Below are 125,718 nucleotides of genomic sequence, written 5' to 3'. Positions count from 1 at the left end.
TACATTTAGAAGAAAGTGCTTTCGCTTTCTTCAGTTTTTCCCTTGAACTTTTCTCAACTTGATAACATTTTCCATTTTTCTGCATTTTTCCCCCATTTTAAATGAATAAGAGCAATTAGGAAATTTTAAGACTTGAAATGGCATTCAGTGTCAGGGAGGCAAGAGGAACTAACAGACATTTCTAACACTCAGAGAAGAGGAGGCCCTGGTCATGGAGGGACTCCCACCAGCACTGGCTCCTGGGTGCCAGAGGAGGGGAAGGAGCAGCGGCCCTTGCAGACTGCAGTTCCGCCTGCCCAGCATACCAGCAGTGGGAAACCCACCCACCTGCCACCAGAGCTGGGCCACCCAGAACCTAGGTGGCTATCTCCCACAGGCCTCCCACCTATATTTCCAGCGTTGATGAGACAGATGTTGCTGGCAATGTTCACAATAACCCTGTGATACATAAGTTTTAATCACCCTGTTTCTCCGATGCAAGAAAATGTGGGTATGGTTCCCTTAGGAGAGGGGAAGGTCACGAGGACAAACGTGATCTTAATTTCAGATCTACCTGTTGAAATCTTTATCTGTGCATGAGTCCAGCTGCAGGCTTATCATTATGTGCAAAAAAGCTTAATCTTAACTGAGTGGTCCCAGCAGACAGTGCTCTTGTACTAGACGGCTTGCCACACACAGTGGCAATTACCATGTAAATGCTTCCATTTTTGTGGGGCTGCTTTTCCCTGTCTTGCATCAGTGGCTTGAAGTCCAACACCTAAAGCAGGTTTTACGGCAATCTGAAGAGCTGAACGGAGCACACATCTGGACAGTGCAGCCAATTTCTCTAATGCACTGCCAGGACTACTAGTTTTTCCAAGACAATAAGTCCTTCTGACTAGGAACCTGTTTTGGCAATTTTTTTATTTTACTTTTTTTTTGTTTAAGGAGGGGACCAGTTTGGCTTCAGAAATTTAAAAACTCAGATGACAAACAATTTTGCTGATCTTTGAACTAGAAGGGGATACCATCAAAAACATCCTGTTTGCTTTGCATCTTAAAGTACTGCCTCCCTTTGCATCAAGGAACAGATGAATAAACAGAGCCTTCTCTTCACATTATTTTGGGGAATGTAGCTTAGTAGGTTTACCAGGACAGGCACCCCAGCCACATGCCACTGTGCATGCATCTGGCCTCCTTCTTAGTGCTGCCAAGCAACCCAGCCACGGGGAAGGCTGCACCTGCCCTTAGCTGAACCCAATCATGTTGCGATACAGGGAGGCAAAGCTGGGGGAGAGCCTTTGGAGTCATCTTTTCTGTTGCAAAAGAGAACCAGAAGATGGACCCAAAGTCAGTACCCCAAGGAGCAAGAGGGAAAAGGACTTGAAGCACTACTGTTACACAGTTAGTAAGAACAGTTAAAGAACATCTCTGAGACAGAGTTTATTCAGATATTTCCTTGCCTGCTGAACCATTATTACTGAGAACATGGAGTTTGGTACATTCCTGCTCCTTTTCCTGGTCTTCAGCAAGAGCAGAGGCATGGTGGAATGAGAAGCAGGTCACTAGTGGTCTTGAATTGCCTTGAGTGGGATAATATCCACTGTTGGGGATTTAGGGGGGTTGTTTTTTGGTTTTGTGTATTTTTTTTTAATTCCCTATCCCCTCACCCCATTCAAAAAAGTTAATGAGGGAAATTCACAACTTGAATTTATCTAGCCTTATTTCAACAAAGTATCGAGTTATATTTGCTGGAAGCAATTATGTGAAAATCAGCAACTGTTCGATAACTGAGGGGTCCCATTTACTCCAGCAAAAATACATTGCTTTTCCCCATTGTGTGACAAGCTGCAGATGTGGTGGGGAGTCCATGTTCAGACAGATAAGCATTATGGTGGGTTTACATTAGGACTAGCAGAGAGCAGAGACTGAACACTGAAAATAAAATCTGACCCATCTGGTGGGAGCAGATTTCATCAGGGGCTGCTTCTTATTCCTTTTGCTAAAACCTGCGCACAAGATTACAGTGACACTTCAGGCAGAACAGGCCCTGTGCTACCAGTCCTGGGAGAGGCCAGTCCCTACCCCAAGAACCAAGACCTAAACAGTGTCTACCCCAGGTTTTAAAAGGTTGGGAATCACAGTCTGAGTCTTCTAATGCAGCTCTGGTTTTGATTATTTCCCTCATCTCTGTAGCCTTGTTTCTGTCACAAGGCAACACACCAAATCACCAGTCTAAGACACCAGATCTTCTCTAGGTACTTCAACTTTCCAGTGCCAAAGGGGAAATATACTAACATTAAAAATCAAAATAAAATTCTTTCACAACTAGTCAATAGCTTTCCAGGCTGTTTCTTAAACCTGAAGCCATAGGTGCCTACATATGCCCACAGTTTGGAAAGCACTGCATCACTCATGATGGGGAGCACTGCAATAACCCAAGTCTTCATTGTGGATGCCAGCACTGAGCACAAGGCGTATATATAAAATGACAGCCTCAGTCTCACTGAATGTGCAGGTCTTAGACCCTCATGCCATCATCAGCTATCTCCCAGCTACTGCCAGGACTAGTGGCTACACAGCGCAGTATCTCAGCTTTTCCACTTTTGAAAGAGCCAGTTGCTGACATGCTCTGCCTCTTCCTCCAAATGGAGGCACATAGGCTCAATTGAAAGACAGTGTCTCATGATATAAAGCTTAAATTTTTCTTCCCTTATTTTCAATCTGTTGCTCCCAGCATGTTGCTCATCATTATGAAAACAAAGCTCGCTTCTTCTTCGCATTTACAGCCTTCAGAAACTTGAAGACTTCAATGTTCTCACAGGAAATGAGGGGTTTTTTCTGCTTTTTAAAATGGCCTGAGACAAGTTCACTTAAGCTGGGAAACCAAAGAATGCCTCTCTCTTTACTTCCACTTTTAAAAGTGAAAATTTAAGCAGAGAATTGGTACTTTCAACCTTTACGCATTCAGACGCTTGGATAAAGCGACGGACATAAACCTCAGCAACAAAAATGTAGGTTGTTCTATATGAAGATGCTGACTCTCTGCATGAATACATTTCTTACATCTTTTCAGAAAGAGGTCCAGGCATCTTTTCTGTCACAAGTAACCAAGAACTCATGATTACTGCTAATCTAAATGACAGGCAGCACAGTGTCCCCTGGACTCATGGTGCTACAGCATTGAGTAAGGGAGAACAGTGCCACTTACTGAATCAACAAAATCACTTCACACAGCCAATTTTGTGGAAGGTTGTTTGCCTATGGAAGTCTAGTACTGCTTCGCTTTAGCTGTCGCTAAAGGATCCAGAGTTAAAAGTTTTATGAACTGTAAATAAAACACAAAATAGCACTACTATATGAGCTTTGCACTGTCTTTCAAACTGCTTCCCTTTCCAGCCCTAGCAAAGAGATGTACATTACCTGACTGAACATTTTCATTTGTTCAGCAAGGCTTCTGGCTGTTTCCACCCCCTCAAAGGGCTGATTATTTCCTCTGATGTTAACGACTACTCCTATATGCAGGTAGGCTGCCATTTACCTCATCATTGACTTTCCCAAAATAAAAAGATCCCTCCCTGTGGCACTGTGGGGAACACTGAGCCCTTTGCACCATCTGCAGTACCTGCTTAGCAAAAAAAGCCAGGGCTTTTACTGCTCTGAATATCCCCTCCTGGGACCCACTATATTGTCAATTCATTTCACCAGCCTCAATAACGTCCCCTTTGTGAAGGTCCGAAAGACAAATCCACCCTCGGTGTAACACTACTTCCCTTGGTAGAGTTGTAGCAGAGTCGATTTTAGACCAAACTCTTCACTTTGATTTGCTTTAAAAGCTGTTTTGCCCATGTGTATAATTATTAAAGGCAGAATCCTTCTCTCCCAATATCAAACCAATTCTCTGTACCTGCTGTTTCATCTTAACACAGCCATCTGAGTTATAGACATGCCTATGTGAAGCAGATCAATAGCTGCTCTCCCGCCCCTGCCAGTATTAATTCAACATCAGACACGTCTTTGCCACTTGCCTTTTTAATGTTTTTGTGTAGGAGGTAAGGGGGTTGGCAACTATTTTCGTTAGTTTGGTGTCTTTGTTTATGATAGATGGAAAGCTTGCCAACAACACACCAAATGCTCTCAAATTAAAGTCAGTTCAGTGGCTGTGATTAGATGAATTGTGACTGACTTCTAAACCCTTCACTTCTTAGCCATAAATCCCTCCTGCTCCCCAATCACCTGAAGTAATGACTAATGCCAGGTTCCCCTAGTTACACTGGAAAGGGGGGAAGTGCTGGGGGATTAGACAAGAAAGTCTGCTGCCTCCAGCTCATATTCAGGCTTTCATCCCCATCAAAAAATTAAATATGATGAGAGAAGCCATATTAACTATATTGCTCCTCTCCTTTTCATCCCTTGCAATGCAAGGGCTGTACACAGCTCTTTTTCCTTTCGGTTGATATTAACTCCCATTTCCTGACTGTTTCCCTGACATGTTCTTCTCCATTCATTTCCTGATTCATTTGTCGCTATCGTTCACACATGCAGACTTCCACCGCAATAGCCAGTATACCCATTAAAAAAACAAACCACCAAGCCAAACATAGGGGTCCAGTCTCTTCTCTCGTGCACCACAACCATGCCAGCATGTCTGTGGATTTTTACTTCTGATTTACAGCAGCAAGAGACAACCAAGAGTTTCATCCTATCCAGTGCCAGGCATTCCCAGCTCTGAGGCATGAAAATCGATAGCCTTCAAATGCCGTTTCTTATTAATGGTACAATTAGGTAGGCAAGACAAGAAACAGATTAAGCCTTCTCCACATCTTGGAGTGTGTTTAGCAAGATGAAGTAATGGTTATATTGACCATGGGTTACTGCAATATTAGTAAGCTTGTCTTTTCTCATAGAGATGTGTGCTGGTTTTGGCTGAGAAGAGGTTAATTCTCCTCACTGTGGGGGTCGGCTACCTTTCCAGCTTCCCGCGCTCTGCCGCGTGGCGGGAGGAGCTGGGAGGGGCGGGGCCATGGTGGGGGCAGCTGACCCCAACTGGCCAATGGCAGGTTCATTCCATACCACGTGACACCATGACCAGTGTATGGAGGCAGGGCAGTTGCAGCGCGGGAGCAGCGGCGGGTCGGCGGGCGGTGAGCGGCTGCGGCACGTGCGGTTAGTTTCGGCAGTTCGTTCCCCCTCTCCCCTCCCTTCCCCCTCCCCAGGGGCTTTGTGCCTCTCGTCGTTCTCCTTTACATTGCATTTCTGTTGCTGTTTCTTTTAATTTTAATAATTACACTGTTCTTACCCCAACCCACGAGCGTTACCCTTCTGATTCTCTCCCCCATCTACCGGTGGGGGAGTGAGCGAGCGACTGTGTGGGGTTGAGCTGCCGGCTAAACCACGACAAGATGAAACCCAGTTCCCTTACAAACTGAAGAAACAATCGTGCATCTTCATTTTTTACTAGCTATAGGGGAATCGTTACCACCTCCTCCTCCCCCAACATTTCCTCCAAAAATGGCTACATGGCACAAGTAGCCTTCATTAGACACAATTACTTTTCCTGAAGCTAGTCAGCTTTAAAGAGCAAGGCTACAAAAGATAAACTTCTCATGGAAGTTGCATAGCATGTGTTTCATAGCACAGTTTTCTCAGGGAATCCCCATTCCTATCATCCACCACTCTGTTTCACTACCAGCACCTACAAAGGTAAAGCAATTAGTCTTTCAGCAGGCCAAGGATAACAGTGAATGGTTTGCCTATGAAATATGTCAACAGTTCTCAGCCTCAGCCACAGGAATTCTCAGAAACTAAGAACTCATTAAGCACAGGATATAATTAACTCTTTTCACACTGTAAATAAGGCTTATTAACAGAAAATACTCCCTAATAAAGAGCAAAGAGTAATCTCGTATCTAGTAAGGTTGCACAGAAAGGTTTGGGCTAGTTTGCAACAAAGCACCTTAAGTGCCTGACCATCCCTAATCACAGAAGGCTTCATTAGATTTCTCTCTATTTTCATCATGAAAATAAGGCTAAGGACAGTTTGTTCCATATAGTGTTTCCTTAAAGTAAAATGATCTTGGATACTAGACTGCAGGGGTTGGGTTGTCTTTTTGCAGCTGCTGTGCGACAGATTATCCTAATCACAAATTCCCGTTCATAAAGAAGTCTACATTTTATTCTTGTCCCCAGTACAGAGAATAGTGTTTCCTATAGGAATCTTTAATCAGTATGATACACTGCGGACAATACCCATCATAAACACTGGCTAATATCTGTCACAAAGTGTTCATCCTGCAGAGTACTGTAGCTCTGAAAACCAAGGTGCACACAGAAGCAGTTTCAGTGTACCTGCCATTTGCAAGATAGCCATTATCCGGTTGTTCAGGCACGCAGTCCTGCTTGGAATCAGGCCATTTTCTTCCTCCAGCCCTCGGCAATGCGCGAAGGGCAGCATTTCGAGGCAGGAGGACGGCATCCCTGCAGGCGCACCCCGCTTGTCAGCCGTCGTTGCTAGGGAACTTCGTCATGGCGAAAGTGTCAAACAGAGCTGTTGTCACGGGGCTGCTGCTACCACACTTCCAACCCAAAAGCCAAACCACCACCTATGTTGTGTGAAAGTCCCCACTAGCTTTGACATCCTTCAAATTATATCAGGACCTCTCTATCCCCCGTGGAGAAAGAGCCACTGCATTATGAGGCAGATTACGTCCACAGCAATTTAGCATCTAACGTCACAATGGAGCATCTTTGCATATGAGAGCACTGCATTGTTTGTTGGGTGTTGATTTGTGCTGTGTTGCATTTTTAAAAGAGTATTTAAACTGTATCTTCAGACACTCAAATCACACTGTTTTACACTTTAAAAAAACATTATATGTTAGATGAGAGCCTTATAAAGGATTAAAAATAACTGAAGAATAATTGCACTGCACCCTAAATGCTGTATTGCACTTTTTGACAAAAGCATGCAACATGGGTTTACTGCTATCTTCTTGAAGGGGGGGAGAGGGTGTAGGTTACAGCAGAAGAATCACATTCTGTCTTTGGCACCTGCTGGGAAAAGAACTACTGGGTCCAACTGAGCCTCTGATCAAGCAGAAATCTGTAGATTGACAATCTGGTTATTAGTCTTCCTTGCAAGTGCAGCAGGTAATCATTTGGAGGAGGCAGGGAGAACGAGGGGGAAGAAGTAAAACAAAACACTGCAACCGTTCTACTTCCTCACCCATGGTTTCCATCCCTTTAACTGCAAATTGTACCAAATGCCAAATCAATTGTTCCATGACCTTGGACTAAGTGAAAGGGCAAAGCAAGAATCTCTTAAAATGATAAAGGTAAGCTATCACAGCTTGTGAAAATAGTAATCAATAAACCACTTCCCATTTAACAAACCTACTTCTCACCATATTGGGATTGAATGCACTCTGCCTACACTATTCATTTAGGGGAAGGAAAAAAACAAAAAACAACAAAACACATTTGGGCCAGCTAAATGCATGCAGGACACCGAATAATCCTTTTAACACCATGACTCCAAATAACAAAATTAACAGTACACTCCTTATCTAGCCACAGAAGTTACAGACTAAGAACTTATGACCACCTCTAGTCTCATGGCAAAAGTAGCATAATCCATTCCATACCCCTAAATATCCCAAGTCTTACTTATGTTTAATCTTTATCTGCACTGAAAGGTCAGGAAAGAGGAAGGACTCTATTCTCAGTTCTGCCAGATACTGGGAAATCTGTTCCCACTATTTTCTATCTATGACTAAGAACTACTATTCTGTGAGCTTAATTTATTTGATTCTTGCCATTTCACGGTTATTCTTCACTTCCCACCTATGTCCTCCTTTTTAAGCTGTAACATATTGCTGGGACTTTTATAAACAGCTTCCCTACAGTGATACATAAATACACTTAAATTGTAGATTAATTATTTTTAAATCTGTCTGGGCTTTTCCACTGTTTACAGCACTTGGTATAACAAGACTCAGACCCTGACTGGGGTCTCCGGGCCTTCCCACATACAAAAAACTGGTACACACACCCAACATTAAATTGAGGAGTGTTAGTGTCCCCATTCTACAGAGGGGAGAAACTTATGGCACAGAGGAATGTAATTTATTTTTTTTTAATGGTTGTCAGGGTCATTTGTAGTAGAAGCAGCTCCGGAGTGTACTTTTTGGTCACAAGACACTTTCAGGACTCCAGATCTCTTTTGCCCACTACGCTGGAATATTCCAGTTTCTCCATTTTTTTCCCCATCCATGCTCCATTCCTCCTCTTTCACTTTTGAGTACCTCATATCGGGCATTAACAGCCTTCCTGACTTCTTCCCTCTGCTTTCATTTCGTAGTCTTTTTCTTGTGGATTTATTTACCATTACATGCACCCAGAGTGCCCTATGACAACATCACATGCAGCATTACTCAGCTGCACTGTCCCCACATAGCAGCCTCCTCTGCCCAATGCCCACCCAGTTTCTCTCTGTGTGCAGGGTGCCCTCTCTCAGGTGGGACCCATCACTATCACAGCCCTGCCCTTCCCACAGGGTCACTGATCAAGCCTGGGAAACTCTCACCATGCTGCTCCATTTTGCTCCCTTAGTTGCTGAACTCCAGCTGCCCCAATGCTTCTCAGGGCACCTACATCATGGCAGTATTTTGTGCTGAAGTTGTTCAGTCAGCTGTTATTTGAATCAGCTCAGGATTTCTAAAATAACATTTTCTGTTACAGCTGTAGTCTTGGCCTTATGTGCCACTGCGTCCCCCTCCCAGAGCAGCTGCCATTCCCTCTGGAGCCCCAGCAAGCTGCTTTCCCTAGACAGACCATCAACTCCCCTGCTGCACTCAGTAAGTGCCTCTCATCATCAGGAATGGGAAGCAGGTTTTAATTCCCAACCCGTTTCCCCTCAGTTGCTGGTCTCCTGGAGCGAATGGCAGCAGTTTGTGCTCCCTGGGTCCTGGCCAGCTAGGCAAAGAGCCCAAAGAGAGACAAGCAGAGCTGCACAAATGATTCTCTGTCTGGTGCATCATCCTGATTTTAATTCAGTATTCTGTTTATTATCCAGAATATTAAAACTCATGTCCTGCTTCTCTGAGGCCAAGAGAAATTTAGACTGTGAGGGTGGGTCATTTCTTTGGGAGTAAACCAAGCCAGGAGTGCCAGGATACTTGTACTCCTGCTCTAATTTGTGGACACATATGTATACACTTGGAGAAGATCAGGCTTGGCAACAGTAATTTGCAGCTTATAACTCACAGATGCAAACTGCTCTGAATAACAGCTCTGTTTTGCAGCATCAGTCAGACTGCTTCTCCAGCTCTGTTGCTTCCAAACACTATGTGCAGCTTCATGAAACCCCACAGACCTAATCCACAAGGTCTGCTTTTGTCTAAGGCCTGGGCTTGCCTCATTACATGAAAGAATAACTGAGAACATGAGTCTGCGCAGTGTCCCCACTCGAACACTGGAGACATGGAGACCATGGTTTGCCTACAGTCAAATAAGAAGTCGTAAGAGGATTTGCTCTCCATCCATTACCAAACTCAAAGAAATGGAGTTGAAGAAAGTGCTCACAAATCCATGTCAAATTCAGCAAACAGCTTTTCAACAAGAATGTAGATAGGAAGTCTTGAAGATGTTTAAATACTTAATTTTGACATTTTCAGATTTAGTTATTCTCTTGATAAATACTAAGATATTTTGGTTTTACATTTTCAAAATGTGGAATCTCAGAAAGAATCACAGAATCCCAGGCTGGAAGGGACCTCGGGGATCATCTAGTCCAACCCTTTCTGGGAAGAGCAGAGTCTAGACAAGATGGCCCAGCTCCCTGTCCAGACGACTCTTAACAGTGTCCAACGTGGCCAAGTCAACCACTTCCCTGGGGAGATTACTGCAATGGGTGACTGTCCTCAGTGTGAAAAATTTTCCTCTCATGTCCAATCGGAATCTCCCCAAGAGCAACTTGTGTCCGTTCCCCCTTGTCCTCTCCATGTGACTCCTTGCAAAAAGGGAGTCTCCATCTTCTTTGTAACTAGCCCTTAAGTACTGGTACATGGTGATGAGATCCCCTCTGAGCCTCCTTTTCTCAAGGCTGAACAAACCCAGGTCTCCCAGCCTATCCTCATACGGCAGCTTCCCAGTCCTCTGATCATCTTGGTGGCCCTTCTCTGCACCCCTTCCAGCCTGTCCACATCTTGTTTGTATAGCGGGGACCAGAACTGTACACAGGACTCCAGGTGTGGCCTGACAAGCGCTGAGTAGAGCAGGATAATGACTTCTTTCTCTCTGCTGGTGATGCCCTTTTTGATGCAACCCAGCATCCTGTTGGCCTTCTTGGCCGCAGCAGCACACTGTTTGCTCACGTTGAGCTTCCTGTCCACCAGGACTCCCAGGTCCCTTTCAACAGAGCTGCTCTCCAGCCAGGTGGATCCCAGTCTGTACTGCACAGTTTGTCTGAAATATTTCTAAGAATCAATGGGGGGAGAAGTAATCCAAAAATCTATTTTGCTTCATATCAAAAGGAAAAAATTAAGTTGCTACCAAAGTAAGTGCTTACTTGTTTCCCACTTTGTTGAAAAGTACATGCACAAAGTTTGTTTAATCTAAACAGTGGTGGGTTTGCCTTCCAATTTGGTTTTTATACCAGAATTCCAATTTTTTAGCAGCTTGTTCTAGTATCAGTCTATAAACCACTCTCCACTCTTTTATTCCTGCAGACTCTTCCTAACTGTAGGGCCACTAAGCAGGTAAATATATTTTTGCAAAAGTTGAGCCCAAAACAGCAGAGCTTTTCAAGTTCTGATCACCTTATAAGTGTATGGATACATCTGAAATAATTGGACTAGTTGCTGAAACAGCTGGATGAATTTGCATAAGCAGCTTGGAAGGTTATACCTCACCATTTTCTGTGGTGAAGTATTACCTCTCCCATCTCTATCCCACATGACCTTGTTCAAAAAAGGTGTGATTGTTCCTATATTTTCAGGTGTACATAGCAGCCAACCGTATTTCTTCCAGACTGTTTGATGAAGCCACTAGAGCGTTTAAATTGCAGTTCAATTCCCAAGAAAATATTATATTTGGGTTTGGACAATGCCTCAGCAAACACAAAGAGATGCACACGCATTTCCAAAGGAAGAAGCCTTACATCTACACAGTTGGGTGCCTATGGCACATCATTTATAACAGTCAGCCATACTGCTCCTAGAGGTGCTTTTTGCGTACACTACAGGGTTAGATATATAGGACTTTCTTGTTTATTTTTTCTACTGTTTTGACAGCAGTCATTCTGAAGCAGTATCTAAGTTTAAAGGGCTGTTTTGCAAGTCAGCCAATTTGAAATCAGATCCAAGATCAACAGAGCCGAGTCCTTGAAAGCACGTTTTTCCAGCTGACACACACAAATACACCTTTTCCCAGTCACTAATTAGAGCCACATCGAACTTTAAGTCTAGCTCTGGAGTATGCTCACAGAAACTTCAAAAAGATAGGAAAAGGCACAAGATTATTTGCTCTGAACATTTGGTTAAATTGCTATTTTTCCCTCCGTGCTTGCCAGAAGTGCACGTAACAGTTCTTTTTGTTACAGATTACTGTATTGTTTATGGCACTCTGCATATGACTAGTTTCACATACTTGAGCATTTGATTGAAAATAAATAGAAATTGCAGTTACATCCTCAAAGAGCTAAAGAGAGCCTAATAAAGGAAGCCTTTATAAATTTTTTAAGGTCATTGACAGTCTGGGTATACACCATGCTCTCCGATGTTTACTCATTACCGAAGATTAATCTAGTCCACCCAATATTAACCAATGTGAGAAACTCACACACAGACTATATTGGTGTCACAGGACACAAAGAAGGGTAAGTCACAGACAGCTTCCTCAATGATTTTTGCAGTGCGTAAGCATATACTCATCTTTAAGGTGATGCAAGTTGATGTCAAAACTGTAAGATATCCTACTAAGGAGTTGGAAAATGTTATTGGCTTGATGCAAATAAGGCACAGCTCTTCCCTGGAAATCAGCTTATTGCCATTGGGAGACTTCGTACAGTAGGGATAATGCTGCATACTGCCTTTGTGTTTCTCTGTTTCAGGGTGAATAAACATGTACATACATAAATCAAGTTATATATACAGTTTATCTGCAATGCAGTCAAGAACTGTATCTGCAGTACATAAGAAAACAGCCAAACTAGCTTTGAGCTAGACAGCTCTGTTATCCATAGCAGTGAGAGTGCAGGTTCCTGGTATCCATCAGGGCCTGCACAAGCCCATTCAGGATCCCAAGTGCGCACTCAGTAGCTTGGACCGTGCCCCCAAAGCGTGGCTGCTTTCAGAGGAGAGATTTGGCACAGCTGTCATCCTTAAGCCTTCACATGGATCAGTTCGACCTTGGACTGCAGTAAAGGTACACTCCTACTAGTCCCTTAAAGTCTGCACCTGGCTTTTCCTCAGACAAGCTGAACTGCTGACCCTGGACATATTGCCACAACTTCCCACATGATACTAATGCCACAGTTATCACTTGGACTGGAAGAACAGGAAACAGTTTAACTGTGGCTGAAAACTACTGGAAGGCTTTTGTGCTCCTGTTCCTTACAAATACGCAATCCTGCAAGATGAGGTACATTACTGTGAAACTGCTCGGAAGTCTCCCACAAACGCTGACTAGTGATAAAACCTCACCTGAAAGCACAGCACCTTACATAACTGGGTATTCATGGGGGAGAAATTCTTGAATATTATGCATAATTGAGAGTTATTCTTAGAAATTAAGCAGCAGATAAAACAGGAGAATGGATTTTTGTGTCTGACTATTATCCGTTTCTTATATGATGTTAGGCAATTTCTGTCTCCATGTATTCTTCCATGAAATACATTTACTAGCAGACAGGAGAATTAAAATACAGAACTATTGTAAGACACATTGATCCCCTTGAAAAAAATTTAATATGTGCAAAACATTATTTGCTATATTTTGCAGGATGGAGATCATCTGAAAGTTGTACAAGATTTCTGGTGGATGGTCAACATCTATTCATCAGATCATAATTACAGGATCTTACACACTGCCTTACTGGCAGAGCCTGGGCAGGAACCACATACTGTTTCTGCCCAAAAGCATAACTCCAGAGACCACTACTGACCAGAGATGACCCTGCTCCAGTTGTCCCAGGTCCTGACACCAGGGCTAAGACTTCAAGCCTTTCCAATTGTTTGAACATAATCCTTAGGGTTCCAGCTCTTCGACCACATGCTATTTTATGTTCAACCTTCTCAGATGCCACACAGCAAGCTTACATAGAAAGTGTTATTATGATTTTAAAGAATGCCAAAGCAATGTACACCTTATATAGTTCTTTACAAGAAATCCCTTGTATCAATATTAGTTTCTATCAAGGATAGAAGTGTCATATTCTTATTCTCAGTGTTCCCCCCTTCTCTTAATTCATTATTTCCATCTCCTAACTCATTCTAATAATTCAAAACCATATACAGCTGAAGTTTGATCCTATCAGGGTCAAACCTTTCAAGTTTGATCCTATCAGATCAAACTTAAAACAGCCAAGCATATTTGACAGTGCTTCTCAACTATGCTGAAGATTTGCAAAATGAAACTGAAAACTGTTTTCAGATAAATGTTTTCTAGAATAGCTGCATCATCATTTTCTGTCATGTTCAAACAACTATTTCAGTAAAATTTTGCTTCATAAGTGTCTTAAAAAATTTTACTAAGTCATGCTAAATTGAAATTGTAGTCAAATTAATAGAAGTTTTGCATTCATGGAAATAGATGAGGGTTGTGCACGTGCTAAACTTAACTACTTTAAAGACTAGACAGTAACATAGGTCTGGTCCATCAACCCACTAATTAAAAATACTGGAGATTATAAGGGTTTTCTTGCTGGTTATAACTTGTACGTGTTCAGTTTCACCCAATTTGATAGGGTCTTATGGGTTGCAGAATTCTTTCCTCTACTTAAGCAAGCACCATATTTCACAAATAATCAAATTCCAGAGATCCAAGAACTCCAATAGCCAAGAAACAATTACGAGAACTTCTGCAGAAAACACAGGAGTTTCTGCTAGGGTTTACCGTTATATCCATTTTATTATTATCAGTAATTAACACCATAAGCTGGAATTTTTAATAAAGGGAGCAAACATGACTTGTCTCACTTATGCTGACAGAATCAAGAGCAACCTTACTGAATTACTCTGGCATCAGATGGCAGCCAGACTGCCCATGAATAAAAGGATGCAGTTTACAACAGAACACAATGCCCAATAATGAAAAACAGTGTGTGGAAAATAAGTTATATGGTTGCCCCTAATTTCAGATCTTTAGGTGATTTCAAGACAGCCTCAATTTTAATTTGAATTCAAATTATTTTAACACCAATTAATAGAAAAATCCCCAGAAGATTAGAGGGCTTTGTTCAGGGCAGCATTAATGCACAGTGACTCTCTCCCCTCAAGGAAGGTAAAAACCTATGCAGTTTTTAATAAGTTATTATATTGCCTGCTTCAGTTCTTGTGGCTTTTCACAGCATACATTTGGTTTCATGTTGTTTGGGCTTGTTGCTTCCTCCTTCACCACTTTCTCCTCCTTGGTGTGTAATTAAGTGTTTCCCCCAGACTATGTTGTAAATTAGATTCTTAGTTGGGCCATTCTTAGCTATAAAACAGGAATGAATCTTGGGTTGTACAAACACAGCTAATTTATGTTTTACCATCCTCAGAGGAGAGACAGCCCAAAGGAGGCCACCTCATTGCTCACAAAGCTTTTCTCAAAGCTCATCTAAAGGGCTCAGACAGCTGGAGCCTCCACAGAACTACTAGCAGGAATGCTGGGGCGTGGGTGGAGGCAAAAGGAAGGAAAGCAAAGAAGAACTTTAGATAATAAACTAACTCATGGTGGGCGTGATAGGGCATGGTCTTGTGAACCATTGGTTTTATAGTACAGCTATAATAAGTATATCCAATTTTAACATAACACAGTAAAGAGCAGAAGAAAAATGCAAGTTATAAGAAACAGAAGCAGTCAGTTAAATAACTTTTCCATGGTATATGTGATGTTGCACATACAAATAACAAGAGAGCCTCCAGAAAACAGTCTATTCTTCCTGCTGCATCTTTACCACAAGAAAAACATTTCTGTGGCTCGGTCTTCTCATCGTACCAAAAGTTATGTTAGCAGGGCAAATTATTTTTTCAGGGAGAGGAAGAGAAAAGAAGCACTTCCTCTGTTATGCACTACTAATTAGCTCCAAGATGAGGGGGTGGGGGTTAGCATAGAAGATTGGCGATGCAAAAAACATTCTGACAAAATGTTCATTGAGGCAAGCTGTGCAAATGCCGCCAGCCTGGAGACAATAGCGCCATTGCTCTCTAGAGTGAATTGATTTGGGAACAATCTCAGAGGGTCCAGCAAGGAATAAAAGGTAACATTTTTGCAAATTCAGCTCACTTTCTCTGGTTCAAGAGAGGGTTTTCTTTTTAGGAAAGGACATTGAGCTGTGCTCAGTGCCCAGGTTCTGTTCTTGTTTACAATAACTGTTTTGCCAATTTACTGTATGCTAGTTTTAATGTAACTACTTAATTCAATTAGACAAAGCAAAGAAACACACCCTTCATCATGTTTAAAAGGACTTGAATGAAGAACGAAAGTGAGAAAGGAACATGTGATATCGGGTTGTAGTATTAAGTACTTAGACACGCCTTGGAGAAGCCTCTTCCCCCTTCCCCTCCCCCCACCCCCTTGATCTCAGTGCCTTTAACAGTGGCCCTGAGGCCAGGCTGTCTTTAAGGCGGAGAAGACTGTAGCATTGCAGGGATGTAGGACTGATACAGATACTACACTGAGGCGTAACACCAAGAGTCTGTTAGCAACTTGAAAGGACAGGAATGTCAGCTTTCTTCCTGCATTGCATTCTCTTCCCCATGGTTGACTGGTGTAAGTAACAAAATGATGCTAATGGTGCCCACGTGGTCTGCAGCAAAACACATCCAAGACTGAATAGTCTGGGGAATATTTCACATCCATATTCTTTGATCTAACAAACCTGGGAAAAGTCCCTTTTTGTATCAAAGGGATAGTGTTTGCAACTCTTGTATTTTAAACCCTGATTGGCAGAAAGAGCCCACATTATTTCTTTAGTTGCCTCCCATTAATAATTTATTGACATAGTAAATCACACTGTCCTTATGCAAACATCTTTATTTTACTGAAAGAGAACATTAGACTTATTATCTCAACAATAAATTAGACTTAAAAATTAGTTCAGAATAATGCAGGCTCATCTGTTCAATCCAGCAGCTCAATATCTGCTTTAATGCAGGACCTTAAAGTGGTCCAGAATGAGCCACAAAGCAAAGAATTAAACCTTAGCAGGATCATGAGCAGTGTTCATTGAAAGAAGGGGAAAAGAGGTAATGTATCTGTGCACTGCAAACTACAACGGTTGATGTTGAGTAAAGGTCTGTTGTTCACAAGACTTCATGGTCAGTCAGCAATTCCCCTTTTATTAACACCACAGCCCTCAGTCCTTTGTTGATGTTGCTTCCACACCATTTCATTCCCCTTACCCATCTCCTCTCCACCTGTCTTTCTAGTCTGCCTTTCTCTTGTTTTACATATTTCCAGGGTAAAATGCACAGATGCAAAACAGAAGTTCAAATACAGACATTCCCCTGTTGACACACACAGAGTGAATAATGTCTTGCTAACAATTTTATGGTTTTGAGTGACTGTGTCTGGACTCCTGAGCTCAGATGTACTGGATGTCAGGTTTGTGTTCCCAGGAATCTCCAGCCACAGAGCTGCTGGAACAGACAATCCTACACAGGAGGATCTGCAAAGGGTCTGATCCAGCTCATAAAGGGAATTGACTCATATAGCTGCTGCAGGGGCTGCATCAGCCTCCTCAAATACCAATTTCTTAGAGGGACTTTTCTGTTTGATTCCCTATGAGCACAGAATAGTCTTCAGCCAGCTGAGCACTGATGACTTTCATGATGTATAATAGGGTGGAAAAATATATAAGGGCATAGCCTGAATCAGTTATGTACACAGAAAAATACATAGGTTTAGGTTTGGACTGAATATTCCATTTAAAAGTGTCATATCTATTTCACCTAGCACCAATTTTTTTGCATTAATAATTATCACTAACATTGGTGCCAGGCTACTGTGTTTTGTTCATTTTGGCGTGGCTGGGGTGTTGTTCTTAATCTGGGAAGAGTATTTTAAAGCTTGCAATTTATTTTTAGCCAATTTATTTTAACCAATATATTGGTTAAATACTTGAGCATATTTCTTCTCATGCTTTTAAATGGGCTCACACAGGAGACAGAACCAGGTACTGTTCTGACTTCACTATTTGTCTAGCATAAGTCAACACACAATAGTGATTTTTTTAAATTTTACTTCTATCTGTGGTGTTAACAGCCTTCATGTTAGACTCCATGTACTTAAAAGAAGAGTTTTCACTTGAGTGGTAGGGAAATAACTACAAAGAAGCCTCTGATAATGAGCAAGCCCTCCAAGCACATGCCAAAACAAGTGATTTCTGTCTCCAAATTCTCCTCTTGTGAGTGGGATTAGCAGATCAGACCCCAAGGCTTATACCCACCATACATCCTATTTTACAACTAAATGCTTCCCCCCTTTGGAATCATCCCCATCTTCCAACAACTCCACAGCTTAATTTGTTGTAAAAAAAACATTGACTATGACTGACAATTTAATGTGGGATTACAACTTGCAGTGCTTATCCTGCTGTTATTCACAGGCTCAGATTTGGCTGCAAAGCAATTTTCCCAGAAGATACAAAACGTAGAGGTCTCTTCAAGAGCCCTCTGAGCCATGGCAAATTAAACATGGACTACTTCACAGCAAGTCCCAGTTTTGGCCAACAAGTTATTTTTGTTGAACTATCCTGAAGCAGTCTTATCCTCAAAGCAGCCTACGGTCCTAAAAAAACAAGCTGAAAATCCATTTATCTGAAGGTTTTTTCACAGCAGTTATGCCTGCCTCCAAAATATATTCACAGCCCTTCAAAACAGTCACATTAACAGTTTTACAGAAAAAAAACCCCCAACACTTTTACACACCTACAATTACCCATACGTTTCTCTGAAGTTATTCAGCTGATTAATACAGGGAGGTTACACCAAGTGCAATAGCTCTTCAGCTAATGTCCTTAGCTTGAAGCTTGTACTAATTTTGTCAAGCCTAATGTAGGGACCTTGCACCCAAAAGCTTTCTGTCTTTTTTCAACTGCATCAGCTATTCCAATAAAATACATCATTTCAACCTATAACTTTTGTATCTTACATCTGAATGACTGCAGGACGCCAGACCTACCAGTGCTGCTAAGTATTGCCCAATCTATACTTTAAAAATATGAAAATCAATACACTAAGGATGCCAGATTTCAACTCAAAAGCATAATGATTTTAAACTAACTAAACAAAAAAATGTAATTTCTAAAATTATATTACTATCCTTCTTTTGACACACTCCTAGCAAAGCAGAAACTTTAAAATATTTGTCCCTAATAAACTGTGAGGTACAGTTTGTTAAAAACTATATTTCTGCTTAAAGGATGTCAACAGAAATATATTTCACCATGTTAAATAATAATTTCAAAGCAAGAAGCTTTGAAACATGCTCATATCTCAGGTTTTTAATGTATTCCCCCCCTTCCTTTTTATGCTCCCAAATTTTCCCTCTGACAGCAGAAATGCTAATGGATACAAGAATGGAATGGAAGCAGGCACACTGTTCCAAGGCTGTCAGAAGAAAGCTTTGGTGTGAATAACACTGAAGGCACCTGAGTTATGACATAACTCTATCTGGTAACATGTGTTAAAGACAGGGAACAAGCTAATAGCTGAAAACCTCAAAATAGATCTGAATAGCCTACAGTATGAGAAAGCCCAAACATAGAACAGTTTGGGTCAGAAGGCACCTTAAAAGATCATCTATAGTTCCAACCCCCCTGCCATGGGCAGGGACACCTTCCACTAGACCAGGTTGCTCAAAGCCCCATCCAAGCTGGCCTTGAACACTTCCAGGGATGAAGCATCCACACCTTCTCTGGGCAACCTGTTCCATTGCCTCACCACCCTCGTAGTGAAGAATTTCTTCCTTATATCTAATCTAAGTCTACCCTCTTTCAGTTTAAAGCCATCACCCCTTGTCCTGTCACAACAGGCCCTTGTAAAAAGTCCCTCTCCAGCTTTCTTGTAGGCCCCTTTCAGGTACTGGAAGGTTGCTATAATGGTTTCCCTAAAGCCTTCTCTTCTGCAGGCTGAACAACTCTCTCAGCCTGTCTTTATCAAGAGATCCCAATCCTTGTGATTGGCTTGCCAGCATAACTCTGATTATGCTTATCAGTAATTTACCAGTACAGGGACCTTCAAGATAAAAATTCACCATTAAGCAGTATTAAACAGACTGCTTATTTTTGAGGTATCTGCAATGTCACAATACAAGTTAGTTACACAGTTCCAACTGCTGCCAAGGCACCAGTTTTACATACAGGTTACCAAGGTCCTAAAATCACCCCTCTAGCTTTCTGTACTGCAACCTATCCTCTACTAGATTAAAGAGGACTAAACTTTAACATGAGACTGCACTGATTTTAAAACATGACTCAAGATATAGGCAGCATGTACCTGATGTGATGTTACTACACTCTACATTGCACTAATAACCCTATCATCCTCCTACATCTTCATTGCCAAGAGGCCTCCTGGTACAAAAGGTAAGACGGTTCAGCCAAATGAGCGACTACAGATGCAGCAAGCTGGCAACATAGAAAACTTTATAATCCCTTACATCTAATAATAGTTTCTGGAAAGCACTATCCAGCTTTTGGGGTAAGAGTGAAGAGAAGCAGAATAAACTAATGAAAAGCATTCTCTGTGTGTGATTAGACAAAAGCTATTAGAACCTGAGACACTGAATAGGAGGAAAAAACCTGTTTCGCAGGTTATTCATTTCCATACTGGTGTCAACAGCCACAATGAAGTATAAGGAATCATGTACCACTGACACTGAAAGTGTGGTGGAACCCACAAGCTCCAGGAACATCACCCTTTGGTAGTCCTCCAGTAAGCTATCAGCACAATCTTTAACAGGACAGCTGTAGGGAAACCAGCACAAGACTTTTTCGTTTGCATTTTCACTGTGTACTTTGCTTTCCCAACAGCCTGCCATTTCCTAGGAGCTGGTGGCCTTCTTAGCCTTGGGCAGGGGGTGTGGACTCCAGTACGTATTGTGAAGTATTGCTATTGTAAAAAAGCCACTAAGCTTTGAAGAGAAGCAGCAGGCAAAGCTGTTAAATACATGCTTAATTCACAGCAATGATTGCACTCCAACACTACAGACCAAGGGAAGCCAGCAGGAGAGGGAACCCCTACACCTAGACATTTCCAAAAGTGTTTTGAAAAATTCAGTTCATATATTTCTTTGGACAATGCAGAGATGCTTAATTTTAATTACCATCAGGGTGCCAAGAGCACAGATGGATGCCTGTTAATTGAAGCCACCACAGTTTCATGTAAATTGAAAGAATAAATCAAATACATAAATATCACCCTCCTAAAAACATTCAAAGTAAAAAATGGTAATGAGTTTCTGAAGCAAGGAAGAAAATTGTTTCCAGCAAAACACAGCCAGCAAAGATAAGAGACCTCTGCCAGCAGATGACCATCAGTAACAACTCCATCTTATCAGAAAGCAACTTGTCAGCCAAGTCTGTAGATTAGAGGGATAGCCATAAGCCAGGCAGATATACTGTAGGGACAGACCAATTCAGTCAGGTGTTGTCTTAAATCCAGTGGCAACAGAAATAGTGATGCCAGTCACCTCTCCTGAGGCAGGCACAGGAAAGAAAAAAAGCCTAGTCAACATGCATGAAACCAGAGTAAGCTACTAAAGATCACTGCTGCGTCTTCAGTAACAAGGCATGAAGTTGCAAAGGACAAAGAAACATGGACAGCTAGATAAGTCTACACTAACAACAGTCTCTGCTAGATACAGAGATATTCAATCGAGATATTTAAATCCTTTTATAGTTGATATAGGAGTCCAGAGAAGTGACAGGTTCACAGCCCTGAACACTTAAGTGTCTCAGGAACATGCAATAGGGAATATTGAAGCAGGGCAATTTGTGCAGGCACTGCCACATGATTTCTTTGACACTGAAAACAAGGACATCAACTGTAAGGATGGATTCTTGCCAGAGTCAGTATCTGCAGCCATCAGCATCTTTCTTGAAAGAGGCCAGTGATCAGCCTCAGCCTGTAGTTATCTTTAATAAACATAAGCCTGAGATGAACCAAAATCACCACAATATCACACCTCATACTTGGCAACAGACTCAAGACGACACTCAGCTAACTCTGGAATATACTGTGTCAGTCTCACAACAGCCCTGCAGTTTTATGCCTTTTGGTACATTTAACAAGAGAGGAGCTATGCTGTTCACAATACACCCCAAAGCAAAACGCTCTCTTCAAGGCTGTCTTATTCCAAGCACAGGTGTGACAACTGCAGCTGGGCTCTGTTATGGGATATGCATCCAAAGAGAAATAAGCTAAACACAGCCAACTGAATATACAGAAATAGATTAATGAATGAAACAAGCTTCCATAAAAAGTCAAAGAAACAGACCTATCTTGACAAGGAGTATTAATCTCTTCCTTAAAGCAAAACCTGGATAAACTGCAATAATCTGTATGGGAAAGACAGCTGATTTTACAGGTGAGTGTTCCTAGTAACAGGCAGTGTGTGGAATCACAAATATGGATAAACATTGTACATTAGAATCTGTAGACTAATTATCAAACTATTTCAGCAACAAAGATCTCATCCTGTTCATAAAGCATTCACATGGTTTTCTTCTCCACAAGAGTAATACAGAAGAGGTTTCAGAGGAAAGTTTTCTACAGGTAAGGCTCAAATCAGCTATGGTAGGACTTAGAATATCATGCCAGTGTCTTCAGAAGCATAAAAATCCAAAAATATTAACTGCAGCACCTTGCTGTCTTACCAAAACAGCTATGCAAAACTAAGCTTAAGTATGGCTATTTTAACAGTACAGATACTCTTGAGGTATAAAAACAAGGCTGAGTAATCACACTGATAATGTACACTTAAAAAAGTCAGTATTGCTACATAACACATTACTCCAATAGTTTAAACAGCCTAGAGAGACTTTCAAGACCAGTTTTGTTTCTACTGACATGTCCCACAAACATCCTCTTCAGCTCATATTAAAATTTGTCAACTGGAGAAAGTAAGGAATATATCAGTAACAGAAAGTACTAGGCATTGCAGATGGGAAAATTAATTTTAAAGAGAAGCTCCAGGAAAATATGGCTAGGTTTATATTGAAAAAAACTGTAGTCAGACCGCCCCAGTCTTAGAAACAGTATAAACACATCACTGCAGCCTTCTATTTAGGCTAATTAGCTCTGCCGAGAAGGAGGGTATGTTTGCAGAGGCAGAGCACAGTGTTAATGCAGTTATGCTGTTTCTGGGACCTACCTCGTTAAGCACTGTACTGGGTAGACACACAGTAAATTATTCTGGATAACAGCCATTATTCCTCTTACATGTGCCTCTGAACACAGCTGAACTTCTGCTTTTGATTGTAACATTGCATTTTTAAAGTCAGAACAAATACAAGAAGCCAAATATAACTCATAAAAGGTCAAAACCCAGGAAGGCTGAAAGCTCACTAATTTCTGCAGTATAAAAGGGCAATTTAAGATATTTCCAAACACAGCATCTGGAGACTGGTTTCTCTCATTGTTTTTCAATGTACATACTGCCTTTACACAGTAAACAGGTTACCACCATACGTTATTTGCCAGTGAAATATTAAATATTCCATCTTCTAAATGTGATACTTAAAATATTTTACAACTGCTTCACCTATGACACTGCAGAGCTGTACAAGTCATTAGTTTCAGCTCCATCTGTATGTCCAACTACACGATTGTGCCCACAAATCCCAGGACAAAATGTTCCAAATAAAAAATTGGTACCCTAACTAATTGTTCTCACCTTTGGCTCAATCTGAAGCCATGTTTCAGGTAACTTCCAAATTTTGACCATTAACATAGAAAAGCCTTTTATTAATTTACTGGCCTGCCTTGCCAACCTCCCCATGATCCATTAGCCACTTACAAGCCACAGAACACTGGCAAACTCAGAGCAATGTTACAGATGCTAGGGCAAGAACAGCTTCAGGGAGAGCAATCTGGAAGATAATGCTGCTTCATTAGTGGGAGGATGATTACATTTTACTGAGTACCTAACAGTCCTTGAAGCAAAAGCCAATGACCACTTCAATCTGAATGGTCTAATGAGTGGGCATCAAAACCAAGGTCTTTCTTGCCCACCCTCCCCCTGGTGTCCTAATTAAGGCACTCTTTTCTGAGCCTTGTCCCAGCTCTAAGAACAATATCAAAGATGGAGGGGCACTGCCCTGGCCTCCCCTAAACCCTACTTTAGACTAACGTCTAGCAAGATTTACATCCAAGAAAGGAATCAACCTGCATCTCCTTACTATCTCCGTAGGTGCTCCAACAGCTTGGCTATCTCAATAAACACACTGTAAACACCTCTCAGTATTCCTGGGAATAAAAGTCACATCTACACAACATGCACACCTGACCTGGCTCCCAGGAGACAGAGAGGTGACGCACAGCTGAGCCTTACCATTTCGAAGGGGTGGTGGCAGCAACTCCCTGCCAGACCACCATCTGTCTTGCACAGCCCTTGTCATGGTTTAACCCCAGCCAGCAACCAGGCCCCACAGAGCTGCTCACACACTCCTCCATGATGGGATGGGGGAGAGAACTGGAACAGTAACAGTGAGAAAACTCACGGGTTGAGATAAAGACAGTTTAATAGGTAAAGCAGAAGCCACATGCACAAGCAAAGCAAAACAAGGAATTCATTCCTTCCCACGGGCAGGCAGGTGTTCACCCATCCCCAGGAAAGCAGGGCTCCATCACACATAACAGTTGCTTGGGAAGACAAACACCATCACTCCAAATGTCCCTGCTTCCTCCTTCTTCCCACAGCTCTGTATGCTGAGCATGACGCCATGTGGTGTGGGACATCCCTTTGGCCAGCTGGGATCAGCTGTCCCAGCCGTGTCCCCTCCCAACCCCTTGTGCCCCCCCAGCCCACTCGCTGGTGGGGTGGGGTGAGAGGCAGAAAAGGCCTTGACTCTGTGTGAGCCCTGCTCAGCAGGAACTAAAACATGCCTGTGTTACCAACACTGTTTTGGTCACAAATCTAACATAGAGCCCCATACCAGCTACTATGAAAAAAATTAAGCTTATCCCAGCCAAAACCAGCACATTCCCCACCCCTTATTCCACACCATTTACATCATGCTCAGATCCCATGCTATCCAATACATTCTCATTAACCACCACCACCCTTCCCATCCTTTGATATAATACAGATATCGGTCCCTTGGTCTACAGACACTGTGAAGTATCTGCAAAATGTCCATAAACGTCTACAATGTGTCCATTGAGTTCTCTCAGTCCATGACTTTGGGTTCCATCTGTTATGGTGGTCACTCAGGACAGAAAGGTGGTGTGTTGTGTCGAGTTACTGGGCACCAAAGCCAGCTCAAATCAGGTCACTGCTGTACCTGCTTGTAAGGCTTGTCCTCCAGTGGTTTGTGCTATAGTAATTCCCAAAACATGCAACTCAGATCACAGGCTACAATGATGATGGTGTGACTGGCTGGGTCAACGAAGGGAGAGCAGCGGATTTTGTTTACCTCAACTTCAGCAAGGCTTTTGACACTGTCTCCCATAATGTACAGGCAAGCTAAGGAAGTGTGGGTTGGATGAGTGGACAGTGAGGTGGATTGGTAACCGGCTCAACAACAGAACTCAGAGGGTCATGATCAATGGGGCAGAGTCTGGATGGAGGCCTGTCGCTAGCGGTGTTCCCCAGAGGTCTGTGCTGGGTCCGGTCCTGTTTAATACATTCATCAATGACCTGGATGATGGGATAGAGTGTAACCTCAGCAAGTTTGCTGGGAGGAGCGGCTGATACACCAGAAGGCTGTGCTGCCATCCAATGAGACCTGGACAGGCTGGAGAGCTGGGCCAAGGGGAACCTCATGAAATTCAACAAGAGCAAGTATAAGGTCCTGCACCTGGGGAGGAACAACCCCAGGCACCAGTACAGGCCAGGCGTTGAACTACTGGAAAGCAGCTCTGTTGATAAGGACCTGGGAGTGCTGGTGGACAGCAGGTTGACCATGAGCCAGCAATGCGCCCTTGTGGGCAAGAAGGCCAATGGTGTCCTGGAGTACATTAAAAGGAGTGTGGCCAGCAGGTCGAGGGAGGTTATCCTCCCCCTCTACTCAGCCCTAGTGAGGCCACATTTGGAGTGCTGTGTCCAGTTCTGGGCTCCCCAGTTCAAGAAAGACAGGGAACTACTGGACAAGAGTCCAGCAGAGATATACAAAGACAATTAGGGGACTGGAGCATCTGTCTTATGAGGAAAGGCTAAAAGACTTGGTTTGTTCAGCCTGGAGAAGAGAAGACTGAGGGGGGATTTCATAAATACCTATAAATATCTGGAGGGTAGGTGTCAGGATGATGAGACTAGGCTCTTTTCATTAGTGCTCAATGACAGGAAAAGGGACAATGGGCACAAGCTGGAACATAAGAAGTTCCACCTAAACACAAGAAAAAACTTTCCTGTGAGGGTGCCAGAGCAGTGGCACAGGCTGCCCAGGGAGGCTGTGGAGTCTCCTTCTCTGGAGACATTCAAAACCCACCTGGATGTGTTCCTGTACCCCCTGCTCTAGGTCTGCCTGCTCAAGCAGGGGGGTTTGACAAGATGATCTCCAGAGGTCCCTTCCAACCTCTACCATTCTGTGATTCTGTATTTCCATTATAATCTCCCCCCCAGTCCTTTGGACCAGACCATGAGGTTTAACATCACAATTAACTTCTCCCCTTGCCCCTGCTTGGGCTTCTCCACAGACTGCAATCCCTTAGGGGAGTACCTATTCCAAGTGGAGTCTTACCTATGAGCCAGTGTCTCTCCAGCAGTATACCTGCTGCAGCATAGACTTATCTACAGCCACAGTTGCTTTGAGGTGCACCTGTTCCAGCATGGCCTTCTCCATGGGCCACAATGCCTTCAGAGATACACCTGCTCCATCATGGCCTTACCCACAGCCACAGTCCCTTCAGAAGTAAACCTGCTCCAACATGGCCTTGCCCATGGCTGCAGTCCCTCCCAGGATGTACCTGCTCTGTCACGGGCTTATCCATAGCCACACACTCTGAGGTGTTCCAGCACGACCTCATGCACAGCCACTGATGTTTCAAGGTATACCTGCTGCAGCAAGGATTTATCCACGGCCACAGATCCTTTGAGGCGTACCTGCTCCAGCATGGACTTACCCTTGGGCCACAATCCCTTCAGAAGTATACCTGCTGCAGCACAGATATAACCACAGCCACAGATGCTTCGAGATGTACCTGCTGTCATGTGGACTTATCCACAGCCACAGACTCTTCGGGGTGTGTCCTGCTCCCACATAGACTCATCAACACATCACTGTGCCTTCCACTCAAATTCACACTGGAGTTCCAGCCTGTCCAGTACAGCAGCACAGAAACAGCAGCAACCTCCTGGCCATCTGCCAGCCCAAGCACATCGCCATTGCTGTTATCAGAATGTCCCCAGGCACAGCACAGCAAGATGATAAGCAGTACAGCAAGCAGGGAAAGCTAGACTAATATACAATAAGGCAAGGAAGCCCCACAGCAGGCACAGGAGCCTGTCAGTTATTGGCTAAACAGCAGTAACAGCTAAAATTCAACGTACCACGTTCCAATCAAATCTGTCATTATCTCAAACCCCTTGAGCACCACATTGGGCACCAAAAAAAGGCTGTTGTGGTTTAACCACAGCCAGCAACTAAGGACCACACAGCTGTTCACTCACTCCCTCTGGTAGGGTAGGGGAAGAACCGGAAGGGTAAAGGTGAGAACATTCATGGGTTAAGATAAAGACAGTTTGAGGTAAAGCAAAAGCACACAAGCAAAGCCCACTGTGGAGTAGTTACATACTTTCACATACAGCCTGGGAGCTGCACAGCCCCATTTCAGGTCCAGCCAGCCATCCTCTTCTTAACTGCTACACCTACACTGCATGCCTGATGCAGGGGATCTGAACAGAGTCCTGTAGCAGCCCACACAAGAACACATGTGGCACCTTAACTTTTATTTTACAGGACAGGGTTTCAGCATCAAGTCTGCTTGACAGGTTGCTACCCCTGCCTCTGCCTCCCAGGCATTCAGTCCCTTCCTCCCTACACCCGCAACTCTGAGGTGCAGGTCCCTGTCTGCTGGCCACGTGATTGATGCTCACAAGATTTGTGACATAATCTAGGTTAAAAGCAGATTATTTTTAACCCAGCGCCCTGTTCACTGATCCAGTTTGTAGCACATCACAACCGTCATATGACAGCTAGTAGGGCAGGGAGCCACAGCAAGGCATAAGCAGGGAGGAAGAACGGCTGGAGCTGTGGCTTCAGAGGTGACCAAATGCCATGTCAGGTAGTTTCCCCCCTCCATCGCCAGCATGTTTCCGCATTTCCTAGGAAGCCATAGTGATGTGGGTGTAAAATACTGCATGATTTCAAAAAGGTTGTGATGAGACTAACTGTCAGTCAGGCTGCTGAAAGCCTCATGTCCCTGCAAAATACCCATATAGTCCATTTTCTTTCTGAATGCAAAACCGCTGAGCTCATTGCAATAACACCAGCCTGAACCAGGAGCTACACCAACCCCTTCAGCTTGACATCACTGTTTTTCAGGTGACAATGGAGAGAACACTTCACAGAGCAAGACCCTGATACCATTGCAGTCTTTGCCACAGGATTCAGGTCCCACCTCCCACCAAGGCAGGAGGTCACACACCATTTTTCTGCTACAGAGAGAAGTGCTAGAAGGCGGCAACTGGATTTTAGGAAACACATGCAAGAAACCCTGCTGTGATACATTTAACCCACAACAGCTCCGAGTACCTTAGGAACACCAGTGCTGGTTTCTGCACTACAGTGTAATTTACCTGCTTCACCCTTTTCCTCCCCAAGGAACATGAGTTTCTTCTAATGGACCAGCAGTCAGAAATTAAGATTTACATCTCTACCAAGTTCTCTTGCAAACCAGCAACTTTCCCAACATAAAAGTAATTCACTAATACTAAGTAGTGGACCCCTCAAGGTCCATAGATTGTTTCTAAGGACTCCAACAGAAGAAACTAAAAATTCTACATTTTAGACACAGTCAGTAGCAATAAGTTTACTGCTCAGAGGTCTATCTCTCCACTGAAAAATGTTTTGGGATCCTCAAACAGACAGTGTTTAAAAGCACTGATTTTAAGTGAGCAAACTGGAGAGCTGTGCTAGTTGTAGGCTGGGGTGCCCTCAACATCTACTGACATCTCTAGCCTTCCAGTGAAGTCTCTTTACTGCTTAGACACTTAAGCAGGTATATCTTCTTTACCTGTCCACTCTACAACTTCATTTTCTTCACACAATTCTCACCCTAACTTTCTTGCTGGTTCAGTGCTGCAGAGAGTAGTGCCCAAGCAGCTCACAAACTGAGTGGATATAAACACTGGGGATCATATCAGGGATCCTGGCATTTCTTCTAATTTAGCCATTTGATGCATTTGGTCAACCAAGCTGAAAGTCATGATTCAGAGAATCTGAACCCCCCCCCGCACAACACTGTCACAGAAGACTATTTTGGATTCTGGCCATTCAACCCTACATAAATCAAGCAGGAGACATGAATGTCCATGCCAGGTAGACACAGTGATCAGGTTACTCAACAGTTCCACACTTACAGCATCTTCCTATACTCCTTGAACACAGTCGCATCACAACAAGTAGTGGCTTGAACTTCCTACTTGCCTTAGATCCTAAATGAGCCACAACCAAAGGCTGATGGTAAATAGCTAACCTGCTCACATCCCAGCTTTATTCTCCTCCACACCTGCAGCCCGGTTTCATGGCTATGCTAATCATGCACACATTTTCAGAAGGAAAAAAAGACTACAGCCACTGCACACGGTCAGAGCAGTGTTTGGTACCACATTAAGGTGGGGCCAAATTCAGAGCAACTCCTTAAATAGCACATCTCTAACCTATGAAGCAATCCCTCTGCACAGTACATATGCCAGGAGCACAGGTTCCTTTGCTGCGCTGCAGCTCTCAGGCAGCCCCTTGCCAGGGACAAGAGACCTCAGAAGGCAGCTACATCTGGCAGATCTTTCCATGTAAAGAAAGGCTGCTGCAGGGCAAGAAAGACTCAAAATTGGTAGAGGAAAATTGGCCAGAGAAGGAACGGTACCCAACCCTAATATGGATCAACTGAAATCAGGTACTGAAAGCTAGTGCTCAGTACTCAAAATTTCAGCCAAAATTACTAGTCTAGTGCTAGTGGTTTGAAAAAGCTGTGTACCATTGCTGTGTACCAGCCTGTGGACACTGTTTGCACAAGCAAAAGTTTAATCTCAAAAAATAAATATGGGCAAAGGGAGAAATTCCTGTTTACCAATTAAAAGATCATTTGCATAACCACCATCTGGAATTAAAGTACGTTTCCCCCTCAATTAAAATGTATGAAGAGACTCCTGTGCACAGTGGATATGCCTTCAATGGCTGTTGCTTTTATCCTGTTTTGAGTCAGATACTGAATGATCTTTACTTACTGCTCTAAATCAACTCTGAATATACCCTTTGATAGGGCTGTTCTTTCTAGGTTGCTTTCGTTACTGTTAGTCATCTGCTTCTGTCACTTACTCTGGATCTTGTCTTGTGCTCTTAACCATAAATGGAGTTCTGCCATTGATTTCAGTAACAATAAAGTGGGAAAAGGCATTAGTCACAACACAGCATCAAGTGATAAGGCCCAACACTAATGCTCCTTGTATCCAATTTATTTCTTATTACAGTGACAGAACCAAAAACTTGAGCCGTTCTTCCTCTCCCCTCCCCACCATGTAGCTCTGTGCAATGAGAAACTGAATTCTACATAAGGTCCATTACAAAAGGGCTGAAGGATTATTCTGGGGGATATTGCAGATGAGGTATTTGCTGCAGGAAATCAGTAAGCAGTATCTCTCCAGAGCACCCATGCCAGGCACTGTGATAGCAGAGCTAGCACAGAAAGCTTTAACACACTCATTTGCTTTTCCTCCTAAAAGCTAAATTCTTCTAACTTTTAGACTTTCGAATGTCTAAAGTCAGAAAGCCCGTGTTTTCTGACTTAAGACTTTTTTTTTGGAATTACATCCAGAAGACTTAAACTTGGCCAGATACACATAGATGAAGCAGTATTTAATAAGCTACTGCCATATAATGCATAAGTTCATACACTGCATGCTACTTCTGAGGGGTAAATTGTTGTAAAGGGCATTTCCAAAAGTAAAGCCAGCTGTGTAGTTATTACTCAATAGCTTTAAAAGCAGAATTCAGTAGTACAAGTCCTATTTAAACACCTAGGTATATATTGTTCTTTTTCAATTAAAATGGAGATGACTAAATTATTTCAATATCTAAAAATACTTCGGCCTTCTGGAGACATGAGCAATTCTTTTCCTCCTCCAGGTTTAACAGAGTATTTCAGCAAAAAAGACTATATATCTGCTCTGAACAGATATTATGCATCTTATGTGGCTATTACAAAGAAGTCAAGTTGTGACAGTGGTTGACAGAGTACCTAGTCCACTGCAAGCCAAATATCACCAATGAAACCTTTGCCTGAAGATTAATTTTCATATTTGGTGCATCAGCAGATGTTTATCCAGGTGCTGCTGTTCAAAACAGTCTTTCTAATCAAGGAAGTTATTGACAATTTTTTAAGTCCTGCAAAAAGACTGGTGTTGCCCCACTGAGATACCTTGATAGCGTCAGATATTCTTGGAATGACAGGTATTACTTAAATAATAATTATTCACATTGCTTTTCATCCACAAATATATATAGGATGAGTAAGAGTGACTATATTTGCAAAATATGTACAGGCTCTTTTATTCAACAATCCCAAGAGTGCATAAAGAAGTCTTACGTCACTGGTTTTACAAATGAAGAAAAAAAAGTTTTGAAGTTCAGGTGACTTTGTCCCAAAATATTGTGGCACAAAAAGCAGCAGAATCAAATCTCAAAGTGGATAATTAGGATAAAGATTAAATCTAAGGTTAAAAATAAAAATTGGATCACCTGAAATACTGCTATCCTTACTACCAGATTTCGAAAATGAAAACCTAAAGTTATATACTGAACTTAAAATTAACATCACTTTTCATGTTTTTCAGTATGCAAAAGAATTGTGATGTTCCATGTGTGTTACAAGCTACCTGAATAATACATTCCGATTTGATCTGTAGCCTAATTCTGAAACATATGTTAGATTTGATTTAGTGCACGTTGACTAGATTACTGACATGTTATTTACAATTGTGAGAGCTTGACGATAAGTAGAAAACAAATTATACAAGTTTATTACACCCTCCCTCTCACTTACACCAGTGAGTGATTATAATGAGAGTTATAATCATGGAAGATTTAGAGATGGACAGACAACTCTGCTACTGGTTCAGCATCCAGAAACACAACATATGCCCCACATACTGATGAGGGTATATTATGCACAGACACAGTTGTCTGCAAAGTACTGCCATAACACTATGCTGGGGTTCCCTCTTGTGAAGCTGATCTACATATTTGACTGTAACTCATTTGCTCTCCATCACAAGTGCTTTTGGTGGGGGTGGTGTGTCACACAAACAGAGAGCATGAACTGAGCAGATGGTTGCCAGTTCTTAGAAGACAACATGTGTTCCTCTAGCTGGCACTCAAGACGCATTAAAGATCATCTGATTTCACAGAAATTCGGTCTTGCATTGTTCATTAGGCTGACATAGATGTTTAGTACCTCAGTTGGACAGAAACAGCTTTATCCTACTGTTCTGTTCCATAATCTCACTTTTCCTTTCCCTTTTTCTCTTCCAAAACAATCCAAATAACCTTAGCTATCTATAACACTGGGCCTGGGGGGTGTACAGCTATTGCACAGCTACTTTGAACCCTGCAAATTCAAATATATTTGGAAGAATGCTACCCTTTTTCAAAAGTGTTCATGATAGAAAGCTCTAAGCCACAAAATCCATAAGCCAGTACTTCTCTAAGAACGGAAGCGATTAAGCAATATTTGAACTTCATTGCACATAAGAAAATTCTTGATCTAAAGATCTGCACATGACCAAATTCAAACTGCATGATTTTAAAATGAGAGGAAGCCAATTAAGCTATATTAACATAACCTATTAATAGATATCTATCCTCTCAGACATTCACTAAAGTTATAACTTCAAGATCTTCTGTTGAAAAGCTTAACCTTTGGGACAGTGTCTTTGAAAAACTGTGATCCCAGAGAACTCAGCTTTTCCTGTGGAAGTTTACTAATCTTAAGAGCTTTTTAAATATTTTTTTAAATGCATGTAATTTATTTTTTTAAATGTACATTTGATCATTGCATTTGTACTAAAAAAAGGTACTGTATCCACAGTTCTGAGCCAGCACACTGGGAGTTTTCTAGAAAATCCAGTAATGCTTTTCAGAGAAAAATTCCCAGCCAGCTAGCTAGCCTTGGATTTGGCATGGTTACGAATCTGATGAGCTTCATTTAGAAATAGTCTTCCTTCACTGAACTAAGAAGGCCATTCATTTCTCAGCCCCATCAAATAACCAGCTGATTCTGTTATATTACCTACTGAACATTTCTGCTTCCCATCAGAAGAACTAAACTTGCTATTGAAATAGATGCACTCAGTAAAAATCACATGCATTGTCTAATGAGTCAGTTCATGGCCCATTACAGCTGATGTCCTGCCTATCATTTCTGATACCTACTGAAACGCAAAGCATTTTGTGCTGAATATATTTAAAAATATAATACACAATCAAATCTGAATCCTGATTCATGGTGAGAATGGAAGTATCCTTTAGTCATTTCACTCAATCTGCATATTAAAGGCTCTTTTCAAGTTTCTAACAGTGAAAAACCAGGGTTAAGAGTCACGGGTCCTCAGAGTAGCACTTCAGTAAGCATATTCTCACACCAAAAACCAACCCCACCAACATATCAGGCATATGAACAAAGGGGTACAGAGGAAACAAGGACCAGGCTGCTTCTCCACTCTCTGAAGCTTGACTTTCCATTTTTCCTTCGGGGACTCCAGCGCAAGTATTTTCTGTTTTCTGAAGATATTTTTCTAGCACCAACTACCAGAGCCAGCCTGAGCCAGTACTGAGGTCATCACTTAACTGGATCACAGACTGCAATCCATTACAGAAACAAATATTGCAAGTGAACTTGATAGATCAACTGTTTAACTTGATACATCCACTTCCTAAGCAGTTGTAACTCTTCCAAAATTCACTGTATTGACTTTCTGACAAAAGATGTCACTACAATGAAATCGCGATGAAGCAGCAGATAAGAAAGAGTGACACATCAGCAGCACCGATTCCTACAATGCCTTAGAAATAATAGGAGTATTCAGGAAACTAACTCCTTTTATTAAGAAAAAAAATAATTAGAACATCACTGGAAATCAAAGGCAAAGATCTCTCCTTGCTTTCACATAAAGCAGCCTAGTTTCAGTGCATGAGATCATATTAAATTCCTGCTAGGACCAGAAGTGTTCCTCTGGCCCCAACAGCTCCATTAAGAAATTTGTAAACACTACTCTTATTGCATGGGCGTAGACTGCTGTGAAACTCTGCACGAGAGATACTGTGAAACAATGCCCACCAGAGATGTTGCTAGGATGTGGCATAGTTCCAAACTGGTACAAGAGCTGGGGCACGTACTGCTCTACACTAGGCTGCAGAGCAAAGCATGCAACTCATAGGGCCATCTAGGGCAAGGTGAAGTGCCAATGACTCTGAAGAAAGCCAAACCCAAAAAGGAAGGCAAGGTTAAATTGGAATTCAAATACATACGAAAGCAATTATTAAGGATTTCAATTCCACTTTAGGGAAGTATATACTTCAAAGACTGCTTAGCTTAACAAAAGGGAAGAAGTATTTTTACTATGCAATATGCTTCATTAAAACAAGGGACAGCTATACAAAAAGCTTATCTGCACCTCTTTACATAGCCTCTAGAGTAAATCCAAACTCAGTCCTGCCCATACCTCAACTCCCAGGCCTATCCTTCAGAAATTTATTTTGATTTTGCTGCCTGATAAGCTCTTGCCATTACATGCATAAACAAAAGTGATCCTCATTTCAGTTCCTCAAACACTGTGTCTTTTGTGTGGCCTGTTCATGCACCACTTGTTCCCTAATGCCTTATATCAGCATAGAAAAGGCTTCCTCACTTTCTTAATCACCTTAAATACAGTTACTCTTTTTACTTAAGAGGGGGTTATGCGAGAATTAAATGTCCACAAGTTAAGACCATATTCTAATCTTAATAATATTTTTTCTAAGCATATATTTTAAATTAAGAGTATGTTAAACCAATGAGCTAAGTCGCCCCCGTGCCTATCTCCTGCTCCTCCAGCCACTGAACAACCTCTTGTACCAAGCACCCACACCTGTACGTGTTTATCACATAGGCCAGGCCTGGATAGTCAGAATGCAAAAGTATATGCACTTAGCAACATTGCCAGAGCATTTTTAAAGACCTTACGAAAATATGTTGTGAAGTGATTCACTGCATTTTTGTGGCTTCTGCCTCACAGCTGCTGGCTCAAATCCCTTGGCTACACTCAGGGCAGTATGACAGAAATCAAGAGCTCTTGGACACAGGTCCCCTACCACGTTCAACCCCCTGTAGGTGGCTCATGGCAGCTCTGGGTCCTACCTGCCACCACCTGGGGTTGTCACAAACTGCCAGGGTTGTCTAGGAGCAACATGACCTCTTCCACCCTCACCACTACCTTTCTCTGCAGGGAAGCTTCACTCAGGTTAGGAAATGTCACACAAGCCCCGAGGGGCCTCTCCCAGGTCACACCATCACTAGAAGAGTTAACAAGTTTTTATGGCTAAGTGCATGGGCAATGGAGGGAAGGAGATCCACATCACTGATGTATCCAGTGGCCTGGGAAAATAAAGTGTTTTGCAAATCCATAAGGATGCCAGTGTGCTGTATTTTTATTACTATTGCAGTCCAACAAATGCAAGAGACAATATTTTCACTGAACAGAGAACAGAGTTAGAAACAGTTATAACTTTGTATAATGAGATATTTACTATTCATGTTAAAATAATCATATGTCTAACATTTTAGACAACATGGTCTAGTCTGTCAGATACGGTATCATCTACTCACTGCCTCACTTGTTCATCAGTTCCCAGAGCACCCAGCACAGCCTTGTGCCACAGGACACCAGTACACTCTCTCACAGCCAGTGCGGGTACAGGGAGCTTATTCACCATCTAGATATCATGGGATACCCCACTTCTCCCTCCCGGCTCACCTGCATAACATGGAAGCAGAATGCCCAAGCACTAACAGCCTCCTAAGATAGTGTTAGGGAGCCCTTCACCCTCATCTAAGCCCTTTACAGTCAGAGAAGAAATAAGAGTAGGGCATCTTGATTTAGCTTCAGTAACCTAATGCAGAAGAACTGCTGGGAACACTTGAGATAATTGACTTAATTACAGAACAGAAGTACTAAGTAGTTATGAGGGATATTTTTTCAACACAACCCATTTTAAATACATCATCTGCCTGTGCAGTTAGCTCTTCTTTCTCTAAAATTATGTTTAGATTTTTCATTTTTTCCATTTCACCTTCCCACAGGGATAACAGCCCTCTTGGTAGCTGCTGAATTTGTGTTGCCTCTTCACTTAAATGAAGAAAATCCAAGGTTTACATGGGAGAACAATTTATGCCTAGTTTATTGTTTAGGCGAGGAGTTATAGATTATAGGGGCACCCATTCATGGTGGTCAGAGCAGACAACAGGACTTCAGTGTGAGCCCACACATGCAGTTTCTAAGCATCGCCTATATAGAAATTCATAAGAGAAAATATGGAGCCATTACAACACACTACACCAAGGTCTGAAGCCTGCAGTGAGGAAACAGTCCATCAATTTCTTGATATGATTTAAGGAATCTGACTAAGTACAGTTTACAGGTTCTGCCACAGTGAAAGCCAGCAATTGTGAAGTGCTAAACCTGAAAATAATTCTTTATTCAGATAGAAGTGACAAAGATAAATGACTGCTTAACACTCAGAGCAAATCACTTACCCAAATTATTCATTATGAAAGGACTAATTAAGCAACAGGGAGCCTGATCACCTACAGGTTCTGAATGAGACAGAAGAGAGAAGATGAGAGCTCACCTGTGCAAGAGGGATGAGGGGTCAGGGAAGCCATAGCCATGTCAGGGAGAAGAGGAAGGGAGACACAGACATCTTCTGAAATTCATCTGCAACTCCAGGCATGGGACAGGACCACCACTAGATACTCTAAAGGACGCTGCATTGAGCCCCAGCAAGACTTAAAAATGGCAAGGAAACCCATGCAGATTTTTCTGTCAATCACGTGTTGGAGGAACAATTGACTCCTGAGCCTCTCCTTACCTGTAGGAGATTTACTTGAGCTGTTGCATGTCCCTTCTGAAGACATGGACATAAGCAGATGCGCTCAGGCTTCCAGAGCCCAGCAGGAGAGCAGGCCTACAGTATCAGGCAGGACATGGCAGTACCATGCAGCCCACAGTGGTGTGCCAACATACCACAGCCCAAACAGGAGCCGAGGGCCCTCACAGCAGCACAGAGCACCCGCAGAGCCCAAACCCACACGATACCCCAGGGGAACAACACCCTCCCACCATTGGCTGGGGCCAACAGCCCATGGGCATCACCACTCTGCAGGGGCTCCTCACAGGCTCCAGGCCATTCCCCAAAATATACCTGGGGCTCCCCAGCAGCAGCAACAGCTCAGTAGCCTCCCACCGCCAGGCAGACAGCCCACCCCTGCACAGCATTGCCAACAGCCAGACCCAGCACAGCCCAATACTGCTGGACTCTCAGTGGGCAGAGCCCTTCCCTACACATCTCATTCCCCCTTCAGAGCCTAGTTGAATACAGCATGGTTTTTGTGCCATATTAACTCATTTTTAACACCTCCCCAGGCAAGTTTTCTTCAAGCTTCAGACCCTCCAGTTACCAGCCCAAAACAAGGTTCCCAGAGCCCTGTTCCCACTGGGACAAGCAGACCACTAGCGTTCATCTCCTCAACACAGTTTAGCAGACAGTACTCCCAAACACACTCCACCTTCACCCCAAAACATCGCCAAAGCAGTGTCCCAATGCTGCAGCCACTCTCACCCTCCACTCTCCACCCCCCACAATTACATGAGCATCCCACAATGGCTCACCTTCATCAGTCCCAGGGTGCCTCACGAGCTGCTCCTCTCACAGCTGCCTCTCCTCCAATGCGCACAGCCACCTGCATTGCTCTTAAGTCTCATTTCTTTCTTCATTCCACTCAGGAGCCTCCTTGGTAGCAGCCAACACTCTTCAATATGATTTGTGAGCTCTTCACACTAAAGCATGCCTTCTATATAGTGCCTGAGCATGGTGGTCTCACCACCTCTCTCTATTAGTCAGGGCACAGCAAGGCCTCAGGACTGAGAAGTGCTTTTGCTCAGTCTCCTTCCTGTAGGCTTTCAGCAGTCCTGGGGCTACAGCAAAGTAGCCATAGGCACCTGGGGGTTTGTAGCAGCCCTCCCTCTCAGAAGTACCTGAAGCACTCCCACCCCATAAAGCAACTCCCTTTCTACCAAGGAGGGATACACCCATCCTGCATTTACCCTCCCTGAGGCCCACCCTCAGGAGAGCGCCTTCCCACCAGCTGCCCCACCTCAGCCAGCTGCTGCCCATGAGGCTGATTGCACATGGCCAGCCCTGAAACAACAGGCACCTGAGAGCCAGCCAGGTCAGACATCCACCTGCACCCGGCAAGACAGTTACAAATACAGATAGAAATAAGGGGGGTGGGGGGGCAGGGAACTCAGCCCTATGCAACCCAGGAGGGCAGGGAAGACTTCTGCTTTTATCCCATTCTCCCAGGAATCTGTTACCTGTCGGGGAAGCAAAAAGCTTTAGCAGCACATCCCCTCAACTACTTTCAGGTATCCCTTTTCTATGACAGGTGTTAGCATGCCTAATTAGCACCTGCAGCACACTTGCCTCCCAAAAGTCAGTGGTTATGCCTCTGGTGTGGCATCAGATACATTTTCTATTTAAAGCAAAATAAAATGGAGGGGGCTCATGGCTGCAGGAGTTGTGCCCTGTGGTGAGGTCTCCTGGTTTAAAACAACACAGTAGGTATCCTCTGGGCAGTAGCCACAACATTACATTCTCATACTGTATATTTTTACCTCTGCTCAGCATGAAAGAACATGCGATTAGGGACCAGATGTTAAACTCTTACAAAATCAAAGTGCTACAGTCAGCATTGACTGCTTTGTGCTCATTCCCATAGCAGAGCAAAGCAGCGCAAAATAACTGTTTCCCACCACTTACTCTTTACCAAAACCTCTTTGAAACGTATATTCTTTACCACTGCCAGCTCTGATGCTTTGAGGTAGACCTATAGCCAGAAAAGCAGGTGGAAAGCACATAACACAATGGAGGTCAGCATGCTTCAACCTCAAGCGCTGCTCTGGCAATCAGACCTTTTTCACTGCTTTATGGGTTGAAAAAACCCAGATGTCTCTAATCGCCACAGTATGGCATTGGTGGGGTCTGACGTAGCCATTGCATCATAGAATCATTTAGGTTGGAAAAGACCTTTAAGATTATAGAGTCCAACCATAAACCCAATACTGCCAAGTCCACCACTAAACCATGTCCCTAAGCACAACATCCAAATGTCTTTTAAATACGTCCAGGGATCGTGTCTCGACTGCTTCCCTGGGCAGCCTGTTCCAATGCTTGATAACCCTTTCAGAGAAGAAATTTTTCCTAATACCCAATCTAAACCCCACCGGCAAAATATGAGGCCATTCCCTCTTGTCCTGTCACTTGATACTCAGGAGAAGATTGGGCAAACAGATATAAGGCTGTCCTGAAGAACAAAACAGGTCACTGATGACCTAGTAAGTTAGTACACCTAAAAATACCCACTCGCTCAGTGTGTAAGGTGTCTGATTTTAGTAAATGGACCGAGTAATGTGAGAACTGAAGGGCTGATCCCAGACTGGTACAGCAAGCATCCACAGGAACCACCAGTGGCAAACAAATGCTGAAAGCTGCCAGAAGTGATTCCGGAAGTTACATAAACACTAAATATGTCCTTTTTCCATTTTACATCTCCCATAATAAACTGTTATGAGACATGCACACGGCTTGAAACAGATAATTACTGATAGTCCTGAATGGTGGGAGAAGGAACCATCTGGCAGAGGGAAAATAAGGTGCCAAGAATTTAGCAGACTAAGGGGCTTCTTGCGAATTTATGCATAGAGGTCTGAAGAAAGGAATATTTAGACAAAAGGTCAGCTATTCTGTTTCTATCTATATCCAAAACAAACAGGAACATCAAAAGTATCCAAATAATTATGAAAATTATTCCTGTTTGAAATTCATCTTGAAATTATGAGCAAAACCAGTAATCTAAAACTGTAAGCGTTAGAAGTGAGGAATTCTTTCTGCATATTATGATTAATCACAAATCGTTACAGCACACAGCATCAGCACATTTCATCTTATATCCTTCGGGTTTCTATCCTCTCTGCTTTTAACATGCAAATGCCTTTATTCATCCTCTCCTGACCTTGCTGCATGGTATCATTATTTTCTTTCAATTTTCCTTCACTCTATTTCGACCTATAACACAGAAAGAGCAACCTCCGATAGACTCCGCTTTGTATTCCTTTCCTTTCTTCTAAGTGGATTTCTTTCCCCTCTGCTCTATCACTCCTGGGTAAAACAAGGGACACTGCTGGATGCAGCATTCTAATTTTGAATCCACATTTTTCCACGGAGATCACTACTCATTAACCATTTTGCTGCTGACCCTTCACAACAGCTGAGCTGCAGTCAACATCTACTTCAGTTAAGGGGAAGAGGACACGAACCACATCAGTAGTCATAGGCAAAACACAAAATTAAGGGACAAGAAATTCATGTAACATAATTAGTGATTTCAGACCAGTTTTACTGAAGCTTCGTGGTTCACAAGGACCATCAAGCACTGCGACAGGTTGCTCAGGGAGACTGTGCAGTCTGTCCTTGGAGGTTTACATGACATGCAAGAATAAAGCCTGGAGCAACCTAGTTTGGTCTCATAAGCTGACTCTGCTTTGAGCAGGATGTTGGACCTCCTGATGCCCCTTCCAATGTGAATTTATGAGGCCATGATTTTCAGAGGCACCCTGAAACATAACTCCCACTGACTCCTGCATAATATTCCCATTCCAATGAACGTAATACATGAAGGTATTCTTAAAAATCCCACTGCAAATTTACTAGCATCTTTGGAGTCCTTAAAATTGTAGCTGCAGGGCACCTTCCAGTTAGCAACTTCAGCTTCCACTAATGCTATTAGAAACAGGTTGCTCAGCAGTTCCTACCAGCCTTCCTTGGTCAGATTTCTTTGTTAATAATTCTTCATCTGGGGAGTTCCGCCAATCTGATTTTCATCTTGTTTTTCAGCAGGAAAGTCCTATTCAGTCCCCATCAGAATAATGCCACTGTATCCAGACACAAGTTTGTGGTACCTCATACTGAAAGACTCACAGGCTGTCCTGGCTACTTACAAACTTCTCTGACAGGAATGAAGAGATGGTAACCTACTGCTCAACCTCAATTCCCTTCTCATGACCCTGTTTATAACAAGCATATTCCTATATCAGACATTGAAGCGGACCCCAGAGATCTCACCCACATCAGTGAGTGTAAATGGGTCCCCTACATACAGCGTTTTCTTCTGCAAAGGAAAATGCCATATATTTTTACAGGCTTTTTACAGCTTTGTATTTCACTGCAGAAGCAGATGATTCTTTAATCCTAGTTCTCCCATTTGCAATGCCATTTATATTATGAATTACTTCTTACCACAGCTTTCATGGTATCGATGTGTCTGAGGAACGTTGGCTCTTCATGAATCAAGGGAAGACAGGACACCTTATGTTTTCCACTGATTTTCATTGGATTTGCATTGATCCAAACACCAAACACTCAATAATGCAAGTCCATTCTTGTGATCCTTTCATGATCTCATGATGCAAGGAACCCCAAGCCCCAAAGAAAAATAAATACAAGGAAATTTTCCAACTTGCAAAGTTAAAACATTGTGTTGTACAGAATCTATGCATTTGCTTTGCAGAATTGATAACTAATGTGAAGAATCATGGATATCATGACAACCAAGAGCTCTTATTTAAACACATTAACAGAACTCATTTGATACCAGTGAATCCAAATAAACCAGATAAACCTTATTTTTTACTTTAAATGTGTAAAATGTAATCACAGAATCACAAAATGGTAGGGGTTGGAAGGGACCTCTGGAGATCATCTTGTCCAACTCCCCTGCTTGAGTAGGGAAATGTTGCTGAAATGTTATTCCATGCATTTTTCTCATTTTAGAACATGTGCACATTTTCATAAGATCTTCCTCAGGAGTTCTGATACAAAATGTAAACTGCATCCAAAGACTCCCAGGATAACTAGCAGAAAGCACTGGCCATCAAAGTTGGATACATCAATGGCAAGCAGTCTCACCATCACTTAGAGCCTCCAAATTAAATCTGCTTGCCTTATTCATATGCATAATTCCAGCAGAATAATATTTATCTTGGTACAACACCCTTAATTGAAATGGCACTAGAAAAATAACATTTTTGATCCATTTGATTAAGTAACACAAGCAGCATTTGCCCAACGTTCAGTCTGTTCGCATTATGCAGCCCCACACAATTTGACACAATTGGCATTCACCGCTCCAAAGAGATCCATGTCTGCACTTAAAAGGATGCACAGGAGCAAAACTGAAACCCAGACTCTAAGATGACCCCTTGTAGTGTGCAAAAGCTCATGTTAAACACCCTTCACTTTCAAGGACATCTAAAACGCACCACAGCAATTAGAAATGGAGGGGGAAATAACGAATGATCCTACTTATCTTCTCATGACCTACAGGATGGAAAACACTTTTTTCAGAATTTATTATAACCACCAATATTTCATCTCTAGAGACCTGAGTTCAAATCATAACTGAAAAACAAGTTTTGTGGTTTTAAATAAAGTCAGTTATGTTCCTCTTCCCAGTCAGGGCATGAAGCTTAACACCTGACAAATTACGAAGTGATCAGAAAAATGAAGAACCTCCTTCCATTGTTAGAAAGACCAAAAGATACTTTATCTGACCATTTTTTCATTATCAGTGTTTAGGTCAGTTCCAGCAACTTGCACACTTTTACATGTCTTGTGTTTTAAGTTGATTCAGTGGAGGACAGAGGGTTTTCCCATGTTTTCATGCACAGAGTGATCATTACCATTTACAACACTTGCACAATTTTCTAGTTTTGTTCACAGCATGAAACAACACGAAGTTGGGCACTGGCCTTTCTGTTCCATTGAAATGACGTGCCAAGTCTTCACAACAGTCCCCCTCCCATCTCAGTGCAACTTAGTGCACCCTGTACCCTGTGTATGCTATTGATTCTTCACTAATACAGGCATTGGCTTCAGCTGAAGAAGCACACTGTAATTGTTAAACCAGATGGAAAGCAACCCAGGCACTATTTTTAAGCATGAGAGTCAAGTATTATTTAAGTATTCTGACCTCAGCTAGATGTCCCTCTTCACAACAGGCAGAGGTCTTTTGTAACCATGTTCATCATCTTTCTGATATCCTATTTTTTCCATATTTTTCCACATTTAAAACTTTTTCATTTTTTCAGCTATGTTTGGTTTAATTCCTCTAATCCTTATTTCTGAATATAAAAAAGGACTAAAAATTGCCCCTTTTAACTGCCAGGTGTTCACATTCATGTGTTTTTAATGGAGCAGCATTATACATAGGGCTTAGGCCACCAGTATTTTACACAAGCAGAGTCTCATTCACTTCTCCTGAAGCTTCACCCAAACAAAATTGAAGTCCTTTGTTTTCACAAAAAGAGCTTTGCATTACTTCTTCTGTTCACCAAAACATGCCCAGGTACATGAGTACAGGATGTTGGGTAATTCCTTGCTGCAATGTAGTAGGTGGAGCTCAAACTATGGACCAGATTCAGATGCTGCAACTCTGCTGGCACACCATTCGTACCAGCAAAGTGAAGCAGATGCGTGCAATGCACCATTATTAGAAGAGCAGCAAGTGCTCTCTCAGAACAGGGTGAGCTTTTTAATATAATTAGGATCCAAAGGAGATTTTTTCCAAGGCTAAGTCAATCGGGCTTATCTATTTCACACTCCCAGAGGTAATTAATTCCTGTTCACTTTATTCACCCAGAAAACTTTCCCAGAAGAGACCAAGGAATTCTGCACACATAAATGACCGTGCTTCAGCCCCCAAAATCAAAAGAGCTTATGCTGTAACAAGCTGTTATGAGAAAGCCCCATTTAGAAACCACAGAAAAGTTCCATACTTAAGACAGCGGGAGCCGAAATCGTGGCACAGTGTCCCGTGGGCTCGCTTCCCCGCGGGCAGCGCACCGCTCTGCAGAGAGGCTCTGCAGCTCCCCGAGCCCGCTCGCCCTGCCGGTAGCAGCGCTGGCAAGCACACGCACGGCTGTTACGTGGCAGACAGACAGGACTGTGCGGGGGGTAGCAGGGGTGCTCCACAAAGCAGCAGATGGATAAAAAGCAAGTGATGTGCTCTACAAGCAGATCAGATTTTCAAGCACTGTCCCAGGACACACAGACTGAAAACAAGAAAAAAAACTATGGCGTACAGCCCAAACCCAGACGTCCAAAACCTACTCAGCATACACACAGCGATAACACAAAACACCCAATTTAACAAAAATACAAGTACCTTAATACGTATTTTAAATACCAAATTAACTATTCCTCCCATTTTTAGCACAGCAATCTGGAATTTGGGAATACATCCTAACAGGCCAATTATAAGATCTCCCAGTGATAAATATTATTAATGTTCTTTGTGCTGATAGTGATGATGAACTGAGGGAACGGATATGTGTAATGTAGTCATTTGGCAAGTGTATAGGCAACCTTATACATTAATCTTTTAACTAGTTTATTAAATGTATTTCCTTTTCAGAGTAAGTTCAACATCTAATTCCAAAATTTCATCAAGGACTCAAATAGCTTAATAGCCAGTTATCACCTGTTTTAACTTAAAAGTACTGATACAAGAAATAGACACATTACGCATCACTGAAATTTTCACACATACACACACACTCTTAGCGTCCTGTTTATATCAATTTATTTTCACAAATCAATTTCCTTTTCCTACTCATACTCTTTACATTTGCTGAAGGCACAACACCCACACAGGCAATGTAAAATGTACTTCCAGTAGAAAAGTCTATAGTCTCACAAAAGAACAGTTCGGCAAAACCACTTTTGTTTAAAAACTCAAGTCCCAAAATGAGCCTTCAAAGAGCATCAGAAAACACTGCCGAGATTAAAAACTACTTGAGGTGTCTGCACTTCTCATACACACCACACACCACTTAACCTTTAATAAACCAGGACTTTTTCAGTAAATTATAAAAGCAGAAGTAGTAAAATCTCATATTTTTTTAATCAAGTTTTAACGATAGGACAGAGTCTCTAGGCAAAGCTCCCAGAAAGAGCCAGACCACCATCTGGCTCCATCGCAGAGCAATGACAATTCACAAGGAACGAGTATCTAACCAGCGCTCTGACATCAAATGCTAGGTTGACTCTGTAAAAGCTCCATTATAGCTATGAACACACAGCTGTACGTTTCCTCCCTCCTTGTACATAAATATACCCACAGACACTTACATAAAGGGGAAAAATAAATCATTTTATGCATTTTTCTATGCTTCCCTGTTATGCCTGTTACCAATCCACATCAAGAAATACCTTAAATAGTTTATGGTATCGTTAGCACTATAGAATATGTATAATATATATAATTTTATTTTTGTTCTCACACATGCTAATGTTTCCATTATGATAAATGTCTTTTTAAATCCTGCACTTCTTGTCACGCTGTAGATCCACTTCTATTTGACAGCGACTCCTGCACATACATGTCAAGACAAAAATAAATACTGCTGTGATGGCAAACGCTTAAAAACTCTTAGGACACTAATACAGTGGCACTTGAAAGACTTTTTAAATACAACAAAAAAGACAATAGTTAAATAGAAACCTGCTTTGACATAGCCATAAAATCTGCACTACGTTTGTGAGATCTCTACTTGTTTCTGTGACAGCAGCTCCTAATCTCTGAACGCATCAAATGTTGCACTCCAGCCCTTCACCCATACCCTTAAAAAAGTCCACATTGCTATTTTAAGCAAGCATCCTCCCCTCCAGCTGTACATAAGCAACGCTGCAATTCCCAAACAATTGAGGTAATTATAAAAATGAATATCATTTATTGGGGTGGGTTTTTTTTATTACTATCATGTCTGAACATTCGCTTTCATACAAAAGTCTGATTTTCAGCATTATGCTTTCCAAGGGCATCCCCTCCACACCAAGGGAGACAAAGATGTGTTCAGAATTGTGCAAGTTTTTGTTACCATCTTCAAACCCACATGAACTCCATAAAGATTTTGGTACAGAATCACTGCCTGGCATTTCAGAAAGGGCCTTTACACATATTTTCAGTTCCACTTTATTTTTTTTTTAAATCGCATCTAACCCAATGCAAGGGGTGGGGAGAGTTAAAAAAAAAAAAAGAAAGAAAGAAATCATCACATTACTGTATGTTACCCTTCAGCAGTCTTTGGAGGAAATCGGAAACCAGGTTGCTTTTCCTGGCTCCCTCCCTCACTCAAGCCAGCCGGAGCAGCTCCTCTCCCCAGTGGGGCGCAGCCACCCCCGAGGTCAGCGGGCGCCTGCTGCCCCGTCACAGCCGCGGCTTCCTGAGCAACGTTCTGCTGAGGTCCTTCACCTCTTCGGGGCTGCCAACCCTCTCGTAGCCCAGCAGGGACATGGGTTGGTGGCAATACTCCTCAACCTGCTTGATCTGCTGGTAGCTGAGTGCAGTCCTCCAGGCGCTCAGCGCCTGGGTAGCGTTTCTGGCTGACACCACAAAGGGCTTGGAGGAGTAGCCGGGGCCACTGGTCATGTTGAGGGCAAACTTCTCCATCTCTGGGCTGACCGACAGATTGACAAAGCCGTACACCTGCCGCAGGGTCTTGATGGGCTCGACCACCAGGTCCTCGTATCGCACAGCCATGTAGTTCCCTTGCAGCCAGTCAGGGGGGTGCAGGGCGGTCTGCAGGGTCTTGGCCATGCTGCTGCAGATGACCTCCATGGCACCCAGGGCATGGTAGTCCGAGCCACCACCCCCCTCCTTCTTTCCACCCAGCTTGTGGCCGGCATCAAGGAAGGGCATGCGATGGATGCGGGGGTCCCTGCTCCTCACCACCTGTAGGCTCTCCCGGATGAGGCCATGTCGGGACTTGATGCGGGAGCTGGCAACGGCCCGGGGGTCCCGCACGAGGTGGATGACTTTGAGGTCCAGGGTCGGATCCTGCATGAGCGGGGCAAGGACGGCCAGGTCAAAGACGCGGACGCCCTTGATGACCAGCGTGCGGTACTTGTGGCACTCCTCCTGGAAGCGGCTGAGGCGCTGCGGGGGGCACTTCTTGCACACCCGGTCGTCCACCATGCCCACCACCTCCTTGCGGTAGGCCGGGCAGAGGGGCGAGGAGCAGATCACCTTGTTGGTGGCCGCCCCGAAGATGCCCAGCGTGGTGAGGTTCTTGCCGGCGCCCGCCGTGCTGTAGAGCTGGAAGACGGAGAGGTCGCAGCGGTACAGGGAGCTCAGCATGTCGCGGGCCGCCCCTTGCAGCGAGACGGCGTCCCCGGGGTACAGCTTCTGCCAGACGTGCCACACCGGCTCGTAGAGGAAGAAAACCTCGGGGTTCTGGTTGAAGAGCTCCCCGAAGAAGGACGACCCCGAGCGCCAGGTCGTGAAGACATAGACCAGCTGCCGCTGTGCGCCCGCCGGACCGCGGCTCCCGGCCGGCGGCGGCGGCGGTGGGGGGCGGTGGCGGGGGGTGGCCGGGGTCTCCCCGCAGCGCCGCGGCTCCCGCCGCCACTTGTACTCCAGCAGGTTGAGAGCGGCGAGGAGCAGCAGGAGCGCGTAGCCCAGGCACAGCGCCAGCGCCTTCCGCCGGCACACTTTCATGCTGGGCAGCGGCGGAGCCAACTGTTGCTCAGCGCCCCGGCGCCCCGGGGCCCGCGGCGGGCAGCAGGGCGCGCCGCCCCCGGCGCCGTCTCCCGGCCGGCCCCCCGCGCCCGGCCCGCATGGCGCAGCCGCCGCGACGGCCCCGCCGCCGCCGCCGCCCCCGCCCCGCCGCTGCCCTACTTAGCAGCCGGGCCGCCACCCGCGCTTCTTCCTCGCCGACATCGCCGAGCGGCCGCGGACGCCGCCGCCGCAGCCCAGCTCACGGCGGCCGCCGGGGTGAGGCGGTGCCGCGCTCCGCTCCGCCCCGCAGCGCGGGGGCGGGAGCAAGGGGCGGCGGGCGGGCAGGGCCCTGCGCCGCGCCGCGCAGCCAGCACGCATGGCGCCCCCGCCCCGCGCCGCAGCGGGGACAGCCCCGGCCGCCGCCGCCGCCGCCGTCCCGCGGAGGTGCGGCCCGAAATGGCGGCGCCCCGCCCCGCGCCCCCCATTGGCGGCCGCCGCCGTCACTCCGGCCGCCGTCCCGCGCCCGCCGCAGTGCCCCGCCGGGCCCGGTGCGCCCCGTGGCGGCGGAGGCGGCGGCCCGCGGCGCTCCCCCCGCACCGTCCCGGCCCCTCCCGTCGCTCGGGAGACCCGAGCCCGGCCCGCTCGGTGGCGGCCACGCGATGGTCACGTCGCCCGGCCCCGGGCTGCCGCCCGGGTCTGACGCGCTGGTGGGCGGCGGACGCCGTTAGAAGTTGTTCGCTTGAGGGGGTGGGTGCCCGCCGGCTCGGCCCCGGGGGCGCAGGCTCCGCCGGCGGCTACGCTTCGGACAGCGGAGCTGCGCCGGTCACGGGAAACGGGCAAAACAAGAGGCCGGGAAGGCGGGGAACCCATGAAAGGCCTGAGAGAGATAACGGGCCCCGGCGTTGTTAACGTGATACATGCAGAAATTCAGTTTTCTCAAAGGTCCTCTAACAACTTCTCCAAAAATATATTACCAAAAAAAAAAAAAAAAAACCCAAAGCGGATCTTCCCAATATAGCTCAGACAGAAATGTACCCTCCTTCAGTTCTTCAAACTATTTTTATAACCGTTACAACCACCCTGTCATTTTGCTGTCTTCAGGTGCCTCTCTCGTCCCCTCGAGCTGCCACGGCTCAGCTGATGAAGCAGTTCGCGAAGGTTTGCGTGATGCCGCCCGCAGAAGAGCTGCTCCAGCCCGTGCCAGTGCCCCTGTTTGCCAGCAGCGAGCCCGAGCAGCCGGTTGGCTCCGTGTGAAGGCGAGTTTTCTGCTAGAGACAAGCGAGGAGAGGGTCGATCCCACCCCACGGCCACAGCTCACCCACCTAGCCCTGTGCTGGCACAGTGAGAACCGAGAGCAGGGGCTGCCTCTGCCCCAGCCGCGTTCCCACACCAGACACCCAACACAGCAGCCAGCCAGCAACGTACCCCGAAACTCACCACCCCAGAGTGGTTATCACATACTAGGAGGAATTCTTCGTAATGCCACCGCATTGTATGAAGTGCAGTGTGAGCAGTGGTGCAGCTCCAGGCAGCACGGGTGCTTTGAAGAGGACACATTCCCAGAACGCACCCGAGAACAGCACCGAGTGAGTCCAGTGCGGGTGGCACACTTGTGGGACCGCAGGCTTCCCGGTGCCGCTGGGCTTTGGGCAATGCCTGGTGACTCTGTCACGTCCAGGCATTTTCTCAGAGGTTCCCCCCTTCCCCTGAGGGACACCAGGGCAGGCAGAGGGGCAACTATGGGTTTCAGAAGTACTTGGTGGCTCTCTTTTCCATCGTTTTCTTTACCCAGCAGTTCTCACATCCTCACATTCACATCATCCATAGGGTATATATGGCCCACAATATATACCCTGTATATGGAAAGTCTGAGCTGCTGGAGGGCTGCACCTGGCTCAGACACAGACCAATCCCTCCACGAGGGATGACACTGACAAAAGTTTTTGCTGGAACGTTTATTTTCTGAATGGCATGGATCTGACACTACAGCACACGCTTTTCTGCTCACAGAGCATATAAAACGCAAATTCATCTTGTGTGTGTCTTGTCTGGTAGCACTTTATTTAAAAAGGGGAACAAAACAGTACAATAGGGTGAAGGAGCTAAATGTGTAAGCGATCTTTAGATCCCTTATCGAAAGGATTTCTATACTCCTCCTAGATTTTCTACAGGGATATTAACAGCCAAGCAGCTTCTCCAGAAAAGCTTTTAAGTCCCTTTCTGCCCCAAAGTGAAGGGTAACAACCACAGCAGGAGGGCTCCACTCTTCTGTGCCTGCTCCTCTGAGCCTCAAGGCTTTGCAGGGCTGGATGGCAGTGCGAGGGAAGCAAACCCTGGTCCGAGACACTACTGCCACCCACGCCCCTCAGTCCTGCGTGAGGTGCAGCCATCAAACCACACAGGACAAGCCAGCGGAATGATTTCACAAGCTGCCAGTGATTCTGGTAGCAGTATTAAAACATTGTTGTGATTTTTTCATATAGAAGTAACTTGTTAATAGCAGAATTAAAACAACCACTAAATATTTTAGAAAAGTCCATATTTCATCAGTGAGGGGAAAGGGGAAGCCATTTTTACCTACAGTGCTCTGGAGGAAGCATTTAAAGCCACATTCTCCAAAAATATTTTGTATCTAGTTGCCAAAATAAATTCAAAGTTTAAACCCCATGAGCTTAAAACAGTTGACTTGTTTCAAAAGTTACATGGTATATAATGAAAAAGGCCATACCTCTGAGGCAACTTGGAGCCTAAAACCCTTGCAATTATTTTATTCTTTAGTCCTAATCTTTGAGTTCTTCACATACAAAAGGACTTCTGCTTATATCCCTTTTATAAAGGTATGGATCAAATCTTTATTTGGCTGTCCCTGCTCACTAAAGATGACGTGACCTTCACCCAGCTAAAGCAGAAATATTTATTTTTAATTTTGGAACAGTCTGTAATAGCATCAATTAGGCTGTATTAAATGATGAGTAACAGCAGTACTGAGACACTGTAGGTCATAAAACAGTATCCCCTGCCTTTATTGTACTGCAGCACTAATGCAATAAAGGATAGAGACTACAGGGAGCAAAAACAATTCATAGCAATGAAAAATCATTAAAATACCATAAAGTTCAAATTAATCCCTTCTTTCCATGTCACTTGGTTGAAGACAGGTATGAAATTTTGTAAAAAAAAACTAAAAAACTTACAAAGCCATCTTCATTTCTTACACAATTTAAAATGTAGCAAGTAACAAATAAAGATAAGCAAACATAAACTGCAAGTATAACATTTGAAATGGCAAGACCAATCAATCAGTAAACCCAGACATCAGAAGCTGTAATTGGATTCTGCACCTTCCCTGCTGTTACACAGCAGCTACATCTCCCTGAATCAGCGAGTGCAGGAGTACTGACAGTGATGCTGCCTTCATTATATTGCTCCACCTCTACCTAGGAAAACATGGCACACGTTTTAAAAGTTTAAAACAGCTCTTCAATTCGACCTACATGCTGCAAAATGGAATCTCATTTTCCAAAACTGGAGTTATATATGTATTTATTCTGCGCGTGTAGACTCAAGCACCCATGCAGAACCCAACCGAAATCAATCGGGTTCAGTGCAGCTGCATTATTCGATCTTCCCAGTACAAGTTTCAGACCTGGTAGCCAAGTTATCACTTTAAGCAACTCAATATCAATGAATATTTAATAAGTTTATAGGGAAAAGATTTATGCAGTCAACTTTCAATTCACACCAAGTTGTGGTGTTGTTTTTTTTTTTAAATCCTCTACACATCTGATATGAAGTATTACAAACACAGATGGCAAAAAACAGACCACTCGCTCTGCAGATCTGTTGAGGAAGCTGAGGCGCACTGTTTCGAGCCATGGTCATTGTCTACAGAAAAAAAAACCCTCTTCTTAAAGGGATTCTGAATTTTTCTTTTTCTTCTGCGGTCTGGGATTTAAAGTATTTGCCGGTCTTTGAGACTAAGATTGCAGGCAGGCAAGGGGGCAGCAGCCATCAAGAGCTGTAACGGTGAGTTCCTGGCTGTGCTGCAGGCTGGCAGGTATCACCTACGTGGTAAGGCACGGCAGAGTGCGCAACCAGAGCAATGGATAGAAACAGTACTTGTAATGCCCACAGGAAGCTGAAAAGTTCACATACACACGTTTAAAAGACAGATTTGTAAAATGTACAGAGATGGTACCAATGACTCAATTGTCTATTTCCAAGTGCTGACAAAAGTCACCACAAGGTAGCTGGCAGTTAAAAACTTTACTTCAGCGGAAAAAACAAAAGAAGATGTGTAGACTATTATAGATAAAAAATAGAAAAGAAAGTGATGGGGCAAGGTTTTGTAACAATGACCCCAGGGGCGCGATCCTCACCAAAGAGGACCCTGATAACTTATCCCACTTGCAGAGCCACCTTGATTTTTACAGCTGCCCCAAGACTTAAAAAAAATACCAAGAAATAGAGTCCCAAGTCAGTGAAATACTTAGGTATTTGCTTGATTTTCACCACTGGCTTAAATAGTACTGTAGCCAATTGAAAACGAATTAAAATCAACACCATAGTGAAACAGTAATTTTCTGTCTTTTCAAATAATTTCTAGGGTAAAGTGTTTTGCTGCGTCTCTCAAACCTAAGTTTGGAGAGTGGGTAGAGGGTCTCTCAGCAGGTGGTTCAGGCTCTGCAATTGTCTTCACATGGTGCAAAACCAATAGAATAAAAACTTAAATGATAAGAGCCACAGTAAGTGTGTGAAAGAGGAACATTCTGAAGCTGAACAGATACAGCCCTTCACAAATTTGTTCAGATATTCAGTGTACATTTTCCACCCTCTATGGTACTTCACACCTGTCTAATTTAGGCTCATTAGTTTCAGTATACTAGATCACTCATGTCAAATAATAAAAAATTTCCTCAGCAAGGAAAATTCACCGTTAAAAAAATAAAATCTAAAAACCCCCCAAAAGTAAAATTTAAAAAACCCAACACTTATTTCTCGGCCAGCTTCACCTTTTAAACATTACATTTTTTTTTGCTTTGATGCAAAAAAATATATCTTTTCCTGTACAGGTAGTTACGCGCTACAACCCAGTCTTCCCTCAGTTATAAATAAGGTGGCTGTATTTATCTCAAACTCCATAGTGAGCAATGTATGAAGTGAGTGATAAGTAACTGCGATCAAAACTCCCCAATTTAAACTATGAGAAAAAAAAAAACCTCGTTTTTTGCATCTAGTGCTTAATTTTATGTTACAGTTATTTATTTAGTAATTAAATTTATTATTTTTACATGTAATATTTAGACAACTCAAATCCTGACTAGCTGAATGATTTCTCTTCCACCCAAAGCGATACCACCCCAGCCAGACTTCTCCAAGATTCCCCTGCTAACATCCCTTCATTTAAGTAATGGGGCTGTGAAAGGTTTGATCCTTACTGGAACACTTCTTGACTTGGTTCTTTTATGCTTTAAACCTGCCTTTCCCACGTTCACAAGGATGGAGTGGGCACAAGATGAAGAAGTTTTTCCTGAAGTCAAGCTTCAGCAAGACTTTATCTTTTAAAACAAACTATTTTGGGTCGAAAGGTGGAGGTTTATGCTGCTATACACCTAGCACGTGATAAGTTCTGGGTGTTGATTAAAAACCTCTGTATCTAGCCTAATCTATTCAGGCTAAATACAGATGCCAAATTCCTGAAACTTTGCTCAAAAGTGAGATTCTTAAAACTAAAGCGCAAGTTACAGATCACAATATGCTAATAAAATGAATATAAAATTGAGTAGCTGCCCAAACTTGGAGATCTATGAATTTGTTTAAGACCATATTTTGGCATCACCACTAGAAACAGATGAGAAAAAATACTGCACAATACCCTTTATAATTACAGATGTTTATATTTTAGCACTGTGCATAACTTCTAACAGCTTATTCAAAAGCCTCATGCAGTAGAAGCAGCTAATTTCCTTCAAATCACACTTATCCAGTAATGCTGAAGTTTTCAGCAGACATTTGATTAAGCGATGGGTGCAGCAACCTGCCTTCTAAAGTACTCGTTCTCTCTTGGATGCTCCTCCTGAACTGTGCATGCAGAAGCTGTGCTGCAGAAGCAGCTGGCATGAACCAAAATTAAACCAGCTAGTCATAAACCAGAAATATATAGTGAAGTGGACAACCTATCTGTAGCAAGCTGTTCCTCCAGCCTGCTGTTTCTCCTTCATATTCACCTCCAGTTGCACAGGTGACATTTTGAATAAAGTTAATTTCAATAAATATTTCTAAATTCCTGTTTGTGCAGCTGAAGGAATTCCTGAGCTTTATTAATGTCCTGAAGACATTGCGGTGTAGGTAAGGCTCTCTTTGACTTTTATTAAAATTAGAAATCTTCTCTCAGCTGTTGTGTAACGGTTTCATGTTCTAAAGGAAATTAAGAGATTCTACTTTTATAATTGCGTACCTTAAAACAGGCAACGTACTGTTTCACATCAAGAACTTCCAAAACCTCTGGCAGGTCACATGTAACAGCAACCTCAGCCACACGCATTAGGGTATCTCTAAACTCCCTACAACCAAAACCATGAACCTAGCTTAATTAATGTCTTCAATCCTCCACTCCCATGGTTTGCAGTGCCTAGGAACCCCTAAATCTCTTCAGCTGGTCAGTGCACCTCTCCCCCTCATTAGCATCCCCATTCCTGGGGGCTCTGCCCAGGCACCGGTGCCATGCAGGGCGTCACCCCACACCTCCTGCTGCGCTGCAGGGTGCTGTGGGCCTCACTTGCCACTTGCCTCTTGCCTCCCCGAGGACAGCAAGCAGCAGAAGCACGCAACAACCTTCCCTTGGATCTAAGCATTCCAATGATAGAGCAAAATAGCTGGTCCTCATTTGACTAGAGATGGGACACTTTTAAATCCCAGGGAAGAGTCTCCTGCTATAGATGACTGTCTAGGAAAGATATGGAAATTAATCCATTGCATCTCTCGAAAATTCAGTAACATAAATCATTCACTATTAACTCTCGAAGATCTTCAGGATTTGAGAAAAAGGGACTATATGTAATGTTACCAAATTTCTACTCCATATCACAGTGAGGACTTTGTACAGGCTGGTGTGAAACTGAGCACCCCCAGTGAAACGTAATTGCCTAGAAATCAGACTTTATTGTAAACTTTTTTTAAAAAAATTATCTATTATAGTTACTTTCTTCAAAAACAGAGGACAAGAAACCCACAGTACCTCAATTCACACAATGGCCAGAATTCAATCCCTTTCTCATGTCTTAAATTTTATAGCCAATTCTTTTCCAGAGTTTGCCCAAGCAAACAATCTCTATTCAGTTAATCAGCAGACAGTTCTTTTCCCATAGTGCAGGGAAGATAAACTAAAATGCCAGGTAAAAAATAAGTTACCAGCAACCCAAGAGATACAGATTTTATGATGAAAATTACCACTATCAGCTGTGGTAAAAACCTCTATACCGTATTAAGTTCAGAGGCTTCACCTCCAGTCTCTGAGCTCGTTTGCAACAGTGCGGTGTTAGCTCTCACAATATTTAGCAGGTGAAGACATCTGGCTAAGTCATTCCTGAAACATAAAAGGCGTACCTTTTTAGCATGGCTAAAAAGATGAAAACTGGTTTCCACCTCCAGTGATGGCTTCAGTCATAATCGTGATGGTAATGATCTTGGAAGTTGAATCCTGAGCCCAGGCTACTTCCCTGATCCATCTTCCACAAATCCAAATTATATTCATGAATTCCACCCTCCTCTTCCCACACCAGCTAAATTGTATACCCAGCACAGTCTGTCAGACAGAATTAACCTAGTCTGCTAAGGTAAATCCTTTCATGAAAAGATTTCTGAGGCCTATTACATAGGCCTTACGCTTACCCTTTCTCCATGCTCACCTTTCCACAGGCACACTTACCATACACAAGTTCTAATGACTGAAGTCTCAGACCTAGGTCCAACCTCAGAAGTCCAAGAACCAGAATCTGGACACAGATTTCACATGTGCTTGCAGGCACCTCTTAACAAGGTCTTTAAGAGTAAAACTGATGGTCTGTATTTAAGGGAGGCAGCTACAAGAAGGTTTCCAGTCACACAGAGTAAAAGTAAAAATAGAGCAAGTAGGTCCAGGTCACAATATACTGTGTTTCTTCACTACGAGCTTTAAGTGAAGATTGTTAGTAACTAAGACTTGCAATCTCTCCCAAATGAATCCTCTGGGCTCTAACAACATCAAGAGTTCATATTCCAGCCTTTCACATCTTGTGGGGGCACCTGAGGTCTCTTTCCTCTTTTTGGTCTTCTACAGATCTTGCAGAAACCAAATTATCTTGGAGGCATTTGCTCCTCTCAGAATTGACTGATGGGTTCAAGCATCATTGGAGAAAAGGGGAGACGGAGGCACAGCCAGCATAACAGCTCACTGCTCTTAAGAGAGACAGCCCCAGTTCTGCATTTCCTTCCTCCCATGCACCTCATCACATAAACCTGCCTACCCTGTTCTCACCCTACCTTTCCACAAGGAAAGTGGTTAAACAAGTGCTAGAGCTGGTGGCAGAAAAGCGACAGGAGTACGTGACCAGAGCGGAAGTGAGCGGGATGCAGAGTGCAGCACTGATTCAGCCCATCTTATCAAAACACACACTCCAAATGAAATTACTGTTGCTGGAGTTGCATGTTACAAGTGAACTGTTACCAAAAATGCGGATCATCCTGCTCACTGTCCACCCCTGTTCCCTGCACTGAGCCAATTCAACTCACTAAGCCAGCAAAAGTCAACCAAGTGAAAACAAGCACGCAAAAGAAGTGTTTTCCCTTAATGAATTGAACTGGCTACTTACAGGGCACAAAAGGCAGCAGAGAGGACAAAAAAAAGTAAGAGAACAGGAAGCACAGGGAAGGCAGGAACAGGACCTGCACCCCACAGCAGCAACACGCTGCAGCACTGGCCCAGCCATAACACACCACCTCATGCTACGGCATGGCATGGGTTCCGCTTCCTTCGCCTCACGTTCCTGCAAACAGTTTTAGCTATTGAAAAGCTGCTCGTCATCTCAATATCTGAGCAGCAGTTCCAAGTAGGAGGTTTTCTTTGTTCAAGAGAGGATTATACAAGCAACTACGCAGTGAGCAGCCCATGCCTCGTTAATGAGTTTCCGAGAAGCAGAGGTCACTGTTGACAGTAGAACAGCAGCAGCAATTACAGTTTGACAACACAGGCAGAGAATCAGCATCTACCAGCAGAAGAGCTGGCAAAGCCAAGAAACTGCCCTTAGCATAACACACACAAACATCGCTCTTCTCCATGTTAAAAATAAAACCATTTCTGGATATCGGCAAACTGACAATTTTATTGTCGCCATGTCATTTGGAAAATTTTCTGCATAAAATACAAAACCAAAAGCAAGTAAGACAAAAAAGTTCATGTGAAACTACCATTTCCTCTTTAAATAACCACAAACAGAAAACTTTCCAGCTTTGACAGAGTTACACAGTAAAACATCCTTGCACAAGATTAGACATCAGAAGTGACAAATGGAACAGGCCTACCCATGAAAACTGACTGTGCTGACAGAAGCAGGCGGAGAAAAAATAGTATGCAATTGTTTTAGACTTCTGCATCCTACATGGGAAAAATAAACGTGGGCAAAATTAAATTAGCATTTTAGTTATGATTCTTACAAGCGCAGCTTACATACTGAGGAGCAGCAGGTACAGCAGCGGCATGAACCAGCGGTATTCTGGAAGTCTTAAAATGGCTCACACAGCAATAAGAACAAGAATAGTTTTTCAAATACTGAGTTATTTTAATAAAATAGAAGTTTATTAACTCAACAGCCTTATTCAGAAAAGTAAACAGATAATCTTCAGGGTTTGACTGCTGATATCAGGTTTGTAATCTGATAAACATCATGATACTGAACAGCTGATTCTAAAATAAGAGAAGTACAAAATTCTTGTCTAGATTATTCCACTGCTGCCATCTTCAGCTGTAGGTAATTCACTTTTCTAGGTGGACCTTCATATCTGCCCCAAAATCTAAATTTTTTTTTTTTTTAACAAAGAAAATGCATTGGAAATAGACCCATCTATACTAAGAAGGCAGCAATTCAAGTATCCTTCAAAACTACATTTACCTTAGTGCAGTCAAATATGTGTGTCCTTATATAAGAATTCATGGTAGACCCTCAATAGCTGAGAAAAGTCTCACCCCGAATTCCTCAAGCAGCTATATGGAAGTACAGCAAGCTGGCAATCTAAAACTAGATACAATGTTCAGACCCTAATCCACCTGCAGAAATACATTTCTAACTTTTATTTATTAAAACCATTGATTCCACCAAAAGACTGGAAATGCATGTAGAGAAAAAAAACACAAGCAAGCTGCCTAAAGTCAACAATGCTCAGATGTGCCATTTTTGGCCAATTTTGCTTTTTTCATCACAACATTCTACTTTTTAAGTCATGTTACATGAACTCCTTCAAGATACCTTCCTCTTACAGGCACAGTTCAGAGACAGCACTGTTTTCAACATGCCAAGAACACACCTCAAACACAGACTGATCCCCAAGAACCTCCTAAGGATAAAACTACATTTCCCATTTTAGTGCTCCATAACTTAGATATCTCAGGCAGCACTCATGCCACATTTGAGGCAGATTTTACAGCTGAAACTGTAAAATTTGTATCAGACTTCTAATGTATTAAATAAGACAAGTACACATTTGAAAGCTATCCCAGTGGCGGGGACGCTCCTAAGTTCATCACTGAAAAAGCACAGGAGTACTTTTACATGCAGAAAAACACAGTAAGTGCAATAATCCAGCAACTTTAAAGGGTTCTCTTGTGCTTAGGTAGAGCTGCTATGTTAGTACAGAAGGTGATTTGTAAATGCAGAAGGCAGTACATTCAGTGTCACTGGGACAGATGAACTCAAATTAGCAATAGTTGCGATTCTAAATATATGCTTTGGAAAACAATTTGTTACCCTTGTTCATAAGTGGTTTATTCTTACATTTCAAAACCTCCAGGGGGAAGGCAGGGGGAGAACATATGCATGGTGGCTAGCGCTCAAGTAATAACCTGACACTGCCTTTCAGAAACCAACTCTTCCTCAGATGGTATTACAAAAGGTATATGCAGCTGGTGTGCAGAGAAGTCAAAGGAAGTCAGAGTTTAAAAAAGGCAGTTCAAATATAAACACTTCTGTAATAGTGGTAAGGAAAGGTTTTGTCGGAAGGAGACTATGCAACCAAGCAGCTTTTCTCCACTGAGACAGGGCCCACATGCTCAGAGTGGAAGAGTTTAAGTCTTACAGAGACACTCACAGAGGCCAGGACTGCTTCAGAAAAAACAGAGGTGAACTTGCAACTCCGTACCTAGAAGGCCCTCGCATAAATATCTGAACATCCTGTAGAGCACTCAGTAGGCTTCACCAAAATGTACCAGATGGCGGTCTCTAGCACCTGACTTGGAATATACCACATACCTTCCATTTCTAATGGGATCCCACACCGAGCTGGGCCTCACCAGCTGCTACTGTAGGCCGCGAGGGGGTTACTCAGCCGCACTAGAACTTGGGTGTAGCAAGCTATGCTCCGTTTCTCTGCTTTGGATAAACCAAAACACTAAAGCATGAATATTTACCTTGGATACCATCCATAAGGCAGGGCAGGAAAAGACAGAGAAGCCCCTTACCCACTCCTGCCTCCTGCCCTTCCCAAAGCGAAGGGTCGGACGCTCACTGACGGGGCTGTTAGAGATTATAATGGGATCTCCTCTTCCCGTACAATCACAAAAACCATTTGGAAGCACTGGACTACACCTCCTCAGGTCAGAGCTTTTTTTCACAAGGATTCATCTCAATGCTACTGTCTGAATCCCAGGATCAATATGTAAATTACCCCATCCTGCACCAACCTGATGCTTTTTTCACCATTTCACCCCAAAACACCGCAGAAACGCAAGTCACACAGTGATGGCATACTGCAACTATACCTTGTCATTGCAACATCATCTAAGGAAAAATAAATTTCACAGGCAGCCTAATTTTCAGTCTTCAGTATTAATCTGCATCTTTTACAAAACACTTCTCAGCAGATACTGTCTCCCCCACCCTTTCTTTGCAGAAAACCCAAACTATAAACAACTATTTCTAAGAGGGAAGAAAATGAAGAGTAAGGAGGACCAAAAGATGTTCTTTTCAACAGGAGAAAAAAAACCCAGGCATCCAGTTAAATACACAGATTCTTAATTGCTCTTAAAAGACTATTAAGTACAAAACAGCTTTTTCTAAAGCCCAGGATATGAAGCAAAGAACAAAAGATATGAGAATGGTATCTAGAGAATAAAGATACTGAAAAAAAAAAGATATTGCATAATAAAGCTGTTGCAGAATTAATTCGAACGGGTGTGCTCCTTTAGCTCTCTAGCTACTTGGCTTGAGAGCCTTTTATAATCACTGATGAGAATTTTATAAAAGCTCAAATCAAAATTAATTATTGAAAAGTACAGCTAACCTATAATGCTAAGTGATCATCTACCCTGAGGATTTTTAGCTATTAAATGAAATACACAATTGATTCTGCAGATAGTTTGCCACAGGAATATTCTATCTTTAGTCTCACTTCACCTAGAACATTGCCATTTATCACTCCTCCATTTATAAACAGCTACAAGATAATGGTTTTAAAGGAGTTAATCGGATCTGAAGTTATTTTCTTCCTATTGTAAAGTTAGGATTCTCCCTGTCCCCAACCTATTTTAGTATCTATTTTTTGCTCTAGAAAACCTTGTCTAGTTTGTGCCAGGTGTGAACATGCAGCATTTAAAAAAAAAAACCAACTTTGTTTCTAATAGTTTAGCTACCAAAATCTGTACATCTGGAACACCTTATGTTACAGGGAGAAAGAAAAATATAGAAAATAAACTCTGCATGTTTCTAAAACAGATTCTTTATAATGTAATATAAACAGATATTAGGTGTATTCTTTTCTCATTATTAATGCATCTATTCAATACTCATTCTAAGGAAGTCTTTACAGTACACATGCATTCTGCAGATTTTCAGTATTCAAGATCATCTCAGTTCTCATTAGCAAAGAGAATTCTCCACTTAATTTTCACATTTGCAACAATTTACATAATCCTATAACAGAGTCTCCCATCAGGAAAATAATGGCGGAAATATATTTTTTTTCATTTTTTTCTTCTAAAAGTAAATATGCATATTTTTCAAAAGACCTTTTAGATCCTCCTTCTGAAAGTGTGGCCTCTTAGGCTATATACATGTACAACATAAGCCTTTGCCTGGCACATTTACAAAATGCTTACAATATAAAACCCGTTGATACACAAGTATCATGGCAGGCCATCATCCAGCATTCTGTGCCTGTAGTTAAGTACGGCTTTTGCTTTCAGAAACAGTTCACAGGAGGCCAGATCCCTTTTAATTTTATGTTTTTATTACAAATTGCCCACACCTCCAAGTATAAACACTGAACCCTGCCCGCCCGCCCCTCCCCCCCCCCGCAAGGTTGCAAGATAAGAGACCAAGGTGAAGCGATTTAAAGCCACATCAATGCCTAAAACAGAACAGGTTTGGAGAAGGGAAATCCTAACATTAAAAAAAAAGTTAAACAGCCTCTTGATTCTAAAATATTAATAAATAAAATACATAAAAACTTAGTTTTCCCCATTTCGAAGAATTTCCACAACAGAGGAATAAATTCAGTAAAATAATGTAAAAGCTGTCCTTTTGGAGTAAAAATCAGTTTTAGAAAAAAACAGTGTACTGTAGGTTGCAGTTATCATATCTATAGTTAAGGAAGAAGTCACAGAGCCTCAGGCTTGCTGTCTTTTTATTGTTCCCATGCATGCCATAAATATGGCTTGGTTTTGATACATCATGTATGTATGATATACATATACATGATGCATCTCCGCAGAGGCTTTTTTAAAAATTAACAAAAACACTACTCTGGTGTCACAAATATTCCCTGCAATTAAAATGGAGAAATACAAAGCAAAGATTTACTTGTAAAGCTTATCATGGTAGGTACCAGACTGTTCAACTGTTCTTACAGTAAAATATCATGGTAGGAAAGAAAATCCATCTACTGGATTCAAAGGGTGCTCTTATCTGGATAGTCAAACTAGTGGAAACAGAAACAGAGCTACCACTATACTGAAAGATCTAAGCGCCATAGTATGTCTGAAATACACAGTACTTCCAAACAAACTATGAATTCCTTTAGAGATCTGTATCGCCAGTGGGGCAAGAAAACAACACCTTAATTTTCTGTTCAGATTTTATTTGAAATCTAATTCAAATTGTCAAAGCTACAAAAAGGGGGAACATTTGAGTTATTTCTGCTATGTCACAACATTCTAAAACAAAATACCACTACTGCCAGCAGATCAGTTACACACATTTCTGATGAAACTCCTAAACACAAAAATGTTTCTTTTGGGAAATAGTCACAATGAAGATATTTTGTACAATATAAAACAATGACAGGTCTACAGATGCTGATACTCATGAGCATACACGTGCATTCACAAAAAAAAAAAATCAGGAATGCCTTTTTGTTTTTTAACAGACTCTTCAGGCACAAAAACAAAACCGCATTTCCAGTAAGTGACAGCATCGTAAAAAATATTAACATTGTCAGTGTTTGCTTTTCTTTGACTTCTTGTGAGATCTGTGAGGAGAACGGGACTGAGACCTGGATTTTTTCCCTGACTTTTTAGGGGATCTGGATCGTGATCTTCTTGATCTTTTGGGTGTCCTGGAGCCAGATGGAGACCTGCAAAACAACCAAGTTTTGTGTCAAACACTAATTGATAATACCAACTTTTTCTGCAGTTATTTAGCATTCATTTGCTGAGCCAAACAAGGTAGAATACACTTTTCTCTAATAAGGGGAAGTAACAGAACAATATCTTGCTTTTGAGAAAAAAGGAAATTTTTGCATTATGAATTTTTTCATGTATTTTGGGCTTAACTTCAGTGCTTAGATCACAAGAAAAATAACATCAACTCATGTCCTTCTTAAACCAACAGAAGGAATTCACAACCTTCCACATATGCCTCAACCACCTTGGCTCCTGTATTAATAGCAGCCTACATCCATATAGAACAGAAATGAAAAATTATGTTTGTTTTATGCAGAAATACTTTTGATCCTCAAACATGTTCAGCTTGTGATGTAACCCCACAGAATAAGAATGGACACTGAAAACTAATGTATTTGGTGTGGGTTAGGTGACAGTTCTGAAATAATCTAAATTGAATGATCATTGTATGAACTCTTAAAAAAAACTCAAATACTTTTCTATTTCTATTTTAATTCCTAACTTACAGCAAAAGAATCTGATTACTGTAAATATGTACTATGATTTTCTCAACAGCAAAGGAACTTTCCTCAGCATATCTGAGCAAGCTTATATCAATAAGATATTCTACAGCTCTCATAGAAATGGAAGCTGAACTTTTGAGTTTTGAGCTACAAAAGCATCAATATGATAATAAAATCTCACCCCAAGTTTAATGCTAACCAAAGACAAATATTTGTCAGTCTGGAGATTAGGAAATACCTACCTCTGAAACAAAAACACAGAAGCAGTATCTAATCTAGATTTTTTTCTTTTTCATTTAAAAAAACAAACCACAGAAGAGGAGCTTCATGTAAGCAAATCATCAGGGAAAGACTGCATGCTCGCTATAATTCTAGAAGCTCTACAGGCTACACGAGATTTGTCCTTTGAAAATAAAAGGCTAATAAAGCAGCAAAGTCCTTTGGTTCACAGCAGTATTTCTCAAAATTATCGGTAAACAGGTAAACAAGAACACAGAAGTGAAGAGTCTTGAGCTGTCGAGGCAAGAGGCTGTATACATTTCAGACGCCAAGTACCCAAAGATATTAACTAGGAACCTGCATATAGTCCATTATGAGAAAATACTTGTCTATCAAATGCACTCTGCTAAAAAGCACGCACACAAAACACCCATCCAAAATACACCTATGTATTTAACTTTCCTAAACCCGAAACAGACAAGATACCAGCTTACCTTTTGGCTTTTTTACTGACATCTCTGGGAGAATCTTTGTGCGATGACCGAGAACGTGAACTCTCTTTGTGGGACCGTTCAGAGCGCTCTGAGCGTTCTGATTTTGGTGACGGAGATTTTGCTCGCCTACTGCCACTGCTGCGAGATGGACTAGGTGAAGCACTGTGTCGCCTTTTCCTTTGTAAAGAAAGCAGACACAGTTTTATACATAGAGACACAGAAGTGAAAATGTGTATTAAGAGAATGGATTCTTTTCTGTAGATATTTTCTTTTGCCAATGTAACATTAGATCCTCCGAAGTTAATAAAAAGTAGTAGGCTTTTTATTACTTTAAAAAAATAAAAGTTCAACATGTGCACCAGATTCTTCTCTGGTTGAAAAAAATTAAGGCCTGTGACTCATCTTTGTTTACTCTAGTGTAAAAACATTGTCATAGTTTCCTTAAAAGCAAGGCATTTTACCGCATTTACACTTGATACAACAGAAAAGTTTGGCTATCTAAATATTAGAAGATCAGAATGTACAATCAACTACCCTAAAACTAGCTGTTTTGAAGAATTTTCACCTTGAGATGAGTAACATTTAAACCTCCACAAATAATTTGTGGTATGACTTCACTACAATTTTCTGACTAATACACTTCAGTCAATTTACTGCTGAAGAGAGTTGAATTTGCCCTGTTTTCAACTGGTCATTATTTTACCATGTTTCCTCGTGGCCTAAACAAGCCAAAGGGGGATTCAATTCAAAAGGGTATGTCACTTGGGGTGGGATAAAAACGACAACTCCTTTAAAATTTAGAAGCATGTTTTATCATCCAAAGCACCTTTTTGGGGTGTTTTTTGTTTGCTTGGGAGTTTTTTTGATAGTGGGGTTTTTTTTGGGGGGTGGGGGTGGATTTTTTTATTTGGGTGGTTTTGTGGTTTTCTTTTAAAGTAAGATGCATGATACAATGTAATTTCAAGGCTGCCATTGTATACAAAGATGCTACCTGTGAAGATTTTCCTCCCACCCACTTTACTCTGAGTAAAGCCATACCTCTCTTTTCTTGTTGGTGTACATTCCTCCTTTTCCTTCTTATCTTTGGACCTGGATTCAGATTTTTCCTTGTCCTTTTTGTCTCTGTCCCGTTCTCTTTCCAACTCTTTTTCTTTTTCCTAAATTAATAGAAGCATTCATTATTTCAGATGAGGTATGACTAATTATTAAGTAAAGACAACAAAGCTACTCACAAACAGCAGAAAAGCACTACGCACTGAAGAAACACAGCACATAATCTGGGAAGAAACTAATAGTCACACCATACCCGCTCTCCAAATCTTTACTACTGCTTCGTTATAACTCAAACACAGACAAGAACATGAAAGATGTCACCCTACGTGAGAAAGTCTGAGTATCTAATTGGAAACGAACCGTCTTCAATTCTACGAATTTCAGGGAAGCATTACAGCTGTAATATATTTTCTAAACTAAACATGAAAGAATATGAGGAACATCTTTCTACTTAAAACATATGCATTCATCTTCATTAATCCAGAATGAAAATTGAGATAATCTCATAACTACAAGACATCTACAGACAAAACAAATACAAACAAGAGTCTGCAACAACATTTACTCTGTCAAAAAAACCAAACCACAAATACGGTCTGTTTCTACATACTAACAGGACAGTTTTGAAAGAAAATATATACCCTGAGCACATCTTGTTTGTCTGTCAAATAGTTAGAAAATTCACTATATAAATATAAACCTAAACCATCATCAAGTCTGAACACAGAGATCAAGAGATGTGCTTCTTTCAGTATTTGCATTAAAAAAATTCCTTCCATGGCAAAAAATAAACAGATATACCCTGCATACCCCATAAAGACAACAAAGAAAGGGTGATTTAGCTAAATCAAATGGGGGGGGAGGGGAGGAGGGGAAATAACACAAGTGCAGGAAATACCAGGACAGCTACACTAATCTAGTCTCACATTTTCTTTACATGGAAGATTTACCAGTAACATTTTAACGTGTCCCTCATCATTACACCTACTATTGAAAACAATTGTTAGATTCCACCAAAATCAATGGGCTCTTAAGATGTGCCTAGCTTATTTGACTGCATAACTAAGTACTTCATCTTGATAAATAGGAATAAACAGTATTTTAAATAACTCTAAGTTCCTATTCCCTTAATAATATACAAACTACTAGGAAATTTACTCTTGGAAAGCTTATTCTATAGCAAATTAGACAAAAACCAATGACTAACCACCAAGTTAGTGGGAAATGCAATCAGAACCACCATTACATTATTATTATTATTATACAAACTAATTTTATTATGGCATTAGAGCAAAAGATTAAGTTATTCCCTTAACAGGGTTGTTATTGTTTTAAAGAACACCTGTTATAATTACTAAATATTTCTTAAGTAAGTATTACCTTTATCATCGAAGGTAAAAGTGAGATAATTGTTAAAAATCTAAATTGTTGCAGGCTGGTTGAATTAATTCAACACAAGGCATCTAACAAAGTTACCAGGATTACAACTTCTGTTTCTTTAAACTAATGTCTCATTAAACATTGTGCTTACTGTACAAATCACTTCTTTCTCCAATTACAGAAACATTGAGGAAGGGGGAAGCTTTAGGATGCAACTACATTTAAATGGAAAATTACTTATAAAAATTGAAGTCTTAACTGCTAACATCAACCTCCAAATGTGTAAATCTCCTTCAGTGATCAGCTTTCTTAATTTTCACAAGTCTATTTCTTCAGGGTACTGCACAAAATTACTTTAGTGAATTAGTCAGATATGGAGGACCAAGTAATGCAAAGACCAGGTGACAGAAACACCTGGTGAAAACTGCCCGTTTGTATTTAGCTTCCAAGAAACTGCATGGGTACCTAATTTCATCATTGATCTGTCAGGCTGTGAAACCAAATTAGAGAAGCAACTGCCACTTGCTCTCTCTCACTAAACGCGTTGTCCAAACAGGCAACATGATCTACCATTATGTTTCAAAGATTTGAGATCACATGACATCACATATATGATGCTAATTTTTAAAGCTGCTCTGACTTCATAGTCCAGAGAGGACTACTAAAAATGGTAATGCTACAGAATTATACATTTTGGGCAACAGTATGAGCTGGAATTATGCAGGAAATCTTAGACACTGGAGAATCAGAAGCACATATGCTGCTTAATACTATTCTTTCTCTTCCTTTGGAAGCCTTTAGCACAGTGGATCAATTACTAAAAGCAAAATGAAGAGTCTGATGAACATCTTCAATTGACAGCTCTCCCTTTCCTTTCCCACACCTAACAGTTTGCTTAATGTAGTAGATCCAGAAGTGACCTCTTAAGGTTTCAATACATTCTAATCATACCCATCTGCACAGTGTGAAATACTACATCATTTTGATTAAAAAGAGATTATAGTCTACTCTGCAGAATCCACTTGGACTTAGACATGCAGTTTGACATTACAGCAGAATTTTAATGAGAACCATGTGTTGTTATACTTAATGCCACCTTACATTTGATAAACTCAACAAAAGCCTATCACAGAATCAGAGCCAAACATAAAGAACATTTCTTACCCTCTGGAGCAGCTTGTCTCTATAGTGTTCAACCTGTTCCTGAAAACTCTGGCCTGGTTTCTTGGGTCTTTTCCCAGACTCTAACTCATCCTGAAACTTCATCACCTTAAGCTGTGAAAATAATACTGACCATTAGGTTATTGGGCTTATTATTATCCAGTTAGGCAGGTGGCTGAAAATGAAATTTCCACGATTTAAAAAAAAAAAAATCAGTGTCCTTCATTCTTTCTATACAAGTTTGTGCACAAAATGATACTAACTTCATTTAAACTGCATCAAAGCAACAAAACCACATACTTGTCTACAGGCACCTGCAGTTGTTTACAGATGTGTTAAGAACTAAAAATAAAGGGATTTTTTTTCTGTTATTCTACTAAATTCTGTTTCCATCATTAGAACACTGCACCCTTACATTTCTTAGATGATTATCCGATTTTTCGTTCAAAATGAGATCATTTACTGCAGGTGCCTTAATATATTGTTTCAACTTTTCTTGTCTACTCCCAGTTTTCCTTCAGAAACTGCCTTTTTCCATTTAACTCTAAATATTAAAATCAAATGACTGACATAATTAGGACATAAATGAAATGCATCTCCTCTTCAGGGCTTTTTGCACAGAGTGGCTGATTTGAAAGAAGTGATTTTTACTAAAATAATATTCTTTCACATGCTCTCAGGCTTAGCAACAAAATTCAGTTCACATTACTGCGATAATATCCCCAACTGGGCCATAAAGTTAAGCAAATGTCAGAATTTTTCCATGTGAATTTTTTTCTTTGGGGGGGTGGGGGTGGGCTGTGGTCTAGATACACTAAAACCTTTCTCCAGGTTGATTCACATCATAAAACTTCACTTACAACTCTCATCATTTGTCATTTTTTTAAGCTTACTGACGTGGCCTTCTACAAACAATCTTTCCATTTTTTTGTATAAGGATGTGTCTTTTTTGGAGGCATGGGAAGGAGCTTTGTAATAAATCATGTTGTATTTGCCAGCCCTCTTCCAAGTGTTTATGCTCTGACCCTTCCTGTTTCAATACCAACCTGCACAGTCACATACACAAGAATATATTTTTCCAGTGCTTGAGGTTTCATTTTTAGCAAACAAAATATTTCTCTTTAGAAATATTTAACTCTTCCACACTGACAACACAAAACGGAAAAGACTTTGCAACTCTGTCCATTTTGATTATCTGCATGGATTCTTATTCTCCAGGTCCTCAATTCCCTAATATGAAGCAAGGGGTAAAAAAAAAAAAAATAAAAATCAAACCCTAAAGGTTTTTCCTTCCCTCTCAAAAGCAGCAGGCCAAACTGGATATGAAGATACCATATATTCTAATCAGCCCTTCCAATTATTGACTGAACACAAAGGAAAGGTCTCACAAAAACAAACTAATCACAAGTACAAATATGTTAAGAAACATAAAACCCCAGCAAAGACTGCAGTACTCTGAAACAGGATCCCCTTCAGTTACAGATCTTATGCCAACAACACGTTTTCATTGTAGTCTCAAATACGATGGAGCAACATGTTTCAGGGCGGGGGTGGTACACAGGGAAAGGCATTGCCATCTTGTTCCATGGTAAATTTCTGACAAATGTTCTGCTTACCTCCCTCATTTACAGAGTATGCTCTATCTATGGTTGAGCATTTTTCGTTTTCCTTAAAACTCAGCCAATTAAATAGTCAGCAGCCAATGGAAACCTGACATCGTTGTTTGTCACATACCACTCCACCTTCCATAAGGACGTTTTTCTCTTCTACCCCCTTCAAATGCAGAAGTTTCAAAAGCAGGAATACCTCTTGGAACCATGTATTCAGTGTCACCCTGTACCACCTGTTCTGGTAAGAAATCAAGACTGCATTCTCTACCATCATGTAAACTCCAAGGCCATCAGTTGCTTAGCATATCCAGTACTGAACAGGAGTACAGAGGAGGCTTAGCTGATCCAGAAGGCCTCTTAGGCTGTTATGGTATGGACATGCCCATAAGATTTCTACTTTGTTTTCCCAACTAAATCACTGTGATAATAAAAAAACCCACACGCAAAAGCAAAACACCCAAAACCCCCCACTAAACGAACAAAAGCAACAAAAAAAACACCAAAAAACCCCGCCACAAAACAAAAACCCATCCTTACAAGATCTAATTTCTCTATATTTTTAGCCAACAAAGCTGTGACACTACCCCTGCTTAACCCTGTTGAAAGCAAGGAAGCATAAGTCTATAACCCAAAGTAACCTGAAATGAAAGTAAAACCCTTAGGAACCCTATCAACAGACTTTACTTGATTTAATAAACTAATCTGTATGCAAAGAAATACAGAACTTCTAGCAGCCCATCTTACATGCATATCACAACCCACTGCTGGCATGAAATGTAAAATGCCAAGAGGAACTATTGGCATGTAACTTTTCCAATAACTGCGCGCTGGGGGTAGTGGTCATTAGCAGGTACCGCGAGAAAGAAAGGAAAAGTAGGGAAAGCCTATACAGCAACCAAACTCAATACCTCCCCAAATTCCAACTAAGATCATCTAGTCTCCTCAGACAGCTGTGGCCTTTCACAGACCAATCAATAGATCTCTCTTCTGCACACTTGCTGGATCTCCCTTTGAACCCCTGTAATGACCTTTTGGAAAGATGCTGTGGGCAGAGGAAATCAGCTCTAGTATATCCCCTGAAAAGGAAAACTAAGCGTTACGAGAAGCTGAGATGATACCAACATCCCACTACAGAAAGAACATTCTCTTCCACCTTCCTTCTCCAATCCTGCACTTTAAGCAAAAGGTTCCTCCTCCACCCTGCCCTTGCAGCAGCTGCAGTGCTTGGCTGAGTCTTCCATAAATAAGCCAGATCAATTCACTAACCCAGCACAAGCCCACCCCCACCCCCTTCCCCTGTCAATTTTTGTCCCTCTGCATTATTGAGATGTATTGGCTCAGGGGAACAATGAGCAAATGCCAGATCTCACAGGTAGTATCAGGATGTTGCCTTTCAGCAGAGGTGAGCATTTAGATCAGATCAGCTCATCCTACACCTTGATGTATAGCAGCTTTTGCTACTTGCTCTAAAACATAACCACCATAACTATGTTTTAAAAGAAAAGTTACTTAGGTCCCAAAGTCCAGAAAAGAATTCTAAAAGTAATTTCTATCACTCAGAACTACTAAACTTACACGTTTGGTTATCTTCCTTCACCATTTCACTATTCATAGCATATTGGCCATATTGAACATTCTTCTTATTGGTCTCTTCATGTAGAGTATATGATGTTTATATTCCTATCATAGAGTTCTAGATACCCCCCCAAGGAAAAAGAGATCCTTAAAACTTAGGCTTAAATCTGCTTAAGCATTAATCGATGAATTTTGTAAGCATTCCACTTTGTAAACTTGCATTTAGAAAAAATATATAATTGAATTATTTTTTAACTATCTTGTCCAACAGACAAAAACTACTAAGCCTGTTTATCCTTAGAAATAGATACATTGACTCCATCTAGACTACCTCTGGAGTCAGTAATGCATGTGGTAATATGGGAAAGGGAAACTTTTCAAAGCCCTGTGCAAAAACTTTGTAATACTAATTTCTTAGACGCAGCATTCTCCCACAGCAAAGAGAGTTTAGAGTTTTTCAGAGACTGTAATGCAGAAGTGTTAAGTATCATTGGAGTTCCTGTGAGCAATCTCTACTAAATGCTCCAATGCAGGGATCACATTTCTCACTAACCACAAGGAGGTATCTCCCATATGTTCAAGATACATGCCTCTTGTCTACTGGTTCTCATCTTGAAGTCTTCCGCCTCTCTCCTCAAACTCATCTGAGCAGAGTTTGAAAGATTTAGCCTCTCCTAGAAGACAAGGCCAGTAACCAGTAAGCTAGCAAATTACAGAAAAGGGTAACATCTTGCTATCACAGTTCAGGGAAACCAGGCTGATGCAGACTGAAGCCCTGCCTGTAGCTTTTTGCACTTTGACAAACAGGTGTGCTGTGGGTAGCCTCTCTTGCTTGAAATGCATCTATTTTCAAAAGCTGTTCTTGGTTTTCTGATCTTCTGCTGATACTGAGTCCACACACAGTGGTCTTCAGGGGAAAAACAAAAAAAAAGGAGGGGGGGCTTTTTTTCACAAGAGACCATTGCAGTTACACAGCTTCAGAACTTAAGTGGCCAGGTTCAAACGCAACTTATTTGAGGTAAATTAGCTGAATACTACATACTAGGATTACCTAGGAAGTTAATAATCAAATTGACAAAAGACAGGAATTTCTGCTTGATAGATAATTGCACTCAAATCTAGACTGATTACAGACAGGTTAGACATCCAAGCAGACCAAAGTGTTTTGCTTTTGCATAAAAAAGACTCTCCCCAACAATGGCTGCAACAAGTCCTACACTTTGCCAGAAGCAGAGCAAAATATTTCTTCAAAAGCTTGAGTTTTCCAGCAAGTCTATGAGCAATGCAGAATTTCTGCAGCTACAATATTATCAGCAACAGGTGACAGCAATACTGGTGTACACATGTGAAATACCTCTTCAGCTGTAACAGACTTCTGGCATGCTCAGTCACACTCATAGGATGTCATGTGTCTTGGAGCTAAGCAAATCCTCGGTTTTCTTTGTGTAAAATAGAAGTAGATTCAAAGACTTAAAATAGACCAGAATATGCTGAATTAATGTAGTCATGATCTTCTAAGGAAGAACTGCTATAAGTAAAGAAACTATTGGTCAAGCAAGAGCCAATTTGTCTCATCTGTTGTTATTAAGCTGCAACGAGCAAGATATTTAATTGGATATATTTTTGCCATTTTGCACTGGCCTCAAATGAGCTAGTTACAGAAGCCTACATAGCCTGTAAAGGCCAATGGGTTATATTGTTCTAGTGATGATTACAAGCCTCAGATAGCTCCAACGACTTGATGAGCACACACACAGAAGTGAGTACTCTGCATACTAAGCGCCATATCATCCAAAGAAAGAAATAACGGAAACTGTATGGAACTTCACTTTGACACAGGTATACAAGGGCCTTGAAATCCAGAACAGACCTTGGATACAATTTGCTCCTGTGGGCTACGCTTAATCTATTCTAATCTTGTGCTCTAGTCATTCTCTGTTGGAGGCTGAATACTACACACTAAAGTAACTTTCCTCTTGTCTGGTAGAGCAATTTGTATCAAGAAAGCAAGGAAAGTAACCTTTCCTTTGTGACATGCAGGAAAAAATTACTTGGCTTTTGGTAGAAAAATACATTGCACCTCAAATACTATGACACATTTGGGGTGGGGGGGTGGGGGGAGAGGCAGGCAGGGTGAGAGTGAAATTTCTGTTTATGTACAGGGCCAGGGGGTTACTGACAGAGCACAAACACAGGGTGGTATAACAGACTCCATCCCTGCATCTCCTCAAGCTCAGTGGTATGTAGCAGAAAGGCTGAACAGGAAGACTGAAAACCATTAGTCTTCTACCTCTGATTAAGCAATCAAACTCCACTTTGAGGTCTCAGGTGGCTAACACAAAGGTGACTAAAGGCAGCTACTGAAGAGAACAAATCTCCTGTTTGACCCTTTTGGAAGCACTGATACGTGTAGATTTGCCAAGAGCCTGCCTACTGCTGCAGATGAAGCCTGCACTATACTTTTTTTGGGTTGGGATTATAAAATCTTGTGCAGCAAGACAGAGACAGAACTAAAATACCTTAGAGAAAGGTCCAAGGACTACAATGCTACTTCATTTTTTCTATGGTTTTTGTATGCTCTGAGGAAACAAGCTTAATGAACAATTTAATCACGACAAAATTCCCATTTTTCTAACACTTCACAGCACCGAGGTCTCTTTACGAAAAGGAATATACCTTTATTTTATGTCCATGGGGTGGGGAAAGAGGAAAAAAATGAAGAAATCACTGTTCTTCAGTGTTAGAAAAACACCTCTGCCCTTGCTAAGTTCTGGGAAGAATTCACACTTCAGCAAGGTTAAAGGGGTATGGGGGAAGGCAAAGGGTTAATAACTTGCCTTCTCTGATGGCACCAGTCTGATGGCTGTGGCAAAGCTTGTTTCTTACTGCACTTGCCCTCCCAGCAGACAAACTTCATCTACTAACTGTGCCAAGAGAAAGAATTGGTTGTTTGTATTCATGAATTTGCATGAATACATTAAAAAAATGTGTTTTAGCTTCCCTGATAGTCATTGTGTCAACTGCTAGAGAATCAGATATTGCCACGTTTTTTGCCAAAGACCTTATACAACATTTTTAAAGTAGTACAGGGAGTACTTTCCTGTCAATGACAAACTTGAAAAATTGTAAAATTTAAGTACTTCTACATAGTGTCTGAAGTGTTCTAAAAATGAAAACAATTACAATCCTTTTCTGGCAATTCCAAAAGTCTGAAATTGAGATGGTAATTTACTTACCACAAAGAATAAAGACGGCAGGATGCACTTGAAAACCTCAAATATTTACCACCCAGAACTGTTACAGATAGGATACCTTGACGACAGAACTTCACCACTTGTGCATGTGAAACTGGCAATGGTTAAAGTAAATCACTTCCTAATCTGCCTCCACAACTGCCAGAATAACATCTATAAAACAGATACTCAATCTGAAAGAAGCCCTTTCCATAACCACTACAATCATTATCACAGCAAAATGAAAACTAGTTTCACTTGTACTGTTATCAGTCTAACATCATACATTTTCTACAGAACTACTGCCACCCTGAGTCAAGTCAGACACAAATCCCATTTAGCTTTTCTCAAATTCAGAACGTACTCGCTTCAAATGGCTATGCATCACAAACTTTCAAGCTGCTATGCAAAGCAAGAGGGTTTTAAGTGCTTAGTCATAGTCCATTAATTCTAACAATCTGAATTATTAAACAAGCATATCTGGGAGACACAGTTGTGACACTTTAAAATATTACTGTTTGTACATCTTAAAAGAATATTATGGGGCTTTGCTAATGTCTGATTTTAGGTAACTAGCACATTATAGCATAAATAGGTAGGCAACCACAACTTCGCCTTCAAAAATATTACCCAAATTATTATCTGTCACTTGGAGATGCTACAACTGCAACAAGTAGTTTAGCAGTTTCTTATTTTAATGCACTGAACAGAAGGTACAAGAATTTCAGTATTCAGTGTATTGTGAGTTTTAATACTGAATACAAGCTGGAAAGTTGCATGCAATTTTAAACCTGTTTTTGCATGGCACTGTATGACAGAAAAGCTTTACTGCCAGATAAAGCTCACGCTGCATTCACCTTCTAGTTACCTTCTCAGTCAACCACAAGCTCAGACGCCGGCATGAAAACGTAAGAATCTGTGCTCAACCTTAACAGCTATACTAACACCAATGCTTGGAGAAAGGAGAAAAGAACGAGTGAGCTCTATAACCTGCAGGTTCTTCAATTAAAATGCCCCATTTCCAGGACCACCTAGTTTAGTTGCATCTACTTTTTGTTTGATTGACTGACAGTGAAAGAGCAACTTTTCAAGGCAATAAAATACAGGCACTTCAAGGCAAGAGAGAGAACAAGAAAGGCATAGGACTGAGGCCACATCCAAAGTCACCCGCGCTTGCCAAGAGGGGGGAAGTGCAGAACAACTCAAGCAATCTAAGGCTACCAGTAGTACTGAAAAAGGACGCTGAAAAAGAAGAGTCATTCTCAACATGCAATATTGCCCAACTCTTTTGGTTTTTTGTGGGGGTGGGGGTGTGGTGGGGTATCCTGCATTATTTTGAAAGCCAAAACAAGGCATGCCCAGGCCATAAACAAACATACCTTTATAAAAATACACTGGACTTAAAAAAACACTATATAATAGTACTGTAATTATTTCAGTAAAAGTAACTCCATATTATATGTAGAGAACTTGAGAGGGCAAGGATTAGAAAGGTACAGAGGGTGGCACAACACACCACATGCTGACCTCTATCTCTCGGAGTTTGGCACGCTTTTCTTCACTCATTTCTGAATATTTGACAGATGACTTGGATTCAGGCATTTCTTCTTTAATAGGATTGGAATACATGTGTTGTTCTTCTGACTTAGAACTCTGAGTATCTTCCTCATCTTCACTTTCTTCTTCTTGACTTTACAGAAAACAAATATATTTAAGTTAATTCAGTAAGACAATTATCTGTTACAAAATTTACAATCTCCCCTACTTATTTTTATGATTAGTTACTAGTTTTGAAATCTGTGAAGTAAGACTATTATGTAAAAGTCTGCAGCTACAAAACAGTCTCCATCTGTGAGACATCTCTTAATCTTTTAATTAAATTGTTAGCTTTTATTACTCAGATAATTAACAATTTTCATATAACCAGAATGCAGAATTCTTGAAATTTACAGTCACCAAATCCATATCTAACTCAGCTACAAAACATGCCCATTACCTTAATAAAATCTCTTTAAGTACTGTAATCATGCTTTTCAGATATAATAAGTTTTATCAAAAACCAAAAGTAGAGCAAATTTTGTTCTTTGGAGACAAGCATGTGATGGCACATATTCAAAATTAAATTCCCAGACTGGCCACTAGAGTGCTGCAGTACTACACGCAATGCAGTATGTTATTTAAAGCACTACTAATAGATGTTCTCAACTGCCTACAGAGCGAAGTCACCAACAGGTGACAGGGAGTGTATCAGCATCCAAAGAAACACATACATCAGCATATTATCCACTGTGTCTCAAAAGCAAAAGGCAGAGTCTTAGATACATTCATACACATCTGACATCAAGATTTCCAAACTATAAACTACTACTACCTCAGTTCTTCGTATTTGCCATTCAGTTCTCAAATCAGTCTCAATTTAAAGATTATGGATAACAACTGTACCAAAAGGTGTAATTTATCTTGTTAGAAAAAATTATGGGGGCTGGAAGCATGCTGTACCTAAAACCCTGATTCTTCTCCATTTGCTTATTTTCCCACTGTCAAAGATTTCATTTTTGTTCTGCTCTTATAGTACATTTATATCTTACAGTGAGTTTCAAAAGACACTCAACCTTAGAGACAAAAAATTAATATATTTTCATCAGAATGAAAAAGTATTTACTTTTGAATTTCCTCCTCCTCAGATTCTTCATGTTGGTCAAAAAGCTCCCACTTAGAAGTAGTAACAGCTAGAAGAGACAGTAAGGTAACTTTAACAACAGAAAAAGCGATCACTTAATCTGAAAATTAGTATTTGTAGATATAATAAAAATTACAATGTGGTAAAAGTTACCAGCACCTTTCACTTAATACAGACTTTCTATTTCATAGAAATACTCAAAACTGCACATTATCAGAATATTTACTATTTGCAGAGATATTCGCTTGCATTGCACATGTTTCAGTAAAGCCTTCAAAAGCAGCCAAGTTTTGTCAGTTTGTAAAATATTTCAAACAAATATTTAGAAAGACTGCCAACCACTCACACAGATTTTTTTTTTTCTGCATTTATTCTTAATGAACTGGGAATTATTTTTAAAGGCTAGTACGTTATCAAAGTAGAATAACAAAACCAGAACACACTATCTTCCTCGCTGAAGTTATAGCCAAAAAAAGTTACTTCTAAAAATCCTACTGTGTTACTACAGAAATCATATTAGCACTTTTAAAAAGATCAACTGAAAATAATCGTGAGATAGGCAAGTGACATTAAGCTTTCAGTTTACTTAAGGAAGTGTTTTAGAAAATATATACTTTGAATACTAACCTTGAGCTTCCAGTTCCGATTCATCCACTGCTTCCCACTTTGAAGGGGCAACTTTAAATATAGGCTCATTCTTTTTTGGGTCTTCAGCCGCATCCACTGATGGAGAAAAGAGACACAGAAAAATAATCTCCAAAGCTCTTCAAAAGTTCAAATAGAAAAATCCTAATACAACAATCAGATTTAAATACTGAAGCGTATTATACCATTTTATTATTTGTTAAGAAAAGAAGTTTGGATTTGGAACCTGATGTGCATAACACCAAAGTCACCTACTGTGCCCCTGAAGCAATTCTAATCTAAAAGCAGTTTTTAAACTAATTCTTCTTAGAACAAATTGAAATTAATCAATTAAACATTTTATGGAGCTACATGCCATGTTAATTCTTGGCTGTACTTATAAAAAACTACTCAGGAATAAAAAAAAAAAGACCATCAAAAATTGAAGATTCAAGTCAAAAGTGAAGTTGAAACATTTCGTACAAGGAACTCCATCAAGATCATCATCCAGCGATTTAATTGGGACTCCATCCAGGTCATCAATAGGAGCTGCATCAATAGGAATTCCATCCACATCTTCTAGTGGAGCACCGTCAAGCTCTTCCTCAATTGGGGCACCATCAAGATCATCTGGTACTTCCTGAAAGCAAACACTAGTTAATTATTTCAAGAACAAATCTACATTACTTTACTTCTCCAATTATTGTTTCCTTTCTTTTCAAAGGAGTAGCTTTAAAACTACCCAAAACCCAAAAAACCTCAACTTTGATTAGTTGATTATATTTGATTATAAAAAAACACAACAAAGAACGTGGAATTTGTCCACAATGACTGGAAGCTTTGCAATACCCATATTCAAAAGAAGTTATATTAAGCTGAGGTTGAGCTCAAAATGAGCCAATTACACTCAGATAAGTTATACTTACTACATATGGAAGATTCCCTGAGAACCAGTAATCTGAACAACTGTCAGAAATCAACTATTTAGCAGGAACACAAATTTAAGGAACACACATAAATGGTAAATACATGTACATATTCAAACTTGTTAGGTACAGGCACTGTCCCATATACATACACGTTCACCCTGCTCTACTGCTATGGGAAATAAGCTAACCTTCCAATTATAATGTAGGTCTCCCTCCCACTGTTCTGAAAGTTTCCAGAGTTACAAAATGAACTTATCCAAAACATACATCCATTTATTAATGTCTACTGTCTTGATTCTCTTAAATACAATGTATACGTGACTGTAAACAGATTAGTACACATTCAACTCAGTGATAATGATATTCTACAAATTTTAAGCCTAGAGCTTCAAAATATTGAATAATAATTTATACATGTCACTGTGCAATAACTAAAACTCATTATATCTCATTTAAAATCACCTCCATAAAGGAAAAAAAAAAAAGAGATAAATGCTATAACATAACTAGAAATTTAGCAACCTGCTGCTCTAATACAACACAGTAAAGATCAGAGTAGAATATCACCAATGTAAACGTTCTACCACAACCTTTCTCTCCAACTAAGAAAGCTCAGATGGCTCTATTGCATCCAAGTACGACATTCACACAAAAAGAAAGTGGATGATTCGGGTAGCCACATGCCTAGCTATTTAGGATTCTGAAATGAAAACTAGTTCCTGAAATTCTAACCTAAAACTCACAGACAGGCACTACAGAGTATTTCCAATATGAAGGAGACACCTATCATTCTGCACTAGTCTGCTCTGAAATGGTCTCACAATATAGCTCCACCTCAGCAGCTTATCTACAAGCAACAAATGCATAAACAGATTAAATAGTATTTGCATCTGGAAATATGTTACAACTGCATTTAGAGCAAGGATTCAGAGAAAAAAAAGGTTTATTCACACTAGCAGGGATACCAAGATAATCCTTGCCAACCCTATTTTGTATTTATACATTTTTCCTCACCATCTGCTAGCATCACTACCAAGGTCACTTACCTCTGTTTCTTTATCTTCCATGATATTTACAAGCCCCAAGAAAATATTCTGTAGTTTGATCAGAAATGGTTCTGGATAGATGGCCCAGTCTTCCCATGCTCGGAAGCATGTCATTACCCGTTGCTAGAAGCAATAGGAAAAAAGGAATTCTAACAAATTTGTATTAAGAAATTTTAAGTTATGGGAAGTACACCACAGAGAGCTACTACTATTGACAGCTACTCCTAAGTAGGTCCATAGTGGACTATATTACAATGATACCATGCTGCGCAAGACTAGTAATTTCATGAAAATATGTATATAGAAACTACTTTTTTTAAAAAATCTCACTTGCATTTAATTTTCCCTTGATTAATGTGGCAGGAATTTAAATTTCAGCGGTTCACTGTTCCTATCTCAACAGTAAATTTCGTTCTGCCCAGATGTTCCAAGCAGGTACCTCTACTAAATATAACAGAAAATATCTTTCCCTTTGTAAAATAAAATAACTAAAATTAACACTGGCTTATTCATATTATTGAACTGAATTTATGTTTCTACTTTTTTTGTGGATGTGAACTATACGTGAAATGATGGGCTTCAGCTCAAGCTTGACACATTAAATGTAGCTGGAGATGTAGATATAAAAAGAAAAAGTCTACTGCCTGTCTTTACCATATAACTTAATAAACAGTTTTAAAATAGCAGATAACTAAAATTGATTCTCAATCTAGAGCAACTGGGAGCAGAGAAGGTAGAACCACCACAATGAAGACAATACAGAAAAACTAACTATATGGTAAGCTTTGTATTTAAAGCTTCTGATTTGAAAAAAAGAGAAAAAAAGAACTGTAGATGCATCTTTAAAATAGGAGAAGGAAAAGCTAGGCTAAGCATAAAAATGGTGAGAAGCAGAGCACTTCATCTCAAAAAAATAATTCTCAACTACCCACGGTCAGACTGCTTATCAGACCTCAAAATAAAACCTATCACACAGATATTTAAAAGTGACTTTATGCTGTTATGTCCAGCAGTTTCTTTCCACACTGAGCAGCCCAAATGTATTTTTGAAATTGAAATATAGGTGGTCCAAAAATAATCAGAAAGCTAGAAGGCCTTTGTTGTAATTTAAGTACTAGAGAGATATCCTTTCAACTCCACAACTATATATCTACTACATGTGTGTTTGTTGGATGCTAGTTTGCTTCCTTAATTTTAAGGCTATCTTTCCAAGAGCTCATTTTTTTTTTTAAAAGCTAAATTAGGAAGCTTGAGGTCTAAGCCACCTATCATAGTATTCAATCTCTTCTGCTGGAACATCTATTTGACTTCTATGTCATGTAAATAACAATGAAATACATACCTTGAAATTTTCAGACTGTAAATGGCCTTGTATTGTACGGTAAGTAGCATTGAGATCAGAGAATATCTGACATAATTTTGTTTCAAAACTAGAATTAAACATATACATTTCTTTAGTTACACTTTGTAATATATGTTTTCTGGACATACATAATTCACGAAAATACCTGGGACAGGACTCAAAAGCACAAGGTTCTGATCCCTATAGTAGCCATGAACTGAACTATAAAGTAAACATGATTACTATATATTAAACCACCTTGGACAACAACAGAATTGTGAAGGGAGATCTTCACATCTGCTGCAGTCTCTTTATGCAGCCTGGAAAGACTGGAGGAGGATAAAATGAGTTTTACAACCTATGTACAATGAAAGAATTGTCTCAAAATTCAATGTGTGTTTTCAAAAATGCTTAGTTATGTTTCTAATTTACTCAATGAGGCCCTCAATGAAAGCACAGTAACAGCTGCCTAGCTTCCCTTGAGCTTCTCTCAATGTGCAAAAAATAAACTGGCACAGCAAAGACCCACTACAACAAGAAGGATCATTTGCAATTGCTAGAGTTTTGCAACATGCTGAATATTCCCCATCATGCTACCATAACATCAGAGAGACTTGAGGAAGTAAAGAAACTCAAATATCTATATGGGACAAAGGTACTCTCCCTTGGACATTTTTCCTAAACTCTGCTCAGCACCTTCAAAACAAAGTACGTAACCCCCTTTTCAGTTCTCCAAACTTCACTGACAATTTTAAAACTCTTTGTAATTATAAAAAAAAAATCTTTTTAAAAAATTGACTTATTTGCATGGATTATTTGCTAAACCATACCTTGAATAATATCTACAGGCTCTCATTCTGTAAAGAAGCACATGAGTTATTCTCACCCCTGTGAGGTTCCATGCAAGTGGTCCCTTGCATAGGGCATCTGTACTTTTTGCATTACAAAGCAATCCTATGCACTAACATGCTACATTTTATATATTTTCATGCAAAGAGATATAACATCATCAGTGTTATAACAGTATCCTCACAGAAAAGTGTGAATTTCCCTACAGTCACATTTATCCAGAGACATACAAAACTGAATATAAGGACATTCTTTGTTGTTCTTTTTAAATCATTAATCACCTAAAATATTATACTTACAATTTTCTATAGTAGGAAGCATTGGCAACTTTAGCTGAAGAGTTGTATAGCACATCTGACACTAGATATAATCTTGCAATCTACAATAAAGAGTGTTCAAATTAAGTATTCTTTCTGGAAAATTCATGCATTTTCAGGATAATTTAAGTTATCTGGAAGTATCGAAATAGAACTAAGTGTAACGGTCATATTGTTAATAAATATGGTAAGAGGCAATTAGCCCGTTATGCTACCGGGGTACTAGCCCCTCTAACGGTATTACCTAGTATTACAAAGGACAGATCATGGCATTAAAATTTTTATTTCCATGTTTGAACGGACTATTCTGCTGTTTTCAACTTCACAGTATGGTATAGCATTCTTTACAAACAGGTTCAGAAAGAATAAAAATATGTAACAAAATCCCACAGGAAGAAAGCATACTTAAATTCAAGCCCACCTTTTAATACAAAGCCTCAATGCTATCTGAAACTTACAAAACAATGCTTGTAAATAATATGCACATGCTGTTAAGTGAGCTCTTCCTCCAAAAAACAAGATTATACAAAATCTCCACACCTTCTTAGGAAGAGGAGTCTTCAGAATGGACAGTGATTCTGTAATGCAGTCTACAATTTCTTCAGCAGCTTCTGCATTGTTTAGACAGAAAACCATTGCATCACCAATATCATTCTTCCGAGGCGTTAATCCACGCAATATTTCCTCCAATTTGTCCCTCTGTCTGAAATACCAGGAATTTTAATACTTTCAATATAATATTAACAGTACTTTGGGGAATATCCATTTAATAATGATTTAATTTTTCCATCTTTAGCACAAAAGTAATTTTAAGTATTTCTAAATTCTGTTGCATGAGTTTTTTCAGTGACTCATGAACATACGCATTCACATTACATAAATAAAGTGCAAGAAGTTCCCACTCAAGTCTTGACTACACAGAAATCAAGGAAAAACAACAGAGAAATACCTAATGCAGCAGATCAGTATCTGTAATAAAGTAGTTATCTTTCTGGATTTAGATTATGCCTAAATCAAAATGGGTAAATCTAAAGCATGCAAGTTATTTCTGCTACAGGATAAGAAACATTAGATTCAGAAAGCTAGTAAGAAGCAATTATTTCAGGTTTTCCCTGACCTCCATAGAAAGCACTTCCAAAAGAATATCTTTTTGAGCATTTCAAAAATAAAATCTAAGAAATAAATTACATATTAAAACCTCCAGAACCATGACTGGTATCCTAACTATGATGAAAAGAATAAAACAGGAAAAAAAATCTACATGCTCAGAACATGGTTGGAATAATAATAGCAGAATTAAGAAACTCATGTATATAATTTCCACTACCATAGCCATCCCCACCACACTTAAAATTCACAGCAAAGAACTCTGACAACCTGTCCCTTCCTGTTTATTAACAACTGCTCCCAATTTTGATTTCTAATTAAATTCATCAGTAAATTTAAGATTATAACAACTGTTTAGTTCATGAGATCATAACAATGTTGAAGAAGGTGCTATATACACCCACCAGACAGGAACAGAAAATGAGGAAAAACTCATCTTCCCAATCCCCTTGAAATAAAGGGTTAATAACTGGATTGAAAGGACTCATTGTTTAATGTTGACAAACCTAACCAAATCCAGAATGTATTTTGCAACAAGTATCATCAAAAGAGACTAACTGAAAAACACTGAGGTTAAGAGAATTTCTAAGTAATATTACGACAAGCATCATAACTATTTAGGGATGATGTATTATAACTACAAAAAAAAGAGAAAAACACAAGCAGATAAGCAATTAATACAGCACTATAAATTAATAGAAGTTCATACTCTTCCTTAAGTGCACCCTTCTTGTTTGGTTCCTCCACAAATGCTTCTGTTTCTTGCTCTTCTGACATCCCATGCAAGTATGGATTCAATGGTGGTGGCCTCCAAAATGATCCATTTTTGAACATACGGAAATCTTCTGTCCTCCACTTGGTTGGAGCATCTCCCTACAAAAAAACCACATGTATTTCTATTTTGGTGTTCTTTTATTTCATTATGCTTGAAATTATTAATTGTCACTAAATTTCTACTTGCCTGAAGAATCGAATAAAGCTTCCATCTATAATATACATGGGCTGGAGTCTGGTTTTCAAATAAAAACCTAAACCAGTGGGCAAAGAAAAGACAGAAAACATTACGAATTATTTAATTGAAGCAAATTCAAAGGAATAAAAAAATATAACTAAACCCTGTTCAGAATCCCACCTCAGCTACTGAGTGAACTCAAGACAGCTAAAATGATGCACACTCAACTACAGCACAGCTGTGCAGAACAAGTGCAACTGTTCCATGCACATAAATATCTAATCTGCAAAGCAGAGTGCAGAATTCCAAAGGTACAGTATTTCTCAGAAGTTAAAAGCAGAACAAACAGGGTCAGAAAGAACAACCGTGCAGCCCCACAGTAACGCAGAAGAATTAAGTGCAGAGAGTCACCACGGGAAAGAGTGCAACCTCAGCACAAGCGGTGCAGGAGCTCATAGTTACACAGTTAGGTTGTTCCAATCAAATACTAAGTGATGTGAAGTTTTCCACCAGTAAATTGTCTGTCAGAACACTCTGACAATATTGGGGGTGCAAGGAAAGGCAGCCCATTTTTAACAGCCGAGATATTTTGACCTGCATATTTTCTCAATTTGTATATAAAAATCACAATGAACTTTCACTTTCAACCTTACTGAAAATAAAACAGTTTTAAAAGGTCATTTAGTATCTCCCTGAAAAAGTTTTTCAGAGACTGAATTTCACAAGAAATTCAGAAATTGATCCCTTCTTATTCCACTAATGACAAGAAATGGTAATTATGACAACTTCCCTATGTCAGCTGAAGTTTAATTCTATTTGCATTGACATCAAAGAAAAATTACTCCCAGCTCTCGCTAAAGGTTAGAAATTAGGCTCCGGGAAGTCTGGACTTTACATTGAGTTAGTTTGGGAGGGATTTTTTTTTTTCCTTTTTTAAAAATGTATGTGCTACTGCTTCCACAGATGACTTTGAATCCCTCAGAAAAGTAGGCATTAAATGTAATCTATTATATATATTTTACATATATATAAATGTGTTCTATAGCACGTATATAGTATTTTATTTACTTATATGTACGTGTTAGCAACAACTGGAATAAAAGTGCATTGTTCAAAATGATAGCATAAGCATTTGTACAATTTGTAAGATTCAAATCTTCACGTGAAGCTAGACATAGTAAAACCAAATCTTATTAGTATTTCAGAAATGCAAAAGATTAGCAACAGTGAAAATAGTTAGTGCTATTTCAAATTGAAGCAATGTAATAAGCACCTGAACATTGGATTGTTGATTTCTCGGTTCATGATCATGGCTTCAAACATAGGTCCTTCCCGTACCACAAACTCTATCATTCGATGTATCAAAGCGAGCAAATTCCTACAACAACAACACAGTTAAAGAAAAATTGATTCAGACCTAACACTATGTAAAGCTACACTCCACCTAAGATACTACAACTCTGCAGGAGATTATTTTGCTGCATTGTTAAGAAAACTGTATAAAAGATAAGGTAACATGGAACATATTATAGCCTTGCATCATAGACACGGGCATTCTAAAATAAAGACATGCCTAGGAGTGGTGGAGTAAGAATTTAAGGAGACCTCTTCCCTGAATTTCCACGGCTTAACCTACAACCATCTCTTGCTCAGCAGAGCTTAATAGTCCTTATATATGAAAATGGACAACTGAACACCAAAGTACAATTAACTACCAAAAACTAAGCCCTCATCTAAATTGTCCAGAACTAAGACCAAAGTGTTAGCTAAAAGTTCTACAGAGGAACAAGTGGCTGAATATTATACTCAAAATTAAACACACATAGTTTTGAATATTCAGTAGAAACTGCACTCAGCTTTCAAACTACTCAAGTATGAAAGGAAAAGCAAATAGCCTTCTTGATGCCAAACAGGGAGATGGTTTTCTTAAATTTAGATAATCTCTTTTTGGTCAAGCCTCAACTATTGGCATAGAACAAAAACTGTCCATCATTTCTGTCATACCATCCAACATTTCCTCCCTCATACTCTCAAGTGAGCCAAATCACAATTTAAAAAAAAATATGAAAATCTGTATTTGTTTCATTCAGCACTACATACTGAGACAGGCATGAAGCTGATGTGAAGTGCACATTTTTCAAGCTACATCTGAAAATGCAGAGCCACTTACAAGCACGCTAACAGGTGACAGTCATATAAGCTTTATAGAGAACAGTGACCATCAGTTTCCAAACTTTTGGAGCTTTTTGGAAACAGGATCCTGAATTTTCAAATATAGATTACCTACATATATCAAAAGCTTCACAGCACATGTCCTTTGAATGTAATGCGAACAAAAATAAAACCAGATTTTTACGTTTTTAAAATTTATTTTCTTAGATGTAACAAATTGATATTGGTTCTTTACATGTATCTCATTTTCTTTTAGTGATTTTTTTAGTTAGTAAAATTCAAGAATTGTTACATGGAAAAAGCTTCAGAATTTTCTATCACTTCTTAGTAATGAGGTGATTATTTTCTATGAGTATTCAAAGTTCTGCCACAGATAAAATGCACTAGATAAAAAACTTCAACTTAAAAACGTAGTAATAAAAACCTACCCCTGCCATCTGCAAACTTAGCAAACATTCTCTTTTATACCACCTAGCATTAAATCTACCATTGCCTCAAATATTACACAAAAAACCAAACAGCTACCTACAGCTCATTTCTCCTGTCTGTTTGCTTTTTATAATCCCAGAAACATTGTAAAGAGGACACAATCTCAATATTCCGTAGCCATTTTATTTAAAGCAGTGTTCTGAAAGTCTAAATAGCAAGGCTTTTCTTGTTATATGAACTGTATTTGAAAACACCAGTAAGAAAAAAATTCACAATTAACTTTCAGGTCTCTGAGCTATTACACCATTCATTTATTTTAAGGCAAGTTCAATGGGATCCCTTCTGGCTTCCTACAGAACCATGTCATTGGTTTTAATCTAATTTTTATTTCAATGAGTACAATAAAAGTTGCATAAGAGCAGCTTATGCTTGAAAAAACATCTGCTTTGGAAGGACCCAAGTGTATGAAAAAAGATTCAGTACATCCTGTATCTGAAAGAGGATGTTACATGCACTTTGAGGTATAAGACACAACTACTTGAAAGTGAATTTCTCAGGAAAAAACTTGATTGTGTACACTCAGAGTTTTCCATTTTGTAAATACTTAGTAAGAGATGTTAAAAACCAGTACTGAAAATTTTCAAAAGGAGAATAATTAAATATATCCCACCAAAGTGAGCTGAAATTTCTGCATGATGTTATCACTGTGTAATAGTCTTAGCAGTTGTCACTAGCATCTTTGAAAGTCATCAGAAAAAAAACCTTATAGGTATTTTCAAATACATTTCAATTATCATGAGCTTTTCATATCATATGAGCTTTCAAAATGCTACAGTAAATAAAATGGAAACATTTTTCTCTGAAAGATAATTACTCTGTAAGTACTATACAGTTTTACAAAGTACTTTCTACTACTCAGTATGTTTCTCAGATCAAGACTCCTGACCACCCTAATTATTCATGTCTCACCCAACAAAAATTGTACCGTCCTAAGATTTCATTATCGTGCATTTGAGCATCTATTGATAAATGTTAACATACTACTATAACTAGCTTCACAAACCTCTTTCTCCCCCACACACACACACGAAAAAAAAGAAAAAAGGGACTTTGTGACAATTAAAACAGTGTAGTAAAAAGATGATAGTTTAAAGTGCATTATTTTAAAGTGTCATTTAGCTTAAGTTGGCCAACAGAAAAAAAAAGTTTTTCACTTATAATAAAACCACATTTATTGGAGCCGATCGTACCAATGTCTGGTCAAAAACTGTATACTTTCCCAATCCATCCCATGATGTTTTCCTGGTCCCCCGCTGCCGCAGACAGTTCAGCTGGTGTTGCTCACCAAGGCCAATGTCAAAGAGAATTTGGTAATCTTTTGTGCTTATTTACTTTTAAAACAGTGTTGTGTTCCTATGTTTGGGAAAAGGTTTTAGCTTAACTGAGCAAGAGTATACCTAGACTAGTGTGCAGGTAGGAGCACTAATGGGGACCAAAATGTAAGAATACCCTTGCAATACAGAACTACCTATTTTAGTGATGAAAATTATTAACTGTTGCACATTAAAAAAAGCAGAAATCAAAAGTGATTGTTAACTGAATTGATTCCAGATTGAACAAGTCAAAAAGAGAAAAAAGTAGTGTAGAAGAAAAAAAAAAGTAGAGGAGGGAAAAAAAAGTAGTAGTGTAGAAGGGAGGGAAAAAAAAAAAAAAGAGAAAAAACCCACAACACCACACTGGAAACAGCTGTATCCTAGCTACGAAGTACTCTAAGACAAGCTACTTCACTCTAGCGTTCACTCACAAAATTACCCTGCAACTATTTCTAGTGCTCAAATTAAATGCTCCTCACTAAAAAAAAAAAAAAAAAAAAAAGAGTTAAGGATAATAAGACTGTAAAACACACACATTTCTCTCAAGGTCATGAAAGAACCATTGCTCAATCAAGCCATTACCTTTTCCTCAACATCATCATTTGTCTTTAAAATTCCGAAGGGGAAATTTTCTATATTTAGATCAGTAATAATAAAGAAAAACATGTACCTTTCTGTTGGGATAACCACTTTGACTATGGCTTGCGACAGAGTCTGTATATGAAGTCACATCAGATAATAAACATAGAATATGTGAGTATTGTTAACAAGTAACAAGCAAAAATATACATATGCAATGAAAATACTACACATCTATCACAAGTTTTGCAGGCAATCACTGCTGTGAAGTTATAACTAAGCAATTACACAAAATGCAAATGGTTGTGTCAGTGAACCATAAAGGTTCACTAATTGCAAAGTATCAGAACATTCCTGTCAGAATGTACATTGATGCACTGAATAGGTACTACACTGAATATAATTAAGAAAGGAGTTCTTAAGTTTATGAAAAGGTTCTAAACTATTGGACTTGGATCATGTTGGTATTACTTGATTCCCAAGTCTTACAAAAAGCAGCCCTAACATTTAAGTGTCATTCAAAGAATCAACAAATTCTTACAAATGTAAATCAAGCTGATTTGTGATTACAAGATACTTACCCTTTTATCGGCTAATATTCCAGAAAAAAAAAAGTTTGAAAACTGACTCCATAAGTAGTATAAAATACTTACTCAATGTCCAGATTAATTACCTTCTATACAAAACACATCAACTCCTCTAGTGTAGAAATAATGCTACCCAAATTAAAACACAGTATTTTCTCTAAAGAAAACAATTTAGATACTGCAATTTGGCAGCCAACAAAATGGGGGGACGTAGGAGAAAAAAATCCAGGGAGCCTGGAGGGGGAAAATGATAGCCAGATACAAAGCAGCACTAAAATAAATCAAGACCCAATATACTGTACCCTAATACAGATATGAAACAAGAGCTTCAGGAATTAAGTAGGTTCCCTTGGGCTACAGCAGGGAGCCAACGAGTTTGTACACTAAGGGCCGCCAAAGTCATCCTGAACACGGCAAATCTATGAAGCCACTGAAATACTGTCACAGATGTAGTATTTAACAATGAGATATGGCCCAGGGTACTGTAAGTTACCTTCTCAAAATCTTCCTTATTTTTTGGTGGCGGTAACATTGGAGCATTAGGATTCTTCAATCTCTCCCTTGGCTGGGCATTAAAAGGCAGTCCTGACGGAGGAGGCGGGAGGGTATGCTCCATCATGGAAGGCGGAATGTATATTGGATGTGGTGGTATCGGTACAGCTTTGCCCCAGCCTAGCTTCATTTCAAATGACATAATCATCTTGCCTGCAAAAAGTGAAGGTGAATAAAACAAATCAAAAACACCATTACGTTATAAATTGGTTCTGCATCGCTCAAAGTTTTTCCATGTAAGTGCAGTGCTTAGGTTTGCCTGCCATGGTTTACTTTTTGCTTACATTTTTGATTACTGTATCACATCTATCGGACCACATCATGTGCAAATGAACACCTATTACATGAAATATTTAATTAATCTTCCCCCAATGTACATTTTCAGGAGACTACAGGACACTTATTTGACTTGCTGGGAGGAAAAAAATTAACATTTGATATTCAGCACATCAGAATGAACAGATTAAATTTTTAAATTATATTATTTATGCACTTCATTTCTTCAAAGTGTTTTGTTCATAATAACAAATTTCAAATTATGTTGTTCAAAACCAAACATAATAACCAATTAGAACTCCTACAAAGTGCAAGCCTACTTACTAATGGTCCTAGTAATGGACCCTTTTGAGTAAGCTACGCAAGGGCAACCTTTTGTCTTTTTATTTTGTCTAGGATGCTGACTTTTTATTTTCAGGCTTTTCCTGAACTGTAAGGACATTGCTTTCTTCACCACATAAGATGTTTTTTCTTCCTTTTTTTCAAATAGAAGATCGACAAGATAGTGTGTATGCAAAATTACATGCCTGGTATAGTACAGTCACCTCTTCAGTAATAGGAATTTAGCCATTATTCAAAAGACCATAACATATTTATCACCAATTACTGATTATATCCTGTGCACTAGTTAAATTTATTCACCAAAAAAATGTTTGTTGGTAAACAACTACAAGTACCAGATTCCGTCTTAAAATAGTCTTATTTAAAGAGGGATTATCAAACATTACCTCCCACTCACATCTCCAAAACAGTCAGAATTTTTACATCTTTGCCCACAGCAAAAGCCACCAGTATTCCCAGCCCCCGTGCATGCTACAGTTCGATGATATTCACCCACCAGTGAAACAGCCCCTGTAAACTAAAATCACTGCCAGTGTGGTACCTACTGGAGTTACAGCATACCTATCAGCATTCCTGCCTAATAAAACAACCTGAAGATATGTTTACAGTTACCCTTAATATTCCTACAAAGATAATGACAATTCCAAACTGTGAAATCTGTTTACCATTTAAATTCTTTAATGCTCTTTCAGCATCTCTCCTGTTCATAAAGGCAACAAAGCCACAATTTCTTTCTCTTGCTCTTTCTTCATCAGTTCTGGGCCACATAATTTTAACACTCGCTAATGGTCCAAAGCGTCCAAATTCTTGACATAACATCTCTTCATTCATCTGCATGAAAAAAGGTAAAAATTAGCATCTTGCTATTGTATTTCAAAGATACTAATTCATGTTATTGTCCAAGTGTCGAGATTTTAATTTTCTGAGCTTCTTGAAAAACACCACTTCATTTATACCTCCTCAATGCAATCTACTACAAAAATTTAAAGAATTTGAAACTGAGCGCACTCAAATTTTTGAGATATGATCCACCTTGCACAGAGATACCTATGGAAAAATAATTTTAACTGAGTGTTTTTGCATCTAGTAACTGCTAGCCTAAACCTTAACTTCTGCGGCATCATGTACAGAGCATTTATTCAAATGAATACTGCCTCTACAGTCACCCACTGTACCTAGTACACAGGTTTAAACATGTGTATGGTTTAAAATAAAACGTGGGCAGAATTGACACTGGAAAAAAAAATTAGCAGATCCAAGCATGCCAACACTACACTTCACTCCTCAGCTCCAAACTTACTTGAGGATTGATGTTTCCAAGATACAGATTTGTTGTGCTTGGATCTCCAACATCATGTGACCCTGGTGCATAATCATCCAGTACTACAATGATGGAGGAAAAGACAGGGAAAAAAAAGTCATAATCCTTGCTATGCATTTACGTGACAACGTTATATTGAATGAGAAAAGAATCTATATTACCACCAGACGATCTGTTTCTTCTTGAAGGAGCATCCACTGAATAAAAAGAAAATATATGTAATTTAGTCTACAAATTTTGTAGCCCAAACAAACATAAAAAATAACGTCTACTTACTTGAACGACGCTGGCCATCTGAATCTGACTGGGGTGGTTCAAAACGACTTAATCTACCTTTTGTTTTATGTCTTTCATCACGCTCCTCTTGTATTCTACAAAACAAGTTTAACATAGGTAAAAATTTAATACCATTTTGAGCTTTGTATTCTAAAATTTTTGATTGACTTTAGAACTATGAGAATTTTTAATATTAAACAATGGGCTTATTAAAAATTTCAAATCGCCAGTATGTTTGAATTTCTGTTTAATCACCTGGAATGTATCTACAAGAAACATTCCAGCTGCATGCTTCCTCATTCATACTGTCAGGGTGTTTTAATCTCAGACAGTTTACAAGACCATAAATAAGAAATGTGCTTTGAAAGAGAGACCCAAATTCCACACCCAACTGCCAGAGATCCACTGACCATTCAGATGACTTTTCAAGATGCTCGCAACTCCTTAGTGTCTATTTCTCCTCCCACCTTTCTTAAGCCTTATTCATTTAGGATGTCACCTTGTAGGATAAGACACCCCACATGACTATTTCCAGAACATACAGGATCTCATCTCAAGTTTATATCTCCAAGGATAGTACTCACACAAGTAACTATTCGGTTCTTGGTAGTTTGGCCTTAAATCCTGGTACGAAGATATTGTGTACCAGGAATACACAGCTGTCAATTCAATTCATTTACATCAACTAATGAACAGACAACAGTAAAGTTCAGACACTACCCACAAGAGCCATTTACGGATTTATAATGCAGTACCTATTGTTTTCTAATACATACAGATTATTTTGTTTTCCATTTCTAACATCAGAGCAAATACATGGCACTCAGTTACATTCAATATGTGTGCTGCTCTTTCTGTTGTATTACACATTCAAAAGTGAAAGAATCCATTTTTTTAAGCATTATTTAGCTTGGTTTTTAAAATTATGCAAGCTGAAGAACATCTCAACTTCAATTACAAGTCTTATTTCTGCATTAATACAAAAGCTCATGCTACCTCATGCTACAATTTCTCTGGATATACTTTTAAAGACACTGACAAAGCTCTATTCTTCCTGAGTCTGATACACAGTTCAATTTGCTACATCCCTATCAAGAGAAAAGTCCACACCAAAAACCTGAACATCCTCACCCATTACAGTACCTACCTGTTTTGCTGTATCTTCACTAACTTTAACAATGCATGAGACCATGTTAACAAGTGTTCTCACTTACAGGCTCACACTTGCTAGTTTTTAACAAAGTTGCATCCCAAGTTCCACTTGTAAGCAAATAGTGACAGCAGCCATCAGAGAAACAAACCTAGGTTTCCATTTTTTTTTTCCTGGTAGATGGCTGGTTGATTCAATCGTCAAAGCTTCTATTCACAATTAACTGATCCAAAAGTCATCTTCAATAGCTTTGGAAGCATAGCCAGTCATTCACTTACTGGGATCTCCGAAATACTTTATGCATTTATATGTAATTTTTTTTGGTTAATTGCTCTGGATATTCTGCTGCTCAGGAAGGCAGTACCAAACTGTTTCAAAGGTCACAATCAAACACCTCTCAAATCAAACATCAATTTAAGCCAGCACGCATACCAGGCTTTTTCATTTGTTTCTGATCATTTTATAGCACCTGGTTGATGCTAGATTTCAACACAGAAGTGTTTTTCAGCAATAGCGGTAAACACTTCCTATCACCAACCAGCAAAAGAAAGGGCAGAAGTATCAAGAAACAACAGAGAACTAATTAGATGGCAAATGATTACCCAGCCAAATCACAGATACCTATACCAAGCATCTACCAGCACAGGTTCATATTCTGTTTAATTATCATTGCCATTGTTAATTAAGTTATATCACTCCACAAGCATTCGGAGGGGGGGAGGATGGGACGGGACGACAGGGACCCAAACCAAAAGAAAAACCTACTTTAGGAAACAGCTTAGCAAGAATGATCCTAAATATTGCTGGTAAAAACTTGCATCTCCTTTATTTACAGTAAAAATTAGCCAAACTTACTGCTTTAATTCTTCTTTAAAAAGTTCCAAATTACTCTTCTTCTTTTCCTTCTCTCCTTTCTTCAAAGGCTAAAATGAAAGATGTATCAGCCAACATTTCAGCAGGTAAAAATGAAACATAAATAAAAATTCTATGTGTATAACAAAATTTTAGATAATTTCCATGCATATTTTACCCACAGCTTTCAAACCAAGAAAACTACAGGAAGGAAAAAAAAAAAAGAACACCAAAACAAACAGACTTGAAAACATTAAGACTGAGCACTATCAAACACAAATCTAGAAGATATAAAGTTAAGGATAGCTTAAACTAAACTTTGTTACTGCTCATTATTACAGTGCAGCATGTGTGATCAAACACACTCTCTACAACATACAAATTTAAAATATCTATGATGTATTTTGTCAGTTTGTTCCACTTAAACTTAGAAGCTGACTATACCCCTGGCAAACCATCATGCTCTAATTAAATTGATATATATAGGTACATATATATGTAAATTATTTTACATATATATTCAATTATTTTATCGACAGACAAACATTCTATGTGAAAAGAATTTCCTTCTCTTGCTTCCTTTTGGATATAATACAGGTCTGAAGAAAGTTACTCTAAATAGTTCAAGATTCTCAGAAAAAAAAGAGTCTTGTATTACAAAGAATATGGATATTGTAATACTTTTTTTTACTGTAATATATGTACCTTAACTAACTCATGTGAACTCTTCAACAACATTGCTTTTATATAACCAAATTTAAATGAAAACGTTTCCAATAGGCAGACATACAAAATACTGTGTTACACACTACAGCTTTGGAAAAACTGGACTTCCTACTCACCCCAGGCAAAGTTGTTTGTTTGTTTTTGTTTTTGGGGAGGGTCTGCCAAATAAATAAAATCATTTTTACCTCATTATCTTCAATCACCATTGGACAGGGCAAGTGAGTAAATTGATTGTATTACTTGATAAGTATTTATGACAAATTTGAAAAGCAGTAATATTCTTACAGTACAAACACTTGCATACGACAGAACAGAGCTCAGCATAATAAAAAAATGCTACAATTCATTTCTGTAACTGTAGAGCTTTACATACAATGAAAATCAACACTGCCATCCAATATTATCCCACTAGTGTAAATTTGAGTTTTGTTTAAAGCTGGAGGGATGCTAGGATGGGATTACCCATAATTATCACATTACATGTCATTTCCCACCCTAACAGGCAGCATCATGTGTTTCATTTAAGCTTAAAAATTGTAGTAAGCTCTATTAAAACTTTTTAAAAACATCCAAGACATTACACTTTACACATATACAGTAGTAACAGTAATCATATGTAACTATCACTTGACTTGAAGACTAAGTTTGTTCATAATATTTTCATTACTTCTTATGATGAAATCTCATTTTATCAAAAAAAAGTATGAAACCATGCCGGAGTCAAAATAAATTAAACCAAGGTGTTCAGCTTCAAAAATGTGCAAGTTCTACAACTTATTTGATACAACTCAAAGAGCTAAAAGGACTTCTTAAACTTCACCAAAAAAAAAATTCAGAAAACATCATCAAGAAAAACTTGGATCAATGCAAAGGTCAATTTTCTTTTTAAGTTATAGAAACCTAAAAACAGATGGCAGCAAGAAGAATTGCTTCTAAAACTTCACAAATTCTCAGGATTGGAGATACTGTTACTTTGCAACAGTCACTAAATTTGTATTCATGAGAAGTCTGTCTCAATTTGCAGAACAGTAAAAACATACAGCAGCCAAAGTGCAGTACAAGGTATATCATGCTGCATACAGGGCTACTAGACCTTTGCATTTCATCCTCTTGTTATTTGCTACGGGATTAAGCAAACCAAAATTTGCACCTTGTTTTAATACGTGATAAATGCAGCTTGAACTACTCTGCAAGATCACACAGACCTTTTCCTAACCACTTCTAAATACTTCCTAAATATGGGGTTAATATTCAAATAAAACTTACAGGCTTTTTGGTTTCTATCATTAAGAGGGATGGAGGCTTCTCATTAGATGGCTGGCTTGGTTGATTTTTTTGATCTGAAAATCGTGATGAAGGCTTATAGATTTTACCCCTTTTTTCATCTGTTTCATGCTCCTCTGAAATTAAAAACAAGTTGTATTAACTAATGCTGCACAATACTGTTCATTAGAAAGAATGCTATTCTGTAGTCTTGTTCATTCGATTCAATATATTACTTCATTTTAAAAAGTGACAGTACAAACTTCCTGTAATTTAGCATCTTTTAATACGAAGAAAAAGAACAAAGATTAGGTATTTTAAAACAAAGCATTTTTTACTTTGAAGTTTAAAAGACAAATCACGCCACTACCTACTGAGGGAGTCAAAGCATAAAGTCAATTTAACATCAAGTTTCCTTTGCTGCTTCTAATGTAACCAATTAATTTTAAAATGCAATTCAAATCCAATCTTCATCTTTACTCAAAGCCAAATGATCTACCACCACCCCACCTCCCCAAAAGCAAAGATTTGTTATACCTTTAGATGCATTAACGATTCCTCCTCTTACAAATGTTTTCACTTTATTACCATCACTTCCTTCAAAGGCAGCAAGGAATTCTTCATATATTTCTGCAGCAGCCTTCTCATCCTCCTACATAGCAAATGTTAATCTATTTACTATCATCACAGAACAACCTTCACTAGACAGCTACTCTTAAATTAGCTAAGTGACATTCCTTTTATTATCTAGAGTTCATGCTACAAACAGCATCAAATGAGTTTCCATATTAGACAGAATTCAAATTTCTGAGATGTGGGAAGAACACTCCACATAATATATAAAGCAAATAAGGCCTGTATGCTCAAACATGACTGTTCATTTACAAGAGTTTACATGGCAATTTAACATTCAAAAGATGCCAAATAGAAAAGATCGTATGGAAGACCAGCATTATGAGACCTAAGTATCAGAGAACAGTACATATTCCATCTTACCCGCTACGATCCAACCCATGTGACTGAAGGAGGTTAATAGGATCACCTTTATGTATTTCCCAGAGAAGTTAATTCAGTGACTTAATAAAGTTGAGAGAGATACTAAATTTAGCACTACCATGTTTATTTATGCTAGTATTCCCAACAACCTGGCAGGAGATATTTCACTGAAATATGGCAAGAGTTGTCTGTGTAAAGTTCAAAGCCCAAAATTTTTAAAACTTCCACCTTACCAGTTATAAGCTACATATTTCCTAAAATTTGGATGCTCCTGAGTACCCTAAAATTCAGTATCAAATGTTAATGTTTTTATTAATTCCAAAAAGAAGTAATTAAACAAAAATATGTTTTAGAGAATAACAAGGGCACTTATCAACACAATTTCAGAGATGACAGGTACTCTTTCTAATTACTGAAATCCAATGATAGAGAGCAAATGAAGAACAGAAAACAACCTAAGGTGATGGCTGTCTTCATTTTAAGCAATACAACAATCAATGGATTGTTGTAATTCAGTATTTCAGGAAGCCAGAGAACTTGATTTCTCACACAGAAGGAAAGAGAAGCAAGCCCCTTTATCTTAAAGCCACAGATGCCACGAACAAATTCAACGTGTAAAAATACAATTCACTCTCATTCTTAGAAAGCGAAAATTATCAAAATAAATAAATTTGGTGGTAAAACTGGTTGTAATCTAAAAGAAAACTTATTTCAGCTCTGCATACAAAATAGAATTTTCATTGTATACCATTACCTTCTTTTTTAATTCTTCTTGCTCCTTCTTGCTCAGAGTCCGTTTGGCAGCACTCATTTTGCCTATACTGAATGCTTTGAGTTTGCTTTCCATTAGAGGCTGCAAAAGGAGTAAGAAAGCAAACATTAAACTGTTTACAAAACAGTTTAAAAATGTTACTCTCTACCTTGGTCTAGACCAGAAATTTTCTACCTGAAGCCACTTAACCTAAACAAAACAAAGAAAAGGCTTCCTGTACTTCTCTCTGAACTTGCCATTATCAAACACAAGCAAAAAATACAAATCACTGTTGTTTTTTTTAAAAAAATCATCCTTGGTTTAATGAGAAAGCTTTTAATACACCATGCAAACACAGCTGATACCTGAAGGGTACTTGCTGGAACAGCCTGGAGACCTTATCACTACTCAAGACAGTTTCTAAACCTTTGGAAATATATGCTTTGCACTATAGTTCCTTTTTGACCATTGCTATTTCCAGGGGGAAAAAAAAAGGGGGGGGGGGGGAGATGGGGGGTGTTTCTAGTTCTAGTTACTAGTTAACTAAAATGAGAGACCTCACATTAAGCTCCTAGATTCTTCCTGGTTTAGGTCATTTAACCTTCACTGCCCCCTTCTTGAAACTCTGATGAAGGAAGGACTCCACGTAACAGTCATTTCTGGAGAGTATGGTATTAGAGTTCTTAAGATTCCATTTAGGTAGTTAACAGACAGTAAAACATTGACAGAGAAAAGACAACAGGATGAAGACCACGTTCGAAAGACATGGGCAATGGGAAGGAAAGGAGAGAAAAGGTAAGAAACTTCTCTGGAAACTCCTATCTTAACACAGCATTTCATAAAGAATCAGCACAAGAACAAGAAAAAGGCCTCAAAAGAGCAAAACATAAGCTATTAGCCTTCATCTTCAAAATATTTTTGACACTCTTACACAGTGCACGGTGATGCTTAAAACCACCACTTTTGCTATGACAGTTCTTTATCTCATTTTAGTAAACCATCAAGACAAGTAAGGTGAACATCTTGACATCTCAAAATTTTTAATAATACAACAGTTAAATGTGAAGAGTTTCCTCTAGGAATAATTTTATTTTTTGTAAATGGTTTTATTTCTAGTATCAGCTTCCTATTCAGAGTTTTTTACATATGAAAAAGCACTGTGAAAAACTGTTTGAAATACTAAACAAGGATTACAAACTGAAAGTATCACAAACACCTCTTAGGTCTGTGCCAAGCGTATGACCAAAATAGCTCATATATCTTCAAAAAATGTTCCCTACTTCATCATTAAAAGGAAAACTGTCAGTCACAAACTAATGTGACACTGTGTGAGGAGTTATCTGGGGTATGACACTATGTTTGTCAACATGAGCTGCTATGGCAGGTTTATCAGGAGCTTTCCATACATCCGTGTGTTTTAAGATTAATAAAATCCAGTTTTCCTGTTACCTGAAAGACATCTTATACTTCAGTATGACAAACAATATATAACCTTGGCAAAACATGAGCATATTGCTATGGCACAGCAATGCAGACAAAACAAATACCACACTCCTACCCAAGGATTATCCTGTCATCAGGAAATAATCTCTTACAGTAATGTTACAGGATACCTGCAGATCAGCCACATGAATATATGTTCTAGTGACATCAGGGAAGCAGCTGTAAGATAACAAGAGTTCTAGCACTAAGATTTCCTCAGTTTAGAAAGGGTCTCAGAAAAAAAAAAACCCACACCAATCCCCAGACCACCACCTTCAAAGTGCCTGGAGCAATATAAAGTTAATAGGATTGAACACATTTATGCCTACTAGTTACATTCCAGTAGGCAATTATAACATTATTATTAACCGTATGCAGCTTTACAGAATTCCTAACAACACAGCTATACAAAACTTGAAGGCCTTCTTCCTTCAAAAAATGGAAATTAATACAGTCAAAAGGGTAAAGCAAACGACAGAAGCGAAGAGACAACTTCTAGCTGAGTAATCACATCACTGTATGAAAGCAAACTCCCATTAAACATAACACTGCATTGACTATAAGAAGGCACAAAGTACTGAAGTCCCAGTTCCACCGACAACACAAAATATTCAGATGAGATACGAGTAATTTTGCAAATTGTAGCAAGTAAAACAAATCAATAAAAGGACCTACTTCTTTGTGAAAAGTTTCTTCTATCACAACTTGAATAATGTTATCTTACAAGCAGTTTAACAGCTGGTAATTGACTTTTTCATATACAAAACCAAATTGAAATCTTGAAGAAAATCCAAACCACAGAATGAATTGTCTGGTATTAACGCTCTGTTTGGCTCTTGCTGCCTGTTTTCATTTTAGCTCAGAAATAGGTAGGCCTTCAAACAACATTACCAACCACATGACAGGCAAAGGTCTCTTCAGTGGGGAGGGGAAAAAAAAAAGGACTAGGTAATTATTCTAAACTTTTGCTTTAAGTATATTTTATCAGAAAGAAGAAAAAAGGATGAAATTACAGCCACACTAACTCATTTTTGAGAAGCCAACTGTATACAAAAAAGACACTTTGATATACAGTGATTCTTACAATTAATCACCTCGTATTCTGAACTATTCCTCAGTATAAGAGATAAACATATACAGAGTCCTTACAGCTTCTTCCTGCTCAAGCATCTATTATGAATGCAGTATCATGCAGCAGAGCTTCCTACACTAGTGGTTGGTTGAAAGTTTCAAGGAATATTTTAAACAAGAAAATCAACGGTTCATTTACAAACACCTACAGATTAGATACCCAATGCACCAGAGTCTGCCTGCAGCAAGCAGTTTTCTTTAGAGAACAGGTTTATTTTGAGTTTGTGGATTTGATTGGATGTTTTCGTTTGGGGGTTTTTTTTTTTGTTTCTACATATTTTGGACTTACATGTGCATCAGCAGATCCAGTGGTGTGTACTGCATCTGGCACTCTGACCTGAAGAGAAAATGAAGAGGAGGTGAGGCATGGAAAAAGAAACAGACAAATAACCTCTGGGATTTTTTTTATTCAGTTCTTCAAATGTGATTTTCATTTCAACTTCAATGTCCAAATACACAAGAACAAAGATACATAGAATGTATTTTAATGATATATCTGAACAGGGTCACAGCATGAACAATTTCAATATAAGGCAAATAAGGGATTAAAGAGACTGTTCTTTCTACCATTAAAAACACCTAAATTTCCACAGCTAGATTTTATAAACATGCCACTAACAGCACTGCAAGGCAAAAAAATTAAATTTGTTACACTGAATCTGCAAGAGTTGTCATTAAAGGCTGTTAAAGATTACATAAAGTACTTTATTATATTTGCCTAACTATAAAATAAGTTTCAAAACTGTTCTTAGCATGCTGGGCATAGATGGAAGCTGGCCACCTCAAGAACACTAATTTAAGTCCAATTTGTGAGTATGCACTAATTAACATTACTAGTTCAAATTGTAACTGAACTTTAACACGTAAACCCACATATATATAAAATTTGCATAGGTTTTTTTTTAAATTAGCTTAAGTGATGGAGAACACTCCAAATAGGACCAAACACATTTTTAAATTCTGTAATGTCCAAATTCCAGAAAACCTCACTGACATAACATCCACTATTAATAGATAACTGCCTGATGCACAATTCATATCTAAATTGAAATTTAAGTCAAAATAACACATTTCCATTAGCTGAAATATGTTCATTAGTTACAGAACATTAGCACTTCTCCTTATTACCAGGAATTTATAGTTTCTACCAGAAATAGTAATATACAGTCCTCATCGCCAGTCTTCCAAAACAGCCAAGCACCAAATGCTACTCTAGAAGATAATTCACTAGACCTTGTTTTCATTTCACATCATGCTTTTTCCATCAAGTAAGATTGAGACATTTATCTTTGGACAACTATATTCCTACATTTTACAGTCAAATCAATTTAGAAACAATGGCAGACAGCACTTCAAGAACTGGAACTAAGTCCACAAAAGTAAAGAGAGACAGAAAGATACAACCCTTAAAAAGGGAGAAGCAAAAGACTCCTACAAACATATGTTTGGGTTTTTGGTTTTTTTGGTTGGTTTTGGTTTTTTTTTTTTTGTGGGGTTTTTCTTTTTTTTTGTTGGGGGGGGGCGGGGGGGGGACGGGACACGGACGGGGGACAGGACGGGACACGACACAACACAACACTGAACCAAAAAAAAAAAATTATGTCTTACTCTCAAAGACCTCCCAAATTCACTTATCTGCAACACTATACATTACTCACAAGGCATATCTTTGCACAGAAGTTAATAAAAAGTTTAGTTCACCTGTACCAGTAGCAGTTCATTAAAACACACATGGAAGCAAATATCACAAGCATCTTTTACTAATACCGCTTCCTGCAAATTTTTCCTCTGTCTGGTGCTGGAATTTTTCCTGTGATTCACAACTGCCTATGGCACTCAAATCAGTAATCTGTTATCCGCAGTTCTATGTACTGCAGAAATGTAGCTTAAGGAAAGCTGTCCTCCCCCAGAGAGGGGGGGAATGTGTAGCACAACATCACACAGATAACAGAAAGACTCTGCAAAATAATTCCAGGGCTTGAAAATGGCATTCTTCCTGCTGCCAGCTGCCACCCTGCGGCAACCAACACATCAGTTACAATTCCACCCTTAAAATTCAGACCTGCAGTTAAAAAGATAAGTCTCAAAGGTAGACTGATACAATGCCATCTTAGTGTACCGACAGAGCCGAGACCTAGCACTGCTTGGGGAAGGAGGTTGTTTGGCAACAGCAGAATGAAATTACCATTTCTCAATTCTCCACGCTGTTTCATTTACAGAAGTTTTGGAAAGCAACACCTTCCAACAGGGATGGGTGCTGAAGCCGCTCACAGGAACGACAAACAAGGCATCACAGACAGTAACAAGCAGTACCAATACTCAGTACAATAACACTTAAGACACAATATCCTGGGGAAGAACATTAAAAAAAAAAAGTAACAGACACTAAATCTGTTTCTCCAGCAACAGAGCAGATGATTCTGCTCGAAAAGGCTTTCAATGCATGGTAGCATGCAGAGATTACACAGCCTAACAGCTGGAAAGCAGGCCAATGATCAGAAAAGTCTGGAAGACACTGAGCTAGAAGCACAGCAGTGCTCCCCAACCCACCAACAGGGACCACAGCACTGTGGAGCAAGCCACCCCAAACATTAGCCAAGCAACAGACTTTCTACTAAGGTGCACTCTGAAAATTTCTAAAAGCAGTTTTAGCTTTTAGGCCAACTTTATCCCAGAGCAACTAGCAGCTTTGCAGAGCCACATTATTCTCCTCCTTAAACAGTTCTTATTGTTAAGGTTTTCTCTTCCCATCTATAAATTTAGCTCATACCCTTGGTACTGCTTCTGACCATCCAAGCAAATGTACCCACAAAGCACAAAATGAAATGATTCTTGACAAAATTATGCATTGCTATCTGCCAGTTTCTAAAGAGCAGTTACTAAAGAAACTAATTCCCACAGCACTGTACTTTGCATCCATCTGCATCCCCTTGCCAAAGGGGCAATTTTGTTTCCTTGAGTTACACCAGCTGAGTTGACTCAGCAGAATCACTGTATCTTTCTAACATTCACAGAGAGCATTTCAGAAGATGTTGCCCACCTGTGTTGAAACCCAGAAAAGGATTGTTTTTCCCCTTTTCTCATCATGTTAAGTAGCTCAACTGAACCGACTTTTTAAATAAACATACCTAAAGCTCTGTCCTGCACCTGGTGACGTCCGATATGCGAGAATAACTCATGTACAAAACACGGAGAGAAAAAATGCAATGAGTTCATCTTTCAGTCATTGCCAGCATAAACAACCTACAAATGTCCTCTTACTCCCAAATTCACTGCCTCTACCACTCTGCCTGAAACCTTCCCCCTTCACCCTCAGACCAGAGTATTTTCCAGCTGGATCACCTTCTCAATCATTTTCACTGCACAGGTTCCTCAAAGAATTGTGCCAGCATAACTGAAGAAGCAATGCAGGCTGCCGAAATGGCATTCCAATAAAACACAGCCCTGTCAAACCACACTCTTGGAAGTCAGGTCACTCACAGCTCCATTACTGAGTCTAGCCAAGTTTACTCAACCTTCAAAGAAAAAAAAAAAAAATCTTCAAAGGACCATACAAACGAGATTTTTTATGAATTCCTATCAGAAAGCTGAAGGAGAGCGCCCTCCCTGAGACTCTGATGTTTCAATTTTCTTCCAGCTTCACAGCAGCTTCCAAAGAAAACAGAGAAGAGATGACTGCTCTCCCAAATCTTCCTTCCTGTCAGCAGTGCAAGTGCCCGTAAATCCAGCTCTTCAAAGTTTCTCCAAATTTAACAATCTCTGGGTAAAACTGGCACGATCGTGTTATTTCACAAATATTTAAAATATGTGGTTAACATAAGCAAACTTTTTTTTAATTAATACTGATGCCATTTAGTCAAACAAAGAGCAACAAAAGCACAAAAGCTGCCAATAAAACTCAGGAGACAATCTGTGGCCTTCCAAATACCAAGTGTTATTCTTACAACACTAATGGCTACAATTTAAAAATAAAAGCCCTGCCCTTGCAAAAACTAATAGCTTCTGGGTGAAGTGTTTACAAGAAACTCTTGCCCTGTTTCAACACCTTCCACTGATTCTGCCCCCATACTGGGCAGCTGGTCACACTGAACTATACCACTTTTCCCCATCTAACTGATCACCGAGGCAACAGAGAGCTGAGGACGTTCAGCCAAACCAGTTTCCAATTCATAGCAGGCTCCCCCTCTCTCCAGTCATGCCAAGTCAACTAAAGAGGACAATGTTTGGGAAGAAGAAAGTAGCTAAGGCTGGGACTGGTTTGTGTCAGCACTGATACCAAGGAAGAGCAAACGGCATCACAGCTTAATTTAAGATGTTGAAATCCAGCAAAAGCAGGGAGGTTTCCAGCCCAACTTGTCTTCTTTATTCTTACTTTCTCTAGCAAACCATCTAGAAAACAAATGCTTCCAAACACCTGCACATTATTTTATAGCTAATCTATTCACTCTTCACATTTACTGGAATAGCACATATTAATTTATTCACTATTTAAATAGGCATCACTTGCAGACACAAAAGTAAATGAAAAATGGTTTTCTCCAAAATACTTGCAAGGAATGCTGTTCCATTATAATCTTAAACTCAGATGAACAGGAGCTGCCATCATTTAACTTTCTCCTGCTAGAGGGGAAATGAGAAGGATACCTCCTTTTACGTTTCCATCAACAGAGGAATGCACTTATGTCTCTCCTGGTCACCAGCCGAACAACAATACAGGGAAAGTTAAAGATCATGAGTTTCACCATCCTGCAGAATACTACATCTAACTGCAATTTACCACACCTACAGATTTTACATTGCTGCTCTTCATACACTTTAACTTACCAAGGAAAGTGGTCCATTCACAAGCAAGTAATCACTGTTCTTCAACATTTCATTAACTCACAACTTATTCAAAAGCCTGATAAATGCATTTCAGATTAAGGAATGTTTTTAAAACATTTTTAGAATGAAAGAGGAAAACATACAGCTTGGTCCAAGTGGATACTCTCTTCTGCCACATGGTACCAAATTTGTACAGTATTATATGTAAAGCAGTGAACATGCAATACAGTCACTATTCTCAGGAGATATAATAAGAAAACGGTAGAGTCACTGAGCAGCTAATAATTCGTTACATCAAAATAATAATTGAACATAATCAGTATCTGCCATTTCAGATTCATATCCCACACTGACCCCCTGTGCAGTCTTGGGCCATCTAGTTTCTCTTCCTTAATTTTGTCCTTGTTTCCTATTTAGATTTCTGAAAATCTCAAGCACATATATTGCTACCCTAATCTCAAAGTGACAAAGGAATAGGTGATGCTTTTGCAACATATTTAACATCGGAGACTCTCAAACTTATTTAGGAGCTGATGGTGTCATAAAAAGCAGCTACCACCACAGCGACACAGGCAATGGGCGCTCCTGGACCCGTACCATGACCAGCAACAGTTTTCAAACAGCTAATCAAACAGATAATGCCTGACTGAAACAAGCTTTATTTTACACCATAAAACAACTGGCTAGATGTTCAAAATCAGTACTTGGACATTAAGACAGAAGAACAAACACCACCCCTTCTGAAGGGGAGAAGCCACATCTTACTATATGTGTTAAAGCCACCAACCACTAGGCCACAGCTCTTCACAGAACACAGGCAATAAAATGTCACTGTGTCTTCCCAGGAGGGAGGCTAGGAGCCAAAGGCTCTCTTGAAATTGCCACTGAAACATACCCTATGGAGTCTATGAGACATGTTTGTTTTGCAAGTACAGTTATTCTTATAACTTGCAAATACAATGAAATGGAGCCTAAAACATCAATTTTGATTTGTAAGTAAATAAATCTTACTATGATTTTTAAAAGTTTGATAAATAATTACTTTAAGAAATTGAGCAAAATGGTTATTTGCTTAGATTGTTAAACCATAAACATTTTCATACAGGCTCAACTAAAAATACAGTTTTATCCTTACGTGACTAAATTAATTACAGAAAATAAGAATATTACTAATTTCAGTACCATTTTGTCATACTTATTTCTGCAGACATCTGAGAAGTATCTCTATGGATCTACACATCATAAGCATTCATGAAATGACAAAGAAAGACACCACATGTACCCCACCCCCCAAAGAAAGCTGTGATTGAAGGAAATAAATCCCAAGAGCTAGGCATGTCTATTTTATTTCACTTTTCAACAAAAACATTCTCACAGATCCAGGTATATACCTTCACTATTACTTTGGCACATAAAATAATACTGACGATACAAACCAAATAAGATCTACAACATAAAGCATGGAGAAAAGACTACTGGAAACACAGCCTATATATCTAGAGTAATGGGAAATTGAGGAGTGAGGGTGAACTGCACGAAGATGGTAAGACACAGGAGTTCCTCAACAGGCCTCAATAGATTAATGCAGAGATTTAACTTTATATCCTCTAGTAGTCCCTCTGACTTCAAGGGGATGGACAATTTAGTATGAAGAGTTAAATGCCTGCGAATACCTCTCCAGAGCTGAGGTCTAGGTCAGAAAACTATTCTTATAAATTAATTATTATTGTATATTAAAAAGAGTATCATCAGCACAGAAATAGTAAATGACACAACAAAACAGTCTATGATGTAACGAAAAGAAAGGGATCACTTCTGGCTTGGCTTTGGGTACCATGTTATCAGTTGAAGTAATCAATAATAAAATTATTATTCTATGTCTAATTATATATAAAAATCCCCAAATATCTTATTCCCTGGAAGCCATCCTCTGTAAGTTAAGACCTACTGTACTACTAAAGTTTTCTGTCCACCTCTTCCGTGTAGTTCCAAGCCAAAGGCAAGATCCCCAAAAATGTTTCCTGGCAATATTTGGAATAAATCATAAAAGCAAAACAAAAAAACCAAACCTGTTCTACTCTAACACCCCCAACTGGGTAAACATGCAAAAGCTCTCAGTAATTACATTTTAGCTAGTTTCCTACCAGAAAAAAAAATCATATTGTTTTAGCTGAATTAAAAAATGGGTGAAAATTATTAATCTATATAGCACTAGAAGTTCCTGAGCAAAAATGTGGCTTGACTGATTTACACACTCACATGCACAAAAAAAAAAGAACAACACATAAACAAAAAACCCACAAACAAGCAAACAAAAACCCCACACCAAAACGTGCAAGATTTATATACTTCTTGTCTACAACCTGCGGCAAATCTGAGTGAAAGGGATTGTCACTAATCCTCAAACCATCAGCTGCCAGTGTGTCCCCCAAAAGACATCCTACCCTCTACTCCCTTGGCGGGAGGGGATGCTCCGAGAGCGGGCAGCTCTGTGCCGCTGCTACCTGCGGCCAGGCAGGCGCTGGCTCCAGCGCGCAGCTCCGGACAAGTTTGCCACAACTCCTGCACTGCCTGGACTTCTGCTCTGCAAATCCAACGAACGCGGCTACAGGAAGTAGAGCGGGTACAGGGAAAAGAGCGGGGAACGCCACCGGGGGAATGGCGGGATGGGGTGGGGAGGTGCTAAAATTCCTAATTTCACTGCAAATCAAAAGAAACGACTCGATCTAGAATTATCGTTTTCCTTCACACTCGCAATTTCGAAGCTAACCCCACGTGGGCTTCAGGCTAATGGGGGGGATCGGGGCTTCCAGCCCGAGCGAAATTACACACGTACAGGGGTAAGACTCGGCCGTTAAGGAGCCCCCGCCCCCGAGAGCGAGGACGCACCGGTGAGAAGCCCCGGACGACCGGCGGCTGCAGCGCGCTGCGCCGGGCCGGGCCCGGCCCCGCTCCCCGCCCTCACATCCCCCCGCGGGGAGGCCGCTCCCACCGGCCGGGTGCAGAGCCATACCCAGGGTGGCCCCGGGAGCGGGTGTACCCCGCGAGAGCCCCGGGACCCCCGGCCCCGCCGCACCGCCCCCGTCCCGCCTCCCCGCCTTCGCCCCAGGCCCACAGTCACCCCAGGCAGCGCGCAGGGACGGAGCAGGCCGCGCCGCCCGCACTTCGCCGCCCTGCCGCTCCCGGGACCCCGTCGCCGCGCCGGTAGGCGGCAGCCGTGCCCCCCCGGCAACGGCGGAGCGGTGCGGCGGGCCGCCCCACGGAACGGCCTCACCTTCCCACTGGCTTTCTGCGAGCCGCTGGGCGCCTTATCCGCCATCTTGCCTCTCCGCTCGCTCAGCCCTGGCGACGAGGAAGCGAGCGCCGATCGCTGCGAGCTCGCGAGCGGAGGGCGAGAAGCCGATGGCCGAGCCACCGATGGGCAGCCTCCGCCCGGGCGGGGCGGGGCCTCCTTCTCCGGTACCGTCCCCTCAGCGGCGGCAACCTCCCGGGGTAGGGTCCGCGTCCCTCGCGCTCCCGTTAACAGGAGAAAAAACAAATGAAGTCGCTAGGCGACCTAAAGCCGCGGAGCAACCAGCTGCGGGGCGGCGGGCAGTCGGCAGCGGGAGCCCGCCTTGCCGCCTCCCTCAGCGGCCGGCCTGAGGCTCAGCGCCGGCACCGGCCCTTCTCCCGCCGGACGAACGCGAGCGCGAGGGGCCGGCGCGCGGGCACAAAGCACTGGCCCGCCTCGCCCGCGCCTCTGAGGGGAGGGGAGCGGAGCGGAGCGGAGCGGAGCGGAGGCCGCAGGTCACACGGAGCCCTCTCCCCCAGCAGTCGGCAGTTGCCGGCGGGAAGGGAAGGGCTCGGCTGAGGGCGCTGGGAGGGCCCGCGGGGCGGCTGCGTGCGCGCCCGGCGGCGCGGCAAAGCTCGGAGCGCTGTGGGGGCGCCCCCAGGGCCCGCAGCGCGGCTCGGGCGGGAAGGCCTCGCGCAGGGCCGGGCTGGGCGGGCAGCGTGTCCTGCAGCTGCAGAGCGCTGCGCCTCGGCCGCTCTGCGCGGCTCTCCTCGCCCGTGTCCGCGGACACTGAGCAGTGCGTGGCCGTGCAGTTTGAAGGGAGGGCTTGCCCCGAAACATCTAGCAAGGTGAAACAGAATACTGTTTTGAACAACATCAAAATGTTACATCAAATCAAGGAAAGCCCAAGAATAAATACTGAAAAGGACAGCACAGCAAATCCTCCTTATTGGGTTTGATAGCACACTACCACAGCAACTGTCTGTATTGAACATTGCTTAACTAGGGATTATAGCCATAGGTCACGTTACATTTATCATGAGTCTTGCATTCCTGTCCTTTTATGGATTTTCATCATAGTGTGGAGGATGCTGGGGCTGAGATAATACTTAAGGAAAAGACAGTAGATACACAAAAATGAATGAATCTTTAAATCCACCAACTCCTGACACCTACCTCCCTGTTAGCAACAGGAGGGAGCAGGGACTATGCTAATAACCCCATCTGTCAGCGGAGGATGAAGTGGAAGCTTCCAGAAGAGGCAAAAAGAAAGCAGGAGGAGAGGGTGAGAAGGGCAGGGGCAACTAGAGCACTGGGAGTTTAGAGAGGAAGGCAAAACCCTCAGGAAGCCTCACCTGCTGTAGGTGTGCATCTGTCTGCACCGGGAGGTGTCTGAGCGTGTTGCTCAGACAGTAGCTATTTTTAGGGTGAAGGTTTAGCTGTAAGTCTTTTCATGGCTATTGTCATAGTACAGGTCCTGACGCTGGCTGCCAAATACGTTGGTTAGTAGAAGTAACGCTGCAGCGTTATGAAAACGAACAGTCACTCAGGAGTGGGAGAAAAGGAGAAAAGTCCCCCTCAAAACTGGAAAACACGCATCAATATGCAAGGCCAGCAGCACAGACAAAGTAAAAACTATGACCATTTCTTGTTCCCCTGTGAAGAGCAGCTTCACAGGGACAGCGGGGAGCAGGGGAAGCACCACCCTCCGTGGCTGTGTGCACACGCTGTGGCACTGGGCACCACCCACCACCACCCCACTCAGGTGGCTGCTGTTGAGCTCCAAACTTGCCCATAGAAGAACCCTTTGACAGGAAGGAATGGTGTTGGCCAAGGAAGTTTAGAGATGGATTAGGCAGGATATTGCTTCAGAATCCAAGTCAAGCCCTACTCTTCCCCCATCTTTGTCACTGTTTTCTTGAGAGCTGCTTCACCAGCTCACAGAAGCACAGGATTAGTGTCATCTGTGACCTGCTTTCGGATTTTTTTTTAACATGGTAGTGGAAACAGGTGCAGCAATGAGTTAGAAGCAGACTAGCTGGGGAACTTGTAGCAGATAGAAGGGACACTTGGGGCCACGAGAGGAGGTACTGGATGCTGCTCAGCTCTTCTGGGACTGCATTAATAAACGTGGTGTGAAAGAAAGACTGACACTTCTGGATAAAAAGCAAACCTCTAGATGGAAAGAGGAATGTGCCCTTGGATGCTAGAGTTTTGGGGCCACTAATGTTTAGAAAATTTGCGCTCTGTTTGGCCCCAATCCCTTTATTTAATGCACATCATTAATCGTTTTTAATTATCTACTTCATTGTTTAAATCCTCTGCTTACTGCTCACCCTGTATGCTCTTTTGTAATTAATAAACTGCACCAAATTAAGAGCATCGTGATCCAGAGCACGCTGTGAAAAACAGGAAAGATAGAGTTTCAAAGGTCATCTCTAAAGATAATTTTTCAGAATGAACTGTACTCCTGAATCTGTGCTATTTATAGCACATTGCAGTAGTACAGTGGTGCTCGTGTACAGTTAGTGAATGGCAACATATGTCAGTGTCTTGGGCTTAATGGGAGAGAAAGGGGAGGGAGGAGAGAGGGAAGGAAAGGAAGCAGCAAGATGCAGAAATCCATGGAGAATTAATGTTGGAAAGGGTAGGCTAATAATAATATGAAAAAGAGAATATTAGACATGTTTCATTATAACACAGTAGGACTGGTTGCATGCAGACCTGGGAGTTGTTTGTTAGCTGTTGTTACGACGACATATATCATTAGGCAATGTACTAGGGAAAATCATGAATTATCATAAATAATTAACACTAAGCTACATTAAGTAAACCACATGCTGTGGTGCATTACCCTTGTCTTTCTGGCTGCTTTTTCCCCACTTTCAGAAGAGATCTCGCCCTTGCTTTCACCCCAGGCCAGAGCATGGCTGAACTGCTGCAATCCTTTTGCAAAGCTGGGTGTGAGGGAAGGGGAGAGGAAAGATTTAAAGCACTGTTGATGTTCCCTACCCTGTAGCAAAGGAAGCACGTTTGAGAGCATGAGGCGGGCAGATCAGGAACAGGACAGAAGTGTAGCTGCTGGGTGTACAGTTTTGTAACTGTGAGTCATTTCATGCTCTCAGCCACTGCTCACGGCTCCCTAAAGCCACCGGCTGTGTGTGGTGCTTCACCATTGCTTAGGCAGCAGTCGTCCAGCTTTTCCATTCTTCCACCCTCTGTCTCCTTCCCACCCCTGAGACTGAAAACCGCTAGGCAAGGATCCTCAAAATAGGCAGATGCACGCTCCCCCGTGTACTCGTGTGTTGCTAGGAAGCTACGGGTGTGCAGCACAGGAGGAGTCCAGGGCAGAGATGAGGTGAGAGGCAGGCAGCAGGCACAGCCGGAGCACAGGTAGCCTGGGCTGCTAGGAGCCACTGGGCCAAATTGAGATGCTTTAGCAGGGACCCCCAGAATAACAACAAAGAGTCATAGAGGGTGGCTGGGAGACGGCAATTTGGCTCCAAGGTTCCCAGCAGCCTGGACTTGTTGCTACTGCTCTGTCTGCTCTCTGTCTCCTGGCTGGAGCCATCTCTGTGTTGCTCCATCTCTGAGTGCCGATGCCCTACCTTCTCTCAGCTGCGAGTCCTGCTCCAGTCCTGCCATTCAACAGCCCCTTTCCCTTCCAGGACCCCACTACTTTCCAGGGACACTTGTCTCATCAGGGAACCTGGATTCTTTCTCCCCCCGGGGCTCCTCAAGCGGTGAGGCCCATTACGCAAACGAGTCACAGGGGCAACATCTGACTCGTACTGGCTGGCTGAGAAAGGTTGGTAATTTGCCGTGTATTTTCCAGGCATTAGTGCAAGCATCAAATGAAGGCTTATTTACGAAAGTTATCCTGCAGCTTCTTGTCAGAGAGAATTAGCCTATGTGGCTGAATCCAGATTGGCAAATTTATCAGCTGTTTAAAAGCATGGAAGTTCAAGATGAGTGCAACCGCAATCTTTCCTTTGTCCATACCAAGGGTCCCTCCTTTCAGCTTACTAACAGCGAGTAGCAATTTGTGCTCTGGAAAACACTCTCACTCTGCACATACAAACAAAACAATTTCCTTAGCTGTGCAGTTTGTAAGTGAGGGTTCAGTCCTGCAACCCTTGCAAAGGACAAGGTGTACTTTGCGCTTGCTGTGAGCCCCTGGTAGGTGGGACAGTGGTGCATTCTGACCACGGGAAACATATATGAAATATGTATACACACAATATGCTGTTCTTCTTATGTTCAGATTTGCTGCTGTCCAGAAAAACACAAGTTCTACCCCTAATCTTTCAAAAACAAGAACTTTAAAAAGACAACAACCAAATACTCAGAGAAATTTTCTTAAGTTGTGTTTTTTCCCAGTTTGCTGTGCTTACAGTTTTTTTTCAGATTGGTGTTATTGCTGGTTTTTAAAGCATAAAGAGGTTCATAAACCTGAAAATATTCAACCTGAAGGTAAAGAGGGCAGAAAATCAGAAGACTCTGGTGAAAGAGAGGTTAAAATAAGCATTGCTATGTAACCATTATGGTGTCAGTTATTGTTATTCCCTTTACCGTAACTAGCTTTTTTCACCTCCAAGTGAGGCTTTAAAATACAAGTATCACTTTCACTTGTCTTTATCTATTAAGGAATTATAAAATATAATTGTCCGTAATTAGTTACTCAAGAAGGAGAAAATGATGCAAGGATTCCTGTTTATCCAGCCTGAAAAAGATAGTGGGGTAGAATCTCTAAAGGCAACTTAATCTCTTCAATGTCAGATCAAAGTACTGTGCCTACTCAATTATTACAAAAGATCATAATCGCTGCAGTAGAAAGTTACCCATCAAGACATTATTTTCACAAGATTGCTACCCACTTGTGAAAGGATTAAAAAAAGATCACATAGAACAAAAGGACCATGTTTGTACCTCTGTGTATCTGTTAAGGTATTCTCCCAGAGAAACGGCAGGTGTGAGCTACACCAGGCAAAGTTAGATCTCTTTCTTTAACAGCTACTCTTCTTGAATAAATAGAGCCAAATTCTACCCTCACTTATGGTCAGTGGGGTTCAATGAAGATGTCAGCACAGAATCAGATTTCCTAAAGAGATTTGAGTGAAGAAGGGTAAAAATTCCAGAGCAAGCAAAGGGGTTAAATGTTTTTACTCAATCAAAACTTATTAAGAAATAAATCAGTAAAATCTGTCTTGAATGTGAAAATATAGAAAGGAAAAATAAATGAAAGAGAAATACAGAGTTGTATGGTAAAGGATTATGACAAGCAAGAGCTCTTAAGATTGATGTTTGCCAGTATGAGTGGGTTGAGTTGGGTGAGGCTGAAGGTATATCTTCAAAAGCATCTTAAATCTTCCAAACAGCACCTTTGCTTGTACACAAGAGGACTTTCTCTCTAGTGGTAGGTTTAAGTTAATTTCTTTAGTCATTCAGAAAGGCAATGGGTAATAGGAGGGCTAAGTACGACCTCTTCCCTAGTGTGCTGAGTATGTTAGAGTGCAAAAGATAAATTCAGCTTTTTTTTTTTTCTAAATAAAAAGCATAATTTCACTGGGGATGGTTGAAGTAATTCAGACAAAATGATACCTTGTGAAATGAACAAAACAAAAGTATAACGTAGAAACAAACCCACATTTGGTATTTTGGCACATCCTTTTCTTTGAGTCTTCAGCCAGCGCTCATTACCTTCCACTACTTACCTCATTAGGCAGTGCCTTCACCAGTGTTTTAGGAATCTTCTCAAGGGTTATTTGGAGAGAAAGCCTGCAGAAAATTCTACATGTGCTAGAAGAAACCCTGGTAGGTACAGACCAGGCCTTTCTAAATATAAACTCTGGTTTAGAAAAATGCACTGAGGCCACTTCACGTGCTACATTACGTGGACTCCTCTCGGTGACCTCCAAATGCCCTGATTTTCCCTTGCCCACCACATAATAGTCATGTAATACTATCCTTGATGTACTACATATGAATAAGAGACTATTTTGAGGATGTAAGTGCTTTAAATTGTAAGGTTCCCAGTACACTGCTCCACAGCTGGCTTGGGAGCAGAATAATTAACTCAATGTAAGATGTATGCAGTTGTCTTTATGAAAGCCCAATCTGTCCTCAGAGACCATTCTCCCCTGTGATGAGGCAGCCTTGGAAAAAAGCAAAAGGACCAGATCATTGGTAATGAGTTTCATTAATGTGGCTGCTAAAGCTACATTGCTGTCACTTGGCGATGATGTGAACTGTGATTGTTAGAAGCTCTGAGATCGCCATGGCACTTTCTGGCCAGACAGGGAGACCCAGGTTATGCACGTGTGTGACATCAGCAGAGCACTTGGGAAAAACCAAAGCTGGATCCCTGCATAGAGGCAGGGAAAATAAAATTTATATTTATTTTACACTGCTTGTATTTATCTGTAGCACACAGCTAAACTCACCAGGGACAAAGCAAACAAAACCAAATCACTACCATGAGCCTGTGCTTCCTCCAGAGGAGCCGGTACGTAGACATCTCTCAAGTGTTTCTTGTCTCTGCAAAACAGAAAGCCCCCATCCACCTAAATATTATTTTAAGACGTCTTAAAATATTACAGGAAGACATGAACAGTAGGGAGAAATTTCCAGACATTTATCTTCTTTGCAGTGTTAATGCGTATCTCCACCAATACCCAGCCAGTCCCACGGCCACCGGCACTGTGTCAGTCTTGACCCACAAGCAAACCTCACCTGCTCCTCCCGCCCGGGCTGCCTCCCTCGGAAACACAAACCCAGTGGGTGTTTCTCCCAGGAAGCCAGGTGATACCCCAGTACACCCCAAGGCAAGAGGGCTGAACACCTCCCACATCCCAGAAATGTGGAGGTTGTAGGAAAGTCAGAACTTGTCAAACGAGCCCTGCTGCTGCTGCAAGGCCAGCAGTTCCCGATCTGCGGTGGATGCTGTTGTTCTTTAGACACCATCTGTTGCAACAGCTGCTGGTGGCTTTCCAACAGGCTCTTTAGCGCAGGTCTAAAACCAGATTGCTCCCAGTCAACCACCTCTCCTCATCTGACCTTGATGAGGGAGGCTGAAGATCACGGTCGCTTCGGTCATCTTCCCTAGAGCCTGCAATGGCGCCCACCACTGTAGATGGAAGTATCGCTTAGGGACTGGGGGGATGATCACCAGAGCCCTACGGAGCAGCGCCTGTGGGTGTGGTGTGGTGAGCAGGGCAGGGGCGGAGGTACCTTCAAACAGCCCCACCACCACCACCTCATCCATCTGTGGTGATGCGGCAAATGGTGTAGCATCCAGCCTGTCTCTTCTTCAGGGCAGCCTCTCTAGTACAGAGCAGCGCCTTTAGAATCCTGACCTCTACCAGGGGCTGAGCAGTTTTCATTTAATCCCGGAGAGCCTTTCCTCTCCCTGAATCACACACTGCAGAGCCCACAGCGCGGGGGGCCCTGCTCGCCCCTGGTGCGGCGGAGGCTCGCTGCAGGCAGGTTGCGCAGAGCCCTCTGTCAGCCACTGCTCGAGGAGTGCGTGGCCGGTGCGTCCCTGCACGCCGCCAGGCGCCCTCACCCACCCTCTCGCCCTCTGGAACGCATGGGCATCAGAGCACGTTAGGCCCGTTACCTAAAAAAAAATAGATCTCTCAGTTTAATATTTTACTCCTCCCCTTGGCTTTTCAGCACTGTTCAGTTGTGTTTATTTTCCCAGCAGGACTCCTGTGTAACTTTTATAAAGATTATAAGCAGTGTCACCAGTCTGCCCTACTTTTGACAGTTCCGTAAAAACAATATTTTTACTGTGACAAAAAAACGCATTGAAAATCACTTTTGGCAACACGTTTTTACTACCTTTTTGTGTCAGTTTTAAAAACCGCATTTCTGATTACCACCATGTTCAGATTTTGCATGTTATCATGACTGACTATTGAATAGAAGATTTTTATAAAAATCTTTGGACAGAGTGTCCTAATTCCACTGGACCTTGGTTTATACTGTGTGACCATACATATATATCTGAATATCACCATGTATGACAGACATTTGAAAACCCAGAGCTATCAGACGTTTAAGACCGTCTGAAACAAACAAAAAGGAAACACTTTGGAACAGCGGAGAGCAATTCCTGGCTCTGGTTCCCACCTGCACCTGCAATAGTTACTCATGTTTCCACACTGCCTTTTATTTACTTCAGACACATTAAGGTACAGTAACACGCGTACGGTGCTTTTCCCTGTATTTTTAGATTCCAATTATGTAACTGTGCCGCTTGCATAACCGCACCGCCGATAAATGTGGGATTTGTCTACGGATCAACACAGAGCAGCTACTGTCAGCCCGTTACCGAGTCTCCCCCGAGCCGCCCCGCTTGGAGCGCGGAGATAAGGTGGGTGCCCGATGTGTCAGTGCGACGGACGCCCTTTCCCGCCTGGCCGGGAACGTTTTCCCTAAGGGTTGCATTCATCGCATGAGATAATGTCACCACAGAAACCAGGTCTCAGGCGGCCTCCCTGAGCCACACGCGGCGGAAATCCTCCCAGCTGCCACATGTCGCCCGGTCTGGGGGTATTTCCCAGGTCTGTCCCGCCTGCTGGGGATCTCCCAGCCCGGCGGGGTCCCGCTCCCCCTTCCCGGGGCTTTAGCCACCCGCGGGCAGCGGGTGCCGCGTCCCCTTTGTGCTTTTTCCACCCAAACGCCCCCGCGGGAAGGGCCCCGCACAAAGCGGCGGGTCTGCCCGCCTGCCGCCGGCCCTGCCGTCCCTCGCCCCGCCGGAGAGCGGCCCCGGGGGCTCTGCACTGCCCGGCCCGGCCCCGGCCGCATCAATCATTAACGGCGGGTCGGGTGTCCAGCGCCTCCTTCCCCGGGAAACCCTACCCGGGGCGGCGGGGGCGTCTCTCCCCGCTCCCCGGGAGCGCTGGATGCGCCGCCGGTTTCCAGTTACCGCGATGCCGGGTGGCGGGGCGGGAGGAGCCGCGGCGATGCCGCTAGTGCCCCTGCTGCAATGAGTGATGCTGCCGGGGGCGGGGGCGGCGGCGGCGGCGGCGGAGGAGGAGGAGGAGGAGAAGAAGAAGCGCAGAGCCACCGCTGCTCCTCCGCCGGCGGCTGCAGGAGCGGTGGCTCTACCTCGCCCGGGCGGCGGGGCGCGGCGGCGGGCGGTGGGCCGGGGGCGGCCGGGGGGCCCGGGGCCGGCAGCATGCCGGCGGGCGAGGGGGACAAGGAGGAGACGGCGCCGCCTCCTCGCCCTGCCGCCCTGCTGCGGTGGGACGAGGTGCCCGAGGACTTCGTGGAGTGCTTCATCCTCTCGGGCTACCGGCGGCTGCACTGCTCGGCACAGGAGTGCCTGGCCTCGGTGCTGCAGCCCACCAACGAGACCCTCAACTTCTGGACCCACTTCATCCCGCTGCTGCTCTTCCTCAGCCGCTTCGGGCGGCTGCTGCTGCTGCGGGGCGCCGGGGACGTGCCCTTCCACCACCCGGCCCTGCTGCCCCTCTGGTGCTACGCGTCGGGGGTGCTGCTCACCTTTGCCATGAGCTGCACGGCCCATCTCTTCAGCTGCCTCTCCCCGCGCCTCCGCGCCGCCTTCTTCTACCTGGACTACGCCTCCATCAGCTACTACGGCTTTGCCAGCACCGTGGCCTACTCCTACTACCTGCTGCCAGGGCTGAGCCTGCTAGACGCCAGTGCCATGAGCCGCTACGTGCAGCAGCGGCTGGGCTGGCAGCTGGACTGCAGCCTGCCCATCGCGGCCTACCGCGCCCTGGTGCTGCCCATTGCCCTGGCGCTGGCCGTGGGCTGCACGGCTGCCTGCTGCCGCAGCCGCGCCGCCTGCTGCGCCTACCCCTTCGCCGTGCGCACCTTCGTCTTCGCCATGCCGCTGAGCATGGCCTGCCCCATCATGCTGGAGAGCCTCCTCTTTGACCTCCGCACCCGCAACCCCACGCTCTTTGTCTACTTCTACCGACGCTACTGCTGGCTGCTGGTGGCCGCCTTCTTCAATGTCAGCAAAATCCCTGAGCGGATCCAGCCAGGGCTCTTCGACATCGTGGGGCACAGCCACCAGCTATTCCACATCTTCACCTTCCTCAGCATCTACGACCAGGTGCACTATGTGGAAGACGGGCTGGCCGAGTTCCTCAAGGCACCCCTGGCCGCCCCCACCTACCTGGGCACTGTGGGGTATATGCTGCTCCTGGCACTCTGCCTGGCCGTGGTTGTCAGGAGGTTCCTCAACGTTGCAGACCTCTGCAAGCAGGACTAGCTAGGTCGGTGACCCTTGGGACAGCAGCTACCATACCAGTGGCCCTTGGGCCGGAGACCCTCGGGCCAGTGACCTTCAGACCAGCTCCACCATGTCCTGAAGATGCTGTGAAATCTTGGGGAAACGCACCTGTGGAAAAGCCAGGTCCCTTTCATGGAGAGTTGCCAGAGAAAATGACCATGGCGGAACTGCTCGTGTTCTTTAAACTACTAGGTTACCAGGGGAAGCAAGCAAACGCTTACTGGTATGTTGCTGCTTAGAGTATAAGCTGAAATAATCTAGCTCTGCTACTAGGAAGAATGCATGAACTGTGAATGCCACTTACTAATTTCATAACGATTAGTTTTAAACTAGCTCTGTATATACATATATATTTATATATATAGCTATATATTTATTAGCTACATATATATGTGTGTATATATATATACATCTGAAGACACTTGTGCAATGATTACTCATAGACTTTTAATCAACTCCTGTGTGAGATTTCCTAGCAGATTATGCACTGACATTTATCTTCCTCTGTGATACTGTAACAGGCCTTTGTGGCCACATACTGGATTTTAAATGCAAACAAATCGATAGCTATCCATAGTTTTTAAGGTCTTGCAGCCTTTTCAGCCAGGGAACAATAGATTTAACAGAGGGAGGAAAAACAGCTGTGAATTATTATGGAATTACCAGTTGATGGAGAGACTTTAATTAGACAGGCAGTGAGTGGTTGGTGTAAGCACTCGGATACTAAAATAAAATAGAGGGATATGTAAAATAACTGAACCAGAAAGGGGTCAAACTGGTTTGGAGCAGGGGCGGGGGGAGAAGGGGGGTACTGCATAATGGCACGGCTCTTCCCCCAGCACTCAGGAACATCTGTTGTTTTAAGCGGGTTGCTAAGGGGCCCCTTTATCTTCCCTGGTAAATCACCCCCAAATCAGCCCTTTAGAGTCAAAGTCAGATGCCAGGCTTTCTATAAGCCCCTGCCAAGCTCGATGGGAGTTCTGTGTATGTAAAGAGAATAACTGATGCATGTGATCTCATTCTGGATCTTTTAAAGAATTACATAGAACTGGTTTCTTCTGCTCTTTAATTAGAGCACTCTGTCGGATTCACCATCCTAAGATTAGTTGCAGAATAAGGTACTGCTGAATCTGGGTTCCGGACCTAAAACCTGGCTCTGCAAGTACTGGATACTGGCACTTTTGCATCATTCCCCACCTTTTCCTATTTTGATTAACTGCAGCTGGGTGTTTTGAAGTCCTCTTTCAGAGCTTTGGGGGAGCTCAAAGACAAGAATTATGAGACATCTTCCAAAGCAGTACCTTTTCACAGCAACCCAGGAATTATCCTGCTCACACGACAAACAGCTAACTATAGCTTGAACTTGCTCTCTGTAGAAAGACATTTTTGTAAACTATGTACAGATTTTAAACAGATGCATTTTGATTTTGTCTGACAGAACAAGTATGCAATAATATTACACAAAGGGGTTACAACTTGAAGTTCAGGTGAGAAACTGCTTGTATACCCCATTTGCAAAACGAAGGGTGGTACTTCCTTAGGAGATGCTGGTGTCATGCTGCACAACAGCATAGTGGTTCTTTAACTCAGTCTCTTTGCCCCTGTTGTGGAAATACATTTCTGCTTGGATCTTTCCCATTTTGATGGACATGGCATCCGAACCCCAAGAGTGCAGCCCCACAGACTTCTGTAAGACAAAGCCCCCTTGGTTTATTATGGGAATATAGGAAGGACTACAGCTAGGGATTGTGAGGTCAAATCCTTAATACAGGTCAGAACCATCACAGAAACCAATAATTGATATGTCCTGTACCAATGTCAGCTTTGCGAAAATTTTCCTATGAAAGTGCATAAGCTAAAAGAAAATGACACCCACTTCATTTTATCTTTTACCTCAATCCATTTTAAATACAATGGTTTGGATCTTTTAGATTCTTAGTGAATGATGAGAATGGTCTAACAAAAATATGTCCTCTCTGCCAGCCACAATTCTGCTGGTGTATAATTTGTGGTAGGGTCGCTTGTGGTGTCTTGAGATTGGCTAGAGTTTTCTGAAACAGCAGTTCCCAAACCGTGGCCTCTTGAGTTATCACTGATGGACCATAATAACCAGCATGGCCCTGTGTGGCTGTCTGTGCTGTTTTCATTTGTCAACCTGCATTAAAAGAAAATGAAAACGACTTGAAGTATTTTTAATTTTACATATTTTCACTAACTTTTGTCATAAATATGGCATTGCTTTATTCAACTGCCAATAAAGCAGAAAACAATCTGCACCACTGGGAGAGGAGGCTGGTTCACAATACTGTTATGCTTTGAAACGTGCTTTGTATTGTAGAAAACCCCCTGGAAACTCACAGTAGAAAGCAAATGGATCAAGACCTGCAACGATGTCATCCTATGAATTTCCACAACTGCAAAAAGAGGCCAAAATCTTTGAGATGTGCTGTATTCAAGTTAAAATAATAGAGATGTGGTACTTAGAGCCCAATGACTCATCCAAGTTTCAGAACTAATTATGTAGAAAGGGTTTGCCTGGGAGATGCCACTAGCGTGTCCAACCAGCAATTAAAAACTAAGAAAGAAATCAAAAAGGCCAGGGACAGCAAATCTCAGCACTAGAAGACAGCTCAGAAACAAGCAACAGTAAAAGCCAAATGTTAAAAAAGGCTTTTCAAGCATACTGTATAATGAATTATATTTGTGCTTGTCAGTCACAATGCAGAGGGCATCTCAAGAGGCAATGACAAAAAAGGCTGTTGCTAACTTGTAAAAATACATTTGATATTTGCAGTTGGGCTACACAGGGTCGTCTATATATATCTCAACGACAGATAACAGTATAAAGGTTGGATTGCAACCAACTGCAATTTTACTGGAATCTTACTGCTGTTACCAGAGTTGCCTGTGAGCCTCAGTCATGCTGCAGATTTGGTACCTGGCCCTGATATTAAGGAATTTGCTTCATTTAAAAGTTTCTATTGGCAAAATGTTGAGGCACGTGTATGGGCCTGAGCACCTCGTGGAATTATTTGTTTATGCTGGTTGCCAGTACTGCTCTCTGAGCCAATGTAAGCAGGCTGTATGAATCAGGAGTGAATGGGTACAGGGAGATGTGATTAGATTTTAAGAGTTCTAATTAATGTACATTTGTCTGTTTGCTTGTTTAAAATGTGGCTACAAATTAAAAAGTTACAGTAAGTGTGGAGAATATCTAGGGAAATGCTACCTGAGCGTCTGTGTTTATTCAGTGAAGGACATGTATGTAGATAATTGCTCCATTTGCCATGTCCAATAGCCAGTCTCCATAAATATGGACAGAACAAAACTGAGTTAAAGAGGTTAAAAGTGGAACAAGATATCTATAATTATAATGCTTGAATTTGCTCATGTAGAAGTCAATGTCAGCGTTTGTGTGGCTTGTAAGGGTGTGGGATCTCTTTTTGGTGTGAAAGCACACATGGCTGAACATCATAGGTGTGTCCAGAGCATAGACAGGAGGTGTAACCTGCAGACTAGATGCATAAGGACATCCTAGAAAACAAACTCTTTTGCATAAGTACCTGTCATAATGTTTTTATTGCCTGAGTACCTGCCATAAGGTCTACACTGTGGATTCCACAGCTCATCTTTAAAACCAAAAAGGCTTTTCAGGCCTTCTGTGGTAGAATCTGTGTGGGGGATGGAAGATGAGGTGATGGCCTGAAAATGCCTATGTGTCTTTCTGTGTTTGGCCAACACTGACCTTCAGACTGACATACCTGTGCCAATGAGAACCGATTGTTGATGGGGCCAGTTCCTGGAGCGTTGGTGGCACGGACAGAGCCCCCCCCACCTTGCAATCAGCATGTGCCTAGAACTGCAGTCTACACATTGGCATATATTCAATAAGCCTAGCTTCTGGGCACGTCTGAGTAACCTGTAAGCTTTAAGCTCATCTTTGTGTAAGATTGATATACCTGGTCTGTAGTAATTCACCCGTACTCTGTGGCAATACACCACTACTTCTTCTGCAGTGTGTTCATTTGAATGTCACTATCCAGGACATCTGTACAGCTCTGAGCTGCTTCAGTAGCAAGACTGGAGTCTGCAGTCTGGAAACAAAGGGAAAGGTTTCATCTGCATGCTGCACTTGTAGAAATTTAGGAGTTAAAAGTAGAGACACATTGTTTTTTGCTAAAATGATAGTTTTGCTTAGTTGTCCAAGTGTTGTGCTTATTATTTATTTGCTGAATCCAGCTATGTTGGGTTTTTGTCAACAGTGCACCTGCAAAAAATGACAGTATGAAAGTTTTACTTCATGTTTAATTAAGCTCTCTGAGGCGGCACATTCATAAAGTATTATTGCACTTAACTCAGTTGGTTACCATCCACATGCCTTACAGAAGCAAATCATACCTGTAATAATTGCCCAGCTTATGCTGTTTTTCATTGCCTATGAGAGTAAAAATGACCAAGTGGCCAGTAACAAGCTGAGGAGTCGGGCACTCCTGGGTTCTTGTCCCTGCTTTGCCACTACCTGTTCCGTAATCTAGGGCAAGTTGTTTAAACTGTGTTCATTTTGAATGAATTTAATTCATGTAGAACACTGGAATTGTACCAGGGTTGAATTTGACCCTCTGTTTCTCAGTTTCCACATCTGTAAGATGGGGACAATATACCTTACCTACCTCGCAGGGTTGCTCTGAAGACTAGCTAATGTTTGTAAAGCACTTAAAAATGCAAAGACCCTCCTAGGTGCTAAGAAGAAATATTACTGAACTCCGGCAGAGAGAATGTTATATTTTTCCATAGCTCCTCATCTCGCAGGGAGTTGAACATGAACATTTCTAGATCATGAACTCTTGGGATAAACCCTCATCATTGCCATACTCCTAGGACATTCACATCCTCTGTCCTTTGGAGCTGATGGCAAAATTTCCACTGGCTTCAGGTGAGGGGCAATCAAGACCTAAGCAGTAGTAACAGGCTGACTAAACGCCTAAGGGTCAGGAGTAAAGAGAAAACATACATGAGTTAAGTACTCTTCAGAAATTCTCACTGGTGACTTGTACCAAGGGGCATTGTAATGCTGACATGAGGCCTCCTTGGTCATTTAGCCATGGATTGTATTCCAGTTACCGTGAAACAATGGAGCAAGATTTCCCATCAGTGTCTGTAAGACTATGAATATGTCTCAATTGCCATTGGGAATTTCAACCTACTTCACGCTACTTCTTATCAGAGTTAAAAATATGTTAACTGAACGAAACTTTTCAATAGACGTGTAATCATTTGGGAACATTATATTGCTCAGACAAGCAGCTTTCTCTTTTCCCCTCCCATTCCCCAAAACCAACAGCATGGAGCCAAGCCTATTCTTGAGTGAAAACTGAACTTGGATCTTCTTATCACATATGCGTGCTCTTCCTTTGCCGTGGAGCCCTGACTAATCATCCTGCTAACCCACTCCACCCTTCTCATGGAAGGACTGATACAAACAGCACCACTGAGTAGAGGACAATGTTTTTAAGAGCTTTTCTAACAGGCAGCAGTAGTGGAGACCAAAAAAAGAAAAAAAAAGACAACAAAGACATCAAAGGGTTTGAGTGGTTCATTAAGTTAAAGCCTCTACAATAATAAATAAAATTCGCCCTATCCGACTATCTTCCCAGCTTCTGTTAGACACCTGTAAGTCAGGGCTACACAACCAACACCCAAGTTACAGCTGAGACTTTACCCTCTTCTCCTCAGATGAGATGCAAGATGCCGAGGAAGTGTCACATGCACTGAGGACACAGACCTCCATTCAAGGCAGTTAGTGTCTTGGAGCTGGGTGTGGAATAAAGTTAAATTATTTTCACAACTTGCTTAGACAGATGCTGCTTCATTCCACTGAATTCAGTAATAAATTAATGACCAAGACAAAGGAAGCAGGCTTTTGCTCAAAGTTCCCTGTTCTGCCACCAGCAGACTTCTACTTTCAGGGCAATTGCTTCCTGGGCCATACTCAGAGCATGGAGGATTCGGACATAGGGCTTCGCTATTTCATGTGAACACCTTAGGATTTGTGGCTGTAGCTGGAGGTTGATAGTATGGAGAAACAGTTTATAGCAAGTCAATTCTGTTTGCTAGAGATTCAAGCACGCTTTAGTAAGAGGTATCACGTTTAAGGGTCTGTGCATGCAATGAACAAAAAAAGTGTGAATTTTGTTTTGTTCTGTTGGGAGGGTTTGAAAATTTATTCTTTGTACACTTTTGGATGCTGACTACTGTATATGTAATGACTATGCATTTTTAGCAAAAAAAAAGGTGTGAGCTATAAATAAAGTTGATTCTGAGTACATTTTTGCAGAAATGCATTTATAAAGTTTTTTTCATTTCTTAATATACAGTACTGTGACACCTGTAGAATCAAAATATATTGAATGTAGTTATCTTCAAACACACACATTATTATCATAAGTACAGGAACTTCCAGTTGTTATATAGTGGTGTTGGTATTTCTGAAAACACTATATGACAGCAAAAGTATTATTTCCATTTTATTGCCTTTTATATTTTAAAGCAATAAAATAGCATCATTGCCCATTGCCTTTTTAGTTCTCCAATGTTTATGCTAACTAATTAATGATAGGCATTCCTTTTATATTAAAAATTCATTAATATGCATAAGGAGATCAGTGTTCTGCCTACAGTGCTCACTGAAAAATCATGAAATTGGTAGTAACAGCTATGTCAAGAATCACAGCAAAATACTGACTGCAAAATGAAGAGGTCTATTTGGCATCAAATAAAGTCTCCCATTTGGCAGACTAGGAATGTTCCAAGTGGCAGAATATTGTTTTCAGTCCAAGTCAGGCACCAAAAAGCGCTCAATGAACTGCAATTACATAAAGTATCTGATTTAAGCCTTCTGTGTCAAAATTCAGCAGGACACAATGTAGCCCAACATAATTCCAGGCACTCCCTGATACTGTTAAAAGGCTGAACACCTGGAAAACTGTAGGATCTTCTACCTGAGGTTTGTAGAATTCCTTCAAAAGTTCTAAAGTTCTTCAGAGTTCTTATTTGCAGAGTTTGTACATCCTGTTTGAAATATGGTAATGATTTCAAGTATTTGGTGAGCCCAGCAAAAACTTTGATTGCTACCTCACGAACAGATGCTTCAAAAGACCACATCCTACAAATAAACAAATGCTTTGAAAGACTGCACCCTACTGTTACCATTTAAGGCCTTTCATAATGTTACCAGTAGGCTCTGGGTCTGACTGCTGGACATGAACATGCTGGAGGAAAACCTCACAAAACTGATAGAGCCAGTGAGGATGGCAAAATACTGAGCAGAATGGAAAGCAAGAAAAGTCACTGCTAGGACAGGTAATTTATTGAGGTCAGTACCTCAGCCTTCAGCTGAGATGGCTCCATAGCTGTTCTGATAACGAACTGGAAATCTGAAGGCACTCTACCTTTAGTTACCATGACATCACTTCTCTGACAATGGGCCCTAAAAGTTAGGACAGTGTATTCGTGGTGGAACAAAGGGACGTTGGATACACAGCTTTAACCTTCAGATTTTATTATCGCATCATAGGATAATGTATGGTTAGGAGAATCTGTGAGTGGAGATGAAACTCATTAAAAATTAAAAAGCTGGTAAAATGAAAAGCAAATCAGTATTAATGCCAAGGCTAAATCTTGGTTTCAGTAATGAGAGCCTCTGGGGCAGACACTACAAATGCAC

General features: G+C 41.3%; 3 protein-coding genes across 14 annotated transcripts; 1 reads left to right on the top strand and 2 right to left on the bottom strand.

The window, feature by feature from the left end:
- Positions 1-44,499: 44,499 nt before the first annotated feature.
- On the bottom strand, positions 44,500-47,868 carry CHST2 (carbohydrate sulfotransferase 2). The gene has a single exon (XM_075098871.1). It carries the CDS (start codon positions 47,430-47,432, stop codon positions 46,143-46,145), a length of 1,290 nt encoding a protein of 429 aa, XP_074954972.1. The 5' UTR covers positions 47,433-47,868; the 3' UTR covers positions 44,500-46,142.
- Positions 47,869-61,284: 13,416 nt separating this feature from the next.
- Positions 61,285-108,138, bottom strand: U2SURP (U2 snRNP associated SURP domain containing). Of its 12 annotated transcripts, none has more exons than XM_075098868.1 (28): positions 107,729-107,880; positions 99,920-99,967; positions 97,021-97,119; positions 95,808-95,922; positions 95,274-95,407; positions 94,124-94,165; positions 93,285-93,352; positions 91,280-91,374; positions 91,165-91,200; positions 90,983-91,065; positions 90,348-90,513; positions 89,006-89,217; positions 88,017-88,060; positions 84,646-84,750; positions 83,378-83,448; positions 83,130-83,289; positions 81,854-82,016; positions 81,296-81,375; positions 80,148-80,235; positions 78,806-78,928; positions 77,314-77,470; positions 76,834-76,929; positions 76,189-76,255; positions 75,054-75,216; positions 67,112-67,222; positions 64,553-64,671; positions 63,515-63,691; positions 61,285-62,249 (listed from the first exon to the last, which is right to left on the bottom strand). In XM_075098868.1, the coding sequence occupies exons 1-28, from the start codon at positions 107,771-107,773 to the stop codon at positions 62,111-62,113; spliced, it is 3,006 nt and encodes a 1,001-aa protein (XP_074954969.1). In that variant the 5' UTR covers positions 107,774-107,880; the 3' UTR covers positions 61,285-62,110. The 12 variants fall into 12 exon arrangements, with proteins under 12 accessions (XP_074954969.1, XP_074954959.1, XP_074954960.1 ...); XM_075098858.1 differs by having other exon boundaries at positions 83,130-83,293; positions 83,382-83,448; positions 107,729-107,857; XM_075098859.1 differs by having other exon boundaries at positions 91,168-91,200; positions 107,729-107,857.
- A 7,303-nt stretch (positions 108,139-115,441) lies between these two features.
- Positions 115,442-124,332, top strand: PAQR9 (progestin and adipoQ receptor family member 9). The gene has a single exon (XM_075098857.1). It carries the CDS (start codon positions 116,718-116,720, stop codon positions 117,972-117,974), a length of 1,257 nt encoding a protein of 418 aa, XP_074954958.1. The 5' UTR covers positions 115,442-116,717; the 3' UTR covers positions 117,975-124,332.
- Positions 124,333-125,718: the final 1,386 nt, after the last annotated feature.

This window comes from Phalacrocorax aristotelis, chromosome 7 (assembly GCF_949628215.1).
Source record: "Phalacrocorax aristotelis chromosome 7, bGulAri2.1, whole genome shotgun sequence".
Lineage (NCBI taxonomy): Eukaryota > Metazoa > Chordata > Aves > Suliformes > Phalacrocoracidae > Phalacrocorax > Phalacrocorax aristotelis.
This window is presented reverse-complemented; position numbering and strand designations above follow the sequence as displayed.

Coding starts and splice junctions, on each gene's coding strand:
- U2SURP (XM_075098868.1), bottom strand. CDS start 107,773: ATGGCGGATAAGGCGCCCAGCGGCTCGCAGAAAGCCAGTGGGAAG. Junction 97,120..99,919: donor CTGGATCTGCTGATGCACAT/GTAAGTCCAAAA, acceptor CTCCTTTTGCAG/CCTCTAATGGAAAGCAAACT. Junction 80,236..81,295: donor GCTTCCTACTATAGAAAATT/GTAAGTATAATA, acceptor GTTTAATTCTAG/TTTTGAAACAAAATTATGTC.
- PAQR9 (XM_075098857.1), top strand. CDS start 116,718: ATGAGTGATGCTGCCGGGGGCGGGGGCGGCGGCGGCGGCGGCGGAGGA.
- CHST2 (XM_075098871.1), bottom strand. CDS start 47,432: ATGAAAGTGTGCCGGCGGAAGGCGCTGGCGCTGTGCCTGGGCTACGCG.